Source organism: Porites lutea, chromosome 7 (assembly GCF_958299795.1).
Source record: "Porites lutea chromosome 7, jaPorLute2.1, whole genome shotgun sequence".
NCBI lineage: Eukaryota > Metazoa > Cnidaria > Anthozoa > Scleractinia > Poritidae > Porites > Porites lutea.
Genome location: NC_133207.1, coordinates 34,507,893 through 34,631,488, shown reverse-complemented (window position 1 = coordinate 34,631,488; position 123,596 = coordinate 34,507,893). Strand labels below are relative to the sequence as shown.

Below are 123,596 nucleotides of genomic sequence, written 5' to 3'. Positions count from 1 at the left end.
CATGCAAGAACAATAGGTGCCGTGATACCTTTATTAACAAATGCGCAGTTATTTTATAACAGTTCATAGTTAGTCTAAGATTTTATATTTTCGTAGTGGTAGGATTCATATAGTTAGCATGCAACTAGTTTTGTAATAATATTTCATAACTTTTTTCTTTACATTGTAAAACTTATCAATTCAGTCCATACTGCTAGTAAGGTATTCAATAAACCATTTTACTTCTACTTCTGAAAGCTACTCCACAGTCGTTATCGTTGGTCGTTTGCCGGATTTTTACTATAACCCCACTTTTAAGTCCTATTTAACATGTAATTTGTTTGGTAAATATGTTGTTTAATGATGCAATAACAAGGTTACGTGTTGGCCACTTTTATCTAATGTGTACGTATTTGAATTTATAATTTAGTGGATTAGTACATGACACCATAATTATCAATGTTGATACCAGACGTTGCTCTGGATGGCTGCCCCGTCACTGTTAAAAATCGTTATCATGTTGTTATTTGGGTCTGAGTTAAGTTAAGACACCCCCTGTAAAGAACAGCAAATGATAGACAGGGGTGTTGTTTCCTAGGGGCGGCTCAGCGTGTTTAAATTGGTGGTGTGGACCTGATTTAGTACTTCTTAGTTTTACATATCAGCCGTTAATACATGCAAGTTTATGTTCATTGTGTTAATTGTGTAGCGACGTTGCAGTGAATTGCGTATTATTTTGAGTAAGCTATAATTGCTCTGTGCGGATACACGATAGACTGAGGTGGTTTAATCATCGCTAATCCATTTGATTCGGGCAAAGCTTCTTCGTTTCCTTCTTCGAAGGACGATGAGATTTGATTTTCCCTAGGTTAGTATGTTATTCTTAATCGATTGATATTTACATATATATAAACTCAATCCAATGCATGAGTCAATTCAGTTAATAACGCAAGCAATTCGGCGCTAGCGAATACTTTGTATGACATCCATACCAGCCAGGCAGTAAAATACATACTCAGATACTTCTGTGACAGCTGCGTGTAAACTCGTGCAGGTAATACCGAGTCCAACGTTCATTTAAACCAAACCGGTCTCCTAATACAGTCGCTCAATTCTATTTAGCTAAAGGATAAGCGTACAATCGCTATTTACAATGCCTACAAAAGTACGATTGAAGAAGTGATTTGCATGCTTCAGAAGCCAAACATTAAGCAAAGAAAAAGTGATGCTAGTTTCAAAGAAGATTCCTTACTTTCATCAGACTTTACAGGTTTCTTCGCTACTGCCAAAAAATTGGCTTTACACCAGATTTGCTCGACGGGAATTCGGATGAAAGAAAGTACAAACTAGGGGCAAATCAGGTACGAATTACCGAATTACCCCCTCAAGGTGCGAATACAGCATTTTACCTTCTTTGCTTCTAATTTGCTCCTTGTCTACCTTTTTTTCTGTTTTCATCATATCTGTCCGCCCCAAGAGTTAATTTACGTACTTGGCAAGTTTTGTGTTTTGTCGTCTATATTTTAGGCATTGAACTCAAGATTTCTTGACTATTTTATCTCTTTAAAAATGAACTCCAATCTTATGGCTTTTGAAAGTTTCAAATTGTGTCATGATGCACATTTTAGTTTTTGTGCTCGATAGAAATACTTTTAGTTAATATATTGTTTAAATTGTTTGTGGTGGGATTTTTTTTACCTTTTTGTAAGATAACAGACAAGATATTACGGAGCTTCCTAGAGTACCTAAAAATATGTCTTATCGCTGTTTCACCTTATTATTCAAAATTTTACTTATGACAGCGCCATTTACATAAAAAAGCCAACAAAACTTGCTTAATTAAAAACAAAAATAAAACCAGTAACAGAAAACAAAACTGAAGGGACTTACTTTTGCTTTTCGGTTCAAGATAACTTTTACATTCCGGTTAAAGTCGACGAAATTCAATAAAAAAATAAAAATCATGTTTTTATATCAAAGTAGGTTTTATTAGTTTTAAACGTGATGTTTGGCTGTGAGGTAAATGGAACGCTCCGAACTTCTTGTCCTTTGATGATGGCGACAACACAACAAAGTCGTCTCTCGTTACAGATTATAAAAAAAAATGAGTTACGTGAGAATACAAACTTCTTAGTTTGACTCATTTAAAACGTTTTGCCAATGCTTTTAAGTGAAGATAAAGAAAGGAGCTAAATAATGTATTTGCCATTTGGAAGGTTCATGGTAAGCACGTGAAAGCCTAAGCTTTCCTAACCAATCCGATGAAGGAGGCGCACCCACTTCTATGTAATATAATGCTTTAAGCTCTCAATCTGAGCCTCAAGGTTTTTGTATACTTTTTCTTGGCTGACAAGTTTACATTATATAGGTGATTAAAATCGTATTGAAGATAAGGCTTATATACCGAAAAACTGAGATTTAAGTGCGCGGTCCACAAAGAGAAAGTTTCAGAAAACTCGAGAAATAGCCTAACCTATGCTGACAGATGCTTCAGTTGCCTTATATTATTGTTATTGTTGTTGCTGTAAACGTGGAGCGTATGGTCATTTTGTTGCTGTTGAAGTATAACAATTTATTATGCTTAAGAAATAACGAACATTTACAGTTTAAAGAAGGTTGACTTTGTATGCTGACAAAACGAACAAGGTTTTGTGGTGGAATTGTTGTCGAACCAAACTCAATAATATATTGCATTGTTAAACAACCTGCCTGGCTTCGGTCTGCAGGATCCGGTCTTAGTTCTTGTGCAGTGCTTATATCAGTTTGGATCCACCTGTATAAATAAACGTCACCAATACTATAACATGTCTCCACTCAAACTGATCAGTGTATGTCCGGTATATAAAGTAATTTCATTTCTGATTTTGAATAACACAAGGAACTGACACCCGTGTAAAAGGGCCAAAAATACTTATTATCTGAATACAGGTTAAAATATAGTAAACTGTTTACAACATCATTGAAGAACAAGGGTACAGTTTTAATATGGAACTGACCAATGGAACACTATTAGGTAAGCACGCTTGTTGTTTTATTTCATTTTTTTTTTTTTTTTAAAGTAAAAGTAAAATAATAATTTGCAAATACAAACTTTTGTACTCCAAGACCCTCAAATTGAACTTGGAACGTCTAAGAACCTTAAATTTTGTATCCTAAATGACTAACATAATCCGGCGGTTTAGCGCACTCAATTGTTACTTTTAGACCTTTGCCAATGAGTGATTTTCGCCGGGCATCAGTGACGGAGACATTTCTATGAAGCTTACAATGCGCATAGATATTACTTGATTTATACGCGGAGATCTTGCCATATACAGAAAGTAAAAATCAACGATTCCTGATGGAAAGTCGCGCGTATTAGAAAACCGTCGCGAAGGATCTGGCTTAGGTAAAAAGGCATAATTATTGAACAAAATATTTCCCACTGACAGTTAAAAAGTAATCCACTTGATTCATTTAATTTGAAGATTCAGAAAAAAAATCTATAAGAACAATAGACAAGAAAATAGAACGTATTTGGTTATTAGCTTCTGTGAGCTTCTGTTGAACAGTGACGAAAGGAAATCAAACTACAGGAGGTTAACATGCTTTGTCAAAACTACAGCCTAGTTGCATCAATTCTTCAAAGGCTCGCTAATCTGGTGTCATCAACTTACAGCAGATCCTGTAATGAAACTTTGTGCACTTTTAAGCCGAATGAATACATTTATTCAATAAACCTGATAATGGATAAGTTCGGTTGTATGTGGAATTGACAGGCACCAATTTTTTTGTAATAAAAATGCAAATCGGCCTTTCCTGCACCTGTCTGTCAAAACACGGCTTTCTTTCAGTTTTACCTCACGGTAAACATTTGTGTTTGGAAGCACGCCATCACTGACATGCTATTCAAGACCCTTCAGGACGACCTCCTGGCTCAAATAAATATAATTATATAAATATATCAAATCACCATTTTTTTATTTCACTGTGATTGCAATGTGAAAAATATGATCTCCAATTTTGTCCTTTTTGGCGAAGTCTTTCTCGATACGTGCTTTAGGTCATTGGGTTTTCCTTTTACATCACTACCTATTATTTTATTCCCTGGGTGAAAGTCACTTGTGAAATCAAATCCTCATATCAATCTTTTTCTTTTGTAAACGCAGTTTGATAGCCTCATTTGACGCAGCGAAAATTGAAAATCTAAGAACACATAGCCCTGAGTCGCAATCCTCGCTGTCCTATTTACTCATGTAGTTGGTTAAAATTGGTCGATCCGCAGTTTTTAAATATCCGATTTTATTCTGGAAATGCTGAAAATTGGTCTAATTTAATTACAGTAATTCAGGCCTTTTTTTCATGATCACTTTACCTACGCACAATGGTAATTTGATTTTTCTCCTTGTAGACTAACGTGCAAATTAATTGTTTAGTGCTATTTGCGTCTATTAGTATATTCCACCTTCAAACAAGTAGCAATGCTTTGCTGTCTTCATAAGAGGCATTTAATGAACAAAGTAAATGTACGTCATTATACGTCATGAGTCATCCCCTCCAAATCACTGCTTTAGTTACTTCAGTATTTTGTGGTGAGTTAAGGTCAAGAAAAGGATGAATCTTAGCACTGTCTTAGGAATATTATTATTAAGAGATGAGGTTTCGTTTCAACATGTTCAGTTAACGAAAAATTCAAATATATCGTTCCCCTAACAACGAAATAGTTCATTGGTCGCTAAATTGGCTAAATTTCTGCAAGTTTATCTCCGCTCCGCGAGGCCATAATAGTGAATTTTCAACAGGAAAAATGGACCTTTGATATTAAAGTGACGCCTTTGAAAAGACAAGGTCTGACGTTTGTCTGTTGAAGTCTGATAATCAAAAATGGCTATACATGTGTCACTTAAGGATGCTCTCTTTAGAAAACTTCATTAATGTTTCACCAAGGAAGTCCAGAAAAAAAAGGGAAATAAGTATCCTTAAATCTCATTTCGAAAAACCTGATTTTGATTATCATTTTTAATCTTACTACTTTTACATTTTACAGTGACGTTTTTAAGCTATTATTTGGACTCGCTGTCTTTTTAAAGCATGCTAAAAGAAAACAATTTTCACCTTGATAAACACCTTTTTCTCGTTTACATAAAAAATCTTTCCGCAGGCAGACGAGTTTCGGAGTGGTGAATGCTTTGAACCAACGTGTCATTTCATAAGTAGGTGGAATATGAGTGGAATAATATGAGTGGAATATGGATGAGTGTAACTCTGAATACGAACGTTCGACGGTGGTCATCTATAGAGTCAAAGTGAGTGTTCAACTTACCTTGTCTCTGAAGATGACTCTGTCAACAACAGTCCTATTCAGGACTACACTCACCCGGACGATCATATTTCACCTACCTTAATGTTATATGCACAGCATTCATGGAAAATAGCTCTAGTTTAGTGAAATTATGAGTAGTGTTAGTATTATTACTGAACATACTTTATAGATACGTATTAATTGTTATTAGAAATTATTATGTTGTTGTATTTTATATTGTACCGAACTGATGAATTTTTTACCGTGTTAGTAAGTAAAGATTTAATTGATTGATTTGAATGACCTGTGAGTGAAGGTTATTTGAAATAGGAATGGCTACAGAGTCTTAATAGCAACTCACTAATTGACGGATCATGAACTCCTTTGTTGAACAGTAAACAGAAATATTACTTTGTTCTATCCTTTTACATGCACCCACTCATACTAATGCTGTCATGACGTCATAGATATCTTCAGCATAGATTGGCTTACATTTCTACGAAAAAGAATCTTCTTTATGATAAACACTTATTTATCATGAGACTCTCATAGCGATTCATAATTTTACTTTCACTGCTCCTTTGGTACTGTTTTTTTTTTTCACTTTTAGGCGAGACTCAAGCATCACTAACGAAAGCTTTAATTTTATAATTTAAATCTTGCGAGGTTACCTGCCCCGGTCGTACTTCCCTACTTATTCTCCTTAGTATAGTGCTTGTGTTTGAACATTACACTCTGTTTCGTTTACTAGGGCGTTTGATAATGTTTATGGTGATTTGAACGAGATAAAAAGGAAAGCCTAATCGGTATTTTTTTTCACTCCGTTAATTTTTGTCCTTTTTCAGGGTCTCCATTAAAAGACACAAAAAACTCTTCAGAAGCTATAGAAACTGAAAGTGAGCGTCAAGCCTCAAACTGGGAGGCGATGAGTTACAATCCTGTTCTTCCTTGGGTCATTGCCTATTCAGTAGTTGCTCTAGCAATTCTTCTTGGGAATGGCCTTGTAATCATATCATTTGGAACAAAGAGAGTCCTTCGAACTCACACAAACTTCTTCATCGTTTCATTGGCTGCCACTGATTGTTTTGTTGGAATTATTTCAATTCCATGGTGGGTTGTACTACTGACTGTGAGTCGCCAGCATGGAACTGATTGGTATATATTTCTGCATGACATCTGGGTAATATTTGATATCTTGGGTGGTGTTGGCTCAATACTGCATCTTGTCGCCTTAAGCTGGGACAGACTTTGTGCCATCGTTTGGCCTTTGAGACATCGCATCTACAGCACTAAACGATACTTGTTTGCCTTGTTGTTGATTTGGTCGTTAGCGATACCAGTCGCCGTGTGTTCCAAACCAGGAATGAAATCAGCACCGAAGGCGTACAACATAACTGTCATTGTACTCTTTTTCTTTGTTCCACTATGCATTATTTGCGCTACGCAAGCCTTTGTAATAATATCTCTTCGTAAAAACAAGATTCAGAATTCTTATAGGCATAAAAGAAGTCTTCGTAAAGAGGTTCGAGTAGCCAAGACAGTGATTGTCATGATTGTGTTATTTGTCATTGGATGGCTCCCCTTCTTTACACTGTCCTTAATTAGTTACATCAGATCACAGTTGTTTCAGCCATCAATGCAGGCCATCTTTGCTGTTAAATTTCTCCAATATAGTAACTCTGCAGTTAACCCTGTGCTATACGCTCAAAAGTTCCCGCACTTTCGCAAGGTGTTTACGGCTCTACTGTGTCCGTGCAGAAAAGCAGGCAACAAGGCTAGAAACATCGGGGAAAGTTTTAGAACGACCTTTTCTACCCTGAACCCTGACTCAATTAGGAAGAGAAGTATTAAAGCATATCGGAATAGAAACTTGCTGCAGCCTGTGGTTTCTCAAGCTAGCAGCTCCAGTCCTGAATCTTTGGACGTCGGTCCACAGAATGTCAGTGAAGAAATCGGACTGAATGGGAACAGTTCTTCCTGTAGTTCTTGAAAAGAAACGAGATTTTTTTGGCTAAAGTTTTAACTGAGTACCTGCTGTTAAATCAGGTGCATAGGGAAGAAACCGGGATGAGACGCATAACGTTCTTTAAAGCAAAGGTCAGAAAATATAGAGCATTGAGTGACTAGAGTTGAAAAGTCGATTTCTTTCATTTTTTTTGTCCATAGATAGCTATTAGATAGATAAGAAACGTGATGTAAATTGTTTCCTCCAAAGCCTTTTATTTGCCAGAGTTAGGGGGATAACAATCCCCCAGCGGTTTTCGAGGTCGGACTCTCAAAATAGGGTTAGGCTTAGGGTTAAATAGGTATGTTTCAGATGAATGTCTAATTGTGTGATTTAACTAGGATAAAAAGAATTTGGAGTTATACCAAATCTTAAATTTTGCCGTCGAAAATGGGTATAATAAACTTAAGTTTTTGTTATCCTAAAAACCTATTCCTCATTTTTGAATTATTTAAGTTTGACGAGTCTCGTTACTACACTGAACGTATTTTCTACAGAAAGAAAAGGAGTTGTTCCGTTGATGGGAATGTCCAAATTTCTCTGTGCGGCTTTGTTTGCGAACGCGAGGAAAGTTAATGTTAGCGAATTTCAGGTTAAAAATTGGGCCATTCTGAGACTCCGACTTTTTAAAAAGACGAACATTAATTATTATGATGACGATGATAGTTATACACGTTACTTTGTATCCACAAGTAATCAATGGAATCAACAAATGATAGCAATTCCAGCTAAGTTTTAGTCAACCAATGAAAAAGCATGCCATCATTCAGAGTTTTATAAGCGCCTAGTAAATACCTCTCAAATCGGTTATACTAGAGATAACATCGAATAACACACAAATAGAAAGTTACATGATCTTAGCAAAATACGTTAGTGCGATACCGGTACGCCCCAAACTACTGTTATACACAATAAATCTACCGTCTTTCTTCATTTTATTATGAATGGGCAAAATATCCTATGTGAAATGCGCTTAGAAATGTTTGTGTGTCAGTGTGTATAGAGGAGAGGGGGGGGGGGAATGGGAAAAAACGAAAGAAGGGGCCAGTGAAAGTAATAGAGAGATTAAGATTCACGTTTACGCCAAACGGCAAACGTGAATTTGTACCACGTGACCAAGTTTTCCCCTTATTTTTCGTTTACTGTTTATTGCTTCTACACAAAAATAAGTGGTTTTATGCCAGTTTTATCCAAAGGAATCGTTCTGGACTGTTTTTATCTGCTTATTTTCTATTTTGAGAAATTCTCAACTGACGTTTGCCGTTTGCCGTGTGCCGTAAACGTGAATCTTAATCTCTCTAATAACTGAAAGTTAAGCCTGCGAGCAAGTTTTCGGGGGGTGGGGGGCGTCCCATTTTTTCTCCCCCTACCCCTGGGCTCCAAACAGAGAGCTTGCTGCAGGCAGTTTAGCGGTTTTCTTATCAGGTGGTTTAGTACAGCAGTGTGATTTACATGTTTCATTGATGAAAATAAAAACTAGTATATTATGATTCAGGCTGAACACATTATTTTTATGTTAATTAAATGCTCTTGATTGTTTTTCTTCCTTGTCTTGTTTTTGGCGATATTTTAATTTGTCCGATCCGAAAAACTCTTGTAACGGATTAACTGTCCATTACTTTATTTCAAAATGGTAAAAAATCCGTTGTTTTTGTATTGATTTTCTTCTCATCTGTTTTTCTTGTTTTTGTTTTTTCACATGATTCTGCGTTTAAGCTAGTCATGTTTTCGCGCAAAATAAATAAATAAATAAGATCACTTGTTCGTCTTCACTGTTAATGAATCAGAGGCAGCATCTTAAGTAAAACGCGCAGAGCTCAGCACAAGATATAAATTTAAATAAATATCTTTTTTTTTTAGTGCTCTGTAAAACTGAAAATGTATCGTTTGGAAGATAAGTTTAAATTTCCCTTAAAGCGAATAAAAAAGAAAAGAGAAAACAAATAAACTGGAAAAAAGGGAGAAAAGTAACGATTTTGATGATAACGAAAGTAATTGCATCAAAACCGCCCTGGGCGCTTATTAAATTTTTGGACCTTTAGAGTGGGCGCTTGTTCGAGGCTAGGCGCTTACACCTTTTGCTGTTCATTACGAGAAAATGTGCAATCATTTGCGTGAAACGTCGACCAGTAGTGCGAAGATACATTCATTAGCGCATACATACGAACATTTCCGCATAAATCAGAGTACAAGCGCATTAATGTTTGGCTTATCCATCCTAAGGTTGTCCAGGAATGCAGTTGAATTGCAAACAGTGTCAAAAAATGTTAATGAATAGTGTTTGTTTGTCTGTTGTCCCTATTGACTTTCAAGATGGTGTTAATGACTTTGATTTAATGAAAGTATGTTTCTCTTTTGTATGCTGAATGACGCATATGAATGCCCAAAAGTGTTATTGAATGTTGATTAAATGCAAATATCGTGATTGAATCTGATTTATGCGCAAATGTTCGTATTTTCGCGCTTATACTTGTTGCCATGGCAATTTTGTAATTTCGCATGTGAAATAAAATTGCAAATTAACGCTGAAATTTCGCACCAAATAGTCCACGTTCGAGCAAATTGTGCATAGCCATGAGAGTACCATCCTCGGGGACCCAGGGGCAGTTAGTCGGGTCGATAAAATGTTCGTGGTGAAAGTTTACTGTAAGATCGAGACGAGCCCCTGGGCACTTACTCTTACCGAACCAGTTCCAGAAGCGTTTGAATTGCCTGCTTCTGATTGGCCAGAAAAAAATTTTTCTGGCCAATCAGCGAAGAGAAGCTTCCGGGTGACTCTCGTGTTTTCTTACACGACGTAGTTTGCCTCATCGATCGCCATAGTTGCGTAGCGCGTTCAACGGGGAAAGTTTCTCGAGGAAAGTTTCAGAACAAAATGTTAACAACCCGCAAAAATTACAACCTTTAGCACGGCTACAAAAAACAAACACTCTCCGATGAATTTTTGGGGCGGATCTTTCCAAGGTATCGTAAATTTTTCTTGATGATACGATACGCGATGCATGACTTCCACTTTATTCCACACCTTAATTTGCTCACATTGTCTAGTATACAACGCCAAGCTTACATTTTAGATGTCCATGTTCGTTGCACGACTTCTGAAACTTTCTGCAGCGTGAAAATTTCCGTTGCACGGGCCACGCAACTACGTCGACTGATCGTGGGAATGGCTAACTCCCTTGCAATTGATGGTACAAGATTGGACTTATTTTGAAAGAATAATGCTGCAATATTAACAATTTTCCTTTGGTGCATTTGTTTGATATTTCATAACTTCCTATCATCATTCTCCTCATCTGACGATATTCTTCATTGATAATTATTTTTAAATTTTTAAACACCCTCTTTAGAAAGGTAAAAATCTTCATTGCATGGTCACCATTCCACACAGTGTCTCTAAAATACTTTCCACAGAACATAATTTATTACAATTATCAATAATATTGTTTGCTGTAGAAGACAATCAGAGAATACAAATTCTAGAATACAGGCACTGAAGATTTGATTCTTGAAATTCCTGTCTCAGATCATCTTGATTTTCTTCAAGCAGACTAACAGTCTTTGGCACTGATGTTGCAAAATTAGTGGCTTGGAATGATTCTGCTGTTTTCATTACTGTCATCAAAAAAGGAAGGATTTTTTTCTCTTCTGTAGGTTGTACACCTAATAAAATCTAAAAGAAGAAAGACTTTTAGAATTATCGAAAACAGCAAGTGACAATTTCAGCACAGTTCCCTTTTTTTCCAGAGAGTGTTGGAAAACAGCTTTTGTATGTTAAGTGTAGGTATACCATATTTACTTCTGTATAATGTACACCCGAATACAATGAGCACCCCATTTTTCTAGACAGTTTTCAAATAATATACTTAAGTATACTTGTTGGCCACCTAGTAAAACAAACCCTTTGGGACAGAAAGAATCACCAACAAATACCCCAGTGTAAACGTTTATTAACAAATTAAAATAAAATAAATATTACAGCTCCCTAGTATTTACATAACTCAAGCGAACTCCCATACTGATAAATTAAAAGAAAATCTCAACAGCTTAAAAATAAAATTAATGTAATGGCATCTGTAGTTCTGTATTATGGGATGTTTTTCCATTTATAATAGGTAAATATTCAATTGCACTATTATCTTAAGTAGTCACAAGGCTTACTTCATCAGCTTTCAATTGTCAATAAGTGGTGACAGAAAACATGATAATTCTAGACTTGTGAAGTGTCTGTCAGCTTTTAGACATAAGATTACTGAGCATCCTTGAATAAAAGCCAGATCTACTGTTAAGTATAATGAGGGTCCTGAAGGGGGGATATCAATTCCATTGAAACTGTTTAACGCTCAATTCCCATTTTTTACATTTTTTCCCATTCTCAGTGATAGAATCCCCCTGCCAGTGACTTAAATCCCATTTTCCCAGAGCAACAACATCCCATTTTACCCCTTCAGAACTCCCCACAATGAGTTCAGTGTAGCACCCTTACTAGTGAACAAATCAGCATACTTACCAATGAACAGCTGTATGTACCTGCCACAGGATTCTTCTGGTAAAACTCCTTAGAGAACATTGCCCTGAATTTCTTGTCCCAGGTTAATGATTCCAGGCTTCCGTACAACAAAGAAAACACTCCCTATCCATTCAACGTTTCTGGATCTTTCGTTTTGCTTAGCTTTCCCCTAAGTAAGCGGCCTGAATTCCTAGTGACCTCTAGTACTTTACCTGTTCCTCAACAACTGATATGAGAAGTGAAATCACTGTGACCAATGGATTACTAGGGAATTCACAACCTTTAGCATCTAAAGATTTTTAAACCCCGTAGCTTATAGGGAACATTTGGAAGGTTAGACTCCTCTATCAATTGCCCAAAAACATCTCTTATTTCCACTATCTTCTCAATAATAAATCTTTGCTTCGCTTTGAACTGTACCACAGGAAACAAAGACAAGCCTTCTCCAAGCGCTTGCTGGAGGTCTCCGTCGAATCTTAAGTTAACACTACTATCAACTTCGGCAGAATTCGTACGGTTAACTGCTGTAAGCGTTTAAGGTGATTCCATAGTAAAAGAACCTAACATAGATTTTAGCTTAAACTTGGTACACTGATGTAACAAGTCAAGAAGATCATGAAAAAGTAATAAAAAGTGGGGGTCACCGTGCTCGTTTTGACGTCACAATGCTGACAAATACGGCTATTTAGGACCCTTTTACAAAAACCGCGGGCAGCGCAAAACTAGACAAAAAGGAGAGATTTTTTCGATGATGCATGTGGTATCGCACAAAATTTGACTTTAATGTATTGTTTATCCACTTACGTACCAGAAAAATGCCTTTTAATGCCCTTGTTTTTACTTTACGCTCCAAAGTAGAATTAAATTGGAAGCGCGCTTTTCGACCCGTGATGGCTCAATCCGTACAATTTAGTAAAATTGCCAAAAAACTGAACATAGATTTGTGCCAATTTTTTTCTCATCGAAAGGAAGCACTGTCCTTATTAAAATCATGAAATAAAAAATGGGGGTCACCGCACTGGTTTTTGCGGTAGAGCTGCAGAAAGTGCGCACCAAACGCATTTTCTCCGATTTTTGAGAGAGGACTGGGGTGAGTTTCAAAATAGAACGTATGTGAAAGGGGGAAGAAAGTATTAAAAAATCCGTTTTTACAGAATTTACATCGAGATGTCACATTTAGGACACAATGTGATAAAGAAAGTGTTTACATGAAAATCAAAGTGAGTAAGCACAAGTTAAACATCCACTATCGAGGTTCTCCGAGAGGAGGTCGAACTCAGCATCACGCGTACTGCTTACGTTATGCACATTCCCAACACATTGAGTCTCACCTCGGCAAGAAACAACAGCAAGCAAAAATTCCAATAGCGTTTCTCTTCAGTCAACTTCATTTTAATAATATTACTTCACATGCTCTTTTTTACGGCGGCCATCTTGTTATGCGCAGTAAGAGATGCGCAGTGCAAAACTAGGGAATCACCTTAAGCTTAAAAGTTTCGAAAGGAGTTTGGAGCGAAAGCAAGGAGAAGGCACTGAAACTAGCCGGCATTTCCCACGATCAATCGACGTAGTTGCGTGGCCCGTACAACCGAAATTTTCACGCTGCAGAAAGTTTCAGAAGACGTGCAACGAACAGGGACATCTAAAATGTAAGCTTGGCGTTGTATACTAGACAGTGTGAGCAAATTAATTGAGTGGAAAGTGAAAGTCATGCATCGCGTATCGTATCATCAAGAAAAATTTACGATACCTTGGAAAGATCCGCCCCAAAAATTCATCGGAGAGTGTTTGTTTCTTGTAGCCGTGCTAAAGGTTGTAATTTTTGCGGGTTGTTAACATTTTGTTCTGAAACTTTCCTCGAGAAACTTTCCCCGTTGAACGCGCTACGCAACTATGGCGATCGATGAGGCAAACTACGTCGTGTAAGAAAACACGAGAGTCACCCGGAAGCTTCTCTTCGCTGATTGGCCAGAAAAATTTTTTTCTGGCCAATCAGAAGCAGGCAATTCAAACGCTTCTGGAACTGGTTCGGTAAGAGTAAGTGCCCAGGGGCTCGTCTCGATCTTACAGTAAACTTTCACCACGAACATTTTATCGACCCGACTAACTGCCCCTGGGTCCCCGAGGATGTGAGAGTACAACCAAGCTAATTCTATGAAACTCAGCTCACACAAATTCGACATGAAACTCTTTATTTTATTCTTTACTACATTACAACATTTAAAAGAATCAATCATCTTCTTTGCCCTTTGAATACTTGTAAGGTTTTACTCTGAAGTCTTTGGCGCCGAGTTTGCCTCTTCTGTTTTGCGTCATCATCATCCAGGCAATTTATAAAAAGAATCTGCCGCCGTTTTGATTTCGGGACTTGTGGTAGAGTTTGCACCGGAGGAGGGGTCAGGAACTTTGGATTTAACAGTGGTAGTGGGGTAGATCGTTCTGCTTAAGGTTTTTGTAAGATGGCTGCCTGTTTTAAATCAGGTGTTACGTTGAAGGTCAAAGAATCTTGTGTGTTTTGTAATTCTGGAACAGCGCTGTTGATCTCTTCGGGTCGTGTTCGTGTTCTTGAATTCAATTGTTTTTTTGAGAGCCAGGTATCTGTTTAGCAACTGAAAGTATCGGTTAGCCTTTTCATCATCCATCAGATCTTGTTGAGAAAACAAGTGATCAATGTTGCCCTGTATCTCTAGCATAGCTGGAAGATTAGAAGCGGGACAGGCGAACGATTTTGCTGCTTTAGATATTTCAGAAGTTCTTTAGGAATATTGTCTTGAAACCCAGTGCTTGATTGAATAATTCTTCACTGGCTCGGATATTTCCTCATCAGCGCCAGTTTCGTCTACGGAGAACCACTCCTCAACAACAACATGTATTAACAATTGTTGGATAATGACAGCGGCAGGAAATAGAACTTGCATAATTACGTTACAACACGGGTGGCTTCATACCCATATACGGATATAACGCACATAACTTTAAATTAACTATTACATCATCCATCTTAAAATAGCTTAAGTAAAAACCTGTTAAACCAGTTCAATAAAACATGAACTTGACAAACAGCTTAAAACCGGTCTAGGCTACGTGAGTCTATTGTTTCTAGATAATAAGAGAGATAATGAGATTCCTACACATTTTATTCATGAGATAAAGACAAAAGGAACTTACGTTAACTGTGGTAATATAATCCACAGCAAATTAATGAGATTCCACCAAAAAATAGATAATTCGGTGCGCCCTATACTACTGATGTTAAATACTGCTTCTGTCGGTCAAACTCCTTGGGCGAGTTAACTCACTATTCTGGCCGTCTGAGCTTTGTTATGATTAATTTACGGAGAACTTTTCAGGATTACAGTTCCAAAGAGTTTAGGCGGTATACTAAACACACCACCAATATTGTTTTGTCCACAACACGACAATACGTCTACTAGGGGCTGAGGGGCTAGGGGTTTAGTGACCTGGCCCCAGTTGTTCAAAAGTTGGATAGCGCTATCCACTGGATAAATCGCTATCCAGAGGACAAGTATTACGAAAACCAATTGCGCTATCCAGTGGATAGCGCTATCCACCTTCCGAACAACTGGGGCCTCACCCTAATACGTCCACCACGTACCTGAAAAATGCCGAAGAAAACAATGAATAAAAAGAAATAAACAGAAGTGAAATATGCTATAGCACGAGAGGAAAATGGTTGGAAAGAGTAAAATTGCCTAAAGACATGAATCATCACCGATTATTTCCTTAAAAGTGTTCCAAACAGTGTTGTTGTTGGTTTTTTTTTTGTCTTCTTAAAGAAAATCTTTCTTTAAAACAACAACAACAACAACAACAACAACAAATGTTATTGAAAATTGGAAATATAACTAATTACATTACTTTCCCACCCGCAAAAACGTTCTTTTGGATGGGATTGGATCCCTATCCAAAAGGATTGTGCTTTTTTTTCTCTGAGCGTACCATTTGTGGGGTTTAAAGCCCTGTTTTCTCTCCCCGGGTTATAATCTGTTTTCTAGATTCTCACTATTTAGATATCCACAGAGGTCTTTTATTTATAGATAATTTGATTGATCGATGTAGGCCATAAAAAGACGGATTGTTACAAAAGAAGGGTTTAATTATTAAATGTGACGTTTCTGCTGGCGAGCGGAAAATGTTGCAACCAAACAGAAATTTAAACTTATTCTCTTTCATATATATTTTAGCCTATAGTTGACAGTGGCACGCCAACTTACACTAGTTAAAAATTACTTTTGGATCAGGATAAACTCTCGTTGCTTCCCAAGATTGTCAAGTCTGTGTACGGGCTGTCCTATTCAGTATCAGGTAATAAATTAATTAACTTCGCGCGTGTATTGAATGTTCACTTGATTGAGTTGTCTTTCTCGTTGCTGCCCTTAAAAGTGGATGAGTCATCAACAGACGAAAAATCCGCTTAAACTGGTCAGGTAGTGCCACCTTTAAATTTTAATGTCGATTTTAAAGTTTTAACATCGTAGGTTTAATTTTAAATATATTCTGAAAGGTATACTTCTCTTTAGTAACTTTGGCTAAACTACAGTAGAAAACGTCTTATTTTTAGATTTTCGTAATTTCTTCGAAGTTTTCCCGTTCGCTGTCATGTTGAATGAATTTATTCTACGAACAGACGATTTCCTTCGCCAAGAAAACCTAAAAAGAGAAACATTGTCATTCTCACTTAATCTACTGGAAGAAGCATTCCTAAAGGAAGTTAGTGGATATTCCTGGTCCTCCTGGCGATTCAACTTTCTGCATCTTAACCAGCTCCCATACAGCTCCACGATGGCTTGATAACAACCAGGAAGTCGTACAGTGTAGATGACAGGATTCGCAAGCGAGCTACTATATTGAAGAACCTTAAATGCAAGAATAACTTCGTATTTGATATCTACGCATGTACCACACGCCCAGTATGCAAAGTTCAGGCCAAAAAAAGGACCCCAAGCAACTAGAAAACAGCCTATAACAAGCAGAATTGCTTTAGCAATACGGGCTTCCCTTTCGGCCCTGCGCACTTGCCGGTGGTTTTGAGAAACACTCCTTGATGCAGTGACAAACATGGCTATGTAGACAATAATAATTACCGATAAAGGCCAAATAAAAGACACAACGGAGATGAAAAGCGTGTAATAATGCCAACTCGATGCTGTTTTTACAGTAATGCTGCACAATGCTGCAGATACACTCCAAACTGAGCAGATGACGCAGAAATACGGTTTTTTTGAGGAGGCACGATGAAGGAAGGGCCAACCTATGGCATAAAACCTCTCAATAGTTATCATCATTAAATGCCAAATGGATGCTGTTGCACCTAAAACGTCGACAGTGTTCCACAGAATATAAACAAAGCTTGGAAATTCCACTGATTTGGCGACGACGTATATGAATGAAGGGACACCTACACTCCCTACTATGATGTCCGACAATGCGAGGCTCGTCAGAAAATAGGCGGTTCGAGTACGCAGTTTACGTTTGTAAAGAAAGACTGATATAACCATGATATTCCCCAACACAATACATAATGAAAGAATGGAAAACATAATACAAAATGTAACTTTCACCAAAGAGCTTGTACGGATCACAGGGGAGATTTCCGTAGCATTTTGATATGTCGAAGAGTTGATGTGTGTTGGTAAGCTAGTAATATTGCTCATCTTCTGCTATATCAGATTAATGTTTGGCCAGTTGTTATATTCCTCTATTTCTAAATAGGAAAGGAAAGAACAAGAAGATAACAATTCCAGAAAATACCCGCTTTTAAAAGATTTTGTTATATTTGAATCATTATGGGTGGATCACGGCACTGGGCCTCATTAATTTGGTTTTGAGAAAATGTTGTAAACAAGAAAAACTCCTTTCAAGCTATTTTTACAGTGGATAACTTAGCTTCACTTTCTTACTTTACTTTCGTAATTTTCAAAAACAAATTTTCAAAGGATTCTTGAGCAGCTTCTTTGAGTTTGTTCAAAATGGCCAATGGTTTTGATTTTTGTAACGTTATTAAAAACATGGAGAGAAATCATTTCGGTAGTACAGCTGAGAATACTTTGAAAAGTGTGTTTTCAAGTTGACAAGAAAAAGAATGATTTACTTTCATTAGTGGAAATTTTTCCGTGTCATTTTCTAAACTGACCAAATGTTAAAACTATCACCTCTGCTCTTTGTTCCTTTCGAAAAATTTATCATGTCTTCTATCACGTTCCTTGCTTGCTAGCTGGCGTGTTTTTTACTTTACAAATGAACAGTTGTGTGTCTCTTTTTCTAACAACAAACAACTTGGATAAACAAGATGGCAGATTGCGGAAATCTAGCACTGGCTGTCAAAACTTAACGAGCTGTCGGTGGAACTGAGTTGAAATTGTTTTCTTATGATAAAATTTTACTAAGGCAACTTTATCAAGACTAACTCAGCAGTGATAAAAAATCTACTAGAACACTGATCGCGGTTATCACACTGACAAAATATCAGCAGAGAAGATTAATCCTTTAATTTGCCTTTCATAGTCCATACCATTTTCAGTTGAAGAGAACATTAATTTCTAAAATAGAGTCAATAATTAAATTAGCTATTTTCTAAAATATATCTATAACCCGGAAAGGGCATTGACACTGAGACGTGCTTTGTGTTTACAATATCTTTTCATTAACATATTCAAATTATTATGTTTGTTCGGTTGCAACAGACGTAAGTGAAAAGAGCAAACTGTCCAAAGACTGCGCCAATTTAAAAATTATCAATCATCAGCCATGTTGTTAATTTACTGCTAAGATCAGTAAGTGCGTAAATTGATAAAGATTAGTTTAACCGAAAGAGGAAATCTTCAGGAAAACTTGTCGATGCTGCCATGACTTTTGTTTCATTAGGCTTGGTGGGTTTCGCTAATTAATTTCCTCCGTGAGTTTGTGTCCTTTATTTACCTAATAAACCCAAGCTACACATGCCATACAAAAACTGATCCAGTCTCTATGACTGCCTCTAGTTAATATAACATATCCGTTCCTAAACAATTAAAATTTCTAAACTTAGACAAACAAACTTACAGGCACCTTTCTTATGCTTTTAACCAAACAACATTTTGTGTTCATTTGAAACAACTTGGTGTTAAATATCCGTTAAATTTATTGACAAGGATTTTTCCAATCCAACCTATCACTGATTCTATCAATGCTCCTCGGAGAAAGGTTCTTGCTTTCTTTCATTTGTTTTATTTTCATGCTTAGAAGAAGATGGATGTCTGATATGGTTTCGTATATACAATTTTCCATCTGTAAAACTTGACATGACCTTTCTTGGTTATGAGTGTTCTTCTATTCTCATATTCTTCCATCTTCCTCATATTTCTACTTTTTTTCACACGACGAACAAAGTCCACTTCTAAATCTCACCGGAACAGCAACCCCAAAGTGCTGATGGTACCTGAAGGCACATAGCCAATGGATTGGAGGCTTTCAGTTAACGGGTCGTTATTATTAAAAAACTGAAATCTGATCGTGATGTATTTTCGTGTAAGGACTTGGGTTTAGGTACGGGTTAAAGATAATTCGACAGTGTATGCCCCTCTATTGGAATAATCAATGAACATATTTATAGAGCAGTAAATGGCGTCAGTTTTTTATCATAGCTAATGATGAGTCGTCACCTTGACGTTATAACCAAGAAGTTACATTCATAAGGTTATACTTTAGGATCCTCCTAATAGACTGAACTGAACTGTGCGGAGTCCTGGCCACCCTGTGGACATCACGGTACATTCACCAGATAGCTGAGTTAAGGAGACAGGTTCGAGCAAAGACCAGCTACCAAATTATAATGCAGACTGTGAAAGGTCTAAAGATTGGAAGTCCCCCAGTTAAGGCGCGTTCTACTATATACAATTTAACTTTTAAGTGCCTCCATAATATTGCTCCAGATCTTTTTAAGAGCTGTTTTATCAAGTATTCACATATTTATTCCACTAGGCGTAATGATATACATATTTTAATTCCTAAAGTCCGCACAGAATCTGCTTAGAAAGGAACATTTTATACTGGAGCCCAGGCGTTCAATAACTTGGCACCACGTCAAAAGAAAGTTGACTCTATAGTGATTTTTAAAACACAGCTTAATAATCTTTTTTTTTAGAGTGATAATTTACGTAGTTATATAATTCTTAGTTTTTATCCATCGACATTGTACATAGTTTAGTGTACATTTTCTGATAGTTGATGTGTTAATAGCTATTTTATCCTTTAATTGTTATTTTTCATTGACCAGGGCACCCATTTATAACAGCTTCAGCTGACGGTTAGCCTCCTGCCGAACGCGTGACGAACCTCTAAGAACGTCTGCGTGAGAGGCTACTGACGGGTTTACTCTGTTTAAATATGTTGGTGAGACCAATGATAATTTTAAAGCAATATATTTTCCTGTACCGTAGGGATAGAGACCTGCTGCCTTGGTGCTGTCTTCACCAGGGTACATGAGGATTTCTTTAAGTGAATGCCAGGAATTTCTATAGAATATAAATCGTTGCGAGATTCCTCATTAATAGCGAGTAGCCTAAAACAGAACCTCTGAGATCTGGTTCTCAATTCAGGCACAAATGCTATTAATGCTACGGGTGTAACCGCTGAACTGCTATAATAAAAAAAACGCATTCCTAAAGATAATGAGAGATAGCCATGGTCGAAAGAAGAGCAAAAGTACTTAAGTAAAGTTAAGGTATGGTATGGCAAGCATGTAATTAAGTAAAACAAAAACACCAGAGTTATTTCTTTTGATATTGCAACGTCAATTTTCCTGCTCGGAGTTAATTCTCTCTTGAGCAATTTCAAAAGGATAAGCAAAAACATTACCATGATAACGAGACAGGGAAGCCCAAAGCAGCAAATGAAAATAATTGCGGTAATAACGGCTGCTTTAGTCCAATAATATACCACAAAAATAATGGAGGAGACTGATGACGCAATCAGCCAGCATGAAACGCTTGTCAAGTAAGCGAGGCGATCACGTGCTTTTGGGTGCATGGCTGGCCGGTAAATAGCGCAAAATCTTTCTGTTACCATAGCAACAAGATGGAGAGCGGCCAGAAGTTGATGGACGACATCAAAGCTGTTGAAAGAAATGTCATCTACTTCGTCCAAGACAATTGAGCTATGTTTTGTTTGTCCCATGATAAGGATAAATAACCAAAGTGGTATTGTTACTATGGCTGTGGTAAGATTTGAAAGAGCATGGCTTCTTAATATGTGACCAAGTCTTGTAAAATGTAATCGATCGTTAGGATTGGATGGCTTCCAGGTTAAAACAATGCTGTTGGCTACTAATGAAATGCAGCTGATAATACACAAAGCAACGAAGTACAGCCAAGATAAAACAGGATCCAAAATTACCATGGTCGAGGGCCCACTTAAGGATCACGTGGCTGAAATAAGTAAAGATTTTTATTGTTTAATTCCCATTCATTGATTTTAGGATTTTGGTCATAATTTCCTAATTACAGTTTGTGATATGGTAGAAATCATCGCCAGAGAGCGTTGACATTCGCATGGGTGGAGGAGCTGAAAATGTTTCCCTTACATCAGTAATTTTCACTTACCAGGAAACAGGTTTTTTCATTTAATATTTTCAGTCAAGACTGTTGCCAGCAGAACTCATTAATATTGATTTCTGATGAATAATGCCCACAACTATGTTACTGTATCGTTTGATGAAATACAGATTATAATTTTCTTAAGGACGCCATTCTAACGTAAAACTTTATTCTATTTTTTATCTTGTTTTAAGTGTAACCCATTTTTTTAACGTTATTATTTCCATCTTGTTATCTTACACCTACATTATTACTAAATCACTCGGCCATCACATCATCAATTCATTTCGTTTCTTTGTCTCGGTCGTTTCTTTTTCGGTATGTTTTTTTTTTGCAAATTAAATTACCCCATATACTAGAAAAAAACTAAACTTGATTCTTGAAAATAAGAATGTACAGGAAACTAAACGGAAATAAAGGTTACTAATGACTTTACTTAGACCTACTTTAAAACGGGACAAATAGCCTTACCTTTTTAATTGACTGTTACAACTGAGAGTTTTTGTAGAAATCCTCTTAATTAGCCCGACTGCTTGGCTATTTTTTTGCCACAAAATAAAACTGTTTAGTCTACGGCCGTTTTTTTTGTACTCCATGTACAGGAAACGATGCGTTGATGGTGAGAGTGGTAGTGCTGTATAATGTCATCAATATTGTATCTTTCTAAGTCACATTCTGCTTTATACCCATTCATTTAAGAACCGCAATTCAGTTCATTATAACTGTTAATAGGGCACCTTACTTAGTAATGAAAATCCCACTTATATTGGCTCATTACGTTGACCAATGGCTTCTTTTCAGTGCACTCAATGAAGTCATAGTTTGAGAGTTTATTGCTACAAACGATCCTGCGTTTTCTTTCACAAACTAAGTCTTTGCTTAGCGAAAAATCTCAAGGATTTGAGCACCATATCGCGCCCAACCTTAATTTTGTAGTAACCGCCGCCTAGAAAGCTAACTTGATAGAGTACTACCAGCCTTCGCAGCCGTAGGGCGGGCCAGTCTGACTCCTAGCCAGACCAATACCCAAAGTCTGAATGTAATCAAGGAGCAGGTGCCTCCTTTACCCTTTCTTATTCTTCTCGGATAAAGATCGTGAGCTCCGTCTTACAACACTCTCATTGAATAGATCCGACAGTGTCGGACGATGAAGAACCACTAGGGAAGTAACAATTTTTGTCTGTGTGTACCACAGTTGTCCTATTTTTAAAGAGTTGTGGAAACATGGATATGGATGGGAGGGAACCTGGCTCGTATGGGACCTGATGAGTCCCCTTTTATCGCAAATTCCCGCAGGCAGGTGTGTTTCCACTACAGTTGCTAAAAAATGCCACGCAGGCATCAAGCCCTGTCATGTCAGGTAGAGTTGTCATTCTTTATTTACAATTAGCCTTATCCAAAAACAGATAAGTAAAATTAGAAAGATCTAGTAGTGTTGAAATAATTATTAGCCGTTTTAAAACGCCAATACTCCACTTTAAGCCATTAGTTACATATGTTACGTCTTTTAAGTGTTTTACTGAATGAAAGCAAATAAACAGAAAAGGCCACGTTAATAGCGCAAAATTATTTTAAAAACAATAACAATAGCACTTAAAATCGTGCATTTCCGGAAATATACGGCAGACTCTTAGAAAACTTTTCATACAGTTTTACAAAGATTTTCGGCATCAGTTTAGAGTAGGGCAATATCAAAGGCCTAGAAGGTGATGCCCGATTGTGGGGGTGTGTTCGAGCAACTCGCTCGATACAAGATGAGGTACCAGGAATCTGATTTACATCTTGCTTTTATTCTTCTTAATCTTCTAACTCTTCCACTTTTTCACTAACTTACTTCTACCAACTCTTACCTACTCAGCAACTTTCACGTGAGTCAGTTCTACCAACTTCTCCACTCTTCTCTACTTCTACTAGTTCAAGTATTGTAGCGGTTTTAATAGCCAAAGCTGGACATGTTTGGGTTAGCTGACCGGAAGAGTTTCTATTGTATACGTTATCGCTAACATTGCAACAGGTTTGCTATTGTTAGGGAATAGATTAGCCTACGCACAGCCGCAACTGATAAGTACCAAAGAACGAAGGTCAGCTCTAACACCACAAACACGACCACCTGTAAAAAACTAACATCTGACAATGCCAAGGGAATAAAATTCCTAATATGGCAATAAGCAAATTCGCGAGCTAAGCATAAATTCAAGTACAAGTAAAAACAAAAGATAACAGGGAAACAGTACGTGCACAAAAACAAGACTTAATGAAACAAAAACTAAACTTAAAGATAAAGTAGATCCGTCTTAAATTTAACTTTTAAAATACTTCACAACACTGTACACCCCTGGCTATCTGTGGCCAGTTAAACCAGCATGACCGGTCACCGCTTTTTCAGCCACGGGGATACAAGGGGTACAGCACCTGGTATCTCCTTTCCCCCCTAGTTGCTTTTATAACTAATAATTCTTTTCTCTTATCATCTTGTCCCTATTTTCCCCTTGATTATCATTATTTTTGCTCATTCACTCGATATATTTTCTTTCCCGTGTGACTTAAGGTGGATACAACGTCAGTCAAAAACTGAATATATTCAAATATGGTACCTGTTAGACATTATCGATAGCATAAATGTTGCCTTTTGCTCATACTAAGCTATGACAACAGAAATGTTTAAAGTTTTAATATTTTGTTACAGTTGTCCAGTGCACTTGACAAGAATAACCTTTAGCACAAAGTAATCAATAAAGATATGTTGGCCTATGGCATCTTTGTGCTAATACAGACAGCTGTTGGCCCGTAACAACTTTTGCTTTATCACTTTAGCTTAAATAATCTAATACCCTCTATCAAATATACATTTCTTTAATAATAATCTTAGTTTATAATGGCAATTTCTTAGCGTCTTTTTCATCTGCAGTAGCGTCGGGAGTTTCAGTAGCACTGACGGTGCTTTGATGATCAGCTATATCGAAGAGTTCAACATCTTTGCCACGTATGGTGCTTCTTCTCAGTGATTGCCGATCCGAGGAACGACGATACATAGATCCTGTCAGTCTTCTCTCTTTTAACAATATGGCAATTGGGCGTCGAAACTCGGGCATGCGTGCTGAGTAAACCACGGGGTTTAACGCTGATCCACAGTAGTGCAGCGCCTTAAAGAACAAGACAAGCTGTAAAGGTACTGAGACTGCGCACTTAGAGCATGAAAATAAGACCAAGTTGAGACTAAAGAACGGCAACCACGTGATCAGGAAGAGGAGAATCAAAGCGAAAATAGTGAGAGCAGTACGACTTTCTCTCCTGACAACTCGAGCTCTTTGCCTTGATATCTTTGTCCTACTCTTCACAATAATCCATATTGATGTATAAGCAAATAAAATAACAGAAAAAGGTACAAAAAATCCAAGGGTCGAGTATATGAGGAACGTTCCTTTCCATTCAGGACCTTTGGGTATGAAGAAGTTTAGCGAGGCAATACCAGCGGCTATGATCCAGATTATAGCTAGGAATATAAAGTTAATACGCGCAGTGGAGGTACGATGACGTAAGGGAAAGGCGATTGCATATACTCGTTCAACACTAATCGTCATCAAGTGAAGAATAGACAACATTCCTGAGAGAATGTCCACAGGGCTAAATATGGTCTGCACAAGGGAAGAAGCTTTATAGTCTTGATTATACAAGAGAATCAACCAAGTCACGTACAACGGTACTGTAAGCGTACCCACTAATATATCACCGACAGCCAGGCCAATTACAAAATAATTTGTTCTTGTTCTTAGATTGCGTTTCTTTGAAAACACAAAGATAATGAGAACGTTTCCTAATATGGCGAACGTGGCGATAATTAAGTACACTATACACCATATGACTAGGTATTGTAGGTCAATGAACGGTCCTCTTAAAGCTGTTGGGTTGACTACCGCGGATCTGTTGGAGCTGTTGCTATCCATCCCTCTGAACTCACCATCTGTGATAGTAGAGCAATAAAAATAAGAAAAAAGCCAAGTACAGTCAACTTCTCAAAACGGATACATGAAGAATTGATAATAGGTTGAGAATACGCTAAATTCCAAGGCATATCATAGTAACTATTCAATTAAGACGGAAGCAGTTATCACTTTTCTCTATTTGCAAAAACTTTAATGTAAAATACCTGAGGAAAGGACTTTCGTAATTCTAATCCTGCGTTGTTTCCTCTGGTTGCTCTATTGAAACTGCTGCAAGAAGCATAAAACATTTGTTTAAAAGACAGCATGTCTTAAATTCAGCAGCATGATATTAATATTTACTCGACAACAGCTGTTCGTCGGTTATAGGTATGGTGCTCATATGTACAGTTTCATTAGAATTTCAAGTTAATTTTGCCTTCCTGTGTCATTAACAAACTCCCTGCACATTTGGCTTCTTTCATTATTTACAAAAATAAGTTGACTTAATATACTCATGCTAATTCACGGTTGTTTCATCGTATCCCGTTAAAAATGCTCATATATCATGTATAAACTCCTGGCTAGCTTAGTTTATGATCATAAAAGTCACTTGTTCTAAATAATTGATGGATTAATTTCTCCACATCCTTAAAGCGAACCAAATAGAAAAGTTCTAGGACATTGAATCCAATCTAGTAATAATTAAGGAAGGCCTCACTGAAACTTCAACGGAAAAACACACAATATTTTGCCTCCGTAGCTTGAATACCGAATACAGAAAAGTGTTACACTCTCCGCTCTAGGTAGGTAACGTATCTTTAGAAGGGTCTATGATTAGTAGCTAAAAAATAAAGCTAGCTAAACAATAAGCTCCATTACCGATAGGGTGAGGTGGTGTGCGCCATTTAAATCCTAACCCTTGTACTGATAACCTGACACACTGACCACTTTCCTGGCAATGTTTGTAACCGACGAATACCTCGCTTTAAAACTGGCTTCATTGGCTTTGCTGTATTACGCCGATACATAAAAATATCTCATACTAACTTTACCATGAAAAACTGATGTGAGAAAAAAAATGATAATAATAAAAGTCAATGAATAACGAATAAGTTAGAGAAAAAAAGCAAGCATAATGAATAAGGAAGAACGACTTATCCATCTTCTCCGTCCTCGCATTACCTACCTCACCGCTACTCACAACAAATTGACGATACTAATGCTAAAATATAATGCAATGCGGCCGTGATGAGTTTGGTAAAATTATGTTTTTATGGAATATATCGAACATCCTGCCTTTCGATGCCTTGTTTACAAATACCATTTACATTCATTATGCGGATAAACTTCACGAGCTAAAGTTTAATGCTGCAAATGTAAAAATTATATCTTTTTGTTACATTCTAGCCACTATTATATCCCTGGAGAAGAAGAAATATATAAAAGCTTGTCCCCTTCTCAAGTTTCAGCTTTTCAAGCAAAAATGCAAATACAGTAAAAAATAAATTATAAGCTTTAACAGAGCACCGCATGGGGATCTGTGCAATTAACGCTTTGACCAAATACTGTGACAAGTTTTTTGTCTGGTAACACAAAGAAAATTTTGTGATAAAACACTTTCAACTAGCAGTCTCTTTCGCGGTTATTTCTGTATAATTTGCAGCTAAAAACACTGAGATACAAAATCACACCATAAATATACAGCTGTTTCGTAGTTTTGATATCCGACACAAACTTGAAACTGTGTATGTTGGTCAGCGCAAATAATTGATTTTTAACTAACGTTGTACAACATGTTTTCTTACCAAAAGAATTCTTGCTGTAACAGTGTTAATGCGATTTGAGAACACTCGAGGTTACGCGGCTCGCCGCTCCTGAACGGTCAAATAATCACTTGGGTCGTCAGCGCCTTTCAGATCTATTTTGTGTTCAGCCATTGTAGTCTTTTTTATTATATATGCCCTACAGGGGATCCAGAACTACTAAACTGACTACATCGTATCGCTTACGTTGCTGATTACCATGATAAGAACTCTCAGCAATCACGTTCAGTTAAAAACCACGCTGACTCAGAAGGTGTCCTGCTAACCACAGAATAATCTGCACATGCTATAATTTTAGTTTAACAACGTAGCTTAATTGAAATTACTTCTTCTCTAAAATATGCGATATCTGAATCTTAGCATCTGTTACCGTGTTAGCTTTTCACTAGACCGCAGAACTCAAAACTGATCCGGACTATTCATATCTCACAGGGTGTCGTCTTCTTTGTTGATATTTCTCTCCTCCGCAGAAGTGGCTATTAATAAAACAAAAGAAAAACGGGAAAACTGGCGAATGAATAAATAATTTGAGAGTGGGTGCTCGTGGGACAAAGTTTAGCTACAGTGGCACACAAAAGGTCTGCCTTCAAAGGAGATGAATGATTGAAAGCTCGGATTTTTCAACCAATCGCTATGGCTAACGAGATACACTAAAACACGTTAAACTTAATTATTTTGCGGCGCGCTACAGTTTTTCTGTTGAGTTTCTTTCTTATCCAACTTCATCTTAACTTTTTAAATGCGTCACTTAATTAGCATTTATTAAGGAAACAAAAGCTTTTGCCGACCGAAAACAGCACATAAATCTTTCTACATGATAATAAAAACTACTACAACAGAAACGCTCTCAATGCAAAGTATCTTTTGATAGCTTGCTCCTGTGGCTTCATTTATAACTGAGCGCGGCAACCTCTTTCGGTTTTTTCTTGTGCAAATAACTGGTCACCCACAGATAAGCACAATTAACTAACTTCGTGCCTCTTCGTAAATCTTTATTGTTAAATTCTTTGCTTCAAAGGAAAGTATGCCCACCAATTATGGATAGTTATCAAAAACTGCGGGATCCTTAGTACACATATTTTGCTTCATTTATGGCTTATCTTTTATCTTGTTAGTGGCCGTTATCACTTTTGTTACTATGCTAACAGCGAGCTGCCGAATGACGTCAGGGCCAAGGTAAAGACTGAAACTCTATTGCCAAAATTATTATAGCTTGATTTCAGCTTTGTTTGTAATTCAAAGTGTAGACATTACTTTGCGAAAACTATGGAATGAACGAAAAAAAGATGAAAGCAACCGACATTTTTTAAGCAAATCAAATGTGATAATTCATGCAGTGCTCTGTAATAGAAAGCGGGTATTTCAGACAATATTTTCTGACCTTAGATCTTGTACATACACCCTCATCTCAGGAAAGTAGACCATATACTCAGTCTTTGGAAAAATGATACAAGTATTAAAAAAGATCATTTCTTCGTGCTAGATTTTCCTTCTCCCTGAGGCCGGCTCTATTTCTATAAGGCCGAAAAGCTCTGACATACTGAAAATGGTATAAAACTGGAAAAGAAATTAAATCTTTAATCTGTCATATTGTAGTACTCTATCCTCTTTAAAATAGTGTTTTAATTTATCATAAGCGTCATCTGCGATGAGAACTGTTTTCGACATCCTCGACTATCAAAATTTATTTCCTGAAAAACGTGCCCAACTAGTCTGTTTGACAAAAGTAATCACCTGGCCCCAGTTGTTAAAGGCTGGATAGAGCTATCCATCGGATAAATCTCTATACAGTGGATAAGTATTACGGAAACCAATTGCAATATCCGGTGGATAGAGATTTTTGCAGTGGATAGCGCTATTCACCTTTTGAACAACTGGGGCCTGGACTGTAAAATCAATAGGAAATGTAAACACTTAATTAATTTTCACCACTTCTTGCTTTTAGCTCATACGGCATATGACGGGCGGCTACAAAGGTCTCTTACTAGCAACTGTCCGGGTGTCAAAATTGCTCTTGTCCGTTGTTATATATTAGTCTTGCGTGGATACTGGTTTTTGGCAATCGTCCATGTGGGCGTTAAACGCCAGAATTTCGATTTCATAAAAGTTTTCCATATTTTTGTGCTAATTTTGGCCGAATTAGTTATTCTTATAAATAAGTTCTCTGGAAACATTATGGACAACAAAGCTCTACTGAACAGTAAAAAAAAATATATGCCAACAATTTGTTAACACCAGTTTTGGGTCGGATTTGTCTTCCAATATACTCACTTATCACCTTTGTAGTTTAACAAATTAGAGCCCATTTTCACCTTTCTGATTTATTTATTAGTTTTTATACCTCATTTCTTATTTGCATACTGCAATACAGTATCCCCTGGTGATTCGTAAAAACTCGGACCAGAAGATTGGCGTTTATTCCACAATGCTTTTCCGAATGTTTTTGAACTTTAAGCTGGATTTTCACTGATCGCTAAGATGTAGTTGCAAGGAAATAAATGCGAGGAAACGTTGTTTGTGACTCCCTACGTAGTCGCTCATCAAAACTGTTAAGATCTGTCGAGCGAGTTCAACTTTCCCTCCTGTACGTAAACTAAACCACAATGAACTGCTGCCAAAACACAGCTGAATATCTCTGACTTAATCACTAAAGTTAACGTTAAGTAAAGTAGAAAATGGCCTCATAATAATCCATTACTGGATCACAGAAATATCTTAATAACATAGCATTCAGACTATCGAAATATAGGATACCCGAGCTTAAGGTTTTTACAATAGATCTCACTGTTAATTGTTCTTTAACATCAGGACAATAAGTTCTGTGTACAATGCAGTATTCTTCATGACAGTTACTGCTTCCCCGAAAACACGATTTTAAATGCCAATTTTAAAAATATAAAGCCAAGATTAACACAGTGGTGCACTCGATCTCGTCAGCTTGGACGATTTCTCTATGTTTCATGAAGTCTTTAACGGTTATGCATGTTGAAAAAACTAACTTCTATTTCAAATGCACCCAACAGCGAATAGTCATTTAATGTCAAGTTAGTCGGGCAAGAAACGAAAATTGTTTGGTACCTGTGATCGACAGATAATCTTCAGCACACAAGAGGTGAACACTGAGCACTATCATTTTAGCCTGACTGTTTCGACGTTCTCTGCCGGTTTCAATCTGGGGTAGGTTGTAATGTTTTGCTTGTGTGACTACTGTGGTTGCCAATGCTAATAATTAGTAGCAGAATCAGCGGCGGCAAAACATATAAAGTGACGGGTTGTGTCAATAAGGCCCTCAGCTCTAATATTACTGAACATTGATTTAATAAATGTACTGAAAATAGAATATTAACAAGCCTGAGAAACTTTATTACCAACAAGTTTAGACGAGGTTTATTGAAATTACCCCGTTTTTTCGGATGTCATCAAACGTAATTTCAAACAACTTTTGTGGTAGTTTAATACTATCAGTTATGTAGTTTTAACCGGTGACTGGCATTAGCATTTCTGACAGAAAAAATTCTGTTTAAGTCTTATTTGCACAATTAAAACTATTAATATATCAAAAAGCGCAAACAGAGCTTTTGGTCTATTTCATACTCGAATATCGATGTTTATGCGTACAAGAGAAAAAAACATTTTTTCTCTTTTAAGAATACTGACATGAAGAATTTCGTGACTGGAGCACTAAAGAGGATAGAATAAAGTCTTTGAGTTAAAAAAAAAGCTAATGAAATTAGATAACGATTGCATAAAGGACCACAGGATGAATTTGAAGTCAGTATTTTAATTCCAGGCACGACATTGTCAAGTTATTTTTTTGTGCCCTATTTAAAATTAAAATATCTTCTCATCTGTTTTCTCAAAAAAATAATAATCAATACCGCATTATAAAAGGGACGAATTAAATTTTACCGACCTACCTGGATGTTGCCGTATTGATTAAAAAAGCAAAAGACTGGTAAAAGACGCGGATTATTAATTTAGCGATATTTTATTGGCAAGGATTTTCATCATACCATGTTTTGTAAACATGGAGGAGATGTAAGAGGAGATGTAATTGTGGATGACGGCGGACCTGTACCCAAGACCCCGTTCACACGAATCCGAGCATTTTTAAAACCACATATTTTGTTACCTTGATCACTCGTGTGGAAAGGCCATTTAAACTACTCTGGAGAGCTTTTTAAACAAGAAGCGGTTTTGATGAGCGGATTTGTTACCCTTGTTTCATGCGTCCACAAATAAACCGTAAAAGACGAAGTCGAGGGAAACATCAGGACTCAAGGGAAAACAGAACTAACTGGTTTCCCAAGGAACCTGACATTAAGTGTTTTGTTATATTTCTAGACTTTCACTACAACAGCAACAAAATAATAACCGGAGGGAACCAAAACAGTCGACTCGGTACTTATAATAACACAAATTTAATTCCCCAAACCACTGAATGAATGATTTACAAAGTACTTTCCTTCTGTTCCTTATATTATCTGCATCTTTTTCCCCCACTAGCTGCTGTTTCTCTTCTGGGATAACTTTAAAAATCATTGCTTTTTTTTTTTTCGTGTTTGTGTTGTTGTGTTAATTCATAAAAAAGAAAACTGGCAGTGTTTTTCCCGCCTTCTCTCACGCCACTTTCCACCATGCTTTGATCACGTGCTAAAATGTAGCCCGAGCGGGGTATCACGATCGGGAAGGCTCTGAGTCAATAGCCCATTCGGCCCTCGGCCTCATGGGCTATTGACCTCAGAGGCCATGAGGGCGAGAGGAATAATTGTTTTAGTAAAATCCAACTAGTTGGTCAAAAATATCGAGAATAAAAAAAATTTAGCTAGTTAAAGCTAGACTTTAATCCTTTTTTGCCGCCAAAAAAGCGCGCGCTTTTCGCTACTGTTAGGCTATAACATACAGCCTAGTAGTAGCTCAACCAATCAGAACGCAGCATTGATAATAGACCACTAGTTGGATTTTACTGATTGATTTTAGTCAAGACCACGTGACCAAGAATCAACCAATGGCCGTCCCTGTTTAGTTGAGTGAAAGTCTAGGAATATAACAATTAGTTTTGTTTTCCTGAGACGAAGTGGCGAATCAAAACAGTCGACCCGGTACTTATGAGGACACAAATTTAATTCTCTAGTTACTTAGGTTTCTCTTCTGGGATAACTTTGAAAATCGTTGGTTTTTAGCTTGAGGTATCATTGCTCAAAAGTGAATCAAGATCGGGATACATTTGATTTTAGTCAAGGCCAGAATGAGGGGTGCGTTAGGGGGTACAAACATTTAAAGACCGTACAGAAATTCGTATAAACACCACACAGGATAACATAAGAAAACCGCAAACCGCACCGAAATTACCAGAAATTTTCGAAATACTGCACACCGCTTGGTTTTGTATGACCGCAATATCGCAACTTAAAATAAAAATTTCCCCAAAACCGCATCAACGCAAACCCTTACGCCTCCCCAAGAATCAACGAATGGCAGTCCCTGGTTAGCTGAGTGAAAGTCTTGGAATATAACAACATTACTTAGAGGGTCTCCAACTTGCATATTTGTGTCTTTAGTCCCGAGGACCCTGAGTAGCGACATATCTAGTCCCCAATTCGGGTTGTCATCATCATCTGTTTTCATACTCACAATAAACATCATCATTGTTATTGGCGGCCAATAGATTTAAGAGATTTGGTACGTACACGACTACGAGTTATCAAACTAAATTCATGTGCCTCGTATAATAACCTACCATACCAATCATTTCCATATGCTCATAAGTGCTAGTCAGCAAAAGTCATACTGCACGGGAGATAAATTTGTTCGAAATTCCAAAATTGATTCATTCTCGATTTGTCTCGACTTTTTTTTCACTCGACTTTGTACTTGTAGTTATATCTAAAGCCCACTAATCTCATCGCCGATGAGCCAATAGAAAATTCAGTCTATTGTTGAGCCATTTTTCGGTGAAGGTATTTTAAAATTTGTCTTAGCTCTCAGGCATCTGTAATGTATTTGTACAATGGGGATTAATACTGATCTCACCGCTGTTCTCCGTCTTTAAAAAGATCATTCCACCCTGTTCTGCGAAGTAAGATCAATAAATGTTTTTAATGATCCACAACAAGTTTGAATACTGAGAGACACAGAATGGATGAGCGGTTGTGGAGCTGGAAGTCTTCTTCAAGTTCAAGGTCAGTTTATTTCCCTCAATATTTTCACTAATGCTGGGTTACAGATTTAACAGGTTACAGGAAAATGTTGCTATAGAATTCATATAAAAGTTTGAGTATGATGGCCAAGTGAACCATTAGGTTTCCTAGTTGGCCACCATAATACCAATTATGTTAAAAATACTGAACTACAGGCGATGAACCAGAAAGAGCAAAATTAAATAAATAGACTAAATAAATAATTAAGAACATAATAATAGAAAAGAAAAGAAACAACTGATAACAATTGATAACAATTAAACAAAAGATAAAAGATTATTATTTAGGAGAGTAATACAGACAAGTTTTGAAAGAAGTGAGTTTAGGCAGAATTAGGAAGTGCTAGGTCTCGACAAGTACTGCTCGATCAGAGGATGATGTTTGATTTTTTTTTTTGAAAAAGCGTACTCGTTCAATTCTTCAAGGTATCGTAGTTTTGATTGATTGCATATCTAGTACAGTGGCGGGTCCAGACCTTCAGATGGGGGGTCATCCAGGCCCTGAGAAAGGGGTGAGGGGGGGTGCAGTCGCCCCCCCAAATTTTTTTTCGGCCCTCCTGGCCTCAGTTTGGTCTAAAAATAAGGGAGCGACGGGCCCCTCGGCCCCCTCTCCTGGATCCGCAACTGTAGTATTGTAGTTAAAGAAAGGTGTCGCGAAACATGTCGGGTAGTAAACCCTTATGCCAGAAGATGGGTAAATTTTAAAGCAACCAGAGAATAAACGTTGCATACTGTGGGTAAGTCTAGCAAATTCAGAAATGGGAGAGCACTTTCGGTATCTTTACCTTGTGTTTTTACAAAGAATATTAATCTAGCTAAAAAATTTCGCTTAATCTGCACTTTTTTTAGATGCGAGTTATAGGTGCTACCCCAATGCCAAAATTGCGTAGGAGATGCAAGGATAAATTAAGTTGTCTTAAATTTGCTTAAGTTGCTTAACAGATAAAAGTGACTTAATTTTGGTTTAATCCCGATATTTCTGTAAATTCATCTGCAAATATATGAGATATGATATTTGCATGAGATACTATTATCAGTCATTACCCCTAATATGGTTCGTGCGAACCAGAGGGTAGTATGTTCCATCCTTGTTTCTAATCTAAATATTCACTGACACATGAATTATTAGTGTATTCCTACCTTACTATATATAATGTAAATATTTTATAAAAGTGTGAATAAAAATTGCACTGAATTGCTTCTCAAGTGATGTAGGTTACGTTATGCGCCCTATACTACTCAGAATGTGGACAGCATTCCAAAGTTTTATACTGCGAGATAATAATAATAATAATATAATGAAGTATTTCTATAAAGATCTTATCTGACAATATCTTTTTTATTGTCTACGGCAAACGTACGCCAAATGTATATTAACTTCGCCAACTAAGCAATATCGAAGCTACATCTTGGTTGAATTTCTTTTGGTGTGTCAGGTTGTCAAGATAACTGATGCGTAGTGGGTTGTGGGGTACTTAAGTCTTGACAGAGGCTATAATCATTTCTAAATTGAGAGATGTATTGTATAAGTTTGTTCCATTTATGTCGGAAGTTTTGCACTTTTCTGTTCAGGAGCACTATGCTTAAAATTCTTGCATCTGAAATGACTGGCATGGCTGTCGGTAAATGACTAAGAATTGTGATAAAAGGTATGTGTAGCCGATTTCGACACAATTCTGCAGAATGGGGAAAAGCTCATGAAGAGCTTGTTTCTACTATAAATCACATCATTTTTTGCTTCTTCAGTTGCTTTAAGACGTACTAAAACGTAAAACCCTTCCCTAAAAACAGCTTTTAGATTGTGCTGAAACAGCTGAAATATGGAAATTGACCATATGTTATTCATGTTTGAGGCGTCTTTAAACTTGCTTATCTTGGCGGCGAATGGGAAATCGTAATAAAAAAAGGTAAAAAAAATACTGCAGGTTAAAATAAAGTCGACAAGGTAGGTTATCATAAACCTTTACCAGAGCAGTGAACAGCAGATGAATTTTTTGTTTGGCATACTGTATTTAGGACACGAGAGAAAGCTTAAATATAACTGATAGCGGTAAGGTAAAATATCTTTGATGGGTAACTTGTAGACTTAAGTGCAGGAAAAACAACTTTTTTCTGTAACGATCACAAATACCTACCTAAAAGGGACGAATTTTTCTTTCTCACTTTGAATTTGGATAGGTTCCTTGAAATTCAACTCCTGATGAATTCATCTACATTTGACAAATCAATAGAGTTGGAATCATCGCGTTGAAGTTTCGCACCCGTCACCGTCGTGGTTGCTATCCCTGACATTAACTCTTATTATTCACTGAAAATATTTCTCTGTATTTCCCTGGCTAAGGGAAAGTTCATTTAATATGACAAGGGGGGGGGGGGGGGGGGGGGGATGAAGATATTGAAACTCGAAGCTTGAAATTTTAGCAGCCCCCCTCGCTAGAGGTTCAATTTTTTAGGAGCCCCCTCCTTGGTAGTCGAAAAAGTTTCAGAGTCCCCCCCCCACCCCCCTCCTCCTTCAATTCCTTTGCTCCCCTGAAAAAAGATCGCTAGACTGTATTAAATGTATTTACCGTTATTGTCTTCAATGGTTTATACTATGACAAACTTGAGATACAGTTGTGATACAATTTTCTAAAGCATTTTTGGGATGAACAAGAGTGTAATAATTACTGAGACTACATTTGTTATATCTGTAAACCACGTGATATAGCTGAGTTGCACAGGTCATTAAATTGTTGATGATGTCACGTGTTGGTTTTGAAGTATACAAATTTTTGGAGCCCCCCCTCCTAGCGCAACAATTTTTTCAGAGCCCCCCCCTTCGGGTGTCTAAAAATTTTCGGAGCCCCCCCTCAATATCTTCATCCCCCCCCCTTGTCATATTAAATGAACTTTCCCTAATTATTTGTTACAAGCTAGAGTCGATCAAATTTGGAAGATACTTTCCGACATCCTGAAAGATGAGTCACCTTTACGAACAAAAGATAGGTTTTCACTGTCGCGTAATTTTTTCGTGCGTAAACATCCCTTCATATCGTGAAACTCCTGAGGAACAGATAAATGTTGTAAGACGGAACTCTCAATAGATGGAGCCCGAGGTAAACATATTTTGAAGTTGGAAATATTTTAAATTAATACAAAAGCAATTACTGGGTTCGGCTTTTCTATGATGTAAGAAACTAGTTATGCAGGTCTCAGATCTGCGCATAACTCTTCATGATCATATTCGGCTTTATGCAATAATTTCTAATTAGGTTGTACAAAATTTTATTTTTTCCTCGACTTGGTATAATTGGACAGACTACGTGACGTCACAATTATACGAACTCATACTCTACTCTTGTGTAGTTCTACTTAGATCAGGTAGGTATAATAATTCTTATGCAAGGCGTTCATTTCTAATTTTCTTTACTTTAGTTTCCAAGTGTGAACCATTAAATGTAATACAGGTCAATACAGCGTTAGGCTAATTACGTAATAGATGAATCCGGATTAGCCGTTGCTAAAATTTGAACAGTAATAAAAATTGTAGCAAAGTCTTGAGTCTTATGACTTTTTCAAGATTTGATGCAGATCAGGCTCAACACAATGGAGACCATGCAAACCCTTTTTTTATTGAATCAAACTGCCTTCCTTTGCAGTCTTTGTTCTTTCAACAGTTAAGCTGTTTAAAAAGCTCCTAAAAGTCTTCTCGATAAGTTTGCGAAAATCAATACAAAATATCATTATAAAAGGCAATTATCTGCAAAAGAATGTTTCTCTTTCAAATTCTCCAGAACTGAAAAAATGAAAAAATCTTTTACTAGAATTGGTGTGTCTATTTGGAATTCTATTCCACTTTCTGTTAAGACTCTCAACACATCTAATTTTCGCAAAAAAAATTAAATCACTACACCTTAATGTTCTAGGTAATGAAGATAATTATTTGAATGGTAATTATTTAATAAAATATTTTGTGAAGTTAACCTGATAAGTTGTATATACCTCCAGTTGTAATTTTAGTCTTTTTCAAATAACAAAATCCCCTGTACTTGAAGTTATATGTAAGGTGTTTCTTTCTGTATGTTTTTGTATTTCTTTTCTTTCTTTTTTCTTATGTAATTTAATAACGTCTTTATTAAAAGTCTTGTCCTGCCTAGATTAGCGGCATTATAGCTCATTGCAGGACATAAAGTATTGTAAACTTTATATTTCTTTAAATAAATACATTGTTGTTGTTGTTGTTGTTGTTGTTGTTGTTGTAATGGGGAAAATACCGTGATCTGAGGAGATAATTGAGTGAAAATTAAGAACAAAAACCTCAATTGATACAAAACCCGCAAAACCGCATAATTTTCGCTCAGAAACGGAAAAAAACGAGTCATGATAAACAAAAACCGCAAAAAGTAAACCTCAAAATTGCCACTTTTTGACAAAGAGGGTATAAATATCCTTCCAGAATTAAAAATATTACTTTTCAGTGTTCTCAGACACCTTTTTTTAAGAAAGGAGGAATTTTTCGTAAATATTTGACATAAGTGCATTCCTGCTGACTCATGAAAACACAGCCAGAAGGTTATGGTATACTTAACACATTAGCAAACAGTGAAACTGTACTGTTTACAACTAGGTACTATACAGCCAGTAGCATTTGACGTAGTGGCAATTAAGGTAAAAAAAAAAAAAAGGTAAAGGTAAAGAAAATACAGTAACAACTTTTCTGGTTATTTTTCTCTGTTTTCTTTCTTTTGACAGGAAATTTAATCATTTTTTTTTGTTTACGTGTCTAGCGCTGCATCTTATTAAACCGCCTGACCAATGAAGATCAGTAAAGGTACGTAACTGGTGCTGGGTGCAATACAAAAGGCTTAGTTAACGATTTATAATTAACAGCAAAGATGCCAGCTGATGTCATATATTACAATGTTAACAGCAAATTTTTCTGGTGTTCTTAAAGGTGTTTTGACTGTTAGCTGTTTTTAAATGCCGGAATGGCTTGAAATAACAAATCGTCAAGCTGCAAACATGAAATAGAATTTAGAGGCATCCTATTACCCGATTATATTAAAACTTTAATTTGCAACAATAAAATGTTTGAAAACGATCAGGATCATAAACTTTTGACAACACTATAGTTGTCACGAAATTCATACGTCTTTTGGCCCATAGTAATTACGACAATTGAAATGCAAATTTCTTGAAAAATGATGATAAAGACATATTCCCTGCCATTCGGTTATTTACCTTTTTAATAGGCCTCTTAGCTGCTCTTTACCAAGGCTAAGCAAGCTAGTTAATAAGATCTCTAAAGAACTTACTCCTTACGTTATTTCCATAGAATAAGAAGCGGTTGACAGTCAAGGCAGGAATATACGATGAACAAATCATCCCACTCTACCCAACTCAGGAGTAAGGGCAGAACTTCAAATAACATGCAGTTAGCCGAACTGTTGGTATGGTGCTCGCTAAATGGTTTTGTGGCCATCCTCGCGGTTCTTGGTAACTCGTTCGTCATAGCAGCATTCATGCGTTTCAAAAAACTTAGGACACGAACGAACTATTTCGTGGTTGGGCTTGCAGCTGCGGATATTCTGGTTGGTCTCTTATCGATTCCATTTTGGATCACAACAATGGTTCCAATTTGGCTTGAAAGTGTTTCTTGGAAGAGACGTTCCCTTTTCTACCGAGCTTTTATCGCACTGGATGTTTTCTCTGGTATAGCGTCCATCCTCCATTTGTTATTGATAAGCTTGGAAAGATTGTACGCTATTGGCTGCCCTGTTAGGCATCGAGTATCCTCAACACGTTCCTACATTCTGGCAGCATCGTTATCCTGGTGTTTAACGCTTATTGTAACAGTTTTATTCGCTGCACAGAAACATTTTACTCATTTTCCTCGTTTTTTCGTGTTACTATTTTGCTTTCTCGTTCCTTTAATTATGATATGTTTTACTTATATCACGCTGTGGTTGCTTGTAAAGTTCCAGAAACATGATTCCAATTTTTGGAACCGCCACAAAGAGATAAAACTTAGCCTGACCATCTTCTTTGTTATTCTTCTGTTCATTGCTGCTTGGACGCCTTTCATGGTCATAAACATTGTCATGTTTTTTTTGTGGACATTGTGTCATTCCCAACAAGGTGGCTTACGTTTCCAAGCTTCTCCATTACAGCAACTCAGCAGTAAACCCTCTGGTGTACGGATACAGGCTGCCTGAATTCAAAAGAGCCTTTAGAATTCTTATAAAAAGCAGAAAAAATTTCGTTTTGCCTCCCTAAGCTTCAACCAGAGCAGTTTTGAAGTGAGGCAATTGTTCAAGCGACAAAGCAAGAGTTCGGTAAAGGCAACCCATAAACACTTTGAAAGGATAACGGCCGTTTAATTGTAAGAACGGAAGTAATATTTAATGGTGAATCTTCAGAACACGTATGAGCCAAAAAGAAAAAACTGGCATTGGCGGTCTTATTTTGCATTTCCTTGGAGGTCGAAGTTCTTTGTGCGTTGAATCTAAAAAATATCGGTTTATTAAGTACTCAACCTTTTCCCCGCATAAACTGATAGCTTGTAATAGGACTGATGGATTTGCTTTGACTAGATAGCAGGCCAGTTTTTATAACTTAATTTGGGGTTAATGGGAACTTAGGGTCGATTTTCTAAAGTTACCGAGAGAAAGACTTTAGGCAACGATGAAATCATAACTCACTCAAAGCTGGAGAAAATGACGGTGGATATGATTTCAGGTGTTTGTGAAATAAACGAATCACTGCCTTGAACCATTAATAGCAAAACTAACAAAATACCATCGACGGACGATATCTTCTGTTTGAAGAATATCTGCTGAAATGTACTTATACCCAGATATCCTAAAATTTTCGAGGAACGGTCGGGCAATTATAGAGACGGGAACTATACCAGGGGTACCCAACGAGAATATAGTTCATTCAAAACCACTTAAACATAGCATTGTTAACAACGGTAGATTTAGACACACTTTTATCCCCTAAAAATTTTACATCTTTTCGGATTTCCTAGCTGAAAGTTTAGTGATCCGAGAGTTATAGGGATCAAAAAATTTCAGCCAGAAAAAAAGGCTCCCGAAAATTCTAGGCGACCTTTTAAGGGTAAAAATCGTTAAAAATAGGCAATTTCACCATTTTTTTAGATGTTCGAAAATCCTAGGAGAGGCAGGCAAGCAAGAAATTTTACAACAAATGTTCCGAAAGATCTCAAATCGTCTTCCGAACAGATATTTTCCGAAAAGTGACGTTGGGTGCCCCTACTATACATAGACCAACGTAAGCTTCCTTTTACGTTAAAGGAATAATGAACAGTTATTAGGTTCGGCTTTCGTGCGATGTAAAGAATTATACAGATTTCGGAGGGCGTTATCCGCATCTGCATAATTCTTTTTATTACAAACTGAGTCATTGGATAATGCACTTCTAGAGCTCTGATTGGCTAAGCCAATATGGTATATTTAGCCATTATTGAATGAGGCTGACTAGGATATGAAGAATTCTGCAGATGGAGGAGTTTGGATAACACCCTCCGAGATCTACAGAATTATTCATATCCTACGAAAGCAGAATTCAATAATTGTTTTATTATTCCTTCAAAATAATTCCAAGTTTAAAAACAAGCTAAAACATGCTAATCTCGGTTGATGTAAGTTCATATCGATAATGCACCTTTATCGGGAAGTTTAGGAGATAAAGGTCTGCTCAGGTCTGCAAATATACTCCAAACAGCAAATAGCAGATGTTGTCCGTCGAGTTGTCTTCTTGCTGTTCTTGCTGTTCTTCTGTTTTTAGACAATATTTTGCCGTGAAGCGAGTAAAATGTTCCGCGACAGTTCCGCCATTATGTTCTAACTACCAAAACAACACGACAACTCAACCTCGTCCACAGGTTTTCTCGGTCAACATTTCAATAACCTGCAACCAGGCTGCACTTTTGACGTCATTTTGACGTCATCGGTTTAATACGACAAAATTCATTCCAAATTTGGTCAACAGCAGCTGGTTATGGTGAATTATGCGAGTGTTTTTAACCAATCAGAAACGGGGAAATATTTTGAATGAATAATAAGAACCATTATACCATGCTCTCTAAATATGGTAACTGTACCTGTCTGCTCAAAATTAAAAACAAGCTGAAAATCCGCTGTTTTTAGAAATAAAGTCGGGAAGAATTCCCGATATTTTGTGGGCGTTTTTAACAAAAAAATTATTGCACTCGCGCTTCTTGGAAATGAGATGATTATAGCCAACTCATATCCAACGCGCACTCGTGGAATAATTGTTAAATAGAAGAGGTGTACGCTTGAAAATCAGACTCGTACTCAATCACTATTTATGTGTTGGGTACGAGTTTGCATGAAAATCGCTTTCCAACTTGCACAGATATACAACTATCTAGTTTGGAATGTTACGTTGGAGGTAACTGCCATAATGAGGGATATGAGGGGGATAAATAAAGTTAAAAACACAATTATCATTTATGAAAGTGATTTTGGCAATCAACAGTTACCAGCCACCAGCAAATTGCCTTCGATTAGGCGTGAGGCGTTGTTTTTGAATATCACACATAGGACATCAACTTGTCTTATCCTACGTATAATGTTTTGAATGCGGCTCAAGGACTTGTTTTCTGTTCGGAAACGTAAACGCAACGATGAAAAACTGCTCAGGCCTGCACCGCAACGGCTGCTACAAATATTGAGCTGACTATATATTTTATTAATGAAATTAGAAATGTAAATTGAAAGGCAGAGAAAAGAGCAAACTTGTCACTGGGGAAATTAATTAATATTAACGCCGGCATGGGTTTACAAGCGACATGGCCTTAGTTTTTCGCAGCTCGATAAAACTTTGGGTTTGAAATGGCTTGAACACGAGTCTGTCCAAATTCGCGGTCTGCACAGAACTCATCCTGCGGTTCCCGTGCCCTGCAATAGCAAAGAACAATCCGCATATCTGAGTATGTTGGTTTGAGTCTTATCTCAAATTCGATAAGTGTTTCAATTTTCTTCTTTCATCCTTTCACAAACTGTCCGAGAGACTTTGCATAAACTCTGATTTATTTGTCAGGTAAAATTTTAGTTCATTCTGAAATTAGACAATATCTTAACGCTCTGATCATACGGAATCACTAACCCTATGTCAATAAATTAAACTATACAATTATTCAAATAATAGTTATTATGTAAAAAATATACTTTCAACGCAAATTGAATTTATCACCAACAGCGTTAGCACCGGATTTCAATTTTGTTCTTTAAAAGTGAAAGGGAGCGAGAATGTTTACAGTTCATATCATTCAAGTGATTTGAAGCCCGCTGTCAGGTTGTTTGTAATGAAACTTGGATCAGCAGCTCATACGACTGGACTGAGGGACAGGTGAAATCAAGCTCTTCAATGTTAAATGTCGACAAGCAACGTTCGTGTCATCTTATGAAACTCTTATCTTTTGAGTTTAGCGGATTACACCCAAAAGCGTTTCTTTGTGGAAAAAACCTTTGTAAGTGTGACATTTCTTGAAGAAGTCTTACTTATAGATGGCAAGATTTATTTTACGCATGTAAAGCTAATCCCATTTCATGTTCACAATCAATACAGTGGCTTTTGAATGCTTGATTTAATTGTGGAATATTTCTACTGGCTGCTGATTAAAAAGACACTTTACTGTGTTCTTTCTAAACAGTCGTATTATTTCCCTTCTTTCTTAGATCCCTTGCTGCTCTAAGTGTGCACGGCAAAGATTATTGCAGACTGATACCATCCCGGCGGCTCGCCGCAGTAGTGGTTTTAAGTCGGGCTAAGCTTGAAACCGACGTAGCTTTAGCCAGGTAGTATAGTTTACTGAAACTTCTGTTTGTTGACGCTACAATAACAGTTGGTCTTCATCACTACTGCAGGCAACGTAATACACGTGAAAAGCCCATAATTCCTAATGAATGTTCAGATCGGTAACCGATCAAAAGCCCAAAAGAAAATAGTATATAGTTAGACTACAACAAAACAGAGTTCGTCCTGCAAACTGAACCTGAGTATCCAATGTTACAGCTTGTATTCGTCCGCTATTTCAAAGTACTAAATAGAAATCGCCTCGTATTATTTAACTGAGTAGGCTGAATTCAGAACGTTTAGAATCAAAGATAAAATTATTTTCAGCAAATTTATTCTACCAAAGAAATCCTCAATTGGCTTTGATTAGCTGACAAAAAATGTTGCAGTTAAATCAACTATACCTGTAACCAATAACTGTGCCGCAGTGGATACATTCGCTGTCCCTTTCTTGAGCTCACGACTTAGGCTAATTTGTTTTGTTTTCAGAATAAGTACCCTGTATCTATTTCTAGTAGAAACTAAAATTCTTTTCAGTAGTTGAAAAAAATATAGACTCATTTGCTCTAGTTTGTCAGATTAGATGAAAAACAACGACAATGTTTGTGGAGTTTGGATCACAATTATCTTTCTTTGGCTATTATTTACAACCCCTTCTCTTACAAGTAGAAGAAGGTTAGTCACAAAATTCTGAATAACTTGCTTTGCTGTTGACAAGTAAATATTTTTTAAAACATGATAGATTTTTGTTTGAAACTGCTGATGATCACTTCTCATCATTGAATTTATCATAAAAATCGATCGCCGACTTAAGTTCTTCAGGTCGCGGCTGTTTCCTTAAAAAGTAGGCGTAATCCCTTTGGACTCGCCGAAAGTGCTATGTTTATATGTTTATAAAGAGCTAATTTTCCTATTCAGCCATTAAATATATTATTCTTAAGTTCTTTATCCTTGAAACCGGAATTTCCTTAAGCCTTTACCGGCCGTGGAGAAGAAAAATAATAAGCCTCGACAGCTGACCATGGCTGTTCTCTGTAGCAGTGTAGAAACGGTTAAAAATCAAAGGGCTGTCTAAGACATCTCTTATACACGGCGTGTTTCATCATCCCCCGTCAGTGTGTAAGTGCTCCCCATTTCCAAATTCGGTTGCCACAGAAGAAAATAAATCCATGGAAAAATGTGCAATTCACATGGATTGTTAAAAGTACTTTGAAGATGTTGGAAACAGTAAAATGAGAAAAAAATTCAATTAATCGTAATGCAGTAAGAAAAAAGTTCTTTCTCTTTTAGTATGTCTAATCGGGATTTCCTAAGAAAATTTTTTGATGGTAAAAAGAGACAGTCGAAAAACACAAGTGGCTAAGTCTTTATAAAATCTTTGTGTTTTCATTACGGTGTTTTGACTCAGCGGAAAATTACCCTTAACTTTGAAATTTGTCACTCTTCGTAATTTTGTCAACTTTCTTCAATCTCGTAGGATTATTGCCGGAGGGCCTTTTTCGCACACAGCTGTATCTCTAGCTTTGTGATCTCTATGTGTCGTCAACCGAATGTACGGCTCGACGTACGCTACTAAAATTAAACTTTTTATAGTCCTCAGAGAACAAGGAAAAACATTTTCTATTTAGAAATATGATTGTGTTTATGGCAGCGTTTATAATATTTTTTTGTTTCGACTGACAGAGACAATGCAGGACGGCACAAGAAACTTGTCTAAGCCAAGTACCTTGTCCGCCGCCGGCGACCCGTGGCTTACAGAGTTATCAACTGTGGAGCTTGTGGCTTGGTGCGTACCATGTGGTGTTGTTGCCCTTGCAGCCATATTTGGCAATACATTAGTTCTCGCCTCGTTCTTTCTTTCTACAAATATCCGTCATCAAGTGGTTATGTTTGTAGCTGGGTTGGCATTGGCCGATGTGCTTGTTGGCGCAGTTTCCATTCCGATTTGGATTTATACGTTGTTTCTGTCTTGGAAAACTAGAAGACCTGCCGAGGACATTTGGCTTACCCTAATTTATGACGCTCTTGATGTTTTTGCCGCGTTGAACTCGATTTTTCATTTGACCGCGATTAGCATCGAGAGGTTCTTTGCAACGGTTTATCCTTTCACTCATCGAAGCGTTACAAAACGTCTTTACCGTGCCCTCATAATAGCGATTTGGATGACTTCTGCAATTGTTTCCTGTTCCTTCTTTCTTCCACTCGGAAAAGCATCTTTACAATTTCGCTTTTTTCTCCTAAATCTATTGTTTATTATCCCACTAATCATTATCTGTTTTAGCTACGCGAGAATTTGGCTCAAAGCCAAGACAGGTCTACGAAATGTTCCAGACACAACTAAAAAGATGTCCTTTACTTTACTGATCGTCATTGGTTTATTCGTTGTTGCCTGGACACCATTTTTTGCTGTCCGCGGAATACTTCATTTCTGCCGACACTTTTGTGTATCATGGAGACTCTTTTACCTTACCAAGCTATTTCATTTCAGCAACTCGGCTATGAATCCGTTGGTTTATGGCCTTAGAATACCAGAATACAAAGTAACTTTCTGCAGACTTCTCGGAATTGATATCGCTATTCCCAAGCGAGACTCTGTTGAGCTAGATAGTCTAGCCGTAAGAAACTCGCCACGTAGCTTTGGTGATACTGATGGCGTCTCCAGTGGAGAAACTCCAAACAGTAATTCTGGTCCATCACTTCCGACAAAAGATGTACCCGTCAAGAGATCCAGTCTTCCAATCATAACAATTACAGAGCCTTCAGAGGCCATAATTAGAAAAGAGGAACAAGACGTAATTGATGCTGAATGTAAGACTTAGTTTAGTCTTTCTGAGTTGCTATAGAGTGATCCTACTTAACCCGTGAAATAGGTAGTAGAATACTACGCACTATTATGCACTAATTCTAATATATTCTTCTGTTTATTTGTGGCTATTTTTCACTAGTTGTTATTTAATTAAAATTGTTTTCACGGGTCAAGTAAAATCGCTCTAAAGGAACTCTTATGTTACCGCTTTGATTAACGATCTTTTATGATCTTAATAATTCATCTCTTTGTATTTTAATCCTGATCATAGAAGATTTAACAAGTTCGTTAAAGTCCTGAGCGTAAGATAGCTACTATTTTCTGGTTGTCTTTCCTTGGTAACTGAAACCCGCCCAAGTATTATTATTTGTTTTCCTGTTATTTTGGTGAACTTTTAAGACCATTTAAGAACAAAAATTAGGGAAAGGCTTCGTAGGAGGGCTTATAGAGGGGGTGAATAGGCCAACAGATCGGCAGATTTTGAAAATATTTTTGACTGGATTTCGGATTTAAAGCGAGATTTTAACTGATTTCCATATCCTGCAACTGCAGTGGATTGCGGATTCATCTATTTTTGGACTTTGCGTGTAATAATAATAATAATAATAATAATAATAATAATAATAATGGAAACTTTATTTGTGTTTTTGAATGTACAATTGTAAACCTCGCTACGTATAGGCAATTTACAAATGCTGCTTGAGATTGGGTTATCAAAAAGAGAAAAAAAAAACAAAAACAAAACAAAACAAAAGCCAAAAAAACAAAAAAACACTGGGCTATCCCAGTTCCTATTTCTACAACAAAAGATATAATATGTTGCTCTTATGGCTATATTTATCATTTTCTTGATTATATTACTTTGCTGCTTTTTGTCGATGCCAATGTCATTCATCATGTCTAAGAACGTGGAGCTTTCATCGGAGAAAACTATAATAATAATAATAATAATAATAATAATAATAATAATAATAATAATAATAATAATAATAATGAAAGAATCTTTATTACAAAACCTCAATTAAAATCCTATTTACAATCAACCTGCTGTTACAAAAAATCTAATTAATTCATCAAAACACTATCTACAATTCCATCCGTTACAAAAGAAACCCCTCGGCCTTCATAAGAGAACAAAAACAATCCTATATATAATTAGTGAAGAAAGAAAAAACTATTCATTTACAAATTCTAAAAAATAGAAGTAACTTAACCTTACATAAAAGAAGAGGAAATAGATATAATTAATAATAAAAGTTCAAAATTCTATAAAATTAAGAATTCCATTATGCAGAGATATTAAGATCCTGCAATCGAATTATACTAATGACGGCTAAACCAGTGTCCATAAAAAGCCCTAAGTATAAAAGCATATAGACACGTATTTCAGATATCCGCACTAGCGACATTTATTTTACAGTCTAATGATTGCTCAATCTTGCAGTGATTGCAACATGATAAGGCTCGGTGTCTTTCTGAGCTATCTTGTCTGCGAGATGCTTTAGGAACCGCTGACACTCGTTTCCCATTCCGCCATTGGTTCCAAACACTAAAGGCGTAAACGAACCCATTTCTACATCTAACACCCGCTGCTGGTACTTGCGCTTCTTCTCTTCTTCTTGCTCTTTGAACACTTCCGATGTTGGCTTGCTCTGGTAACACTTGGAGTTGACGTGCGTAACTCTAACATCAAGAAATGCCGTAACTCCTCTTGCCCAGAAACCTCCCGCTTTGATGTCCAACCTTGCCTCAGAACTTGTAACAGCGCTCCTCAAGTGAAATCGCTCGTTGTCCAGGGGTTGAAGGCGTGGTTCGATTTCGACATTATTGCAGATCTTGTCGATGAATGTCGTTAACAAGTTCCGTACACCGTCATGTCTCTGCGCTACAAACCCCCCCTTTTTACAAGAGAGGGCGTGACTAACGGTGAATTTATCCCCACATGTGCAATGACTTGGTTAATCGACTAAGGGTAAGTCATAACGCAAGCGTAGCGAGTCTCTGAACTCTTGCTTGTTGAGGGCTAAACCTTTGTCTGCGAGAGGCATCGCATTCAGCCAAGAACTTGCGCCCTTGTCCCTCGATTGATTAACCAGACGCAGCAGGCCTGGGGAGAGGCTTGAATCGACGCTATCCATTTTCTCTTTGGCACTTGCTCTCTTAAGTGATTGTTGATGCCTCTTTAGCTCCTCCGTAGATCTTTCTCCTGGCACCATGATGGAACTCTGTGATGTAATAGAATCTACGTGGGCGGTGGTTATTAGTCTCGAGGCAGCAAACTGCTGCGGTTCCTCGGATTTCAGATCAGGAATACCTAGACCCCCTTGACCCGTTGCTAAGGTAGCAAGTCTGCGCACCTCGTTAGGGAGAGGCTCTGATTGACCGAACAAAGTAGGGAGTAGTAAATCTTCAATCACTTCCTGGATTGGATCGACATAAACGTCAAACGATTCAATAGTTCGCATGAAGTAGGTGAACTTCGACTTGTAGCCTTTTGTGAAAGCAATATACGCCGCAATATACGCCGCATGGGGCTGGCTCTTCGCTATTTTAGAGAGACGTTCGATTTCCTCTTTCCATTATAATAATAATAATAATAATAATAATAATAATAATAATAATAAAGTCTTTATTCATCAAAAGATAAAAATACATATCTTTTGTTACAAGTAAGTGTAAGAAATATTAAAAAGATAAAAAGTAAGATTTAAAAAAAATCTATTATATTACATAGCTAATTCATATTTAAAAACTAAACGAGTAATAAAAAAGTTTTAAAAACGCACAGTGTTAATCTTGGGTTTAAAATAAGTTTCTTTCCTAAGATTGTAACTGGCCGGTTTAACACCAGGCACAATAGATAAAAGTGGATGTCCTTTAGCATTAGAAACTTTTCCGAAAATTTTTACGGTCTTGCCTCTCTAAGAAATCATAAATACTTACAGGTTTAGATGCATACTTCCTTATAAAACAGCGGTCTATTAGAAACATTGTACAGGTGTAAGATCGGACTCGGACGGGGCGTAGAGAGATAATGCGTACTAGTAATATAAGGTAGAACTATTGTCTAAAATAGAAGGTCTATTTCTGACTGATTGTACCCCTCTTTGCGCAGCGTTCTAAGGATATGTAGGGATTTGTTGGCCTTAGTAAGTTTGTTCTTCACGAGCACTGAAAATTTGTTAATAAAAGTATTTTTGCCTGATTTCGGATTCAGGGCGAAATTTTAACTGCGGATTTGCAAACCCCTATTCACTCTCCGGCTCCTTATAGACAAGAGGATTATAACCCGACCAGAATAAAAAGGCGTTTTGGAACAACAATTTTCCTTTAGAGGAGAGGGGGGGGGAGGGATTATAATTGGAGCTAGAGGGGCTGTTAAAACGGTTACAGGTAGATGGGCCGATAACTTAAGAGGTTATAATTGGGGGGCGTATAACTCGGGCAGTTTATTTACGGTAGTTTCGAGATCATCTTGATATCATTTTAAGTGAGGAAATATAGTCCAGTAGCTAAGTGCAAAACTTAGCAAAATTGTGCGTTTGTTGATTAAAGCGTGAACATTTACCACCAAACAGTTTAAGATATAATACAAAAGGTTCATCTAGAACTGCATATATTAACCCTTACACACAGGGATTAATAAAATAGATAATTTTTGCCCAACAAATTCTGGATCGAATTGGAATTAAGACATGTTTTTTTTTTTGGAAAGATAACACTGAAGTACAGGGAGAGAAACCTCTCAGAGCAAAGGAGAGAACCAACAGTTAACTCACATAACTAAGGAATGCAAAGCTGGGACTCATTGGCGGGAGTTACCGGAATGCCAGTCTCACCGCCTTGTCTTCCAGTTGCTTGTCAAGCTCAGGCACAGTGCCCTCATACGACCCGCCATACTTGAAGAACCAAATAGTACATATATTTTATTATTATTCATTCAAGTTCACAAGTTTCCTTGGCTTCAAGGCCTTCACTTTTTGCTGACTTTTCGCCGTTTCTGATTGGATCAAATAGCCCGGCTACAGTACCCTAGGGCTTTGGCCAGTTAATTCAATATGTAATTTACTTCTGTTCCAACTTAACTGCCAAGAAAGCAAGTCTGATTGCGAAAAATTGGGAGACGAGGGGAAAAGAAGCCTGATTACGCGTCGTCTGCTGTCCATAGTCCAGAATAGTTTCCCGAACAAAACGGGAAGAAGGACCGTCTGATCACAGGTTGAGCACTCCTTAAACTGTAGCTATTACGAGAGAGAATCACACTGAAGAATAATTAGTAATCCAAACATTAGCTTTTCAGTCTTTTTTACGGTGATAAGTTAATTTAACCAACTAACTTTATAAAACCAGAGTTCATTTATTTGGCCATTTTCACACGTTTTTTTGCCAGAGCAGTCTTGTACGATATAGTTCATGCAGTATTTACATCAAGTTTGTTAAATATATTTTGACAAGTTTTTTTGTCTACAGGCCAAACGTAAATTAGGAAATGGGATGAGTCCTAAGACGGACTGGTGCATGTTACCTGCCTACCTCGTTGTCGTTGTTACTGCAACTGTTAAATCTCAAATGTTGGATAAATTAACGGAATTTTTTTCAAAACGGTGCTTATCTAGTTTTTTATACAGGCAGGCATATGTCTTTATCTACTTTAGTCATCCTGTGGTACAAACCCAAAATGCCTTGCGCCACAGTTCCCCATTATCGTATGAAGGGAATTTGTTGGTTTATTACGGCGTTGAACGTTATGTTACGCTTTCTTTGATAGCCAAGAAAAATTAACATTAAACTGACAAAAATGTTCACAAACACCTGCCTACAGAGATGAACGGTAAGCTAAAACACTTTCTCCCTTCAAGTTGAGATCAGGTTTGAAAAGATGAATCTTTCGTCTTTTCAGGCAGCGTCAAAGTAGTTTGCGAGCAATCACAAGAGACGCAAGGGTCACGTTCACAAGCAAGCCGGGAAAGACTGGGATGAAGAAAAGTCATTGAAGCTTGCTTGCTGCATGTCACACGCCCCATGTAAGGCAATGCAACCGCGTGGAATCCAGAATATAAGACTGTCCTGGATTGCCTTACATGGGGCGACGCATGGCATCTCTCAGTCTTTCTTGAGGCACTTTTTTGAGAGTTTCCACGGTTAATCAAATTATTTTAAACATTGTCTTGGTGGTCACATTCTGCCATAGGTTTCCTAGAAGACTCACGTCGTGAAAAACTAATCGAACTTCGGAAAGATCTCGTAGACTCCCTCCGTAAGAGACTAGTAAACGTTTTTCTAAATCCTGGAATCTTCAGGGAGTAAATGACTGGATTTATAGCAGAGTTGCAGTAATGTAACAACTTGGTAAATTGAATAACTTCAAACGAAATGGATTGGCGTTTAAGGTGAGATTGAAAAAAGTACACAGCGTTAATGCAGAAGAACGGAAGCCACGTGACTGCAAACACAATGATCACAATAAGAAGAGACTTTGCAATCATGACTTCATGGTCATGTCTCTTAAATGCTCGTCTTGATCCTCTTCGAATAAGCTTTTTTTTCTTTGCCATCCGCCATATTCCAAGATAAGCAGCACAGATCACGTAAAACGCCACGGAGAAGGAAACACAGAAGAGTATGAAGAAGGCTCTTGTTATGCTGTAGTTACTGTATCTTATTGAGTGAATAAAGGATAGTGTACCTGCTGTTATCCAACATATTATCAAGACAGCAATGTATACCACTCTTGATGAATTTCGGTGACTGACTGGGTAAGCAATAGCGTAAAAACGTTCAAGGCTTATAAGCATTAAGTGAAATATAGAAGCGAATCCTCCAAACACGTCCACTGCGTGATACATCACACTCAATACAGCCGGGATTTCAAGTTGCTGTTTGTACAGAAGAGTCATAGCCATGTAAAGTGGCACCGCAATCAAACCTACCAGCAAGTCAGCAGTTGCCAAACCCACTATAATGTAATTAGTGCGCGTGTGCAGTTGAACATTTCGAATGAACGCCAGAATAACCGTTGAGTTTCCAAATATAGCCATAACAGCTAAGATTCCGAATACCACGCTCCAAGCCATTATTGGGAACGTTATTAAACCTTCCTGGGTACCTGGCTTCATCGTTCCATTAGCTGCCGTACAATTGTTCATTTTTCTAAGAAGAAACAAAAATAAATACATAAAAAATAACAACTTTTTTCGAGCTATTCTTCAACCACGAAAAACCAAACTTACATTCAAAAAATGATGCTGGTAAATCTGTTATTTGCCTTTTTTTAAAAAAGCAGGAAAAACAGAAAGTCAGATGAAATTGGGTAAAATATTATTCCACTGGCAGCTAATCTCTCCTCTCGCCCTCTGTATTTTAGTTAAATATAGATGAAGCTGTGCAATAAAAAAAAATTAAAATGGCGAATCTTTACGCGAAAATTGTGATTTTGTGTCAAAAATATATAATGTAATGTGTTTCAAATGTATGAAACTCTTTGGTGCCTTATCAGCAGTCAATAAATGGAAGCAATTAGAGTAAAAGACTTATCTATCTGTATTGATCTTTTAAGTCCATGCATGACGGCTAGTGTATGTTTGTACTCTAATACTGCTTTTTAAGAGCATTTCAAATGTTAGTTTAATGGCTGGTTGATTGTAGTGATTAATCATCTGAAATATTGCTCACAACGATTCTTATTCGTAGAACATTTTTTTTCTACAGGGATTAACTGAAATTTCCTTTATCTAGAAGCTCATGAATACTCTTAGCTGCTAGACAGAATGTCAAACGTAATATCCTTCCGTGAAAAAAAAAAAACCCTCCTTATGTATGCAATTAAAATGGCCAAGGTAAAAACATATATAATTAGGTGCGCTTGAATTTACTTTTCATCTGGTCCTGTCGTATTTTGTTTAGAAACACGAACTTGCTGAAAAGAATCCCAGGTTTGCTATTGGTTAATTTATTGATTATTTGACAGAGAATCGCTTAAAATCCGGTGTTCAATTACTCAACTGAAAACAATGACAAGGAGCGCGGTCACTAAGTTGCCTTTATGAGCCTGCAGGAAGGAGGAGGTGAATTGCTTTTACGTATTATATCATACTGTTTTTCTAATGATTTCTTCTTTTGACATCCACCTGTAGTAAACTGAGGGCGAATGTCTTACGTTTTTGATGAATATATGTTTATGAAACGCCGGGATTCAGTTTACGGTACTTCTGTTATGCCATTTATGTTTATTATAAAAAATAAAGCCTGCTAAGCAATAACAGAAAACGATCTCTTTTTTGCATAGTCCTGAAATATGATGGCTATGGAGTATAATCTTCACAACATCTATCTCTATTTGAGTTTGTCTCTGATTACATGCGTCCATGCACTCATTTCTTTTTATGTTTGTCCATTCTCTTTTGTTGCTGGGAGCAGACACTCTTCGATTATGGAGCGACTTCGAAATTGTATTTCAATATAGAGTTTCACCAGAGTTTACGAACAAAATCGCAACAACACATCTGCCAGTTGTAAATATTATTTAAAAACCCTTATTTGTATAGGAGAAGGAGTAAATTCACATTCATGAATGAATTTTTGATGTTGTGACTTAAGACGCATTAAGAGTTAGTTATCAGTTAAACGTGCAGTATTCCACAATCCCTCAAATTATGTTCATCTTCTGTCCTTAAAAACACCTCAGGGGAAAATATTTTAAAAAAGCCAACTAAGATGTGTTTTGTGAAGTTTTCTGGTATCAGCGGTGCCATGGCTCATTAATAGCGATGTTTCAGTTCAAGGTTAATAATACTGATCGTTGGGTAGCAACTCAGAAAAAGCCACGGCGACTAACTTTTACCGGTACAATTTTTCATAAAGAAAGTAACAATTATTTTAACATAAGGTATACTGTTTCTGGGTTAAAAGTGAATATTAAGGTGAAACGAATTCATTTAAAATCCGCGACATTCCGCCTAAAGTAAAGGAGTTTTCCTTTTAAATCATAGAGAAGATTTTGTTACTAACCTGTATTTCATGTAACTGACTTATAGTCCTTAATTCTTGCTCTGTTTTAATTTTTGCCAGTAAACTGCAGCCCTCGAAGCACCTGCTTGAGATATAGTTGTATGGAGTAACATTAAATTGAAAACCAATCAGTTTGTATAAAAACAATTAAGGAGACGTTGATATGTTAATGCTGTCGCAAAATCTCGAGAACAGTGGCACCTTATGTTACCGTCAGTTTTACCAGAAATTCAACTGAGAAATACCCAACATAAAATAATGATGCGTTTCATTACAAATTCATGAACAAAGCTGAGCCGGTAGAACGTTCGTGCTGCGTTTTCTTAATAACATTGGAACCCTTTTAATTGTCATCGTATAAACGATTGAATACAAAGACAATCTTTTTGCAAGATTCTCCGATACAAGGTGGTACTTCAATCCATCATACCACCTGCTATTGACAATTTTACTGACAGTTTAAGGCGAATGTAACTTCAAAAGCTTCCGATCTAGGGATGCAGAACCACCTTGAAAGAATTTGATTTGGTAGGTTTAGACCTCAGTGCCGGCTCTGCTACTTTATAGGTGCATTGTGAAATACATAAGGAATCCCTTGTTTACCTACAAAATTCCATGCCCGTCATATTAGGCAAGTAGATGTTGATATCAAATTACAAGGGGAATTAAGAAGAGATGCGACACAGTGAGATGAATTTGGAAAACGTTTTTTAGTTTGAGGTAATGGGCGTGCTACCGTGGTATACATTCGGATCCGTACATTGCCATGTTTTTGTGAAATGATTTGCAACTAACCGGACGGTATTACTTTCATTTTTCAGTCCTTTGCTAATGGACGGCATCATTGGTATATCATTTATATCATACATATCTGACAAGTGCATCTAGTTGATCCAGGAAACTATCATGTCTGACATTATATAATTACAATAAAACGTGCACTGGTTTAGTTACTTTGCTAAAAAACTTTAAGTTAATTTAATCTATTTGTTTTATTGCGTATGTCGAGACAGTTCACTATCTATCATTAAAGAGATAAAGATATTGCTCTAAAGTGAGTTAGGGACTTTTTTGATATCAGTAGAAAACCACCTAATTTCCTAATGCCAGGAGCTTCTTCGCCGCATTACTGGTTTAGTTGATACTTGACTACATTGTGTGACATGAATCCAAATCTGAATTCAAAGTGGACTTGTGACACAGTCTTGCAAATACGTTGACAATATCACGGCCTGCGAGATGTTTAATTACTGTATAGAGTTAGAAAGGTCTAAAATTGGTTGTCATTGAATACTGAGTGCTTATTGCTTAAACTTCCATCCTTAATCCGTAATGGAAGTGAAATTCAGTGTTCTAAGATCAATGGCAATTGTAAACCTAACGATAGCATTACTTCGAGTCTCAGCGGTGTAGCAAAAATTGGATTAACTTGAAATTCCTGCTGAAATTGGATGCCGAGGAAATTTAAGCCAAAATATATTCAACAAAAAAGTTTAAGGATCTTTAAAATGATTTAATATTACTGCATTTTCTTGTACGTCTTTATTAGAGGTTGTTGAAAAAGGGTCCATTTGACGCAAGGGTGGACAAAGCCAATTTTGAAATAGTGGGGAGTTCCAACTGTTAGTTTGAAACTGCAGGACTCAAGTCACAGCCTAAGACTATTAACAGGACAATAATTTCACAAGTTTTTTTAAACCACCTCGATCTTCGTTTGCTTTGTTGGTGACTCTAAACACTGAACTGATTGGATTACAAAAACTCAGTTTTTCTCCAGTACAATTCAACGTTATATTGAAAAACGGTGTCGCAGTTATGAAGTTAATTCATGTTTTACATTCCTTTTGCTGACCCTTAATTTTTGTTTGTTTTTTCTTAATGTAACAAAGACACGCTTTTCAGTTGTACAGGAAAATTTTTCGGAACGAAAACTGATATTTTTAAGATTGCTGAATTTTTCGTTATTTTACTGAGTATGCTGTAATTCAAATAACAATAAAGAGGTGTTTTCATGAGGATGTAACGAACCTAAGACGCAGGAAACAGATTGCATGCATGAAGCCTGAATATTATATTAGTTATTTGTGCTGAAATTAAGTAGTTTATAGTAAGTACTAAGATATTTCTTCAAAGAAAGCGTGTGCGATTTTCCTGATCTTATAGGATGAGGTGCTAAAGAAGGCCAAGCATACGATTGCATTGTTTATAAGCAGTGAGGTTCTCAGAACTGAGACTATTGCTCTGCTGTAGAAAAAGGTTAAATAACGCCTCTTGTATAACAGATGGACATCCGGCAGGTGAACTCGAATATGATTTGGAAACGAACTAATTTAGAAACTAATTATTATTTTGCTTAATTTTTAGCTTTCTTTGTTCTAAAAAGTCCGTCGAATTCTGTCTCACTGCGCATAAATTGGATTTTACCTCTATTTTTCTAGTTCTGTTTATTTCCACAATTACCAAATGGGGTAATTTCTTAAGTGAATGCTGTTACATCTTCAAAAGAAAAACCATTTTTCTACCTTACTTCAACTTCTTATGTCAAAAATCGATGTAAATGAAGAAATTATACTGAATATTTAATAATCAGGGATACCTCAGTGTTTCAATCAACCTCTTGTTTATGAAAATAAAATCTACTACCTTTTCATAATTGTGTTGTGATTGACAAAGATCGGGACTGAGTAAAAAGCTACATCAATTTGCGCCTTGATCAATATCTTTCTCAGTACGTGCAAGGAAACTGAACTGGCAAGGAACCAACACTGTACCTCTACTTTCAGCTTTTTTATAAAGTCAAGTAGAATCGACAGGATATTTCAGTTGAATTGTCATTATTGAGAGTCCCTAACTAGTTAAGTTGTCGTTTTTACCTGTAGACATGATCAGCCACGTTTGTCCTTGACTTACAGACCCCACAAGCGGCTCACCATGATCACTCGCCGGGATACTCGAGTCATACTAACCACATGCCGGCAGGTGCGTCTTCATCCTTTGCAAGTCTGAATTGAAATAACAATTAAGGTCATTCTCAAGAAAAAAAGATGTATTGTCACATTCACCGTCGGAGAACGCATAGTACGCATTCTAATGAAAATGACGTATAACAATGGAGACGAACAATTTATATAGGTCTAGTTTTGTTGAATTTTTAAACTATTGTTGGTGACTCACTATGCAAAGGCTGATTAGGTTGATGCCTGTGTTATTTCCGCAGATCTTGAACTTTAGGCTCGCGTAGTAAGACTGTGGTTAGGCTCATTTTCTGCCGCTCTCTCGGGAACGGTCTTGTTCTGAGTTGAATGCCTCAAAATAAGAAATTAAATTGAAGGAAGGAAGAGAACTGGCAATATTATGAATGTATAATATGTATATATATGTGGGTGTGCGTAATTATTATTTATTATAACCTGTTATGTATAGTGTAATTAATAACGAGTATATATTGTAATTTTGAATTATTTGGAAAACGTTGATGTATTAGCCGGAATAAGACGTCAAATTAAAATGTTGTCTTGTCTTGTCTTGTTCCTTCCTGAGAAGAGAAGAGAGAGGAGCGCGGACTCATTCCACCATTCCATCGAGCCTACACTGTGGTTTGCTCGCTTAGTTTGCAGAATCTTTCTTTATGGATTCCAATGTTAGCTCAGGACGTTTGTAAACACGAAGTTATCGCTGTCGGTTTGAGATATGCAAATTAATCACTCACTGAGACGTGGACCATCTTCGGTTAGGAAGTCGAGAGACTTCGCCACCTGATATGAAAGCGACGTCGTTGTTACCGAAGTGTAATTTGGGCGACTTAAGGGTGCATTTACTCACGCCACCTCGTGAGAGAACTTTGGGAATAGAGTTGTCACGCATCATGTTCGGAATCACAGGTTTATCACAACTCAAAGTGTATTTTTTACTTTTACCACGGAGCAAATGCTTTCAGTTTGGCTAGATTAAATTTTTGTTCTCCATAATATCACACTATTTCTCTCTTATTTTTCGCTGAAACGTTGTTTGCTGTAATAAATGCAGCTATTTCAAAAAACGTTGTCGCAAAAAAAGAAAAAAGTCTTTAAGCCAAGATCCCAAGGTAATGTTGGTACTTTCAAATCTCCCAGATAAGGGTGGGAATCCACTTCTTCTAGAGTTTCTCCACTGAATACGTATTCCCGCTTTGGTGGATCTCTCTTGGTTGTAAAGCATATGATCTTACACTTTGAAGGATTAAATTCCATCTCCCACTTTTGTTGCCAAGCTTCTAATCTATATAGATCATCCTGAAGATCAGGTGCGTGTTCATTACAACAGATTGTTCCATATAACAATGCATCATCAGCGAAAAGTCTAACGGCAATGAGTTAAGACCATCAGGTAAATCATTTGTACACATTAAGAACAGTAACGGTCCTAAGACCGTCCCCTGGGGAACGCTGAATGTCGAGTCGTGACTCTATTTTCTAAACAAAGCATTCACGAGTTTCCCATGATTTAAGATCTATCTCCTGCTGCGTTGTATAAGTTTTTGGTGCTCTCACTCTCACTGGTAGGGGAGGGGGATGGGGGTGGAGTTGGGCGGAAAGAGAGTACAGTGCACACGTCCTATCTCTAGTCTGAATTTCAAAACCTGTCGTTTCACGTACTGAGGAGGAAGCAATATCCCTATTGGTATTTTACCATTGTATTTGAGCTAATCCTCGTCGCTGTCACAGTTTTATTTTATTTTTGGCACAGGAAAAAATAACGGATTCCCATTTTTGGATATTTTAGGGTATTTAAAGAATATCCATAAAAATCCCAAATTTGGCAAAGTGAGACAAGTCCCAACCAGGGAATTCCCAACCAAGTCCCAATCTTCCCAACTAAGTTCCCTGATTGGAACTTGTCTTACTCTTCCAAATTTGGGATTTTTGTGGGTATTCTTTAAATACCCTAAAATATCCAATATTTTTTCCTTTGTGGGTCATTATGCCGTCATTCAGTCAGTTCGAGGAAGACTGGTAACAGTACATATGACGTAGGTAGTTATCAGGTAGTCATACACGAAGTACATCCAAATACCTTATTTTTCCCGCCATTTTGTCCTGATTCTTTGTGTGCCGTTTATTGTTGTGTGAGAATAAAATGCCACCATTTTAAGCAAAAGCTGGAATGATGGATGCCGGAGTGTTTGAAGATGAGGTCGTATCAATGGTGGACGTTTTACACGAAGATAACGAGCTCGAAGAGGAAGCGAGAGCCGTGCTTGGAGACAGCGACGACCAACACTGTACATATCCTGCTGTAAGACCCACATATTTAAATTTTGTATGATAACCTGACTGACTTAAGTTGTGATATAAAACTTTGCTGAAATGTGCAGTTATGACCATAAATGTTAATAATGCCACCGTAACTAATTTGTGGTGCTATCACCAGGAGGTATTAATAAAAGGTTTTTAAAACTCTAGTCTCCGTCATCGGAAAAATGAAATAAACCTATCCCACAATTCCTGAAAACAAAGGCACCAGCTCGAGGCTCGGGTGGACAAATACAGTGATTTGTATGAAATTGTTCACCTGAGCCTCGTCCTCATTTCTTTATGTTTGCTCACTGGAGTATAAGGTCTATTGGCTAAAATTATTAGCAATTTTAAAATTAAAGTGAAAAGTGAAAAGTGTATTCTTTAGAAGCTTATAACGTCGAACTAGAGAATTCCAAGTCACTGCAGAGTACATATTGCATTCCTGGTTTGGGGATTGATCACTGGTTGATGGGTGGAGATAGGGATTATTCCCTATACATACATACATACATACATTTATTATTGCTCCCTAAAAGGGCTTTTCAGCATCAATATTACAAGTAGAAAAGAATATTAATAATCTTTAACTTACATAAATATAAAGAAAGTATAATAATTCATATATTAACATGATTTGCTTAAATATTCTCTAAAAATACACTATGTAAAAGTGTCTAAAATAGTTAACGTCCTCAGGTGGTTGCTTAATCCACCCCAGAGTTTAACCCCGAGGCAAAACGACGCTGACCAGTTGCCAAGTGATAACGGGGAATATTAAGGTTGTTTACAGATCGTGTTACCCCAGTACTTACTAATGATCTCATTTGAGACTAGTCACATAAATACTTAGGAACAAGGTTATTAATACCCTATATCCTGATGATTGGCTGTACAGGTATGTGCTGCCCCAAAGCAGGGCTGTCATTAACAAGCACGGTTTGGGGCTTTCCTCTGGCTTCTGTGAATGAGACCCCCCGCTACTGTTAAAGGGGAATAGCGAACATGTCTTGAATAACCTTTGAACATGTGAGGAAAAATCACACATTTGTGTATCCTTTGCCAACCTATACCTGTAGCTAGATAAAGTGCGTGTCTGTCCTTGATTTGAATAGTCTTCAGCCACATTGTTGGTTTGTTGCGTAATTGCAGGGTTATGTGAATCGACAAGCCCTGTACGCATGTGGTTCCTGTTCACCGTCAGATGCAGAACCTGCAGGAATCTGTTTAGCTTGTACGCTGACCTGTCATGAAGGACACACCCTTTACGAGCTTTACACTAAGAGGTACTAATGCAGAAGTTACCAGTAAATGCTTAAACCTTCCTCTTCACATTGTTTTAGGACTGTGGGTAGGGAAAAGAGAAGTGGCTAGGTAAGGGGAGGATGATGTCACAACCACATTGGTAATTTACTGTTTGGATTGAGTATCATTTTCTAAACTGACATTTAACCAGGACACACCAACTAGAAAAGGGCATCTGCTCTACCTCATATATACAACTAGTAATAGTTGACACTACAGCTGCCCCTGCTCTGTATATTGTTGGTCAATAGTATTCTTGGTCATTGTGTAGCTCTTCGTAATATGCAGATTCATATATGAAGATTTTCACACATATTCCATACAACAGGTGAGATAAAAACAGGAAACGCAAGGTTCCATGCGCTGATTCAGTTCGATTTACACAGCTTTGATCAAAACATCCTCAGTTTCAAGAATAGCTTATTCTAAACCACAAGAGAAGATTTAATTAGAAGTTGGAATTTTTTTGCTATTTCTCTTTCACTTTTTACATACACTAGTTCATTTTATTTGGCAGAAACTAAGCCGTAGAAATTCAAAATTTTGATCAATTCATGCTTACGCGTTATAGTCTTTTAGAAGGACATCTGTTTGCAGGGAATAAGTCAGCACAGAATTTAATTGTTGGCAAATTTCTGCAATTGTCCATCGTTATTGGTAGTGATAAGCTAGCCACTGATTCGCTCGTCTTGCTTGTTTGTTGACTAAGTGTTATTCCCCCAAAGAGAGGGAAAGAGTACCTGGCAAATTGTTTCCAATCAAAGATTTGTGAACTTATGTCTGGCAAACTCTTCAAGTGTTTATTTACATAGGTATATGCACCTTATAACTTCATCTGGACGTAACGAGTGTCTTCTGATCTATAACTTTCAAAACAGCTGCTCCACGGAATGTCACTGATAAGATGTAATGCAAAAGAGTATTAAAGTATGACTGTATAATAAATGTCACAAAATCTGCCTAAGTGGTCCCTTCAGGATTTTCTGTTTTATGTCATCCTAACCATCTCTTACTTGTGGGCACAAACAATAGAAACGTCATCATTACCCAACAAGTCCATGCGGCCCCTGTTCAAGCAAATCAAGATTTTTTCTGGTATATTGACTGTATAATTATTTCAGCTGTAAGTATTTACTAGAGTGCTTTCTTGGGATTTTGCTTTCTGGGCTAAATCCCTGCTGGGGCAAATAATAAAGGCACCTTTTGAGGAAATTCTTGGTAAAAAGAGGACAAAGGTGTTGCTTCCTATATTTTTTTTTCTATGTCTTTTTTTCAGAAATTTTCGCTGTGATTGTGGAAACAAGAAATTTCCAGAATTCAAGTGCAAGTTATATTCTGTAGGTTGCCTTTTGTCAAACATCAGGACAGCTTTCTAATAACACTTGATAGTAGTATGGTGTTATTTTTATATCACAGTAGTTTAGAAAGTAGTTGTTTTCGTACATTAGCTATACTTTGACACTGATTTATAATGTATTAGGTAAGAAAGTGATGACAACTGACATGTGCAGCATGCAAAGAAAGTCGTGTCCGATAGCCTAGGGCTAGTGGATTTTGCTATCGGGCTAGTGTTTTTTGTTCTTAACTTGCCCGACTGGCAAGTGCTGTTGTTTGGGGAAATTCAAATTACAGAAGGATTGTTATCAATCCTGCTAATCAAAAAGGGTTTTGGGGCTAGTTAAAATGACTTGTGGGCTAGTACATGCTATCTGCAGCTTGCCCAAATAGCATGCTGTAAAACTGACTTTCTTTGCACCCTGATGTGCAAATGAATGAACTCAAGAATTATTTATGTCATTTAAGTCAAAAGACCCAGAGAATACCCAGAATAAATACAATCAGAATTTCCAAGGAGTTTATTGCACTTGCCACAGACCATATCCTGATCTGGAAGATGAGGTACTGTTAAGATTGTTGGTCATGTACGTGAGTTTCATGACTTATTCATTTAGCTACATTTTTGTTTAATTTTCCCAAATGAGTATTTTGATTAAAGCTGAATTGTATCATCCCTGGTAAGAAGTTGTTTAAAATATTACACAAAGCCTGTTTCTGCTAGTATTGGTTGACCATTCAACAGGAAATTCAGTAATAAAAGTTGAAAATGCCCTGTATATAGATCTTTGGCTTTAAATGTACCATGGTATGTTGCTATGGCCAAAATTGATGCTTGAACAGAAGAATTGTTGTTTAAACTATGTTGATACTGTCAGTGGTTACTGGGAAGCTCACAAAACCATGGAAACCCGAAATAATAATTATTGTTTGGAATGAATGGAATAAAAAAGCCATTAGGTATGTGAAATATTATACTAAACTGCAATCATTAATGATAACTAGTTTGTGGTTTAATGTGGGTTGCTGGCATGTCCTGATCATTTTTAAGATTGCTCCCAATACAATAAACATCCCTGAATTATTTCAGGCGTTCATGGTTTTGTGACTGAAATAGCACTGTTTCATACCTAAAGCTGGAAATCCTTTGGGTGATTGAAGAAATGCCTGAAACAAAAACCCTAAGTTACTTCCATTACATTACTTGATTCTCGATTCTTCTTTCATTCATTTTTTAATTCATTCTGTATATGTGCTTGTGTATCAAAGGAAGAATTTGATTCAAGATCAGGATACACAGGGGCTATTATCATTATTCACATCCTTCAGTTGTGTTTAAAAGACATTATTATTCATTGCAAATATTTCTTCCTTTTCATTGGCTGAGAGCTCACCGCGTGACCTGAAAATAAGTGCTTACAAAGAATGGTCTGCTCATGTGCACTGTCATCCAACTCTGTTTGGCTACAAATAATATTCTGCTCATGCGTAAATGATACCATGCTTTTCTCCTTGTCGTAATCACTCTTAGTGAAAATAGCAGATTTCTTCTCTTCCCGAAGATATTCCTTAAAAAAACAAACTCGCCAATGACAAATCACGATATTTTGTGATAACCGAGTTGAATAATAATGTTAAATATTTATGGTAGATATTTAATTAAGTTCTTGTTTGTGTATGATTTTCTAGATTGAAGATGAAATGATCCAGTGTGTTATCTGTGAGGACTGGTACCATTCAAGGGTAAATAGTTTCTTTATTGTTGTACAGTCTTATCCAAAATACCACTCTTTAATATTAATAAAATATTGAATCCCGTCAGGCTTTAACTTGTGGATTTGAGAATTGGTAGATGGTCTCGTGCATCAATCAGCTCAAATCATAACAGCCAACCTTCGGTTACACAGAGCTATATATTTTTTTGTACTGGAGTCATTTGCATTACTCGAGAAGAGTTGATGTGAGTCATTCTATTACTAACTTATGTCACAATGTACTTATAATAATAATAATAATCAAAATCATAATAACAATAGTAAGTAGTCTTAGCCGGTATGTTGAGAGTGCTAACAGCCCCCTGTTGGAGGTAGTGTACAAGGAAGAGGTTCTGAGATGTTATGCTAAAAGTTGCAAAGCCGCGTCATTACAGCAAGAAAGAAAAGAACGCTTTCAGGAGAAACGACTTTGTTTTGTTTGGAGGAACATAACAGAGGTAAGAGATAAAAACTTAAAAGACTTGGGAGTGAATGAAAAAGGGCAGAGTAAAGAAGGTCATACAGAGGGTATGATTATGACGGCACAAGACCAAGCCTTAAGAACTAATAGTATGAAGAGGATAATTTGCAGAGAAAGTGATGAGACAATTAGCCATATTGTATCAGAATGCAACAAGCTTGGTCAAAAGCGATGTCAATGTTGGAGGCATGACAAGGTGATGCAGGTGATTCACTGGGACCTCAGTATTCGGAAAGCTGGGTTATGATACGGATGAAAAATATTACAACCATGAGCCACAATCAGTGTATGAATCCACTAACAACAAGCTGCTGTGGGACTTCAAAATACAGACTGACTACAACATTGAACACAGCAAGCCTGACATTGTGGTATTGGATAAGATAGAATGTAAGTGCCTGATTATTGATGTTCCTTGTCTGTTTAACACCTTGGTGAAAGATAAAGGGAAAATTGAGAACTTCCAAGACCTGAAGTGGGAATTGAAATGGATCTGGAAATTGCGCAGAGTAACTCTGGTGCCAATCATAATTGGTGCATTAAGAACTGTCTTCAAAGACAAAGAGAAGTGGTTAGCATCAGAGATTGGTGTCACTGATCATTTAGAATCATTGCATAAAGCGTGCTTACTGGGTACATCCAGAATCCTTTGCAAAGTCTTAGACACCTACCACCACCACCTGGTGACTTGATGTTTAAGGAAGACTCTGGCAAGCCATCCAGAAGCTGTGTTTAATGAGAATAATAATAACAGTAATAATTATAATAATAATTGTTGATCAAGGCTTGGTGCTGAATAAACAAAAATTTAGAGACTCTCTGTGTTTAAGGTATAATATGCCCCCGTCTGACTTACCAAACAAGTGTGTTTGTGGTGAGAAGTATACCGACTGCCATACCCTGTCATGCAAAAAGGGAGGGTTCGTGGCGCAGAGACACGATGGTGTTCGCAACCTACTTACCTCACTTATTGGTAAGGTTTGCACCAACGTCGAAGTCGAACCACAACTACAACAAGAGCGGTAACAAGCCCGCAGGCAAGACTGGACTTCAAGGCAGGGGGCTTTTGGTATCTTGGAGTTACAGCATTTTTTTATGTCAGAGTAACGCATGTTAACTCCAAGTGTAACCAGAGAAAAACAACAACCACAATCTGTAAGGAGCAGGAGGAGAAGAAAAAGCGGAAGTACCAACAGAGGGTACTGGACGTTGAAATGGGATCTTTCACTTCCGTAGTTTTTGGAACCAAGGGTGGGATGGGAGCCGACTGCAACTGCTTTCTCAAACGCCTAGCCGAGAAGCTCTCAGAAAAGAATGAGGAACCTTATCACATTGCTATTACTTGGATTAGAACATTGCTTTCTTTTGAGATTTTAAGGTTGGTACACTTACGTAAGAGGTTCCAGGACACCCTTCCACAAATTTCCACAAGGGGATTTCATTGATGACTGCCACTTAAACGCTATTAGTATTTTAGGATCTTCTTAATCTTTTTATTTCATTTTTAATCAAGATGAATTGTTTTTAATAGAAATGAGTTTTTTGTTTTCTTTTTTTTTTAAACTGAAATGAATTTTTTTTTAATCGAAGTGAACAGGAGCTTATGAAATGAAATGACTTGTAAATAGTGCTTTGACTGAAATTTTTTTTCTTCTTCAGCGAAATTAATTATTAATTTCGCTGAAGAAGAAAAAAAAATAGGTTTTAATAGTTAGTTTTGTTATCAACAATAGTAATAATAATAATAATAATAATAATAATAATAATAATAATGAGTTAACAGTGTAGTGGAGTGTCATAATTATTCTTTTCAATTATTTTCCTTTAGCACCTGGGAAGTCTTCCTCCACCTGATGGCGACTTTCAAGAGATGATTTGTGATGACTGCATGAGTAGGTGTAGCTTTCTTCAAGGGTACCTCCCTCTGTCAGGTAAAGTGGCTTGGCCTTCTGAAAATGTTTTGTTGGCTGTAACTCTTGTAGCCACGTTATGCAAGCTTATGTGGGAAGTGGGCAGGTGTATACAATCATGTTCACATTCTTCCGGTTTTAATTGATTTGCAATGGTTGCCTGTTTTATTGTTAACATACAAGACAATGCATGGTGTAGCACCTTCTTATTAGATTGATGTCGTCAAAATTCCATGACCTCGTGATGTGTTTACGATCTAAGTTCAAAAGCTTATTGTCCACCCTGAAAAATAAACTGGAGGGCTGTGGACGAAGAGCCTTTTGTGTTGCTGCCTCCATAATTTGTGGAATTCTCTACTGGATCACTTAAGACAAGCAAAATTGATAGGCAATTTTAAATCTCTTTTCAAACTCCTCTTTTTAAGCAAGCTTTCTATGCATGAATTTTATATAAAAATTTATCTATATTTTTTAACTTTTTGTTTAATTTTTATGATTTTATATGTTTATTATTTTTATCTTTTGGGTTTTTAAATGTTTTTTTTGTATAAAAGCACCATTGAACTTATGGATTTTGGCACTTTATATTAAATCATTTGATATTGATATTATTGTTATCATCCCATTGCATTTTGATTTTCTGAATCATTCTGGCTAAACAGATGGCAGTCTGTGGTCTCTTTCTTAACCAAAGTAACACAGGAAGCCACAAAAATCAAGAACAAAAATATACATGTATTTTTAACATTAAGCTTGAATAAAGGCCTTTGTATTGAGGCCTTTGTATCAATACCTCTTTAATACAGTCAAACCTCCACTAGCGGCCACCTCTTCACATGTGGCCACCGCCACCTATCTACAAATGGCCATTTTATTTTGTTTCGACAGACAGTCCATACTCTAACAACAGCCACCCAACGGCAAGGGCCACTAAAGCGTGTCCCCAACTGCCAAAATAACCTTTCGACAATGGCCAGGTTTTTCAGCGACTGATGAAAAAGTCAGCAATCAAGTCATGAAATATTCCTTATGGCACGTTGATGATTAATCGCAGCAATCGTAGTTTGACTTTGTTTCATTTACTGCTGCAGTAAATATAAATTGCCTACAATGCCCATAGCAGATGTTGCAAAACTTGCTACTTTTGTCATGTTAACATTTTTAAAAATAATTAAACCTTTTTGTGTATCATATATATTATTTATGAGTGGGTTACTTTTTAGTATGGGATATAGTAAGCATGAGCTGGCACAATAAAGATGTTGTAATGTGTTTAATGTTGTAATGTGGCCTTACCTGCCCATAGTGGCCACTTTCTTCTGTCCTCAAGGTGGCTGTTGTGGAGAGGTTCGACTGTATTTGTCTTTCATATTGGCATTCTAAATCCCCATGAACTGAATGGATGCTTTTGTGGAACTAATTTTGATGTTGTTTTTCATGTTTCCATGTCCCCATCAATAGCTCAGCCCCACTCTTCTACTCAAACTACACATAAACCAAAATTCCTTGATTCTTTCTGTTAAGGGTTAGCACTCAAAAGGCCAGCTTTCTGTTATATTATGGCGTTCACTTTTTTTCAATATTATTGATAAAACAATATTTTTGTGTTTTGGTCCCCTACCAACATAGCATAACAGAAACTGTTATAAACCCTTTATTAAAATGTGGTATACATATACTAATATATTCATACAAGTATAAATTCTAATATTAAAAAATGATTAAGTTGTTTGTTCCCATTGTGTTGTAGTGAATGTTTGTTGTTGATTTGTTTAATAGTGTTTGCCTTTCTGATTTATCTGGACAGAGTTTGCAGGCAAGTTGAAATATTACTCTCAATGTAATCAAAGTGCATGTTTTTTTCCCTTTATTGTTGCAACAGTCCCATCCCAGCAAACTTCAATTGCCTCAAGTCAGCAAGTCATCAAGTCAGAGACAGAGGCAAAACCTAAAGTTCAACTGCAACCCGGCAACAAGTCAGGAGAAGGAAACAAAGCTGAAACCAACAGTGACAACGCCACTCATGAAGCTGAAAAAAGTCAACAGGAGACGAGTGACTTGGCAACGCAGCAGGTACGGGCAGCAATCAATATAGAGTCTTGCCCATGTGACCTCCAAGAGATGTAAAAATCTGGTTATATCAACAAAGTAGGAAAAGATAAGGTTTCATTGCATAATCAAATATCTTTTCCAATATGAAGAGGTTCTTGTTTAAATCTTGAAGCCAAGTTCATGTTTAGTTTTTTGTACCTCGTTTAGCGAGATTCCAGTGAAAGTGAGCCCTGTGTTTCCCAGACACCTGATTCTTTGGATCAAATCAGAAAAGAAGAAGCTACGTCTGAACCTACCCACAATGGGGTGAAATCAGAAACCCAAACTGTTAAAGACTGTAAGGTTGCTCAACTGCAAGATGCTGTGACTTCCATTGAGAGTAGAGCAACTTATTGGCATGTAGGGTGGAGATCAAACCTTTGCAAATGTGATAAATGCATGGTAAGCGTGATATTCTGATTTGTTCTTCCCGCCTTAGAGAAACAACACAACATGTGGCTTTATTTCTATCCAATAGATGACAGCTATTAACATTTATAACTGATTAAATAATCTCAGGGTGCTGTTGCCGCCATGCATTATTCATTTAATGACAATTTGTTTTGTTTGTATGTGATAGTCATTATACAAGTCACTGGATGTGCTGTACCTCACTGATGAATCAGACACTATGATGGCATATGAAGAGAGAGGAAGACAAAAGAGACCGAGTGTTTCGTCATATGAGAGTGGAATGAATGCCCTTCAGAACATGGGTCGCATTCCCCAAGTGGAGGTTCTACATGGTAATTAAACTGCAGTAGTTTCATATAATTTTATACCCTTCTATGAATGTATTACTGTTGGTGCATGTTAATGATACATATCTTTACTGACCTAACCACACATTTGGCGTTATTCCAACAGAATTTTATTGCTATGTCTGCGTTAACTTATGCCCATTTAGAAATTTTCGAAACCTAAAATTGGATGACTTTGTCAGTTGCTGTATGCTAAATTTAGGCTACAAAACGTGAAAGGCATTTGCTCAGCACTGTGCTAAACTCAGTGATGGTTTGTCCAACGTAAGTTTTTTGTAAACTAGTTTTAAGTTTTCATTGACTTATCTTGTGACTCCTTTCGTCAACATCTTCTGTTAATTTGCATTGTGCTCTTAAGTGGACACGAAACAGTAACTGAAGTTTGTTTCTCTTATGTGTTCAAGGATTATTTTTAGTGCATTATTATTGACACCAGTTGCCTCGGTGGGTGAACAAAAACCTGATCTTGACCAGTGAAAAAAAAAACTGTTGTCTTGTCCCATACAGTGATTTTTAACTCGATCTTGCTGATTCTCACTGTTATTTTGCAGAATATAATGACATGAAAAGTGAACTGACGGAGTTCCTAAGAGATTTTGCAGCTCAAGGAAAGGTCAGTGAAGTCACTGAAAATAAGTTAGTATTCTTAGTTAAAAATGCTTGCCGGGTCCCCTTGATTGTGAAACATTTTTTACAACATCGTCTTGGGCAAGAAAATAATGAAGCAAGTTTCAAACATTATCGTGTTTACACCGTAAATAGTTCTGTAAATGCCCGAAACCGACGATCCTTGTAGCACTTATAACGTCATTAGCTTCAATGTAAAAGGGGACTCTCCGATTCACAACTTGTCTGCAGAAAGAAGTCTTCCCAACAAGCTCAACTTTGAGACATTTCCACAAATAAGATCAGAGATGGATGCAGAAAAAGTTCACATTTGATAGTGATAAAATAATTTCAATGAAGATATTATTTCACGACACACAGGTACTTCCTTACCAAGTCTCCATTAAATTTTCGAAAACTTTTGCTACGGGGACAACACTTGGTAAAAGCCAAGCAGCAAAAGGGAAGAAATGCAGAAGGGAGGGTATAGAAATGGAAAGAAAAGAAAGCTATTGGTTTTGCAGTCGAACATTCCTTAACGGCCACCTTTGGACAGAAAAAAGTGGCCGTTGTTAGAGAGGTTTAAATAAGAGTCACTGTATGGACTGTCCACTAAAAAAGTGGCCGTTGTAGGGAGGTGGCCGTTAGTGGAAGTTCGACTATATTTTTATTTTTAGGTGGTGAAAGAAGAAGACATAAGGGACTTTTTTGACTCGTTACAATCCCGCAAGAGGCAACGAGTTGGCAGTGCAAACTCAGTCCAATACAGCTGCCGATAATTAATACCTATAAAGTTTAATATTCTCAGTACTGAGATATTCGTGCCATAGACGAAGTAAAATATACATTAAGTACAAGAATAGAATAAATCGTTATTGTGCTGCAAGAGAAAAACGTTGCGCTGGCATGGTACCTACCTCAGTCACTTCAGTGCCTGTTCAGAAGAGTCTGCCGGGGACTGGCTGCCGGTGAGACTCACTAGTGCAAAACATGTATTGGATATGACCACGAACAACTGATGCTGCTCAGTATTATGTGGTGCGAGTAACAGTCCACCGGGGACTGGCTGCCAGTGAGACTTACTAACTAGTGCAAAACATGTATTTGATATGTCTACGAACAACTGATGCTGCTCAGTATTATGTGGTGCGAGTAACAGTCCACCGGGGACTGGCTGCCAGTGAGACTTACTAACTAGTGCAAAACATGTATTTGATGTGACCACGAACAACTGATGCTGCTCAGTATCATGTGGTGCGAGTAACAGTCCACCGGGGACTGGCTGCCAGTGAGACTTACTAACTAGTGTAAAACATGTATTTGATATGTCCAAGAACAACTGACACAGGCTCAGTATTATGTCGTGCCAATAAACATAATGTACTAACCCCCGGGACACCCTCGGGAACCTGTGTCAGTTGGTCTAGCTTTCTACCTTATAACCCGGAACAAACCGTCTCGGATCGTTCTTTATATCAGAAAGCCTTGAACAGACTGATAAGAGTCAAGTAAAGTTTTTGATAAGTCGAAAGAACCAGTCAGTCTCAAGTCAGTAATTTTCCATTCAGTTTCTATATAACGCGTAAGCGATTCAGTGCCGGCTTTACACTTTCTGAATGATACAGTGTTTGGTACTCGGTTATGATGATGGTTATCATGTTTTGCACAAATTTTCAGTTTTAATGTCTACTCTGAGAGGCCAATTAGTTCAACACGAATTTGCGTTAGATTTCCGCTCTCTATATTTCCATAAGTGTTTGTTTGTTTGTTTTTGTTATTCGTGCATTATTTTATCTTTCCATCAAGATCCATCAACCAAGGTGGTCGTAACTTCTCTAAAGACTTTCTCATGACATAAATTGTTATAGAATATAAGTACGAATTGTAAGATGTATTTGAAGCAATAAAGTTGAAGTCATAGTTTTGCTGCATATTTATTCTAATGTTCTTCTTTTCGCCTTAGCTGAGCAGGAGATAGTGTTTATACGCCCCGTGTAATCCTCGAAGACCAGCCGACTTTCATGGTCGATTCATAAATTACCAACAATCATATCAACCGTTGAGTGTAATGTAAATTGGTCACTGTGGAGAAACAGATTACCTTTGTGACTAGTTAATGTCATCCTTTCAGCTTATGCAATAAATTGTTCAGATTGTTATCCATGAAGCTGCCTAATTCTTCGATCATGCAGTCAAATACATATCGTACTCTGTCTGAGGGCCAGTTAAAACTTTGTTATCTTATTACAAACCATCTCAGTCATATTTCTAGTTTTAAGCCTTCAGTTGGAATACGAAAATATTTTTTACCAGCCTTTCCTTTTTATCTGGAATGAGTAATAGGTGAATAGCGTTATTGGCCGTTGATTTTCCCTAAAACTGTCAGCAGGTTTTCAGTGTATAAATCTGGCAGGATTGGGTTGAGGTTAGAGGTATCTGTGCAAAGATTAGCCTACGTAGCAGGCGCTTTTAAGTATTATGCCTGGAGCGCCATGTTCTTTCTTGCGCCCATATTACTTGTAAGCGCCTGCTAGGATTCGGCTGTGATGATTTTCTCTTTCATGCCATATTTGGTAGCTAAGATTTTTTCACACCACCGGTGATAACCTCTATGTTTATGTTACGTCCTTTTGATTATCTTCCGTCTACACTTCCCGTGGTTTTATTAATCTATCATTTCAGAGTAATTCTAGATAATAAATGTTCGAATTAGCCAGAGTAAAACTTCTGGCCCCAGTTGTTCAAAAGGTGGATACCCCTATGCGCTGGATCAACTCTCTATCTAGTGGATAACACAATTGGTTTTCCTAACACTTATCTGCTGGATAGGGATTTATACAGGCCCAGCTGTTTGAACCCCAGTTAGCGCTAATCCAGGGTTAAATTCTAGCCTGGGGTTCATTTTCTTTTTATCAAAAGCACTCTCGGATAATCTTCTCTATTCTTTTTAGAGTATCCAATCATCGCATTAACCCTGGGTACCCCGGTGGATACACTATCCAGCGGGCCCAGCGATGACTGGGCTAACAAATTGCGTCACAAATGCTACACATGACGAGGACGACTATGAGCGCGAGATTTGGTTTAAAGTTGTTTCGCGTATTCTCAAAATATAGACTTCCCGGAAAGCGTCATTTGACCATTTTTCACTCGAAAAGTTAGCACTGTTATTTTCAGTGAAGGAGGTTACGTGCTCTCCCGATCGCAAAATTATATAACTTCTAACATTTGATATCTTGTTTTCGCCACCACGACATTCGCGCTAAAACTCGTAGTAGAATGACGACGGCTACCACGTTTTCCCACATGTCTATATCATCCTTAGAGTTGGCCATGGAAGGTGCAATTTGTCTTCCAAATTATCCTGAAATTCAAAAGCGAGTTTATTTTTTAGTTTGTCAGAAAACATTAGTGTTTTGCGCTAGCTATTCACTGATGTCGTAAGAGCTAAAGTCAAGTTTCAAAGCAAGTGCGAGAAGACAATTGCTCTTCAAAATCCCTCCTCTAAATATTCATCTGGATTTAATTTAGCGTGAAAATTTAAAATGTACTTTATAAGTTAAATTTGTTAATTAACTTAACAACAGCAGAAGGCATAAGAAAGGTGAGTGGACCACCAGGTAAGTGAATGTTAGTTTCTAAACAGCAGTGGGATATTAAATCACCCGAAATTTTTATTGTCAACTCAGTGGCGGATTGACCTTCAGATAAGCGGGGGGGGGGGGGGGGGGGGGGGGGCGGTCATCCAGATCCTGAGATAAGGTGGGGTGAGGCAGTCTCCCCCCAAACAATTTTTCAGCTCTTTGTCCTCAGTTTGCTCTAAAATTACGGGGGGGCGGGCCCCCCGGCCCCTCCCCTAGATCCGCCACTGCAACTGGACAACTGAGGTGAATTTAAAACCACTTTAAGGGTGTTACAAAGTTGGCATTTTGACAGCTAGCCATTCGCCAAATCAAATCCTTTGACCACTGAAGGCAAATGTTTATTTTACTTACTAAAGATCAATGCTACGACTCTTATTTAGTTGATGCTCCAGTAATAAGATCAAAGTTGCTTAATGGTTACAAAACAAGTCGAGAGACTGCCTTAGCAATAGTGTAATTAACCTGTTAAAAACATCCTTGATTTTTGCTTTAATATGTGCATAATACAGGTAAAGTAGTTCGATGACACCCATTATTGCAATCAGCATGTCAGGTTTCAATTTTTCGCAAACTTTCCGAAAGATTCCAACTTGAAGGTTCATAGCTACGTTACTGGCTACGAACCCACTTTTGAATGGTTTTGTTTACTATGTGAAAATTTGTTCTTGAAAATTTCATTGCGATTTATTAACACAGTGGGACTCATGATCATTGAACTCGTGTTTGAGTTACAAGCATATATACAGTTTAAAAAAAGACAAGATAATAACAGTTTATGACGCTGCTTTACTCACTTTTGCTGAAAAAAAAAAAATCGATCACCATTACTATTCAACTTATAGTTGAGCATTTTTCAAGTACTATCATTGTAGTATCAACTAAAATAGCTTTGACAATGCCAACTTTGTAAAGTCTTTCAAAGTGGTTTTGAATTCTCCTTAGTAGCTCGGTTGACAAATGAAAACCTTGGGTCATAGGCCTTCTTCAAAAATAACATAATAATCTTTGTTGTAATTCCAAAATTTTGCATAAGCATTGCTTTCAATTTCTCTTGGGGCTTACAATCGCCCCAAGAGAAATTGCAAACAATGCTTTTACAAAATTTTGGAGTTACAACAGAATATTATATTGTTTTTTTAAAAAGTCCAGTTTAGTTAAGGTCCTTTTTAGTTAAGGGGGTCGGGAACTAAGGGTGGGACTCGACAGGGGCGGCGCTACCTCGGGGACTAAGGGTGGGACCCGGAAGGGAATAGAATTGAATAGCATAATTCGTTATTTAAACACAGTGAAATTCATAAGGAGTATATATATATATATGTAAAATAAGTAAAAAAATAAACCTAACTATCCTAAACAATATGCAAAACTATCTACAACTAATATAAGTAAGACCAAAAACACTTGTGAAGGCAAAACCACAACGACAAACCAGTGAGGGTCCGCAGGATCTTTAGTAGACCTGGATCAGTAAAATCTTGAGTACCAAATTTTAAATTTAACACAGTGAACTGATCCTTACGGAAGGAAGAGTGACAGAAATAATAAGAAACATGCGTATACTTTCGTTTTGTGACAGTTAACGTATTTGTCAATTAATGTTCGTAGTGCAAGAACATGGTCAGCGGTTCGATTATTTGCTAAGAAACCTATTTGAGATTTATGAAGTATGTCACGCGACTGAATGTGCTTGAGAAGTCTGTGATTGAGAATTGAGCAAAATAGTTTCCCAAGGCAACTAGAAATACAAATTCCTCGATAATTTGAGGGATCACTTTTAGTCCCACTTTTAAAAATTGGTGTTATAAGGCCACCGCACCATGTTTGAGGCATAGTGCCTGACGTCAGAACAGCGTTAAATAACTTCAAATAAATAGGCATTAGTTCATTTAAGCTGGATTTGATCATTTCATTTTTATTCTATCTGAATACGAAGATTTGTTGTTTTTGAGTTTGTTAGCCGCTGTGCGTATTTCGAGTTCAGTTATTAGGTAGTCCAAGGCATGTGATTGTGTTGTTGCGTCTTCTAATCTTGTTAACTTGTAAGCAGTTATTTGCAGGTCTCGTGATGGGCTGTCGGCTAAGGAAAAGGAAGAAAAATTTGCAACGAATGATAATTTGCTTGTGGCGTTTTTAATTTCCTGCTTCTTGATTTCAAATCATTAGAAACTGATTCCAAATTGATGGATCGTTTGTTCAAATAGCTTTCCTTTTCAGCGTTATCCATGATCCTTGGGTGACCTGTGACGATGGTTTACATTTGTTTCTATAGCAACATATTTGCACGCAAGCTCAGTGGAAGAAAGAACAAACAATAACTAATGGAGAGCATTATCGGCATTTCCAAATTTAAGTGATAACTTTTATCATTTTTACGCCTTCCCCTAACGGTTTCTGTGGGCAATATACACAATATTTTGACAAACAATGAACCTGTAGATTCGCGGGAAAGCTATGCAGAGTAAGAGCAGAGATGGAAGGTTTTTCTGTGACGTGCTTTACGGCGTTCGAAGCGCGTGTTTGTTCCTCAATATGTGTAATGATGGTTTTCTTTTTCTCCTAAAGAATACCGTATCCTCGGGAAGAAAGGAGAGGGAACTTTCTCGGAAGTCCTTAAAGTTCAGGACGTTCGAGATGGGAATTATTTTGCTTGCAAGAAGATGAAACAGCGGTATGAAAGGTGAGAATGTCAATCCTGTTTGATCAGAGTAAGCGCGTTGATTTCTTGTGTTTTCGCTAAACTGTGTGCTGTCATACGTGAAAGGTCTGTGTTTTTTCACTTGATGTACATTACAACTGGAGTGTTCTTTCTTTTTTGATTTCAGTATCGACCAAGTTAATAATCTGAGAGAAATTCAAGCTATGAGGCGGTTAAATCCCCATGGAAATGTCATTGAACTGAAAGAGATTATTTTGTAAGTAGCTACTAAAGCTTAGCATAAACGCTTAATTCTTAGTTGAAAGTGAATATAATCTCATCCGTCCGTCCGGATATTGATAACCTTTTTCATCATTAAATCAATTATTAACGAGGTTAATATATCTAGACAGAATTGTTCATTTCAAACCTTTTTTGTTTTGCCTCAAAAGTTATGCTTAAGTGTCATGCAGTGTTAATAAATTCTGCTGTAAAATTAAAACTGCAATCATTTATTGCTCCCTAAAAGTAAAACATATTTAAAGCAGGCGGTGTTTGCTTGTTTACTTTATTCGCTTGTTTACATTTTTGCCTTAGGCAGGTGTGACATCAATAAGTCATGGTTATGATCCCACTTCCATCTAATCACTTTCTGCTTTTAAAAATTGCTATTTAACTTAAGAACAGTATTAACCTTTTTACCCTCAATTTATTGACTCATAAATATGCCTTGGTATGTTGTACATGACATCTTTAAGAGTAGCTGCTTTGTTGCAATAGTTTATTGGTGGGGTATATCTTGCTGTGAAATAAAAACACTAATTTAACATGTTTTTTACCCTTTCAACATTCAGTGACAAAGGAAATGGAAAGTTGGCATTAATATGTGAACTGATGGACATGAATTTATATGAAATGATTCGAGGTATGGAAGCATTGTACAATATTGTTAACATGCTGTTTTGCATGTCATTTGCGACATAAGCATATATCCATTGCATTTGCTTGTCAGAATTTTTCATTTGCTTTCAAGCTTAAAAGCAACCATAAATTCCAACAAGGAAATGCACCAAGTGAATTCACCCGATGTCAATTGTTTAGTGTAAGCTAGTTTAATGCAGGATCTATTATGTTCAGAGAAGAGCATAAAATCCTAAGTCTTTATTTTTGCCTTTAGGACGACGGCATTATTTACCTGAAGCCAGAGTTAAGCAATACATGTATCAGCTCTGTAAATCAATAGATCACATGCATAGGTAGGTGGTTTTTTGCGAGCTGCATGAGATTAGGACTGCTTATTATAGTCACTCACTGACTTGCCCTGCAACTAAATTTACTATGAAAATTACAGTTTTGGGTACATTTTGTGGTATCCTTTGCATGGTTACGTGAAATTTTCTTGTGTTACATGGACAAGAACTCATAATGACAAATGAACCATATTGTCCTTTCTCTTTTTAATCTAAGAGGTTGGACCTTCCCTTACAATATTCAACTCCACAAAAAGTCAATGGGGCCATAATTTTATGTGACAAATTGAGCAAATTTAAATAGTCACATTGTTGCCTGTTTGCAAACATCTCCTATTTTCTTTGTTTCTATGTCTGTAGATGAATTAAAGGACATAAATTCACTTTACTGTTGATTTGTTCACTGTCATTACGATCCCAAAATATGTGCAAGAAACTAGTCAGAATAATGTGTAATTTTTAAGATTCATTAATGTGATTTAATTAATATCTTTTTTCAGGAATGGAATATTTCATCGTGATGTTAAGCCAGAAAATATTTTGATTAAGGTATGTTTATTGTTCTCTAAATTGTTGTTGTTGTTTTTATAGCAATAACAACCAGTGATTTAAGAATGAGAACAGAGCACTATCATGACAGTTCTGAGTGCATTTAGATGTATGGATTTTCTTAGGAGTAAACTTGCATAGTAAGAGCTTGTTTAACCTAAAACTAAATTTCACCTACATAATTATTCGTAATTTCTTAAGAGCGACTTTCTGTAAATACCACGGATAGGTGTGCAAGATGGAAAAATCGAAATCCCCTAAACTTTGTCATAACAAAGCCCTTTGGAAACTATTTTAGAAAATACAAGACTCAGTTCGTTTGACTTAATATTTTCCAAAATAATAATTTTTTTTAATTTTCACCTTCGAGAGGCCTTCAAACCACCGAAAAATGTGCTTGATACCCTCGCTTCTTGAATGGAAACGGAAACTAATACCATGACTTTTCTTATATAAAACAATTTTATAATCCTTCCTTTCTACCTAAACGTTGTTACAATTTGAAAAGATTTCAATCTGATTTTTTAATATTTTTTCAAAATTACCCTCTAAATCAGCATTATCGCGACCATCAATTTCGCCAATTTTCAACAGCGAAAATCCCTTCCTGGTACATGGCTTTCATTAGAAAAATGGTATTCCAGAGAAAGAGCAATGCTTCCCCTATCAATCTGTGAAATAAAATTCTGGGGCAATTCAAAATGCGAGTTTTTACAACTGGAAACATTTACGGTACTTGCGTGATTTACGACCTCTGAACTTGCAGTTGTGTTGATGAATACAAGCGAGAACTTCGACAGCACTTGAAACTCTGGCGCAAATTCGCCCCTTTTCCGCCAGTTTAAACACCAAAAACGATTTTAGATTTCACAGTGGTAAATTGTGAAAAGGAAAAGCAATTTTATTGTGCGAAAATGTGCTAGGAACTTCTTGACTACAACACTTCCCTCACGTGCGTATTTTTTTACTTTTGCCGTTACATATAATTATGTACAAAACGGCTAATAGTGTCGGTAGCTATTCTTTCAAATGCTCTCATTTCTCATGAACCAAATCGTTATAGCTATAAAAAAGGAAAACATTTTAACCTACCTCACATTATTTGACAACAAACCCGAATCCTTTACAGTTTACTGCCTTTAGCGAAACGAGATTGCGTGACAAAGAACTTTGAGACCAAGGTTATACCGCGGAGACAGATACCATTCCGAAAAAGAAACTCACCCGGCACCTTCTGTAGCCATAAAAGCGAAACATGTAAATAATCAAAATCCTTAGTTTCACTGACTTATCCGCTAGAGCGATTATGAAAACGTAAGACTAAACAAAATATTTTCCACAAGAGACTATGAAGAGGTGGGCCTTTGAAAGTCTCTTACTGTCCATAAACGCCTGCTTACACATTTTGAAATACGATTATCAATTCCTTACTTGTATCCTTAGAAAAATGACGTTGAGGAGGAAAAAAGCGCTAATTCGTAGTGTGAAATGTCATCCCGTTTCGGGATGGGGCGAAGAAACGCAGAACATTTCAGACCAGACGGGTCGGGGCTCGAAAACCTGGATAATTTTAGAGCACCTCTGGTGTTAAAAGCAAAGCGTTCTGTAGTTTTGGCAACCTCGAGCAAGTTTTGCATTTCTGAGCAACGTTTGGGAAAAATATAGGCTTATGTCAAGCCAGAAATAAGTGAGCAGTTTGACAGAAAATGGCAAGTACGACTGAACCGCGCCCGTATTAGCGCCCCTAATGAATCTGGCAGGGGTGGGGGGAGGAAGGGGGGTTGTTTAAAATGGAGCAAAGGGGACCTAGCTCTAAGCATACCGTCTGCACTTTAGCTGTGAGTCTGCCTTGGAGGTATATTTCGCTTATATTTTTTAGCAAATCTTTAAAGCAAGCCGTATAGTTGCGTCCGTCTGGAACGCTCGAGCGATGGAACCAATGATCGCGCCCCTCGCACCTTGAAAAAAAAACCCGCGCTTTTTGAGAAAAAAAAAGGGAAAAAAGGAAATTAAAAAAAAAAAAGAGGGAAAGGTCGTTCGCACTAACTGAAAGCTATTGTTTTTTGCATTGCTATTGAAAATCTGAAAAGGAACAGTCTTACACACGTAGGCCTCGGGGCGGTACCAGGTGAATATATCACATACCCCATCGTTCCAGGTATATAACCTTTACGTAAGCGTAAGATGTAAGACACACTTGCGGATACGCGTAAGCATAACGTGAGATACCCAGGCGCAAAAAAATAACAGTGGCGCTGCTAATGTTGGCTCCCCTCAAAAATGAAGCGTATTAACGTGGGGTTGAAAAGTGAGATATTCGGATTTCTTCGGATAATTGATAGCGAGTTATTTCCAGTCCACGGACTCTCTCCTAAATTTTTCGAAAGTATTTGTTCTCTTACAAAATCCAGAATTTCGAGATTTCTTGATAGTTTTATACATACGCTTATTATGAGGTTCCTTTTCTTCTTTCCTAAGTTAAATCAGTCAAGAAAAAACAGCTTTCAGTAAGTTAAAATAAGTTTTTTGAAGGCACGATCTTTGGTTTCACCGTTGAGCGTTCCTGCCGGGCCCAAGTATACCGGCTTGCAATCTCCTTTAAAGAGTTGCTCGAAACAGTGGGCAAAATTTATTGCCAAGGGAAACGCACAACTGAAAAGCAGGCGGTATGCTTAGAGTTAGGTCCCCTTTACTCAATTTCAGAGTTTCCCCTCCCAACCCAGCGACCCCCTCCCGCCGGAGTCATTAGGGGCGCTTTTACCGGCGCGTTTCAGTCGTACTTAACATTTTCTATCAAACTGCTCACTTTTTGTGGCGAAACGAAATTTGTCACGCAATCTCGTTTCGCTAAAGGCAGTAAAGGATTCGGGTTTGTTGTCAAATAATGTGAGGTAGGTTAAAATGTTTTCCTTTTTTATAGCTGTAACGATTTGGTTCATGAGAAATGAGAGCATTTGAAAGAATAGCTACCGACACTATTAGCCGTTTTGTACATAATTATATGTAACGGCAAAAGTAAACAAATACGCACGTGAGGGAAGTGTTGTAGTCAAGAAGTTCATAGCACATTTTCGCACAATAAAATTGCTTTTCCTTTTCACAATTTACCACTGTGAAATCTAAAATCGTTTTTGGTGTTTAAACTGGCGGAAAAGGGGCGAATTTGCGCCAGAGTTTCAAGTGCTGTCGAAGTTCTCGCTTGTATTCATCAACACAACTGCAAGTTCAGAGGTCGTAAATCACGCAAGTACCGTAAATGTTTCCAGTTGTAAAAACTCGCATTTTGAATTGCCCCAGAATTTTATTTCACAGATTGATAGGGGAAGCATTGCTCTTTCTCTGGAATACCATTTTTCTAATGAAAGCCATGTACCAGGAAGGGATTTTCGCTGTTGAAAATTGGCGAAATTGATGGTCGCGATAATGCTGATTTAGAGGGTAATTTTGAAAAAATATTAAAAAATCAGATTGAAATCTTTTCAAATTGTAACAACGTTTAGGTAGAAAGGAAGGATTATAAAATTGTTTTATATAAGAAAAGTCATGGTATTAGTTTCCGTTTCCATTCAAGAAGCGAGGGTATCAAGCACATTTTTCGGTGGTTTGAAGGCCTCTCGAAGGTGAAAATTAAAAAAAATTATTATTTTGGAAAATATTAAGTCAAACGAACTGAGTCTTGTATTTTCTAAAATAGTTTCCAAAGGGCTTTGTTGTGACAAAGTTTAGGGGATTTCGATTTTTCCATCTTGCACACCTATCCGTGGTATTTACAGAAAGTCGCTCTTAAGTGTTTCATGCGAAATAAGTAAAAATCTGTGCTTTTTGACATTTTATTTTAAGGACGATGTTGTGAAACTTGCTGACTTTGGCTCATGTCGAGGTGTTTACTCAAAACAACCATACACAGAGTATATATCAACACGATGGTATGTTGGGGTGTATTCATGATCATTCACTGTATAACCTTATCTTTTAACTTCCTGATTATCTTGTTTTCTGTTATTAAGTCTTTTGCAAAGTTGTTGGCCCTCAGTTGACTGTGTGGCATATATATATATAGCTTAAATAGTATGAAAATCATGAATTAATATCATAACAAATAGTGTGATCATAGTGAGTAAACTGTAAGGAAATGTTAAGTTCAGTAAAGACAGGCTTTTCTCTTTAATTTTTTTGGTATGAATGTGTTTAGTATTATTTTATTAAATAATCCATATAATAATATTGGGTTGACCAATCACTTTTTTCGAGGCTTTGTCACTTACTTTCTTGCAAAACATAGATTAAGTTGATAGAAGTCAATTTAGTACTGTAGATGAAAGATTGTAAAAACAACCTTTTGAAGCACTAGCCTTTTATCAGAGCAAATTGCTTAGCTACATGAGGAATAGGCTAGGACTCGTGCAGGGACTGAAATTGTGCCTTCCCTGTCTCCAATGTGAATAAAAGTTTAATAATGGCAACCAGAATTCCACAACTGTTCACCAGCGGGTGACTTACCATATTACACTTTTATCTGCATTGTTATAGTTCACTTTAACGTTCAAAGAAACTGATTAAAAATATGATTTAGTGGCTTTCACCGACAAATGTCTTACTTTTTTAACTTGTTGATGTTTTTGGAAAAAACTGAAACAAGTCTTCCTCTGAAACTACCTCCACAAGAGCAGAGAGCAATTATGCAATGCAGTTTATCTCAGAAATATGCACTGGTGCTGATGATACCATGTGCTCTGAATATTCATTCAGGCAAGGTGTCTGTGAAGACGCTTCAATCTTTTCCTGACATTAAATTTGTAATTCATTGCAAAGTGGAGACGAAAAATTAAAGCTACCAAGAATTTTGTGGAACATGTGGACACTTTTTGGGCCATGAAAAGTGGAACCGTAGATCTTTTGAAGTGTGCTAAAGATGATCTACTGTAGGCTGGGTAATTTTTTGCTTAAAAAGGTGATTATTTGTTTTGTTAAAACGAAACTGGAAATGTTATTATACACGTACGTTCCTTTCTGATGACCAGAGTGGGGCTCTTTTTGAACATAAAAATGTCTAAAACATGCTTTTTTACTTTGTATTATACAAGAAAATTTTTAGCGACCACAATTTGCCATCTGGTGACTGAAAACTCATATTTAGTCGCCAGTTGAAAACATCAAAAAAAGTTAATTTCAGACGCTGAGTCTTGATGGGAGAAATATTAGCGTTAAATCTTTTTATGGATTTGAAATAAACTGACGTCCGCAATTTGTTTTGAATCTAACCCTTTCATTCATGTGTTTTCTTGTGGATACAGAATATCTAATTTTATGATCTTTGTAGGTATCGTGCTCCAGAATGTTTGTTGACAGATGGTTATTATACCCACAAGATGGACATGTGGAGTGTGGGCTGTGTTTTCTTTGAAATATTAAGGTAAAATAAAGTAGAGAGTTTTTAGTTCTTTATGATCTTAAGGAGGTAACTATTTTCATTTTTTTTTTACTTTCTTTTGACTCCCTACAGCTTACACCCATTATTTCCTGGTTCAAATGAAGTTGATCAGATTGCTAGAATTCATGATGTCCTAGGTACTCCATCATCAAGCATTCTGAAGAAATTACAAAAGTGAGTGAGTTTTATATATGCAGCTAATCGTGACTGATTTAGTCATTTCACTGTTAATTCTTGTATTTTGTATATATTTTATTAATAGTAAGGATGTTAGACCTACATGTAACTGTATATATTTTCCATCGTTTTAAGTTTATAGAAATGATGTCACTGTAATGATAGTAGACAGTCCCCTATTTTTCCATAAGATTGTCGTAATCGAGTGCTTTGCGTTACAAGTAGCCATCTTGGATGAGTGTCAAAACTACTTAGGGGGTGGGGGTGGTTTGGGAGGAAGTGAGAAAAATAGAGGGGTAGTCCTAACATCACTGCGGCTCACGTTCCAGGAGTGTGTTGTACCAGCAACGCAGGCGTTTGATTCGTCATTAGACAAGAGATAATTTGCATTGACAACAGGTTTAGTTTAAGTTGCTGCCATGACAAGTCATTGACAAGTTGTTGTGTCTATAAAATGTATGCTTTCATAATACCTGTTCACCCAACTATTTTTTATTTTTGGATCTTCACCATTACTGGGGAAGGAAGTTATTTCCCGTTGGCGTGGAGTAGGGCAGAATCTTATAAATTGACATTTTATGGAGGAGGGTGACATAAAACCGTTTGGCCATTTGAAATGCCAATTATTGCTACTTTCCTCGCAGGTATTGTTGTCAAAACTCAATGCTATTACAAATTTGCAAGGCATATCTTGTGCAAACACATGATGGATTTTTGGTATTTTGAGGATGATTATCACGTAAGCCAACATGCTTTTGAAGTAGCCCAGCCAGAGGAATGTTGCAGCACAGTTTCTGCCAAACGAATTGAAATTAACGCTACAAAGATGCAGAAAAGACGACCCATGTCAGAAAAGCCTGGCCTTTGTCTGGAGGTTTAACCATTTTAATGTGTTGAAGCAAGCATGCTTGCTGCTTTGATGAAAAATAGGAAAATGTTTCAACTGTGCATGTTTGCTGATTTTACTTGGAGGAATGTCCCAGAAACTGTATGAAATCACATTTTCGAAACGAGATGTTTGTAACATGCGAAAGCGATGCTACATGTTTCTGGCATGTTTTTCAGCACTAGCAGAGTTTCTTAATCAGTGAATAGTAAAAGGTGTGAAGTTGCTGTCACGTCCCCTGAACATGAGCTGCAGTGATGTAAGGACAGACCATCAGTCATTCTATTTTTTTCGCTTCCTCCCAAACTCTCCTTGTTCCCCAAAGCAGTTTTTGACACTTATCCAAGATGGCTGCTTACAACACAAAGTGCTTGATCTCAACGATCTTATGGAAAAAAGGGGACTGTGAACTGTCTATAATGATAATGACTAATAATGACATATCTATTCGGTCTTTCAGTAAATCACGCAGCATGAACTTCAACTTTCCACAAAAGTCAGGGACAGGAGTAAGAGTACTTCTGCCACATGTGACTTCAGAGTGTGTTGATCTTATAGAACAAATGTGTGCTTATGATCCTGATGAAAGGTAATGAATTAGAAATGAATTAATCTTCTCAATCTTAAGTGCAACTTATTTAGAAACTGATAATACAATTTTGGGACGTTTTAATGTGACTCATTTCCTTCACAATTGGGAAATTTCCCTTTTTGCTGCCATTATTTCTGGCTATAGAGGCAAGACTTCAAATAAAACTTCTGATGCTTATCTTAGCAAGGAAGTATTGAGCTGAGCTGGCAGTTAGTGCAATCTCAAATGATCCCCAAATGATATAATGGTGAGGTAAAATTTACAGTTTTAAGTTGGAATTGTTTTTCTTACCTTCTTTTTGTAGAATATCAGCCAAACAGGCCCTGAGACATCCCTATTTTAAACAACTCAGGTTTGTATCAATGCAGGCTGTTCAGCAATTATTGAAATAATAATTTGTTACCTTCTCAGCAAGCTAGGTTGAAAGGTACATGTATTTCAGAAATAAATGCAAACAAATATAAAAAAACCAGGCTGGATTAAAAAATGGAACTCATGGCAGGAGGCAAGTTATTTATAGCTGTTTACAAACATAGATTAAGAAACAAATTCAGCTTGTGGTCATACTAGGACTGATTGGAGCCGCAGGGACGTCCTCAAGATTGTGAATCTGACATGTTGACCACTCAGCTATAAGCCTCGAAACATTTTTTTTTTGTCTTTCAGGGAACAAGACAAGAGGCAAGCTGCTAACACAAGGTTGTCATCACCTTCTGAGGCTTCCATCATTTCAAAACAGCATAGGATAGCAAAGAAAAAGGTGGGTATGAATATTATTAAAGTACATGAATAAATATTTGTTAAACTACCGCTAGTCAATCAAATTTTGTCAGGTGCAGCGGTTTGCATTCAGTTACAGGAACATATTTGTATGGTTATTAAAGGAACATAATGAATAATTTTTTTTAAATATTGTTAACTTATTACTGTAAATTTATTCCTTGATTTTCTTTCCTTTAGAGAAAACATGTGATAGGACGAAGTCATGCACATTCACCCAGTGAGGTAAACTTACACATGTGCTCTTTACTACAAAAAATATTTTTAGAAAAGCCTGGATTAAGGGAAGTGTTAGTCCAACAAATTATTAGTGAAAAAATTTCAATAGGTAGTCTGCTCTTTCAGTATTGTTTAAAACTAGTTCTATCAATATATGTTGCTAAACGTCCCTGATCTCATGTTGTATGAATAACTTGAAGATCTACTCCAGTTATGCCATATAAATGTTGATAATTTTTAAGTGTCTAATATGTTTTTTTAGTCTGTTGTTTCCAAAGATGAAGGATATGGTGGCATAACAGCAGCAGGTGGCAAAGTTGGATATGGTCAATCCACATTACCAGCTTTAGGTATAGGATACAACAAGCACAGCACATATGGCACTACACTTCCAAAAATACCTGTGGCAACAACAACAACACATAAAACAACTTTCCCAACATCTTTTCCTTCCATCATCAACCAGGAGAAAAATAAAGTCAAGGTATTATACTTATCATGAGAAAGTTATAAAAGTATTGAAGGAATAACCTTAAATGCACTTCAAGTGGCAAAGGGAAAAACAGTTTAGCAATTGCATGCATATTTGCTGCAAAATAGCTATAGCTTTCGGACTGCTTGTTAATGGCGAAAAAGCCCTCTGCAGGGTGTATCTGGTACAGGTCAAAATTAAATTCAGATTGAAATTTTCAACCTACAATGATTTAATCTCAATATTATTCCTTTGTTTCCTAGCCCTAGTTATTCATTAATTAGGCCTAGAGTGAAAGGAAATTGAGAATCAACTGACGTCAAAAATTCTAACCTGAATATAATTTCAACCTGTCACATATCCACGTCCTTATCAGGGATGGCATGCCTGCAGGCCTACTGAGCTGCAGGACAGTGGCATGAGTATGGTGTTTTTGTCTCTTTGACCTAAACAGCAGGGTGTACAATCTTTGTAAATTTTCTTAGAGAAGGAGCAGAGCATGTATTAATTTTTGTCTGTTGTTCTAAACAAAGTTCTAATTAACAGACCTTATTAGTACAGTTTCTATGACCAAATTAAATGTTAACACATGAATTACCTCATAGATAACTCTCAATAATTAGTGTTCTTTAATTTATATTTTTAGAATCAAGCAAGCCAAAACTTTGGTCCTTATACTTTGCCTGCAATTGATAATCATTCAAAACGAGGTGGTGGTCATGGTTTCTGATGAAAAGACGAGTTTTCCATAGACTTACTTGGTCCTCAAAGTCATCCCTCAAGGAAGCAAGGGCTTCTATCATAACTCTGTTGTCCAACAGCTGACAGCTCTTCCAAAGACTTAACTCTTCAAAATAGAATATTGAGAAAATTTATTGTAGGGCATGGAGTTTGTAAGATAAGTAATTCAATGAATGTGAAGTTTCTGAAGAAGCCTTCTCTGCAACGTTCATTCATTATCACAATTTGTGGGAAACTCCTTGTCATAATATAAGTTTGCAAGACAGTTATGGGGTAGATTACATTTAAATGGCATTCAAAAACAGTGTAATGAATTTTGCAGAAAACCTGGGTTTTCTTAGCATGATGTTCTCAAATAATATCACTTGTTTTTTTAACCAAAATCGAGTCTGATTCAAAACCATTAGAACCATTTTACATAAATTTGTAGATGGAAAGTCTGTTTCATTGTTTTAAATAGGATCTTTTAAAATTCAACCTATTAAAATAGACAGAAATATCTCAAGCAGTGTATAGTGTACAGTTACACACCAGTCAGTTGAAAATTATCTCACAAATTATTCATTTCTAGTAAGTTTTGTTTCATTGATTCAGTTTTAGGTCTCTTTTACGGTTTCGTACGTTATTTATTTTTGACACATTTTATTAGAAGAAATAAGTGCCTTTTTGAATAAATGATATTGTACATAAGATATTTTTATGAAGGAGGAAATATTTTTATCTGTCATTATATTGTTGGGTAACAATATTGATTATACTAAGGTAGCAGTAGATACTGGTAATATTTGAGGAAACATCAGCTAACTCCTAACAAGAAATTTTTATTTTTCTAACTCATTCATATTCGTTCTCTAGTTATGCAAACTAAATTTAGTTAGTTGTCCTCATTCATGACATTTAACAGGAGATCAAGCTTGTTCCTTTGCTGGTACTTTATGATTGCTTTGGATTTGTTTTCCTCACTCTGTGATAGTAATTTTTTAAAAAATTAATTAAACATGTCAGAATAATCAAGGAAAAAAAATATATATTTCCCTGCCCTTCTTTTCAGGTTGTTGTTGGTTCCTTGATGCTTAGCTGATGATCTTAGTTTTGAACATTTTGTTTCATTGATTCATACTGTATTGAACTGGAATAAAAAAAGCTAATTCTGAACTTTAAATAGACCTCTCTATTCTTGAAAACCTTTTTTGACCATGATGCATGCATGGATTTGCATTTAAGAAGTTGAATTTATTTTAGAAAGGTGTAGATATTTACTTGAAACCAAAGGTTGAAACATTCTCCTCATTAGATCAGATGGTAGGCATACAATATCTTGTTATGTGTAACTTATTTTGTGACTGATTTTTGTAGCGATAATACGACAAAGTGAATGGTAGAGACCCAGTCATTAAAAATGTAATAAATGTGTGATCATTCATGGCGAGAAAAATCAATAAAAGAAGTGTGTATTATATAAAGAGCTTTGTTAACAGTGTGTGGCTGAGTGATGCTGGGATAGCATTATTTACATATTTGCAACATTATCATTGTGCCGGGTCATTGTGTCACAAGAAAAGGACAAAATGATAATGTTGAATCCTGCCGAGTTGTTTTTCTTTTGTTCTTTTCTTGCTGTATTAATAACTTTTCTCTGGATACTCTATTGTACTCTTGAGAGTAAGACCACAGAAAGAATTAATTGTGCACAATTTCTGAGTTACAGTTTCTGTAATGTCATGTTTTCCCTACAAGAACAAAACTTGTGCATTGTCTTTCAGAGTTTTGTGGTCTCAGATTACCTGATTTCTACCATGAGTAAGATCACGTCTCAAGTGGTCATTTTATAGTGGAGTGTACATCTGTGCATAGTACATGCAGTGGAGCCTCATGCCTAAAAGAGAAATTATGGAAACCTATCGATACCAGAAAATTTGGTTATAACCTCAGCGTATGAAGAACAACCATATAGACTCTGGGAGTAGGGAAAAAAAGCTGTCCCAGACATACAGGTTAAATTTTTTTGGCACAAAATTGTCCATTTAAAAAAACTAACACAGTTACTCACGCAAAAATCTTGATTGAAATTTCTTGTGTTCAGCTTCAGTTCAGGAGAAAATTCTCGGAAACATTTTTCTAGGCTTTACTTTTTGCTTGGTCACATTTTTGGTTGCACTCCAGGAACAACCCCCCCCCCCCCCCCCACCCCCACCCCAGCTTGGTCAAAATTTTGACAGGTGAATTTATGCGTGAAAACCAGACATGCAACATCTGCAAATTTGTTTGTCGACAGAGTACTTGCCAGGAAGCCTCTTTAATTTCATTTTTTTGGGGGGGTAGTGATGCACACATCAGTAAGAATTCTTTTCCAAGACTATTACTGTGATCAAATTAATTGACTTATAATTTTCCCCTTTTGTTTTAAAATGAGTCAAGTATAGATTTCTGGATTTGCATAGGTTGAAGCTTATTCGTTTTAATTTTTTGGGTTTACCGGTAAGTACTAAAAGTATATAAATGCACGCCTCGCCTTTAGCCTTGGCTAAATATATATATTATTTAAAGAAGGTTAAAAACAATGAAAAATAATAAACAAAAAACCCACACCACAAACTAATTTTTGCCCCAAACAGTTTGACATACATCACAAACAGCAGCTTGCAAAAACTTCAAATTGTTCATCAGAAATCTCTTCTCACTAAAAATTGCCTGCTTTGGGGAAAATAATTTCTATTAAGTACCTCCAAATAGAGACAACAGATATTTCTAAAAAAGTAAAATCATATGTTATAATTAATTATAGTTTGTAAATTATCTGAGTTGATGTCTAGAATGAAACATGGTTATTGTAAGCTGCAAATAAATCCATCTACAATAGTAATACTGTTAGACACAAATACAGCATTTTCTACATAAGTTTTTCTAAGTAACAGATAGCAACAGTTCACTTTCCAAGAGGTTTGTTAGAGGATAGATCATATAAATACTATTTAATTACATTGTTAACCCTTGGTGTAGTTTAAGAAAAAATTATGTAATTTATTTCAACAGTACTGTCAGACAATAGTCATAATCTGATTGGTCACGTAACAACCTCAAATGACCACGTAAAATGGTAGTCCTGTAACTAGTAGTACTTTCTAATTAGTACTTTCGTACTTTAACTGATGGCAAATTTAGTGCAATTATGTAACATGTTAAAATTCATTTGAATGTTATGTAAAAGCCTAGCTAAATGTGCTAGTTTTCTGTTGCTGTTTTTCATTTCCATTTTCCATTTTCATGTTAAGTTGGTGTGAATGGGGCATTATATATAATATAGTCTGAGCAAACTGTGCAAAACACAATGTAACCTGTTGGTTGAATTCTGTTAGGGTATTCAACCTAGGTTACCAGGGTCTAGTTTAACCTGAGAAAGGGTTTTAGCCAAGATATAACTACTGTAACCTTATTGTAAGTACTCTCGCAAGTGGACAGCTCTACTTAAGGCAGCCTTCACAAAACCCTGCGTCTCTAAACTCCCATACAAACTCTGTATTATTTATTATTTACCAGTTACGCCTACCCTTCGAAGCCGGAGATTGATGGCATGGGGTCAGCTAAACATTATGAAAAGAGAAAAATACAAAGTACATTACATTTACATTCCCAGCCAGCTCTAGTAATGAACACCTTCTTGTGTCCTGAGGGTGTCCACTCACGAGAGCTTACACTGTACTTACAATAATTATGCCATGTATTAGTCATTCTTAAAATGTCACAAAAATGAAAAGAACAAAATAAGAAAGGACAGAAAATGACTGCATATTTCTTTAGCTTTTTCTTTAGCATACAGCAGTTCTGCATCAGTCAATTCCAGCTGCGCCCAGCACCTCCCCCCCCCCCGGCCTGACCCCTGGGCATTAGCATTTTTTTTGCCTTGGATGGCAAATTCCCAGGGGTGGAATTGACTGATGCATTACACTAGGGTTTTAAATAACTGAGCCCATAAGTGCACACTGTATTTCAGAATTTTAGAGACCTGCACTTCCTGTCTTATGCCTGTACCCTTTCACGATAACTGGAGCCTGGAACCATATCCAGTCATCACTGCTGTCTTCCAGCTCGGGCTCATCGTTGGTCCTGAGAATTATTTTACAAGATTGACCCCTTTGTGGTGGTTTGAAAGTGGGTTTTGGTCGAAACCACTCAATAACAGAGTTTCTGTTAGCTTGAATAAAAACTAACATTGAAGTAGCAGAAATCTCCTTGAAAGAACCAAGCTCCTGATTCGAGATCAAGCTTCGTATCATTTTGCGACAGGATGAGCCGCATATCCTGGATGACAGGTCCGTATGATTTCCGTGGTTAGTTCTTGGAAACGTGACGTAATAGCTTTCCTTGGGGCTGACTGCTGTCGAGCCCAGAAGAATCATGGCGGACTTGACGTCTGCTGATAAGAACAACTTGTTTATGTGATCAAATAAACATTGCAAGTCTTCGTATACTTTGACAGCTTTCTTTTCCTCACTGTTGAGGGATCGCCCTACCACTGGACGTTCCCTAGCACTGCTTACACCAGTATCCAAGTCATCATATATCTCTTTTTGATCTTCTACGATTCTCTTGAGTTCATGGAAAGGCAGCGGAACTTGTTGTCGTTGATATATAAGGTACTCAATACAGCTGTTTAGAAGACTCGAGTTAAGAGATTGGTTGACTCCTTCGTTAAGAATTACGTCAATTTCTACCTCTCCTGCCATAAAATGAGCTGAAGAATTTTATGCTGACACATGTGGCGTCCTGTGCTCTTTTTCTCTGTAGACACTTCGGTCATATTACATGATGCCTCTGTCTTAAAAGGCGCCTGGGACTTTTTGCAGTGATGAGTTGGAACAAAATGGCGGACCTCAACAGTGAAGATATCGTTCCTCGAGAGCCCAGCTTAGCTGTCTTTTCACGGGCAGACTTCATGAAAGAATCTTTTAGCGTGGATAGCTTTGTTGGGAGTTGCAAAGGGAGTGTCCCTCTGGATACGCTAAAAACAAACTTAGACGATTATTTGAAAGCTTTGAAACATGCTCTAATTGAGCTGATCAATGAAGATTACGCTGACTTTGTTAACTTATCTACTAATCTGGTAAGTGTTTCCGTTACTGAATTATTATCACCACATGTCAAAACAGATGCTAACATATGGCTCTGTAAAGTTGGAAAATTTGATCATTTCTGTTGACATTGTTTCACTTTAACTATTGAGTCAATGCATTTCACTTTAGGTAGGAATGGACAAAAACATTGCCAGCTTGTCAGTTCCTCTGGGGCAACTTAAAGAGGAAGTACTGGTAAATACAGTGTATATTATTCATTGCCTTTTTATAATAAGACACCTCACAGAGGGGGGCGTAAGGGGGGCACGAATACCGCAATACCGCACATGGTAGCGCGAGAATACCGCAATACCGCATCAAAATTCAGCCAAATACCGAAACCGCAGTTACAAATGGGAAACAGTTGACGTTGTCAATACTACAAATCCTCCTTTTAAATAGAAATAATACTTTTATGTCAGTGTTTCCAAATCAAGGTGCGTCGATGTCAAGCGTACAATAAACATAAGATCGTCGCACTCGTTTAACTTTGTTCATTACATGTATAGATGTATACGTTTACGTAAATGATACAACAGGAGTTTTCTAGTATTACTTTATATATTACTGGACCTGGATCATAAACGGACGGAAAACAGTTGACTCTACTGAGGTTGTTTCAGATTCACAATTAACTCGGTTCTGTTTTGGGGGTTTCAAAACGTCAATCCGGGCTGCCTTTAGGATTCAAAGGGCAAACAGCACACACTAGCCTGCGTAGCATGGCGGTTTTGGTTGGGCGCGCTAAATAATAAAGGCAGTCGCGGGCGAGGAGATTGGGGCGGGAGCTGCTTCGCCGCTCACAGTCGTGCTGCTGACAAAACCATGTAAAACTGCCATGCCCGGGGGGGTGGGTTAATTTTTGCTTGGTGTGTGCCGCTGGCCTCTCAGAGCCCCTACCCCATTATAGTCTATTCTGTGGCCAACCCCATCTTAGTCACTTTTGAACAAATATTTAATTTTCATGATCCCAACTTCGTCACTTCCTATTTTTATGAATTGACCATGTTTTAGACTGAGTGAAGAACACTTTACTTTTCATCTATAATACAAACATTCCGGTACCTTTGCTGACCGTAAAGATCAAGAAATGTCTTACCCCCAAAAAACAGAAAATGTGCGACCCCATTCTAGTGACTCTCTGAAAGTGCGACCCCATCATAGTCTATCCGGTCGTGAAAATGTGACACCATCCAGCGGCACATCCTCATTAACCTCTTATCACTAAAGTACCCCCCCGGGCCACTATGCTACGTAAGGTAAGCACACACGAATACTAGTACATTCTACATTCCTACATGCACAACGAGAAGGACGAGTAGTAATTTTTAGACCACACCATCTTCATAGGTTACCTTTCGACACTACACAATTTATAATGACCTCACTGACCTCACTATTTGCTGGAATATCTGTCTGATCACTTAGTTGACCCTCTGGATCGCTCGCGATTGTTTTGCAACCGGCACGAAAGTGGTTGTAAGATTGGTAAGGAGGTTAACCAAGCTGACTATTCCCACAAGGTCCATGACGTCATAAATAATGTGACATGTTTCATATCATTGGATAAAAAAGTTAATGTCGTTAATCACATCAAGTATTAACTGAAATTACAAGCCATACGATTTGTCTGCACTGTTTGGGCAATACGATCCCCGACTGTGCAACTATAGGAAGACATGCAGGTCACGCAGGCTAGCCAGGAGACCTTTTAGGATTTGTATCCTCTTGTCATGAAAAAGAAGCAGATCACCGCGACACAACGATTTTTTCACCGACTACCGCAACATAAAATTTAAACTTACCGCACACCGCTTGGACTCTGAAAACCGCAGTACCGTACTTTGAAATAAAAATTACCGCAACACCGCACCAAAATACCCAATACCGCAAACCCTTACGCCCCCCTCCTCACATACCTCTGCTAAAAAAGAGTTCACTTGACCATGAGGAATTTAAAAATTTTCGTCCCATTTCCAATTTGAAGTTCGTCTCTAAAGTGATTGGAATAGTTGTAGCAGCTCAGGTTAAAAACTATCTTCACCATAATGACTTGCATGAGACTTTTCAATCAGCTTATAGAAAATATCATTGATAGCAGCAAATCATCAACACACAATCTTCATCTTATGGAGTTCCCCAGGGATATGTGCTGGTTCCCTTGCTTTTTCTACTTTACACCTCTCTCCTAGCTGATATTATTCATAAATATAACGTTAGTTTTCATTTTTATACTGACGATAGTCAGATTTACATGACTTTTAATACCTTCCATTGAAAACACTCTTCTTGCAAAAGAGAGGATTGAGAGCTGTATTCATGTGTGCTCAAATTAGATCGTGACAAAACGTAGTGGGAGTCCTACATTACTCAGTTTGAAGTTGTTGCTGGAATGAATCAATGGAACAAGGAGCAGAAAGGAAACTATCTTGCGATGAGCCTAAGGGGGCCTACCTTAACTCTTCTAGGAAATCTTTCCCCAAACACCCCACAAGATTTGAAGGAGTTAGTTGTGGCTCTTGAGAGCAGATTCGTATCGGCGCACTCAGTTAGAACTTCATTGCTCTAAATTTAAGAGTAGGTTGAGACACCCCTAAAAAGTCTTTACAACACGTAGCCAAGGATTTAGATTGCTTGGTACGTAAGGCTAGCTTACCCTCACGCCCCACTCGTGCCCCAGATGAGATGAAGGACCTACAGTGTATTGACAAAGGAACAATTCATTGACACTATCCTGGATGGAGATGGAGTAGGCCCCAGTCCCTCCAGGCTGCTCTGACATTAGCTATGGAGCTGGAATCTTATTGACTAGCCTCCCTCCAAAGGGAATTTCAAGTAATATATCAAGCATGAGATGCAGTGTATCATCACCAGATGAAACAGCAAGAGCAGAGTTGAAAATACAACGCACAGCAGAATATTTTGGATGAACTTCGAGGTGTTTCATCTGATGATGAAACTCTGTGTTGAATGCTGGATATTACTTCTCAACAAAATGATTTCAGAGGGAGAAATTAAGGATGCAAAATGAGCAGTTTTTATCTGATTTCCAAACACTCATTAAACATTAATTTCCCTTCTTTATGAATTATTAATGAGTTTGCAAAATTCGAAGCATGTATTGTGGTACATCAGAAGGAAGTTCAACTGATGAGCCTGGTTGCAGGAAATCCCAACAGGATGATGTACTTGCACAAGTTAAAGGACTACTCACTGAAACGGTATCTTCCCAAAGTTTTGGGCTCCCACAATGCTGAGCATGTGGAAAAAGGGGTCACCTGAAACAAGATTGTTAGAAGGTTGGAAGAAACGAGAGATATGCAGAACCAGAACCTCTCCCAGCCTCATTTAAACTAGTATATAGGACAGGCAGAACTTGAGGGGGAAACACTGGCCCATCAAACAATCAGCACAACCCCACAAGTGTTGTTGATGGCTAGATGATTGTCTTATAATAATTATAGTAATAATGATAATGATAATGATAATGATAATGATAATGATAATGATAATGATAATGATAATGATAATAATAATAAACTTTATTTTTATAGCATCTATATCACTAGCTGTTCTAGGCACTTTACATTATAACAAAAAACCTGTTAAGATGCAAATAAATTGCAACAATAGGAATAATGGTAGTAAAAATAATATCAAAAATAACAAATAACTGTCCAAGCGCATAAATATATCTATAACTCAAAAAATCTAACAACTACATATATAAGTATGAAAATAAAAATAAAAATCTATTTACAAATTAATGAAAAGCTTGGTGAAATAAATATGTCTTTAAGGTTTTTTGGAAGGAATTCAAGGAATTGGCATTTCTTAAAGATGCTGGTATGCTGTTCCATAATTTAGGTCCTATAATAGAAAATCTTCGATCACCATAAGATAAGTGCAAATTGGATATATAACTTGGTGAAAATCCATTGATAGCCTTATATACAAACAATAAGGTTTTATAAATAATACGGTATTCAACAGGCAACCAATGTAAGTCTGTTAAGCTGGGTATTACATGTTCATACCTCCTGGTGAATGTTACCTTATGTGCTGCTCTATTCTGAACTAGCTGTAGGCAGTTTAAGAGAACTTTAGGTAATCCATATAGAATTGCTTTACAGTAATCCAAGTTGGTAGTCACGAAAGCATAATTGCTTCAGTAGATTCACGATCTAAATATGTTCTTATCATACTAATATTATGGAAATGACATGTCTTGCAAATCTTTTTAATCTGGTCTTCCATATCAGAACTGGAATCGAGTATCACTCCAAGATAACGAACAGAAGAGGATGGTTGAATAGTTTCACCCCCAACACGAACAAATTCCTATAAAGGACTGGGCCGATAACGTGAACTGAGTAGAAGCAGCTCGGTTTTTTATAAGGAGGGCAGTCTTACCATAAATGGTGACATTAAAGTGGTGATATGTCCTATGGTCATTGACACAGGCACCAACATCACAGTAGTTCGCCCAGACGTGTAAAGAAAGCCGACACTCTCTCATCTGTGAGCCGCTAACAGGGTACTCGAAAATGCAACAGGAGAAATGGCAGAAGTATGTGGAAAACTGAGGCTTTGGGTCAGGATTGGAGGGACCCAAGTCTCGCATGAAGTGCTAGTTACAAATATTTCCGACAGGCTTATACTGGGCCTAGACTTCCTGATGGCTCATGGCTGTACTGTCGATGCAGGAGCAGGAAGCCTATGAATTGGAGCAGAAGAGGTTCCCCTTCGTAAGCCTTAAACCAGCGAACTAGCCCTCTGCTATCAAGTGACAGCAGTTGAGGACAAACTGGTCTTACCTCACAGCAAGGCCACTTCTGTTTTGATTCCTTTGGATTTTCTTGTTTATATATCAGTAGCTTTAGTTATTCTTTTTTTTTTGTTTTGTTTTTTAATTATTAAACGAGGGATCCACTGTAATTGGTTAGGCTGTAGTGGTCTCCCTTCCTAATAATTTTTATGTATTCGTGTATAAAGATTGTATTCTAGTTAGGCGAAGCTAAATAAATAAATTGTGGTGGCCAAGAGTATGGACAACCCCATTTACGAACTGTGGGGAACAATGGGCTCATCAATGTCTACTATATATGCTCCCACCCGATGTGATGGGAAGGGCCACTTGTCATGGTAGATGTAAATGATGTTGTGTACAGGATCCAGTGAGGTCCACAGGCAAAGCCTACAGCAAGGTGGTGCACAGGGGCAGGCGTTGGAAGCCTCTTGGCAAGGCTCATGCCGATTGGTTCAAGGAACCTTGTTCTGGAGGACCGGATGAGGGGATGCCTGAGGAAACACTGATGGAGTGGGGTATCTTAGCAAGTGATGTCAACAACAGTGCACTACCCCACCATTGCAAGAGGCAAAGAGAAATACCCTCAGATTCAGAGGAAACTGTTCCTAGGCCAGTGATTCCCTTGATGTCCAGGTGGAAACCCCAGCACCACAGCAGCACCAGGAGGGATCCAGGCATCCTCAGAGGAGCAGAAGTACTCCCCGGAGATAAAAAGACTTTGTTATGAGTTAAAACACTTACACTTAGCTTAATCTGAAGTTATAATATTTGTTTCCTGAACGATCAAACAGTTTAGAAACTTATGTTTGTTGCTGTTTTAAATCACTATTACTCGTAATGAATAATGGCTCTTGGAGGGGGGTGGTGGGGGGGGGGGGGGTGGTGTAATGGGTAATTGCATGCCATAGCGTATTGTGATGCTGCATGCTGTGTTCCTAATATGATTCTGCCATATTTGGGCATGTGAGAGCGTGAAAATGATTCAGGCTAGTGTGCAACAAGGTGATTTGATCAGATTAAAAACAGTGAAAACTTGTCATTACCACTGTATGTTTTATTTGCTGTACCTGCGGAGTGTAACAATATTTTTTAACTTTTTGTCTGATTTTTATCATAATTTGTATATTGTATTATTTTTTTTCTTGGTTTTTAAATCAATTATTGTAAAGTGCCATTGGACTTATGGAAATCATTAGATATTAACAATAATAATGATAATAATAATGATAAACTAATGAGTGTGAATTGCTGAAGTTACCATATTTTGTAACTTGAACAGAGAAAAGAATTTTAAAAACTGCATCATTGATCCTTATTCTCTTTTCAGCTCATTAAATCTGACCTAGATGGAACCATTGGAGCAATTGAAGACAAGCTGGATGAAAGAGCACTTTTGAGACAAAAAAAGGTACTGAAATGTAGAGAACTAAATTTAGAGAAGATGAAAATTTAAATCACCCATACTGAAATGTAAAGATGAAAAATTTCTGTTACATGTAATATAATAAATTAGTAAGCATCTGAATCAGTGATAACCATCTTTTTTAATTATTATTTTAGGTGTTGCATCTTTTAATTAAAAAATAAAGAAGCCTTGACTGTCCTCTGTTCTGTTGTACAGTAAAGCATGTAGGAAGCTGCTAGAGCACGAAAGATGTAATAATAAACAGAATGAAAATTTATTGAAAGTGAAACAAGGCATGAAAGACTGGGTAGAGGGGCTGTTTGCCATTTATGTTTCTATAATTTCAATTTTTCTTTCTTTAAAACATTCCTAATGCTTTAACATTAACACAGGTAGAACAGGTATTCAAGAATGCAACTTCATCTTGCACACTAGCAAACCCAAAACAAGATATAAAAATTTAATATTGTCCTTGCCTTAACACCTTGCTACTTATTTTGTCAACTTAATACCAAAAAAAATTAAATTGTATGGTCTTGTAAGGGCTTGCATTTTTTATAACTCTTGATAATATGTATTATTTAAATTATGCTGACATCATTCCACTGCAGGTGACATATTTCTGTTGAAGGTGATCATCTAATCTTGTTACTCCTTTTTCTAATCCATTTTAATGGCAAAGTGTGATAGTTTTATCCAAGGGCCATTAGCACTGGTATTTCATTATGAATGATCTCTTTTGATTGTTTTCCCTAGCTGTGTATGCAGCATTTGTTAAACATCACAAAGTCCCTGGAAAAGATTGAAAGACTTTTACAAGGATCAAAGATCACTCAAGATGTCTCTTCTAAAGACCCTGATGGGTGAGGACTTGTGCTTTAATGTACTGTACCAGCTACAGTTGTACTTTTCTAAATTTCCTTGCTCATGTTTTGGTTGAATTTTATGAGTCGTACAGTATTTCACCATGGAAGCAAGGACAGTATGGCATGGATTGCCAAATGCACCATCTATCTACATTTCTTTTGTAGTAGCCAAACAATTATTGTACAGTAATCATGGCCATTGAGTTTAGTTATGTTATTAAGTGCTTTTGTTGTTGTTGTTGTTGTTGTTGTAGAGAAGATGACTCTCAACTGATTGAGCGAGTGGCCAGTGAATTTAATCAACTGCAGTTTTATGTAACACAGAGTCAAGGCCATCCACTTGTGGAGAGCATTAGAGGAGTAAGTTACTTAGCTAGGATACTGTTTTAATAACCTTTTTTTACTGCAAAAGCAGTCATTTTGTTACAAGTAGTTATGGTACATGCCAGTTCTGCGACTGAGATTTTGTGAAAAACCATGAGCCCAGTGTAGAACCAGTGAGTCCTAGTTCAAAAAACACAACGTGTCCTAAATTGACAATGCCTGGACCTTTATGTAACCAGACAGTTAATTTGAATACAGACATCAAACCTCTTTATCACAGTTAACTGAAATTAAAATAATAGTCCTTCTATTGAAACAACAAAAATGAGGGTACTAAATAAAATGAAATATGTATTGTTATATAACAGCCACAATAACAGCCACAAAAATGACATAAACAGGTTATTCTACAAATCAACCTTTGTGTCCTACAGGATGCATGCCATGAGTTATTTTGTGTTTTGGGGGATTTTTTTGCATCATGAACACAGGATGCAGATTACGTTTATTGTATTAATGGAGAATACCATGAATTATGAATGAAACTGTTTGAAGAAAATCACTTTACACAATACCTGTTAATTTTCTGTAACTATGCAACAGTTTTTCTAATGCTTGAGAGACAAAAAGTATGTAGAAACTTACCAGAATGCTGCATTTTCATGACTTGTGATGATTCTATAACAGCGAATAGCAGCTATAACAAGCACTCTTCAAAAGAAGTTGGAAGCAGCCTTTCAGGAAGGACTTCAGACAGGAGAGCTTAATCTGCTTTCACGAGTCCTAAGAACCTATGCCATTATAGACAAGACAAAGGATGCTGAAATACTGTTTAGGGAAGTCATTGTTAAACCTTATATGATTGAGGTAGGATATCGTTAGTTAAGGAATGCTGCTGAGTATCTTATCTGCACCAATGCCTTTGCTGATGGTACCAAACATAATCCATACTTAATAGGGCATCAATCTCAGGTTTATTAACAACAGTTTATGCCAACATAAACTTGAACATACACTGTTTATAGGTAGCCATTGCAACACCCGAAGGAGGATCACAAGGTTATCCCTTTATTAAGATCTCACCCAGCCCAGAAAAGGTTGGCCACACTACCAGGGATCTATGTCCCCTAAAAAAACATTATTAAAAAACAATTGATCAGTAATTAACCAGCTCTGTTGTTAGAAATGTCAAAGTTTGTTATTGCACAAGCCCCACAAATCAAAGAAATAATAGCAGCGTGACCTAATGCGGAAAATCAGTAGCTGTCAATGAAATTCAGTGTATAACACCCGAGCCACTTTTATTGTCACATAAAAGATAAATAAAAATGTCAGTAATATTATTGTATTTGTTGTGGTTTATTTTTATTAGTAACTTGGTTTAAATTTCATTTTCTTTTGTCTTTAACTCATTATTATACATTACGATTCCCCAAAACAGAAGAGAATAAAATTTAAACCATGAAAGGATAAAACTGAACCACAACAAATTGATCTGACAAAACAGATATTATTCATGTTATGAAGCGACTTGTATTTATCTGTGTTAATAATAATATCCCTAGGTGATTAACGAGAAAATGTTGACAGCTGATTCATCACAGGGTCTGTGTGATGTGTACAACAAAATTCTTGAGTTTGTCCCACGCCACTGTACACAGATGATCAACATAACATCTGGCAGGTTTGTTGCCAGTGACTTGGAAATGTTTGGTGAACACAGAGCTGGGATCAGAGGGTTTGACTTTGTAGTAAATGCTGTGTGGCCTGAGGCTATCAGTCTTATTGAGGCACGGCTTGGATCAATATTTGCCCCAGGAAACCCAGACTCCTTTCATCAGGTTTGTTTTTAAACTGTTGACAGAATTGAAGAGATCTCAATCTTGGTATAATCACATTTTTTTCAGTTTAAGGTAACATTTTGTAAAATCCCCTTCAGAGAGCTCTGGTATGTTTATTTATGGGTTATTTAAGCATAGCCGCAAAGTCCATTCTGATGTTGACAGTTTTGATGATTGTCACTCAGCCTTCTTTATAAAAATCAAGAACATCAAAATCTGCCAGCAAGAACCCTCAGTATGCTCCTGTCTGCTCAATCATCCACCCCTCTCCCCCGGTTGGGAGAAGGGGGGTGGAGATTGCTTGGGTCCATGTAGGAGATAGCTAGTTTACTTCACTATTCATAGTAGGAGTGTTTGCTCTCTGATTTGTATGCTTTTCTTGATCCACCTTGTGAAAATATTGGTTTCTTTCTCAACTAATTCACTTGCCTCCCAATCAATAATACGAGTGTTCTGGCACACATGGTGTGTTATGGATTATAGCGGAGCTTTTGCACATGCAAAGCATGTGCAGCAGAGCACCTTGTCCTTTGCTAAATCTATATATGTTATGATTCTTATTGGCAGAAATTCTGCTCGTGGATCTTGTGAAATTCTTTTCTCCCTCACTTCTATATTCTGTGGCCATTATATATCCTGACTCCAAAGCGTCTGCCTAGCTGTTTTCCCAAAGTACACAGCTCTTTGCAGTTTTGTACACCACACCTCCTGTTTCTGCTTTATATCAGTTTTCACCAAATATAGAAGAGTTGCTAAAGTTGTTTAAACCTCAAACCACCCCCAGATGGACAAATTAAGTCTTAGTTGACCTGAAGGATAAAATTCTATGCAAACAGCTGTAAAAGGACCCAAGTGATCTCCACCCCAAACCAGGGGAAGAGGGCTTCGACAGAGTGATTTTGCACAATTTACCCTGGCTTACAGGAGCCTATTGAGGGTTCCTGATTCCTTTAAACGGTCATCAAAACTGTCTTGTGGATTCTTTGGCTACTGGTTTGTTTAAAGAACCTACCAATTTATTGATTTGTGGACAGTGTTCTCCTTATCAGGCGGTAACCGGTAAAATTTACAGCCTGAATTAACACTTCTTACCGCCTTTTAGCTGCAACCGGCTTCAAAGTTTACTAAAGTTGAATAACTAGTTTTAAAACATACGCAAGTTGTGATCGGATCCGATCCGATCAAGGAAATTAATGAATATATTATGGAAAGGTACTAAAGTATACACAGCTTTTCTTTTTATGGGCCATGCAATTTGGAAAGAGAACATTGAAGACAGAGTACAATTATTGGGATCAAACGTTTTAAATTGTTGTCTAAAGATAACAATGACCAAGTTGCGTAAAATAGGTCTTACAATGAATTACGTTTCAAAGAAATTAGCTCCTCCTAGGGCGGGGCCATGTTCCGCAATCCACTAAGCCCCTCACCCCATCAGGAAAGTGCACCTCTTGGGCATACTTTTACCTTACCGGCCATTAATGGTCCCTTACCTGCTGAGCTAAAATTTAGGAGGAATACTGTGTGGACTAATTCAGCTTTGGTACATGTATGTTTTTGTGCATCGAAAGGATTTTAATTTCTACATGTTACTTGGCTTTGCTGCACTGCACAAAGTGTCTTCACAAAGTTAATTAGCAAACTATTTTCCAAAAATTATTTGACATTAAGTTTTAGCTGAAAGTGAATCTTATCTGTTGTAAGTTTTACCTAACCACTTAGTTGTAGATCTACAAAATTTTAATCTTACAAAGTTTAAACTTGGATTTATTTCTCCTTACAGAAATATATGACCACGGTATGGTTCATTAACAAGTTTGAAGGTATTTGTGGTTCAAAGGCAAGTGTACAGCGACTGAGGTCACATCCAAGTTTCACTGCTTTTATGGCAAGATGGAGTTTACCTGTTTACTTTCAAATCAGGTACCAAAATCTCTGTAGCATTTACTCTTAAACCAATTTCTTTTTAGTCCACAAAGAAATATGATTTGAGCACATATGTTTTCCCATTGGCTGTGTGCCACTTTCTGAAACATAAATAGCTCTAATCTTTCACACAGTCAAACATCGACAAGGATATTTTGCAGAATGCTGAATGCAGAACACCAAATGCTGAACGCCAAATGACTCTGAAGTTTAGTGATTAGGGTTAGGAAATGGATTGAATCAAGTTTCAGGTCTGTTTTCTCAGTATAATGACCCTAAATGGAATCTGATTCACTTAGTTTCCTAAACCTACTCACTAAACTTCAGAGTTACTTGGCATTCTGCATTCAGTGTTTGGCAGAACGTCGAGTTACTCTGTAGTTTAGTCATTAGGCCGGGTTAGGAAACTGCGTGAATCAGGTTTCAGCTCTGTTTTCCCAGTTTAATGACCTTAAATGGAACCTGACAAACTCAGAGACTTTCGGCATATTCAACATTCTGTGTTATGCAAAATACCCCTGTCAGTCAAACATACTAATAACTTGCTGCTTGGGTTGCTGAAGGATTTATTATGTGTGACTGTTTTCTTCCATGGGTGCCTTGGGCTGTTAAACTAGAAGAAATCGAATGGGCATGAGTCCATTTTTATGGATTAAGATTCTTTGTAATACACTAGAGTGTATTGTGAAAGCAAATAATAGTAGCTTTCTCATCAATAAATAAAATCTATTTATTGATTAAAGTTCTTAATGTCTTACTGTGAAGAAATCACAGGACAACAGCACTTACTTACCAGAAGGTTTTATGATTGTTACAGATTTCAGGAAATGGCCAGCAAGTTTGAAAATGCTTTACAGGAACCTCATGGAATTGCCCAGCAAGGTAATGATGTCTGGTAAATGCATTGTCATGCTATAAGTTCAGTTCAGTTCAGTTCAGTTCACCGGGTTGACACAGTCTTGAAAAGTCCTTGAATTTTAGTGGAAGTCCTTGAAAAGTCCTTGAATTGTATTTTTCGTTGAAAAGTCCTTAAGTTTCTGTGCAAGTCCTTGAAAAGTCCTTGAACTTTCTTTAACTTTGAATGTAGTGGCCTGGAAAGTATTATTTGATGCCTTTTGGTTGTAGAAGGCAGAATATAAATCATAGCTCAGGGAATTTAAAGGTTATTTACATAAACTGCCCTATGTTTCATGCAGTAAGTAACCATCAATTCAGGACAAGTGAACTGAAAACTGTAGACAAGTTGGTGAAGCAAACAGTTCAAGCGACTGGGAATGTACAGTGTTGTAGGTGGTCCTTGAAAATCTAATGTGGTCCTTGAAAAGCCCTTGAAAAATGGTTGCAATTTTTTGTATGAACCATGGTTCAGTTCAATTCAGTTTATTGTTTTGCGATAAGTATGAACAAAAAACAAGAAAATTTAAATACTTAAAATATGACGAGGAAGCGCAATGAAAGTCACCGGGCTTGTAAGGAATGAGCTCCCTCAGTTAAATTATTACAACCAAATATTAACAGAATTATACATGCCAAAATCAATGGCATAAAAAAAGGAAAGGAAAAAACTGAAAATGAAAAGCAGAAGTAAAGTAAAAAAAGAATATTTTTGATAAGAGGAATGCTTTCAGCCTATAGCAAAAGGAAGCGGTACTTGTTGCATTTCGTATTTCAAAACTAAGAGAGTTAAATGTGCATCAAGGTGCTTTCCATCTGGTGTTATGTAGGTTTACTTTCCGCTATCTTGGTATCATTATGATTGTTTGTATTTTCCTTGTACAGACTCGCCACAGCTGTTCTTGACGTCAGCTGTTAGCGCGCTGTGGTTTTGTATTGAGAGATGCTGGCAAGATTCTGTGTATATTCAGGCCCTCTGTCACAGGTTCTGGAAATTAACTCTTCAGGTAAAAAAAATCCTTTTCTTCTGAAATATTTTGTATGTAACTTGTATAAAACTGGTTTGACTTTCTGTTATAACACACACATTTTCCACTGGTAAATAAAGATACTTTGCCCCATGTAAGGTAGGACACAGGATTCTGGATTCCGGAAATTTTGCTCTAGGCATTTGAAATCCTGCTAGTGATTGAAATCTGGAATCCAAGTTCCAGTGCTAAGGAACCTGAAATGGAGTACCTGGAATCAGGAATCCGTAGCATGGATTCCAGAATCCAGGACTATCTCGTTAGTATTTTCAACATTTGCTTTACAACCTCATGTCCATCATAGTTTTCTATCTGAAAAGTTGCATTATTTATTGTGTTCATTTTGTAGCTTCTGTCAAGATTGTTCGTTTGGATTAAAGTTGATGTGTCCTCTACAAGGCAAACTGGTGTATGTATCTGCTTTTTATTTGAAGGACCTTTTTTATATTTTCATTCATGCTCGTCTTTCACAGTTGATCTTGGCCCATGTTCTATATTTGCTTTTTTGTAAATTTGTTAAGCTATATGATTGAATGTTGCAGGTCAGCGAAGGAACTGACGATGCAGCTACATCTTATTTGGTTCACTTACTTAGTGACTTGAACACACTCTTGAAAAAAGTAAGCTTTGACGTTCGTCATCGGGGAGACAATAGTTGTGGATACATCAAGCCATTATCCTACAGGATAGGGCCTGTTGGTTTGGGGAAAATTTAATGCTGTTTTTTGATCTAAATCTTCCACCGGACATAAACCTTAAAACTTTATATCGACAGAGAGCACGTTAACTCCCATATTTCTACAAAAAAATGCACCATCCGCGGATATTGCTGAAAATAAACCGTGTATGACCAATTTAATCACGCTATGTAAAATAGCATTATAATGTGCTGCGGAAAATTGCTATTCCCCGGATGTGTGTAGTAGACTGTGAGCAAACGTTCTCTTTTACTCCCACCCCTCCCTCCTGTGAGCCTGTCCCCACTGGTACCGGGTTGCTCACAGAGACATGTGTAACCATAACTAAATCTGGATGCCAGTATTTTTCTTTCCCTTCTTACACAATTTTATCTGTTACCCTGGCAACAAGTTTGGCGTCAGTCTCTTTACTTATTGTTTACTTTGGCGCGATTATAAATAAAAAATCTGTGGTGAGGGAACATTAGCCTAAGTATCAGGCGTGAGAAGAGAGAAGCGTTCGAGACAGCAGAGGGAGAGGAACTTCCTCCCTTTCTTTCACCGTCCCCACTTCGTCCTTTAAAATCTCCCCTCACCCTAAAGGAAGCTCCAGTGCTCATACAGGTTAAGGCACTTCGATTGAACACCTTGCATGCATGCCTTTTAGCGTGGTTATCGCCACTGCGATGTATTTATTTCTAAGTACGTTGTTTTACAAGGGAAGAAAGAAATAACAACAACAACATTTATTATTTCTAGTGCGCCTTTTCTATATGAATAATCAAAAGCGAATTGTAACTGCAGTGAATATATCGGTACTAAAATAGTCAGTTACTGTTGGGGCGCTCAGATGCCCTTAGTGAGGAGCGGCGCGGATGACCTCTCTCCACCAGGGCGGATAAAGGTTGGGCGGTGAAACGAGCGCTCCGCTCTTCATTTAATGTGTGATGCGGAGTAGGACTGGCACGAGCGATCTTTCCGCGCTTCCGGTGCGCTTGAAGGCCGGCGAAATTTTCCTTTTTGCAAACCGGAAATCATATTTTCATTCTGTAATTTCAGGCTACAATGTTAAATAGATAAATTCGTTTCATAACAATATCAATAAACAGTTTCATATGTTTGTGTCTGTACGTGTTGAAGTCAAACTTGTTGGTCGTATAATGCCAAAATTTGAGTTTAATTTGAAAGTGTTGAATACCTCCTCCTTCCACTTAATATCACCTAATCGTCTTTCGCCGTTTCGTTTGCAAAAGCTTAACACTTCTTAACCTCAATTTTTACATATGTTAAAGGGGGATAAATTTTATATAACATAACAGAAAATTAGATTGATATATATTGATATAGTGGCGTTGTACTTCTTCAAACTTTGCTTCTCGGGTGCAACGCGCCATGGCGATTCGCGCAATGCGTTGCAAATCCGGCAACCGCATGTAAACAAAATTTATTGAGGTTAGTTGTAAGGTTTTTTCTCAGTTTTTCTCTCTAAAACTAAACACTAATTTTGAAGTTTCGAAGAAACAGAAAGACGTATGAGATGTTTTTTTCAAAATTAAAAAGAAGGATGATGGTGATTGAAATTAGCATAATTTCACCTTGCACGAGCTGCACGCATTTATAAAATACACGTCATCTAGTTGTGAAACACGATCTGCTGTCATTTAGTTTTGCCTTGGATGACATGGATGAGATTTTCCTTTGGTTTTAGACAGTACTTAGTTGTTTTTGTTTTGAAATAACATCGACATTGGCGAGTAGCAGAACGAAAATATAATTCAGTGGTAGAGTCATGGAAGTAATAAAAGAAACCCTTTGAAAGAGATGTTTGTCTACTCCAACTAAACCTCCCGCAAAAAAAAAGCAACATTTGCCTCTCGGAGACAGCGTACCAGCACAAAGGAACGAGGAAGAAGTGCAAGAAAATAAATCAAGCTGCCATAATTCAGTGACAGCGGCAGTATCTAATGTACAAACCACATCGCAACATGGCAGGCCCTGACCGAAGTCGAAAACAAGCGACATTTCTAAGCAGAGTCCCAGTCCACTGCATCACACCTTTTTGCTCGGACGCGCTCGTTTCACCGCCCAACCTTTAACCGCCCTGCTCTCCACTCCCCACCAAAACAAGAGGCTCCCTTGTGGTTTTTTCATCTTTTTTTTTTTGTTGTCTACTCCGTCCTTGCACACACGCAAAAAAGCAATGGTAAGTATGCAAGTAAGATCGCCAGGTCTCATCCGGACTCAAAACCTTCAAGATCTTGTTTTTGTGTTAAAACTACATTGTCATAAGCTTTTTTTTTTCTGAATTGTTTAGGTTCCCGAGTTCTTCAGACAGGACATCCTTCCAAAACTACGTCAAACAAACATTCAAGATACAGAGCTACTCTCCGGTAGGTTTAACTGTGTTAGTAAATTAGAACACGTGGCTTTCAGTGTTGTTCATTTTTGTTTAAACCCGTGGTTGATTGAATATCTCTTATAGAGGCTATTCTGGAGAGCTGTGGGGCCGTTCAACAGCTGGTGCCAGGATTAGAAGGGCAGATTGTGAGCCAAGTTGTTAATCGAGCCTCTCAAGGACTGGAAGCTGCCAAGAATATTCCCAGGCTATACCGCAGAACAAACAAAGAGGTATCCTAATCTTATATACTACTAACTAGTTTGGTTACTTTGAGATAACTGGACAGGAAGGCCTTAAGACAGCAGGAAAAGATTTTAAAATTATTAGCAATCGGGTTTTAAAATGTGTTTTTGAATGCCGTGGCAGCTTTAAGGTTTTAATTAGCCTGCGAACGGCAGACGTTTCTCCTCGCTCATCGCCGCTGAGCGAGGAGAAACGTCTGCCGTTCGCAGGCTAGGTTTTAATGACATAGCATCCAACATGTGTAAGATGTTTTAACCGGCAGATATGTTACTGGGTTAATCATTTTACAGGCTCCAAGCAAAGCTTCACCTTTTGTGAACAGCGTACTGAAACCTGTCCGAGATTTTCTGGAACATCACCAATCTCTCGTCAGTCAGCAACAACGCCAGGCCTGGGCAGCAGCTATCCTCCAATCACTGCTTTTGAAGTACGTTTATATAAATCAGTATAGAAGTAGAAAATAGCGGCAATTTGGTTTTAGTATGAGGAGCTGGTGTAAAAGACGCACATTTTTCCCTTCTCGGGGAAACGCCAGTTTTTGCGCATGCCTCAAGCGACCTCAGTCTGGTAGGAGCGGCAAGAAAAGATACGGTGGCGGGAAAGGAGATCCGGAGGAAATGGGTATATTTCGTGAGCGCGTAGCCTCTCTTATCTACCAGTTGATCTAGTTTGATGTTTTTCGTCGCAACACATTGATGTCATCCTTCGCGCTAGCACTCTACTATCATCTTGCTCCGTTCAGAAATACCGGGGTATATTTTCACGTTTTAATCTGAAGATATCTTCTGCACAAGTTGTCGAAACGCCAGTCGCTGTGAACGACATTCCCATTGGAGACTACACTCACCCGGATGATCATTTCCCATCTGCTTATGACACGATTCCTGGGGTTCAAACTATTTACGGTGCTTTTATTGTCTCTTAGGTACCACAACATCACAGGCGATGTATTGACGTCCATTAAACGGACTGAAGACAGTTTAATGCGTCTTAAACGATCAAGAAAACAGCAGGGAACTGGCACAGGTGGTCAAACCACAAACCAGGAACCGGGTCAATCTGCTATGAGCGATGATGACAAGATTCGACTCCAATTTACTCTTGACACAGAAGAGTTTGGACGAGTGGTAAGACGCAGATACCTTTTGTTAAATATGTTTGCATTTTGGTATGTTCGGTGGGAGAACTTTTGGTGATTTCTCCTTTTTTTATTTTCATCTCAGATTGAAGAGCTGGGAGTTGAGGAAAATCGAACCCCTGCTTACAGCGAGTTGGTGAACACAGTAAAAGCCGCTCGTACATCTAACTCAGGCGCTAACTGAATAAGTAATGTGATTGCATTGTGATGATAAAAAAGACTGGAGTTGGAACGGCATAGTGGTGTTTCCGTTTCTCGTTAAACACAATCCGTGAACAAACGCGGACCGGCAAGACTAGTGACTTTCAGGAACGTCGGGCTACAGCAGTGAAAATGTCACCATTAAAATGTATTATTGTTTTGTTTTTTTTTAACTTGACGGCGATTATTTTTATTCCAACTCGTTCAAATTGGTGAAAAAATGTCGGTGAATTCTCCTGGAGTGGAATTCTTAAGGACTGTGACCAAGTTCAGAGAGACAGAGAAAGAAAAATTCGTCGTCGTGTGTGTACGTCCTTTATTAAGCGTCGCATGGGGAACATGTGTAGTAACGGCAAAGAAATTTATTCGGAAAAGTGTATTGCACGTGCAGAGTTGTTCTTTTTCTCGCAAAACCTTTTCCTTTTTATGAGGTCCCGTCCACAGGCATCAGGCCAGATATCAGTCTTTGAAACCGCATTTATATTTTTTTTATCAGCTCACCGAAACCTCTCTCCAGAGTGGTATTTAGGGATCCGACGGAATTGCGAGTTGGTGTAGACGATTGAAACCGGATTATTGCGGTCAGTTCAGCCAGCTGCCCGAATTCGTGTGTACGGGGTCTATCGTTCTCGTTGCTGTTTCCTGGCTGCTGAAGGTTCTAGCCTGTTCATAGACCTTCTCAGCTTTAGGGGGTCGAGCGCACGCCTAAGAAAATATCATCCTCGTGGGATTTCACTTTTGGTCACTAACGCAAGTAAGAGTGATTGGGTAAACTTCGCGTTCCGCATTTTTCTTGAAGAAAAGAAAAAAACTTTTGTGTACAGGCTGCTGCTCCTCCACAGTTGCCTGAACTCTCTAAGGAAGAATTTTGCCGAAGCAATTGCCTGGTGCCAAAATTAAATTTGAAGGACAGTTTTCAAGGAGACCTTCAGTGTAAATAATTTTCTTGGATTCTGGGCCTTAAAAACTTTATTATTACCTATTATTATTTGTTATTTAATAAAGTGAAAAACGGTTCTAGTATTAGAATAGATTTATTCCATGAAATGGAAATGTATATAATGAGTCAATCCATAGATGCATCTAGATCTGTATCATTATTAACGTGAAATGAATCTACCTATGTTTGATGAAAAATAAAAATAACTAAAGATTGTTGTGCTTCATTCTTCCATTCGTCAGTAGCGCATATGGTACGTTACTTCTAGAGCGATAATAGAAGTCCGGGATGAATGAAATGTTAGTAGAAATTTTGCTCCACATTAAAACCCTTTAGTTCAACAGCAGAGAGCTTCATGTGTGCTAAACGTAAAAGATTTCCATTAGCTCAAAAACTGGGTTGCCTGCGAATTTAATCAGTAGATTTCGCAAAAGTAAATGTAGCTTTATCAACTCAGTTAAGTGTAGTAAATTTGCCTCCCTGGAGAGATTCAAAAGCAGGCGTTTCGATAGGTAGCGCTTAGTAAGAGGGAAATTGTCCAGTTTTTTGACTAATGGTGTTTCAGTCCCCCGCCGACAAACCGGCACAATGTCTCAGTTTTAGATTAACCTCTTTATTCGAAGCGATTTTATTTTGATCGTCGTGAAAACATCCGCACCTAGGGCGCGCACCCCCAGAATCCGTCACTTTTTTGTTAACGTGGCTAGAGGGATCTGGGGAAGAGACTGTCATAAACACCAAAACCGACATAGCCAAAGCTGTTTATCTGGCCAATCACAGAAAAGAAAAATGTACAAGAATCAACTGAATGACTTTAGATTTATCCCAATGGAGTGTGCAATTTTACAAAGTTTGCTCTAATTGATCTATAATGTATATAAAAAAAACTTGTATATAATGTATTTCTAATTGCTACGTGTGCGCGACCTCACTCGAAATAACTCATGAAAGCTCTGTGACGTGTAACTGTTTTTATAAAACGTGCTGGAATGCGATAACAGTGAAAGAAAATATGGCTGACGAAGGGAAAAAGGATATGTCAATTGTTGAACACGAAGTGCTTGAAGTTTATGAAGTTCAGGACGGGGCGCTGCAGGAATGCATGATGTTTGTCAAAAAGCTGAGTGAGACAAGTCTGCGTGATCTTGAGTCTGAGAGAAACAATTTGAACGATCTTCTGAAAGAGGCTGAAAGGGAAGTGACCAAGCTGAAACTCTCTCTTAAGACCGCCAGCAGCAATGTGGATCAGCTTACTACAGCTATAAAAGTAGAAAAAGAGCAGCGTCTTAAGGTTGAAGATCGTCTTCGGATTGTTAAAGAAATGGAAGATGAGTTAAAGACTGAGTTGAGACAAAGCAAAGAGTCTTCTTCTGCCTTACAGAAGCTAAACCAGGAGAAAAATGAGGCGCTTGTGACGGCTGAAGATACTGTTACTAAACTTACAGCTGAGAAGGAATCTCTTAAAGAGGAGTTAGAAAATCTTCAACGCTTGAGGTCACAAGATGAGGAAGAAACCAACGTCATACATCAGCGTCTCCTAAGAGAACAAGAAAAAGCTTTTCGGATTGAAGAACAGCGTGAAGAAATGGTATCACAATTGAATAAAGAGTTGACGGAATTAAAGAAAAATCTGTTGTTTCAGAAAGAACAAGCCGATGCTGAAATAGCACAACTTAAGCAAAAACTTGATCTTGAGCAAAAAATGAACGAAAGCCTGAGTAATGAGGCTGACAGCTGCGTCAACGATATTAAAAGGCAGCTTGTTAAAGTTACACGAGAAAACACAGAAATTCAAGAAAGTAACGAAACAGTCATGGACCGGCTGAATACTGCAGAAGAGGAAATTTCAACATTGCGAAAAAAACTTAACGAGGAGAAGCAAAAAAGAGAGAAACTCTACCAGGACAACAAGTCAGATTTGGAAGAGACAAGGAGTCAGTTAGAAAAATCTACATCAGAGAATAAACTTTTGTTATCTGAAAAGGATGCAGTTGAGAAAAGTCTTCGATCTCTAGAAGAGGAAAAGAAAGAACTATTTTGTCGCGTAGAAGAGCTACAGGAAAGCTTAGAGGCAACGCGCCGTGAGGTTGTTTCACTTCAAGAAGAGCTACAAGTCTCGAAAACTAAAAAGACAATAAGGGACGAAGACAATCAAGAAGCTGCTGATTCATGGGCAAATAGGGTGGAGGCAGATGAAGACTGGGAACAAAAGTACAGAGACCTTGAGGTTGAGTACGAAGCACTTCAGAAGCAGTTTACTCAGGTCAGGAAACATCGAAACCGCGTTTTACGTGAGAATGGTGGGCTGCGGCGCCAAATGTCCATGGCTGGTGCTCAGTTAGCGGTCACCAATCAAAAGTTCCAGAGACAACTGCAGCATTTTCGCACACAACTCAACATGGCGGAACACTTATATCGTGAAAAGATGCTTGAATGCAATATTCTTGAGGTGCAACTTAAGCATCTGTTGAAGTCCTCTACCAAAGCTCAGCAAACGTTCGAGTACACCAACACCACTGAAGATCAAGCGAGAGAGTATATGACTCGATCCATCGACTTCACTCGCCGTCACGACTTCTCGAGGCAAGTTCAGCGATCGCGTGAAGATGGTACGAGAAATACACGTATGCAGCATTCATCCAAGCAGCGCGCACAGTCCATGTCACAAGCAGAACAAGATATCTACTGCCCGGCGCAATCAACTCAGACTGACTTATCCTAGACACTACACGGTGTAGTTGACTCGTTGTATGACATCTTACAATAGCAAATAAATTGTTTTTATCGGTGATTTTGGCTGCGAGTGTTCGTTATGACATATTTATTACCTATAGGAAACACGGAATTTAGAGTTTTAATATGAAAATCTCAGCATGTCTGTTACCTCCCCAGCGGAGAAAAAGGAACCCTTCCTTCTCCTTTTAGCAGGGAAATATGATTCATAAATTCAGTTACAGGGAGTCAGACGGTACGCAAGACCAAACAAAGCCATATGAGTTAAAAGAAGCAGAATCAGTACCTTAACTTTATACAAGTTTTGGCGTTTGTATGGGCCATCTTGGTTTTAGGTAAAGGCCTGTATATTTCAAGTTCCGCGGTTGCGACCAGAAGCCACCATGAGAAACCAATTTTACCTAAAATAATTAAACAAAAAAGCTTTTATACTATAAACCATTGAATTTAAACATTCATCATACTCTCAAGAGCTAATATTTGATTTTTTGATCAAAGAAAAAAGAGCGAACTCAAGAAAAAATTTCCCATCATCGCAGGACTTAGCATAAAGGAATTGAAACCTTCATTTGCATCCTAGCGGAGAAAGGGCAGAAAATGCGATATTTCAAAACGATCAAACCCATAAAAGTCGCGAGGTCGAATTAGGTTAGAGCGTGGAACTAGTACATCAAGAACCCCTTGTCCGCCGATATAAATAATTTGTTAGAGCAAAACCTTGCTAGAATCAAGACAGTTTTCGATAACTGAAAGTCATCTCAGTAAATATTCACTGGCGCGTTAAAACAGCATGACTTAACAGGGTCGTAAACGAGAGCAATAATGCGTGAAATGACCATGGAAACATTTCACATTATCAATCAGATACCAAAGAATTTAATCCCTGTTAGAACAGGGTTCATTGAAACTTACCTTGGATGGGCTGCATCTTGAAATTTAGGTCGTCGAAAATCTCCCTCGAAACCTTCGAACGCTCTTTCCGCCGCGGAGAGAAGACAGAAATTAGCCGCGACGCATCGTGGGTTATATGAAATTCCCACCTTTGTTTCAAGAATTTTTTACCCAATATTGCTGCCCATCCACCGCCCACCTTCTGCCCACCCATCCCACCCAGACCCAGAATACATTTCGCCGAGTCATTCGACCCAGGTCTTTCTCGGAATTATTTATTCGCTAAATTCAAGATGTCGCGTGGTACAAGCGCTGGATTTGATCGACACATCACTATTTTTTCTCCCGAAGGACGATTGTACCAAGTTGGTTAGTTGACTGTTAAACCGTTGATTACTTATTGTGCTGAGTGATAAGTTTTTGTTAATTTTGTTCTTCAGAATATGCATTTAAAGCGATAAACCAAGGCGGTCTAACGTCAATTGGTCTTCGTGGGGCTGACTCAGCAGTGGTTGTAACTCAAAAGAAAGTTCCAGTGAGTTTTAATTTCCTTGGATTTACTGTAAATTTATCCGTACCTCCATTAAATGTTAAACTGTTTTAGTTTTAAAACCCTGAACTACGCTCGCTTAAGTAGTTCTGTCTTATGTATGTATACCCCGGATGTGTACAATTTTTTTGTGGTTACAGAAATGGAACCTTGAATCTTAAAATATCCCTTCAATTACTATAAGTTTGGAACATGTGCCACATATGAAGCTATCCATCACAGTAATATATAGACACAAAGAAAAACTTGCAAATTTTTTTCCACAAAGAAACATAACTCCTTACTTGGTTTGTATAACAACCATAATAAACGTTTGGTCTGTTCAGATTTCAGACTAGCCTGTGAGTACTTCAGTCTCAGACAAAAATAGTTGGGACACTTCCACTCAATGCTTTTTTTTTACTTCTGGCCTGTCTCCTCATCCTCCCAATGTTGTTTACCACAGTTAATGCACCAAATCTTACACACTAACATTGTGTTGGCAAGAAGACAGCAAAGTGTCCCAACAATTTTGTCTTAGACTGTAGATTGAGTTTAAGTGATAGTTTGAGTATGATCAGTACTACTTTAATCTCTTGTTCTTACACTGAAGATAGTCATTGGTCAAATCATCCTTTCTTTTCTGATGTCTCCTTACTTAATTGTCAGCACCAGTAACTAGTAAGTAGACTTGGAGACGGTCTTGATACAATATGACAGACATAGGTATAGACGTAGTTTGGGGCAGGTACAAAACTCGGACCAGATCAACTCCTTTACTTACAGGGAAAACAATGGGAACTGTTGTGTGGTAAGTATGTAGATGAAGTGATCCAAGTCTGAGTTTTGTACCTGCCTCATAGTTTATCTACCCATGAAGAGCACAGAGATTATAACTCTCTATAATGCCCTCGTAAAAAAAAGGGTTGAAAAATTCAAAAGAAATATAAGTTAAAAAGGATAACTTGAAATATATACAAATGCAGGAATAATGACTGTGACTGCAAATAAATAGTGACAATTCTGGATATAGTATTACTGACCTTAATTTCAAAAGCTATACTCATGTTTAATCTAGACTTGTGTTCTACTCAACACTGAATGTTAAGCTACAGCCAGCGAAGACCTTTTCAAGAAAAACAGTGTCAAGACTTGCTTTTAATGCTGGCTAGTAAAGTATGTTGAGCAGATAAATGGCATGTTTAAATTAAAGCTATTAGTTTAAGAAGTGATGGTCCAAAACTCACTCAGCAGTATATTGTCTGATGATGTTTTGCAGGATAAACTGCTAGATTCTGACACTATGACACACCTGTTTGAATTGTCTGAAAGAATAGGATGTGTTATGACTGGACTGATAGGTAAGATGGTTTTTTACCTTTTTATGTGACAATACTGTTAATTTTAATTTTTGCTGCATGTAGTGGTTTATGTAACTTTGTGAGTCAAGACAGGTCAAGCATACCTCCCCAAGATTCTATTAATGAATTGATTATTTGAAAAATTAATCCATTAGTTGTTCCCATAACTAGTGTCAAATTCAAAGCAGCATTCCTGCATGCATAACACACAGTGAATATTTTGCGAGAACTTCTTAGTATTTGGTCAGATTGAAAATCTTTGAGTGGATAAAGTTGCTTCTAAAACATTTACATCAAATTCAGGGAAACTGAGCTGGTAGAAATTGTATAACTGCCTCACGTGTAAAATCATGGCTCATTATGCATGGAGGAATGCAGAGATGAATCTAAAATCTACAACTACTAATAATAAATACATGAATAAAATCTTGGGGGATATGCTTGACCTGGCTTGACTCTAATCTGGTAGCTAGTTTGGCATTTAAATCTTAAGACTTATTAGGTTTAAATGCAAAGGTCTATAGCAAGTGTAGATTGTTCAAATGATCCCTAGACAATTCTGGACAGTGTACCGTCGTGACCATACAGACCAACATTTATGTACCGTGTTAACCATGGTATTACAATGAAATTGTTTAAGTATTACTGGTATCTGATTGCTTTCTTTAAACACAATGTTATTGAAGTTTCCTGTAAATGGTCAATTAAACTAGAATAAACACTATCCATTCAGATTGACCATTGTAGATTACCATTATTAGTGACCTTTTTTCATTATGGTTGACATTTAAACAGACAGAAGACACTAAAAGGACTCTCCAGTGCAACCATTACTTTAAAAGTTGCACTTTCTTTGTTAAAGTTATATTTGGAATAAGAAACTTGCCAAATGATGATTTATAGTTTAAATGTTACGTGATACAAACCAAACATTTATGTTACTAAGTAACACATTTTCTTCCTCTAACAATTCCAACAATGCTGTAGATCAAAACCTGCAAACCATGAGCAAATTTCATGTTACATTATCAAAAGCAGCCATTGTGTCCCCAGTGACTAGTCCCCCCCATTAAATTGACACCATTGTCTGATGAAGATTTGCAGTCAAAGCATCATGATCAATACTGAAAATAAATGACTGTTGTGAGACAAAGGATAAATGAGCCTACCATTCTACTACTGTGACAAATAACATCTTTCATGACACTTTTCCCAGTCTTGGTTGTGAAATGAACACAGTTTCTGCAACATTTGTTCACTATACATGTATAATTGAAGGGTTTTCACTATTTTTTAAAAGTAGAAGGGTTCCTCAGGTTGAGTAGGCAGAGAAAGTTGGAAATTTTTGGTTTGAGAGTTGGCTTTTCCATTTCACTTGAAGAGGGTTGGTGCTCCAAGTACACTGACCAGTGCCAGTACCCATGTTTTACTGAAACCCCTGATGTACATTTCAAGTTGCTGGGTAAATACAACAAGTTGGCAGGAAATCAAGCAGCTAGGGATTGCTTTTGGTTCTGTTTTTCCTCTATTTATTTTTTTAAGTAGTCAGGGGTCACCTTCATAGTAGTCACCTTCATCAATATGCCATTGATGGTGAAAAATAGCTTACCGGCTTTTTTGTTTTGTATTTCAGCTGATTCACGTTCCCAAGTCCAGAGGGCTAGATATGAAGCAGCCAACTGGAAATATAAATATGGTTATGAAATTCCAGTGGACATGCTCTGTAAAAGAATTGCTGACATTTCACAAGTCTACACTCAAAATGCAGAGATGCGACCTCTAGGATGCAGTAAGTTTCTGTGATCTTGTTCACCTTTGCTTCAACCGGCAGGGCCCCAGTTGTTCAAAAGGTGGATGACACTATCCAGTGGATAAGTATCAGGGAAGTCAAATTGTGTTATCCACTGGATAGAGATTGATTTTTGAGTGGATTCTATTTTCCAATTGGGGCCAGGCATATATGGTCACACCACACACACACAAAAAAACAGAATCTCATTTTAATGATAAAATTGAAAAGTTCAGCTCAAGGCAAGAACTTATGTGCTAAAAATACCTTGACGTTATTGCAGTAAGTTTATCAGTCTTACTGATTTTATTGAATGGTTGTGAGAGGGATGATCACATGACCATTCTGCTTCTGACACTGAACACGGATGTTAAGCACAACCTGGCCCTAGTCATGGTTTGGTAGAATTTCCTAACTCATGCAAAACCCACTTGGTCTTGAGTTGTGTCATTGCCTTGAATTACAGAGGAAATGTGTGTGTGATTACTATTCTGTATGTCCAAAATCGGTTAGCATGAGCAAAACATTGACCTTTTTTTATTGTATCCTATCTTGCAGGTATGATTCTTATTGGAATTGATGATGAAAAGGGACCTCAACTGTACAAAACAGATCCTGCTGGTTATTACTGTGGATTCAAGGGCTGCAGTGTTGGAGTCAAACAAACAGAAGCAAATAGCTTTCTTGAAAAGAAAGTGAAGAAAAAACATGCTTGGACACAAAGTGAAACAATCGAGGTATGTCAGTGTACTAAAGACACATGCTATTTCCTAATAAAACACAGATATTCATTTGACATGACTGAAAAGCTCTCTGAAATGTATGCCATGCTACTTGTTGCAATGCACTGAGGTCGTGCTAGAATTACCTTTCATCACTCTGACGTTATGTTTTGTATTTTTCCCCACCCCCCCCCCCCCTCCACCATTTTCTTTTTACGGACTTGCTCCAAATGTATTTGAAAATGTTCTGTATCCAATCAGAGCCAGGGAATCAATTCAAATGCTTTTGGAACTGGTTGGTCAAACTAGATGCCCAGGGGTTCCCATGTTCTTCTCTTAATCTGTGTCTTCACCCTATTTTGGATAGGGAGACCTGGATGAAGCGTACTGAATCGAGACGTGCTCTTGCTCGGCCGGGCCATAGTAGTAGTAGTTCGCCCGTGAATATTCATCCTTTTTTACTGCTTCAGAGTCTCCGAATATGTGATTAGAAAAAAGCCGAGTCAGAGTATAAGAGAAGAAGTTTTTGATTATTTTGTTTGGTTGCTTTTTGTCTTTGCAGACTGCCATCAGTTGTTTGTCTTCAGTATTATCTGCAGATTTTAAACCATCCGAGTTAGAAGTTGGTATTGTTACTACTGATAATCCACGTTTTAGGTGATTCCCTTTCTCATTTTTTTTAATAGGTAATTGCAGCTATTGACGTTTCCGTCGCTGTCGTTTCCCAAGGATGTTTCAGAGTATTTATCCTCAAAACTCGTCAAACAAAACAGTTTTTACTTTTATAAAATAAGCGCGAAACCCTCGTCTAATGTTAGCCACAAGCTTTGGTTCCAATGTACGCGCATAATTAAGTGGAGTTCTTAAATTTTAGGGCTGGTTTACATTTTAAGTGTACGATCGCAGAAAAAATCTAGTTATCTGAACGATCGTAGTTGTTAGATGGAAACCAGGCTTAAGTCTCCCTTGGGATGACCCTGATTCGCCGATTGGGGGGAAGGGGGGGAGGATGCCGGCCGCCATTCTTTAGCTGGCTACAGCTCAGCTTTCCTGAATCTAATTCTGATGGACAATGTTTCGTGAATCTTAAACGTCTCTCATAGGTTTTAAAATGCCCTGCTGAGGTAAAAACTCGTTTCTAACTGTATATTGTATAGAATTGTAACTTGTATATATTCATTTTAGGAAACTTACTGAGGCTGAAATTGATGGACATTTAGTAGCCATTGCTGAACGTGACTGAGGTGACAGCTAATTTACAAACAGAGTGAAAGAAGACCAGTTTCTTTTGTATATTATTGCAACAAGCAAGTCCCGTACACCGGAAAACACTACTGTTCTAGCAAATGCGGGTACTTGACTTCAACAATTGCTGTTTTATACTTTCATTTCACCTTCATCAGCTATTAAAATAAATTTAGATGTATGTTTATGATGGTTTATTCTTTTCTGTAATCTTTACGGCAAAAAGGAGTATTTCTGAAAATGCGAAATGAAACCCGGAAGAAGGTTAGCCCGCATTGTACTAACGTCCAATGAACTCGTTTTTTTTTTTTCCAAAAGATAAACCAACAATAAATAAAATGGTGGTTTTCTTGATTTGTCACATGTTTAACATGCACAGCAGACTGGGTACATTTTCCACCCAAAGAAATTGTAAAATGCAGTTTAACCGACCCCATTGCCATTCTGGTTTTTGAAAAAGTCAAGAGAATGCTAGTTGGATCAAGTGGGTTAATACCCCCGCCGTATGTTAGACTATTCTCATTAGTGGTAATTTTGACGCGCGCTGGCAGAGTATTTCGCTCGTTCTACTATCCCTGAGGAAAATAATATTAATGATCCATAGTATACCAGCAGTGGCTTAGTGGTTTCGCCATGTTTTCTCTTCGAGGTGAGTTGAACTTCTCTCTTGATTTGAAAATACTCGAAACGAACTTCAAAGTACACTGACTAGATACCTGCAAGTGGCCGGCATGGCTTCCTTCTTTACTTTTTTTTTTTGACAGTTGCGTTGTTTCCGCCCTGAGAGACGTGAACTGAATTTTTTTCCTTGCTGGCTGAGTCGAAATAACAGGAAAAATATTTCTTTTCTAAAACCTTCAGCCATGAATCCGCGAAATAGATCAAAACGTTATCATACAACTTATGTCGCACAGTTTATAAGTCTTATCTCCACAGTGATCAGCCTTACAATAGACCCGTACTAAACTGTTCAACAGAAAACAAGGATGAACAGTTTTCCGCTTTCACTTCTACAAAAATGTTCTCATGCTGGGAACATCTATAAATCCTCCATAAATTTGCTTACACTAGGGTGAAATTTACTTATTTAGACTGCTTATAGTGAGTCATTGACAGGGCTGAAGTTTGCCGGCCGCATCTGTGTTTACATGTTTGACAGAGTTAGCAGGTGCTTTACTCAGACCCGTGATACGCGTCGCTACTGGCGGCCTCACACGCGCGACTCAACCAATTATTGTTCGACAGGTTGTAAACATCTAACTTGTCGCTCGAGTTTGCCGAGCAGTATCATGAGCCTAGGGATTCCTTAAACCAAACCAAGCTCTCTCTTGTTTCGCATAAGTGGTGATAACTATGTGTTAGGTTATAGTATTAGGGGATAAAAAACGTTGCGAGGAGCGGAGGTAGGGTTTTTTCCGATCTGACAATTGAGCTTCACTCGGATTATATATACTTTGTGTTGTTGTTTCTACTTGAGTGGTTTCTGTTATCTGGTTTGCACAGAATATTGCGGTCATTTCGGCTTTTGATTCTGTAAGCGAGAAGGCAGTATTCAGATTAACTGTGAGTACAAACCTTGCTTGTCTTGTATCACTGAACTGCTTCTTATTTCCGATAAATTTTCTATATTATTTTCACTACATCTTTAAACGCCAGGTGTTTTGATGGAAAAAACTTTGAAGATTATATTTTTTATTGTCGGCTGTCAATTCTGTTTTTCACGTTATGCTGAAGTAATTTTCTACATTTTTGTTAGCATTATCAATAGAGCAACTAAGACAGTATCCTTTATACAGGGCTTGAATATCTGCATCAATTTAGAATAACGAAAAATTAATTCATATTTCAGCATCAAGTTATCTTGAGTTTTTTTTATAAAAATCTTGCAAAAATAAGAACAAAGTTTGTTGAAAATCAGTCCTCGTGCAATTGACTTTGACTGCGTTCTGCATCAAGCTTGTAACTTGACTACTGAGTAACTGCATCAAATGACATCTTCCCGTACATTTACGTTTTTTGACACCTAACGTTGAGACAATATGACAAATTAACAAAATAAATATAGCGGCGTTGAAAGCCTCTTGATTTCACCCTTTCACAATCGTTGAGTTGGGAAGGTTGAGTCAATCAGACCCACACTCTGCTCACTAACGAATAGGCGAGCGTCGGTCCGATGGCCGCGGTGTAGGATAATCTCGGCACATTTCCGAGAATGAAACATACTTCCCCTAAATTTATACCCAAAGTCGAGGAAATAAGGTAATGCGTTCTTATACCAGTAGCCACATTATCCAGAGTACGTTAATTAAAATTAGGATTAATTAATTTGACGACTGAAACTTTTTTGAGAATGTAAAAAAAGTTAGAATTTTTTTTTCTTAAACATACAAACTTGCAAAGCCCGCAGAACCTACAAACATATATATCCACTCGCTTTGTTAAAGAAAGTTATATATGATATGGTGTCGACAGAATAGACGGTCACTTTCGCATAGAAATACTTACTCTGGGCAGCGTCAGCTATTAAATTTCAATGGGATTTACATAGCCCGAATTTCAGCCGTCTCCTCGAGTCGCAAACTCCCGAAAGAAACGTCTTACACTGTGGTATAGTGTAAAGCGGTTACTTCAGATTACTTTGCAGTCGTTGGCCATGGGAGAGTGAAATACAAACTTGATCTACTGAATTCAGGGTATACTAAATAACCACAGTTAAAAAAGATTCGGAAGCGCCGACGTTTTGAGTAGTCTTTCGGCGTATGGGCCGGGCGAATGGGCCGGGCTTGCTCGTTCTTGAAACTTGGGCTCCTTACTTCGATTAACATTCCGTAAAGTTTTAGCTAAAGTACTGCATTATCTAGAGGCGAAAATGTTTATCAAATTTCTCTTGCAGTTTTGCCCGACTGGAGGCGGGACGTTGATGGAGCCGTGGGGATGGGGTTATTTACCCTGTTTATTAGCTGTATTGGTGTTGTGTAGTGTCACCTTGACCTGGGATGCACCTCTATTTGCTCCATATCGTGAACACTATGTTTCGCAGGCGCATTTTCAAGGTGTCGATGTGTTTACTGGAGCACTTCATTCTCCTGTTGGACCTGAACAGTTTATGGAACACTTTTACGTGTGCTACGGACGAGATGGAAGAAAAACCTACTTCAAAAAACAAGACCAAAACTACTTCTCAAACAGAAGGTTTTGGGTCATAAGTTCCGGGGGAAAATTCGTGGCCTCTATGAGGACTTGCTAGCGACGGTTCATCAGCTTCCCTCTGCGGCCGCATGCAACCATAGGCGGCCTTAATATTTTAGTTTGCCGCCGGTAGATAACCACATCAGTATGAAGTTTGTTTCAGGCTACGCCTTTCAAGTTACTTCCGGGATGTGCTTAGTTTATTATTAGTGTTTCTTTTAGAAGAAATATGGTATATTCAATATCAGATTTCAAGGTCCATCAGTATGGAATTCCATTGACGAAGATATCAAATTATCTTCATTGTCTTTGTTTAAAAAGAAAATGAAACAGCACTTTATCAAAGATTACTAGACATTTGTACGTTGTCTGGGTAACTTTAAAATGGAAATAATACTGTTTTGCAATGTATGAATTTTTAGTCTCTCTATATACTGGTAGTTTACTTAACTATTTGTGTGTGTTTCTCTGTTTTCTTTGTTCTTGTGTCCCTGA

At 37.4% G+C, this 123,596-nt stretch overlaps 12 protein-coding genes across 13 annotated transcripts; 8 read left to right on the top strand and 4 right to left on the bottom strand.

The window, feature by feature from the left end:
• Positions 1-4,442: 4,442 nt before the first annotated feature.
• On the top strand, positions 4,443-8,244 carry LOC140943710 (substance-P receptor-like). Its single transcript, XM_073392822.1, has 2 exons — positions 4,443-5,171; positions 6,106-8,244. Exon 2 carries the CDS (start codon positions 6,186-6,188, stop codon positions 7,248-7,250), a length of 1,065 nt encoding a protein of 354 aa, XP_073248923.1. The 5' UTR covers positions 4,443-5,171; positions 6,106-6,185; the 3' UTR covers positions 7,251-8,244.
• A 7,679-nt stretch (positions 8,245-15,923) lies between these two features.
• Positions 15,924-18,026, bottom strand: LOC140944093 (beta-2 adrenergic receptor-like). The gene is made up of 2 exons (XM_073393207.1): positions 17,949-18,026; positions 15,924-17,500 (listed from the first exon to the last, which is right to left on the bottom strand). The coding sequence occupies exon 2, from the start codon at positions 17,448-17,450 to the stop codon at positions 16,326-16,328; it is 1,125 nt and encodes a 374-aa protein (XP_073249308.1). The 5' UTR covers positions 17,451-17,500; positions 17,949-18,026; the 3' UTR covers positions 15,924-16,325.
• A 4,807-nt stretch (positions 18,027-22,833) lies between these two features.
• On the bottom strand, positions 22,834-30,326 carry LOC140943159 (adenosine receptor A3-like). 2 transcript variants are annotated; one of them, XM_073392218.1, is made up of 3 exons: positions 30,193-30,326; positions 25,516-25,579; positions 22,834-25,329 (listed from the first exon to the last, which is right to left on the bottom strand). In XM_073392218.1, the coding sequence occupies exon 3, from the start codon at positions 25,310-25,312 to the stop codon at positions 24,239-24,241; it is 1,074 nt and encodes a 357-aa protein (XP_073248319.1). In that variant the 5' UTR covers positions 25,313-25,329; positions 25,516-25,579; positions 30,193-30,326; the 3' UTR covers positions 22,834-24,238. The 2 variants fall into 2 exon arrangements, with proteins under 2 accessions (XP_073248319.1, XP_073248318.1); XM_073392217.1 differs by lacking the exon at positions 30,193-30,326 and adding an exon at positions 27,097-27,231.
• An 8,338-nt stretch (positions 30,327-38,664) lies between these two features.
• Positions 38,665-39,694, top strand: LOC140944847 (octopamine receptor beta-1R-like). Its single transcript, XM_073393948.1, has 2 exons — positions 38,665-39,141; positions 39,431-39,694. The coding sequence occupies exons 1-2, from the start codon at positions 38,665-38,667 to the stop codon at positions 39,566-39,568; spliced, it is 615 nt and encodes a 204-aa protein (XP_073250049.1). The 3' UTR covers positions 39,569-39,694.
• A 5,118-nt stretch (positions 39,695-44,812) lies between these two features.
• Positions 44,813-46,028, top strand: LOC140944863 (adrenocorticotropic hormone receptor-like). The gene has a single exon (XM_073393967.1). It carries the CDS (start codon positions 44,824-44,826, stop codon positions 45,952-45,954), a length of 1,131 nt encoding a protein of 376 aa, XP_073250068.1. The 5' UTR covers positions 44,813-44,823; the 3' UTR covers positions 45,955-46,028.
• Positions 46,029-51,013: 4,985 nt separating this feature from the next.
• LOC140944269 (histamine H2 receptor-like) lies at positions 51,014-52,087 on the bottom strand. Its single transcript, XM_073393404.1, has one exon. It carries the CDS (start codon positions 52,085-52,087, stop codon positions 51,098-51,100), a length of 990 nt encoding a protein of 329 aa, XP_073249505.1. The 3' UTR covers positions 51,014-51,097.
• Positions 52,088-59,006: 6,919 nt separating this feature from the next.
• On the top strand, positions 59,007-71,389 carry LOC140942905 (putative E3 ubiquitin-protein ligase UBR7). Its single transcript, XM_073391922.1, has 11 exons — positions 59,007-59,222; positions 60,374-60,507; positions 61,803-61,863; positions 62,330-62,425; positions 63,551-63,604; positions 65,925-66,027; positions 67,889-68,079; positions 68,266-68,499; positions 68,678-68,843; positions 69,410-69,471; positions 70,142-71,389. The coding sequence occupies exons 1-11, from the start codon at positions 59,091-59,093 to the stop codon at positions 70,241-70,243; spliced, it is 1,335 nt and encodes a 444-aa protein (XP_073248023.1). The 5' UTR covers positions 59,007-59,090; the 3' UTR covers positions 70,244-71,389.
• A 4,013-nt stretch (positions 71,390-75,402) lies between these two features.
• LOC140942938 (MAPK/MAK/MRK overlapping kinase-like) lies at positions 75,403-88,438 on the top strand. The gene is made up of 15 exons (XM_073391958.1): positions 75,403-75,566; positions 75,671-75,785; positions 75,931-76,020; positions 76,598-76,668; positions 76,921-76,999; positions 77,494-77,542; positions 81,383-81,468; positions 82,863-82,955; positions 83,046-83,147; positions 84,497-84,625; positions 84,933-84,980; positions 85,295-85,388; positions 85,589-85,633; positions 85,890-86,111; positions 86,746-88,438. The coding sequence occupies exons 1-15, from the start codon at positions 75,560-75,562 to the stop codon at positions 86,827-86,829; spliced, it is 1,314 nt and encodes a 437-aa protein (XP_073248059.1). The 5' UTR covers positions 75,403-75,559; the 3' UTR covers positions 86,830-88,438.
• A 2,267-nt stretch (positions 88,439-90,705) lies between these two features.
• Positions 90,706-91,638, bottom strand: LOC140943145 (MAD2L1-binding protein-like). Its single transcript, XM_073392205.1, has one exon. It carries the CDS (start codon positions 91,562-91,564, stop codon positions 90,836-90,838), a length of 729 nt encoding a protein of 242 aa, XP_073248306.1. The 5' UTR covers positions 91,565-91,638; the 3' UTR covers positions 90,706-90,835.
• On the top strand, positions 91,604-110,829 carry LOC140943149 (conserved oligomeric Golgi complex subunit 2-like). The gene is made up of 17 exons (XM_073392208.1): positions 91,604-91,941; positions 92,081-92,146; positions 98,089-98,169; positions 98,923-99,029; positions 99,287-99,392; positions 100,044-100,223; positions 100,922-101,197; positions 102,981-103,120; positions 103,941-104,005; positions 104,903-105,024; positions 105,395-105,454; positions 105,588-105,665; positions 108,037-108,112; positions 108,205-108,350; positions 108,654-108,790; positions 109,289-109,490; positions 109,587-110,829. Exons 1-17 carry the CDS (start codon positions 91,687-91,689, stop codon positions 109,683-109,685), a joined length of 2,196 nt encoding a protein of 731 aa, XP_073248309.1. The 5' UTR covers positions 91,604-91,686; the 3' UTR covers positions 109,686-110,829.
• A 771-nt stretch (positions 110,830-111,600) lies between these two features.
• On the top strand, positions 111,601-113,431 carry LOC140943464 (uncharacterized). Its single transcript, XM_073392557.1, has one exon. It carries the CDS (start codon positions 111,655-111,657, stop codon positions 113,362-113,364), a length of 1,710 nt encoding a protein of 569 aa, XP_073248658.1. The 5' UTR covers positions 111,601-111,654; the 3' UTR covers positions 113,365-113,431.
• Positions 113,432-114,497: 1,066 nt separating this feature from the next.
• LOC140944172 (proteasome subunit alpha type-6-like) lies at positions 114,498-120,093 on the top strand. The gene is made up of 7 exons (XM_073393301.1): positions 114,498-114,635; positions 114,707-114,801; positions 116,075-116,156; positions 117,790-117,945; positions 118,504-118,682; positions 119,230-119,324; positions 119,853-120,093. The coding sequence occupies exons 1-7, from the start codon at positions 114,560-114,562 to the stop codon at positions 119,908-119,910; spliced, it is 741 nt and encodes a 246-aa protein (XP_073249402.1). The 5' UTR covers positions 114,498-114,559; the 3' UTR covers positions 119,911-120,093.
• Positions 120,094-123,596: the final 3,503 nt, after the last annotated feature.

Coding starts and splice junctions, on each gene's coding strand:
- LOC140943149 (XM_073392208.1), top strand. CDS start 91,687: ATGAGTTGGAACAAAATGGCGGACCTCAACAGTGAAGATATCGTTCCT. Junction 105,025..105,394: donor TCTGGAAATTAACTCTTCAG/GTAAAAAAAATC, acceptor TTCATTTTGTAG/CTTCTGTCAAGATTGTTCGT. Junction 108,351..108,653: donor ACCGCAGAACAAACAAAGAG/GTATCCTAATCT, acceptor ATCATTTTACAG/GCTCCAAGCAAAGCTTCACC.
- LOC140943159 (XM_073392218.1), bottom strand. CDS start 25,312: ATGGATAGCAACAGCTCCAACAGATCCGCGGTAGTCAACCCAACAGCT.
- LOC140942905 (XM_073391922.1), top strand. CDS start 59,091: ATGATGGATGCCGGAGTGTTTGAAGATGAGGTCGTATCAATGGTGGAC. Junction 61,864..62,329: donor TCAAGTGCAAGTTATATTCT/GTAGGTTGCCTT, acceptor ATGTCATTTAAG/TCAAAAGACCCAGAGAATAC. Junction 62,426..63,550: donor ATCCTGATCTGGAAGATGAG/GTACTGTTAAGA, acceptor ATGATTTTCTAG/ATTGAAGATGAAATGATCCA.
- LOC140944172 (XM_073393301.1), top strand. CDS start 114,560: ATGTCGCGTGGTACAAGCGCTGGATTTGATCGACACATCACTATTTTT. Junction 118,683..119,229: donor CACAAAGTGAAACAATCGAG/GTATGTCAGTGT, acceptor TTGTCTTTGCAG/ACTGCCATCAGTTGTTTGTC. Junction 119,325..119,852: donor ACTGATAATCCACGTTTTAG/GTGATTCCCTTT, acceptor TATTCATTTTAG/GAAACTTACTGAGGCTGAAA.
- LOC140944269 (XM_073393404.1), bottom strand. CDS start 52,087: ATGAACAATTGTACGGCAGCTAATGGAACGATGAAGCCAGGTACCCAG.
- LOC140943464 (XM_073392557.1), top strand. CDS start 111,655: ATGGCTGACGAAGGGAAAAAGGATATGTCAATTGTTGAACACGAAGTG.
- LOC140944863 (XM_073393967.1), top strand. CDS start 44,824: ATGCAGGACGGCACAAGAAACTTGTCTAAGCCAAGTACCTTGTCCGCC.
- LOC140944847 (XM_073393948.1), top strand. CDS start 38,665: ATGAACAAATCATCCCACTCTACCCAACTCAGGAGTAAGGGCAGAACT. Junction 39,142..39,430: donor CCTGGTGTTTAACGCTTATT/GTAACAGTTTTA, acceptor ATTCCCAACAAG/GTGGCTTACGTTTCCAAGCT.
- LOC140942938 (XM_073391958.1), top strand. Junction 76,669..76,920: donor TTTATATGAAATGATTCGAG/GTATGGAAGCAT, acceptor TTTTGCCTTTAG/GACGACGGCATTATTTACCT. Junction 81,469..82,862: donor GAGTATATATCAACACGATG/GTATGTTGGGGT, acceptor TGATCTTTGTAG/GTATCGTGCTCCAGAATGTT.
- LOC140943145 (XM_073392205.1), bottom strand. CDS start 91,564: ATGGCAGGAGAGGTAGAAATTGACGTAATTCTTAACGAAGGAGTCAAC.
- LOC140944093 (XM_073393207.1), bottom strand. CDS start 17,450: ATGAGCAATATTACTAGCTTACCAACACACATCAACTCTTCGACATAT.
- LOC140943710 (XM_073392822.1), top strand. CDS start 6,186: ATGAGTTACAATCCTGTTCTTCCTTGGGTCATTGCCTATTCAGTAGTT.